Raw genomic sequence first — 112,643 nt, 5'->3', positions numbered from 1 at the left:
AAGCATCATCGACTCTGACAATGTGTGAACTAGAGATGTTATGGATATGTAGTTTCGGTTATGGATACGGTTACGGATATAGGAATAATATTATACCGGTTTCGGTTACGGTTACGGATACGTTTTTATTTCGGATATCTGAAAGTTTCGGTTACGGTTACGGATATCTTTGCTTTAGAATGCAATTTGCAATACTTATAAAGGTAAATCAGGCTGTTATGCCTTTACATAAATGCTATACAAAAAATAATTTAAACTGCCTACATCCGAAATTATCCGAAACTTTTGAATCGTTACGGTTACGGTTTCGGATATTTTTTTATTTCGGATATCCATAACATCCCTGGTGTGAACGCGGCTTTACAGTAAGATTCTTCTGTTCGCTTAGGCCCTAGGTTAGCCTGTCCTTTACCCACTAATTTCATTATGCCTGAATTCAGTTTCTTTTTACTGAACCCAGCATCTAAGACTTATTCTGACTTATCCAGTTTTATTTCCAAAACAACGCCATATGAATTTCTATGATTGATACTTTTATAGCCGTGTTTTTTCAAATTCAATGCGTTTTAGAGATAAACAATGTATTTTATTGTTTGCTTGTATATCTATCGTTATTCTTCTTAATTCGTGTTAAGTTATTGTATTGTTTCAAATTGAAATAATTTAAATTCACCCTGCGTGGATATATACACATTACACATACATAAAGCATTTCAATCTTTCACTATCTAGTTCGGGACAAAGAATCGGGACATTTTTGTTCGATAATTTTGTAAACAATCTTAAGAATTTGAATCAAAAGAACAAAAGTTTTAATATTTAAATTTAGAAAAAGGAATCTTAAATTAATCAAAAAGTGACTGAAGTACCTAGGTAAAACATGAAACATTTCTTTTCATCGACATTACTGATTGCTGGATGAACCATTAAAATGTCTTTACCACAGTTTTTATAATCAAATAAAAAATATCTAGCCAGAACTTTCTTCTTTTAAACGTGAAAAGATAAGATAAAGCTGGTATGATTTACGGTACAGAAAGAAATAAATCAATCACTCGCGATCGAAAGGCTTATCGGAAGCTACAGATTTATTTTCAACGCCATAAATGCTAGGATATTTTATAGCCTAGAGAAAATATTATATTTACATTTTAAATATTTACCTACCCCTTTACTCTTGAAAATTAATCACGTTGTTGAACAGTATTTTAAAGTGACGTTTAGTATATAACAAACGTGTAACTTTTTATTAGTAAAAACTGCATTTAAAAAGGTTTTTACACTAAACAACTGAAATGTAAAATTAATAATAAGCATTTAGGTACAACGCCGATTTTTTCAGCAGAAGTGGACGTCCTTTGATTGAAATGATGATGACAATTTTAGAAAATATTTCAGTAACTTGTACCTACGTGTTTATTGTCATAACAGCAGTTTTTAAAGACATCAAAGATTAAGTAAAATTCTGATTTTCAGTAAATAAAAAACCAACTGCCAAAATTTATATCGAGTGACAATATCTACGTCATATCTACAAGTCCACATTTCATACTGACACAACATGTGCGATTAAACTTGCAAGCAAGTGTAATAAGTCTGTCCCTCGAGATTAATACGTCACACTTATCTTCATTTATTTGTCTCGTACGGCTGTAATTAGGTTTAACTTGTCTAAGTACGATAAAGGTTATTATTACACTGCTGATTAATTTAATAATATTTGCACGTGGAATTTCTATTTTTAACTGTAATAAGAAATCAAATCAAAAGAATATTAATTATTCTTATTCTCTTTCTAATTTTATACAATTTGTAAATTTTAAATTATTAATTTTGCTGGTAAGATTATTACAACCTAACTTATGATACTTACTTGAAAAAAGTGCTGAAAATGTATTAGGTACATTTAATCGACCTGAATGGGAAAATACATCGAGTATAATAAATTATGTATTTTTTATTGTATTAAATAGTAAAAATATATTTTTTTTTATATTAAAAATGCGTTCCATCATTTTTAACCTTTTATCTGATGTAACATTTTGCACGTTACATATTTGCTGTCATCATTTTTTAGTTTCACTGTGACGCAGCCAGACAGGCTTCAGTTTTCAATTTTAGTTTTTAGTTGGAAATTCCGCATCAAAAGTTTAAACGAACGCCAGAGAACGTGTTAACTGGCATAGTTATTCAATTTTCAGCTGTCTCCATTTTGAGCGCTGGTGCCAATAAACGATACCTACTTTTTGGAAAGCGAGCTGGTTTTTTTCAAGTAGGTTATTGTAAATATTATTTAAGTTTAAAAAAAATTTAGAAGCCTGGCAATTTGGTATGCATTATGACGTAGGTATCCGCTAAGAAAGGATTTTACGAAATTCCACCCCAAAGGGGGTAAAACGGGATCCACGCGTACGAAGTCGCGGGCGGCCGCTAGTAGGATAATAAAGTTAAATAATTGACTTGTTGTTTTTGTTTAGAACTCTTTTTCTTTATATCTCGCATAAGTACAAGAAAATTTTTTTGTCGGTGCCTTTAAGGCTTGGTATTTCTGCTAAAGTAGGTATTTCGCGCTGTCAAAATCTGCGCGCGCAATACTTCGCCGAAGACAGCGCGCCAAAGAGCTCTCGCTGCTACACAGTATAGAAATACGCAGTTTAGAAATACGCAGTTGGTTAGGTTAGGTTGACTTCCTTCCGTTCAAGCGTCACACTCACAGCACTTTCTAATACAAATCATATCCAAGTGATACAAATTAAAACAACTTTCAAAAATTTTGGGAATATATTTTAGAATCGAATAAATATAGAATATAACTGCCAAAGTAAACACGGTTCAAAGAGGCGTGGCGTCACCCGACCTTCCGGAAGTTCCGCGCCGGCTAAAAGAATTTCAAGATTACGTCACCCGACCTATCGGTAGATCCTCGGGAGCTTGAGCGATTGGAAAAACATTTTATGATCAGTTACTCGTAGTTGCGATTATTTAGAGCTTGGATAATAAATTATAGTTGTTGCAATTCACAAAGCTTTGCATGTGGTTAATTACATTAATCAGTACACGCATCAATTTTGTTCAGTCTTTTTGTTTATTAATAAATAAAAATATCATACTAAAATTGCATACATATTTGTTTGTATTGGTCTGGGTGTTTTCTTTCCATAATTTATGTATAACGTATGTACGGGACTCTGTATCGAAAATCACTATGAGCAATGAGCACCACACACTGTTACCTGGAGTGCATTACCGCAGCAAAATTTTTATAAATGTTGTGCTTTAGAGAGTCGAGAGTATAGCAGATAATTAGTCCATCGTGAGCAGAAAATTAAATTTGTCCACTAATAGCAAATATCGTTCAAATTATAGTTTTAAAGTTATTGGCTAGAAGATTATTTTATCTTGCAGCTTAGACCTTTAGCTACAGACCTTAGACAGTATTTTTGAAACATTCTTACGCATGGTGGAGGAAGGGACGCTCTAGAGCAGTGGTTCTTAACCGGTGGTCCGCGGACTGCTGGTGGTCCCTGGAGGCATTCCAAGTGGTCCACGATGTGCACTTGCACACCTTGGTCAAAACCACTTTTAACTGATTTTTGCAGTCAAACTGGTTTTGACCGATTATGAGGTGGTCCCTGACAAGACAGAAATTTGGTAAAATGGTCCCTCATGACTTAAAGGTTAAGAACCACTGCTCTAGAGACTCAAAACTACAAGGATACACATGAACTCCAGTTTTAAATCCGTTGATATCTGCTGCATCTGCCATGTTTTTTGCTATAAGATTCTTCTATCTTACGGCTTAGACCTTTAGCTACAGACCTTAGACAGTATTTTTGTGAAAATTCTTACGCATGGTGGAGGAAGGGACGCTCTAGACACTCAAGTCTACAAGGAGTGATGAAATAAATGTACGCGAAACCCTAACTCCTTACAATATTACCACGGCAAAGTAGCGCGTGCAATGTTTATGCGACATATTTGTGTAAGGCCGCTCTCTCGCGCCTCTGACGTTTACGTAGTCATTTCTCTTGTATTATTTTAATTCTTTAAAATAAAACCCATTGTTAAAAGTTCAAACTCTCGTTTAATTCCATCAGGTTATGGGCCGCCCCATGCCTGGAATATAAAACATAATTTCAGGAAATACACAAACATGAGTTCAAACAGTGGTCTAATGAGTATAGAAAAATTAACTGGAAGAGAAAATTACGCCACTTGGAGTTTTGCAGTTAAAGCATATCTACAATTGGAAGATTTATGGGAATGTATTTCATGTGAAGACAACAAACCAGTAGATGCAAAAAAGGACGTAAAAGCTAAGTCGAAACTGATTTTACTTATCGATCCCATTATATATGTACACGTAAGAGAAGCCACTACGGCCAAGCAGGTTTGGGACAACTTGTCACGAGTTTTTGACGATTCAGGTTTGACCCGCAAAGTGGGCCTTTTGAAGGATTTAATAAACACTACATTAGAAAGTAGTGCAAACATAGAAGACTACGTAAACAAAATTATGTCATCTGCCCATCGTTTAAGAAATATAGGATTCAAAGTAGATGACGAATGGTTAGGCACCTTAATGCTGGCTGGGTTACCAGATATGTACAAGCCTATGATTATGGCTATTGAGAGTTCGGGAGTAAATATTTGTGCCGATTCCATTAAAACAAAATTATTACAGGAAGTAAAAACAATGGACACAACCGCATTTTACTCAAACTCCAAACAACATGGTAAAAATGTTGAAAAGGGTGCACACAAACCAAAGGGGCCGAGATGCTTTAATTGTAACAAATATGGGCATTTAAGTAAAAATTGTTGGTATAAAAAGAATAAAACTAACAGTAAAGATAATGGTTTTATTGCTGCTTTTTCAGCCACTACTTGGAATGACTCGCTGAACTGGTACATTGACTCCGGGGCCTCGATGCATATGACAACACACAAGGAGTGGCTCGAGGACATAACACCACCACCTGTAACAAGTATCAGAATTGCAAACGACAAAGTACTTCGAGTCGAGAGCTGTGGTAATGTAACTATCAGATTACTGGATACACATGGCAATGTAAATAAAATACAGGTGAGAAATGTAATTTATGTACCTGAATTATCCACAAATTTGATATCAGTGAGTAAAATGATAAAAAGTGGCTGCAGCATTAAATTTAATAACAATGGATGTATTATATCGAATAAAAATGGTCAAAGAGTAGCCAATGCCAACTTAATAAATGATATGTATAAACTAAATATTGTAACTGAAAATGCTCAAGCGATGCCCGCTGTTACTGAAAATGATATGTACTTGTGGCACCAGCGATTGGGTCACTTGAACTTTAAAGATGTAGAAAAAGTTCCCAACTGTACTACCGGTGTAAAATTGTCTCCATTGAAAGAGGATATTACATGCATAAGTTGTATTGAAGGAAAACAGAATAGAGAGTCATTTCCAAGTGTGGGCTCCCGAGCAACTGAGTTGCTAGAAGTCATCCACTCAGACGTGTGTGGACCGATGCAAACAGCATCACTTCGTTACCTTCATAGACGATTTTTCACGTAAAGTATACGTTTTTACTATTAAAAGTAAAGCTGAAGTATTAGATAAATTTATAGAATATAAAAACAGAGTTGAAAACGAACTAAATAAAAAAATAAAAATTTTGAGGTCAGACAATGGCACAGAATACGTAAATTATCATACATCAAACTACGAATCCCTATACACCCGAACAAAACGGGTTAAGCGAACGAATGAATAGAACTCTCATAGAAAGGTCTAAATGTATGTTAATAAATGCTCAATTACAGAACTACTTCTGGGGTGAAGCAGTGGTCACGGCAGCGCACATTATAAACCGCTCGCCGACGAAAACACTTTCCTGCGTCAGTCCAGAAGAGATATGGTCAGGAAAGAAACCAGATTTAAGCTACATGAAGGTATTCGGGTGCAAAGCTATGGTACACATACCTAAAGAGCGTCGACAGAAATTGGATCCAAAATCCCGTGAGCTGATATTTGTGGGTTATAGCGACAGTGTAAAGGGCTACCGCTTCATAGATCCGAAGACTAAACAATCTGTGATGAGCAGAGATGTCGTATTTCTGGAAGCCACCGTGAAGAGAAACATTGTTTCCAATGTGTCTGTACCTGAAAAAGAAAACACAAACATTAGTAAAGTAAATAATAATACATATAAAATAATTAACAAAAAGAAAACTAATGAGGAATCAAACGAATCAAAAACAGTTTACCTACCTTTATCCGAAGAAAATAAATTAATGAAGGGAACACTGACAGTACCAATGAAAAAATAGATGATGAAACAATATCCACAGGTATAAATTCGCACTCATCAATTTCATCACCATCATCACATTATTCAGATGTAGCAGACGAGTCTTATGATCCTGAAGTAAATATCGATATTTCACCGCTTAAGATACACCTTCGGTCGCAACGTCGAAAAGAAATTTATGAAGACGATCAGACACAAGAAAATACATCTTTTATGTGTATGAATGGCGAATCCGCAATGAGTATTTTAGATAAGGATCCACAAAGTCTTTCTGAAGCCTTAGAAAGTAAAAATGCAGAGAAATGGATTGAAGCGATGCAAGAAGAATATCAATCGCTACTACATAACAATACGTGGAAATTAGTCGATTTGCCGAAAAATAAAAAAGTGATTCCCTGCAAGTGGGTATATAAAACAAAAACAGACGAAAACGGCAATGTATGCAGAATGAAGGCACGACTCGTTGTAAAAGGCTATCAACAAAAAAAAGGTATAGATTACAACGAAATTTATGCACCTGTCATCCGTTACACTTCCTTACGATATGTTTTTGGTTTGGCCGTAAAATATAATTTAAAAATTCACCAGATGGATGCTGTGACAGCTTTTCTGCAAGGGGACATACAGGAACATATTTATATGGCACAGCCACCATATTTTGAGGAAGGAGATAAAGTATGTTTACTTCAAAAATCTATCTATGGCCTGAAACAGGCAAGCCGACAGTGGAATAAAAAACTCAATGCAGTTTTATTAGAAATTGGAATGTCACGATCTAAAGTAGATCCATGTATATATTATAGGATTGTTAATGAACAGGACATCCTAATCGTCACAGTTTATGTTGATGACATATTATTCTTTTTCAATAATGAAGCTACTGTCAAAATCATAAAAGACAAGATGAGTACAAAATTTCACATGAAGGATTTAGGAGAGGCAAAATGTTGCATTGGATTAAGAATAATGCATAACACTGAATCAAATGAAATCTCCCTGGATCAGTCAGTATACATTGAAAAGGTACTGACTCGTTTCAACATGAGTGATTGTAAACCAGTGCATACACCGTGTGAAGCCAATGTACAACTGAAAAAGGCTGAAACTGAGAGCGATGTTTTAAAAGATGTCCCGTATCAAGAGCTAATAGGATGTCTCTTGTACTTATCACAAGGCACCAGAGCCGATATAGCCTATGCTGTAAACCAGCTAAGCCGATTCAATAACAGACCTACGTCACAGCACTGGATAGCAGCAAAAAGAGTATTAAGATATCTAAAAGGAACACAGCATTTGAAACTTACCTTCAAGAAAACTGATGCAAATATAATCGGTCATTGTGATGCAGACTGGGCAACTGATACTGAAGACAGGAGATCATGCTCTGGATATATTTTCACATTTCAGGGCGCCGCCATTAGTTGGTGTTCAAAAAAACAACCTACAATAGCTTTGTCTACCACCGAGGCAGAGTATATGTCTTTGGCTACAGCAACACAGGAAGCCCTTTGGCTCAAACAGTTGGAGGAAGAGTTCTGGCCTTCCATGTCAGGTATACCAATTGTAATATTTTGTGATAACCAGAGTGCTATCAGTATTTCAGGTGATGACATCTACCATGCCAGAAGCAAACATATTGATATTCGCTATCATTTTGTAAGAGAGCGTATCGCCAATAAACAAATCTCCGTGCGCTACAAAAGCACTCAAGACATGATGGCAGACATCTTGACCAAGGGATTGCACCGTCCAAAGCACGAGACCTTCACGATGGCTATGGGTTTGCGTCCAGGGGAGGATGATGAAATAAATGTACGCGAAACCCTAACTCCTTACAATATTACCACGGCAAAGTAGCGCGTGCAATGTTTATGCGACATATTTGTGTAAGGCCGCTCTCTCGCGCCTCTGACGTTTACGCAGTCATTTCTCTTGTATTATTTTAATTCTTTAAAATAAAACCCATTGTTAAAAGTTCAAACTCTCGTTTAATTCCATCAAGGAGTCACATCAACTCCAGTTTTAAATCCGTTGACATCTGCTGCATCTGCCATCTTTTTGGGTAGAAGATTCTTCCATCTTGCAGCGTAGACCTTTAGCTACAGACCTTAGACAGTATTTTTTGAAAATTCTTACGCATGGTGGAGGAAGGGACACTCTAGACACTCAAGTCTACAAGGAGTCACATCAACTCCAGTTTTAAATCCGTTGACATCTGCTGCATCTGCCATCTTTTTGGGTAGAAGATTCTTCCATCTTGCAGCGTAGACCTTTAGCTACAGACCTTAGACAGTATTTTTGTGAAAATTCTTACGCATGGTGGAGGAAGGGACGCTCTAGACACTCAAGTATACAAGGAGTCACATCAACTCCAGTTTTAAATCCGTTGACATCTGCTGCATCTGCCATCTTTTTGGGTAGAAGATTCTTCCATCTTGCAGCGTAGACCTTTAGCTACAGACCTTAGACAGTATTTTTTTGAAAATTCTTACGCATGGAGGAGGAAGGGACGCTCTAGACACTCAAGTCTACAAGGAGTCATATGAACTCCAGTTTTAAATCCGTTGACATCTGCTGCATCTGCCATCTTTTTGGTAGAAGATTCTTCCATCTTGCAGCTTAGACCTTTAGCTACAGACCTTAGACAGTATTTTTGAAACATTCTTACGCATGGTGGAGGAAGGGACGCTCTAGAGACTCAAGTCTACAAGGAGTCATATGAACTCCAGTTTTAAATCCGTTAACATCTGCTGCATCTGCCATCTTTTTGGCTAGAAGATTCTTCTATCTTACAGCTTAGACCTTTAGCTACAGACCTTAGACAGCATTTTTTATTATTTATTTGTGTCAGTGTGCTCTTTTAAAGAGTGTAAGACGATTGTATGTAGGTACTATTAAAATGTAATTTTAACTCATTGGTTTTGTCTCATATTTGAGGAATGTACTATGTATCATGAGTAGAGTCTTCGTTTAAAAGGATGCGAACGATTTAAATTTCAATAGGTAGAAAAAATTGATAATTCTAAATTATCAAAAATTTAAGCTTTCTCCAGTAACACTGATATTATTATACTGTGACTCATCAAAGTCATCATTGTCAAAAATATTGACAAATCGCGAACTGTCACGGCCATAAAACTGACACGCGTCCGTCCTCCGTAAGCGCCACCGCGCGACTGATTGAGATTGTCCAAGCCGTCATGGACGATTTTTTCCACATTTTTTAACATAGTAACTAAATAAGACGCAATATAAAAATTTCATCCGTTAAAAGCCCTCAAGTTATTTCTGAACTTTAGTTTAGTAAAAGATTTAGAATCTCAAATCGCTTATTTTAAAAATAAAACCATAAATAGAAAACGAATAGAGGTAACTTTGGGAATATATTCTATCGAGTCAACTTCATCAAATCGTGTTTCCATCCGTTAATAGCCCTAGAAAATATCCTCAACTATGCCCAATAAAAATCTTAGCCTTTAATTTTTTTGTTTAGTACCTCAAAAATGAAAAATGAAAACCTCATTTTCGCCATTTTCTCTGCTACCCGGCCTTAAATGACTTCATTCATAACAGTTGTCGATTCGCACCGCGGTCCTAATCACTCGCGGTGCGAAACTACTAAAACCCTACATTCCACCTCGCAATTGCCCCGTTTTCAAATTGATTACCCAACTCAAATTGAAAGAGCGCACTATTCAACAATTTTAATTTACTTTTTTCATGTTTTTACTTGTTACAAAACGCTATTAACGCGTGGGCGACCAACAATCAATTTTACTTAGTCGGGTCATAAGTTCTGTCACATGTTTATAGTGAAATAATTTATACTAAATTTGTTTTTACGGTAATCATTCATATACCAAGAGAAAGGTATTAAAACAAAGATTTTATGCTTATAAAAATTATTTCAAATTTTCCTCGCAATTATGAATACAAGGGTTGAAACTGTGCGGTCAGTGGTCTCTAGAAACACGAGCGAGTTTCGTATCAATATCGGCGGCTGGTTTAATACAGGATGCCTTGAGGGACTCCAAATCAATATGAGGCATAGAGCAGGCCTTCCTCTCCAAATGTTGCCATATTTTGTAATCCAACGGATTAGAGTCTGGACTGGATGAGGGCCAGACTTCGTGCCGGCTGAGGTCAATTTTACGCCCTACGAGCGGGTTTTGCGCGCGTTTCGCTCTATGAGCTGGCTCAGAATCCTGCTGGAACTCCCAGTGTCTGTTATTGGGCATGATATGTGAAAAAGGTTCTATAAGCTTTGTGATAACTGAATATTGATACAGAATGGCATTCGTTTTTATGCCTTTCATGCAAAAAATACCTCAAAAAAGCCCAAATTTGAGACATGTTACCAAACCTTGAGTGACGATAAAAGCTGGCCTAGCTGGACAGCCTAAATTAATCTGGTGCTTCTTCATTGATGTACGCATCCAACTTACTATTTTGTTTTTTTGTAACTCTCCTCCATGGTAAATAAAAACATTCGAAAAATGTTATTCAAGATACTTTTTTCCCGCGTACCGCTTAAGCAAAATGTGGGATGTTTTCAATCTCAGGTCTTTTAAACACGCATCCAAGTAATTTTTGATTTTTATTCAAAAAGTTTGAAGCCTTTAGTCTTCATACATACCAATTTCACCCTGGTTCTGCTTAAGCCTACCTCCAGGGCAGGCAAAGTCTGCTAACGCATGGGATTTTTTTGATTTCGCGCCTTCGCAGCTTTTAACGCTGCTGGAGTCCTAACTGTGCAAGAACAATTACTTTTGTTTTGTGTCTTCTACACTTAAAACTTCATTATATCGTATGATGAAACGATAAACGTAAAATTAATATTTAGTTCAATTTTTTCAGCACATCGAAAATCTGCTTTCGCGCGTAACCGCGCCAATGCTGCGTGACAACTACTGTTCGGTCTTCTTTATGCGTCCACTACATATTTAAAAACAAATAAAATTCAAAACAGTGCACATTTTTAATTTCGTTAAATATTCTAAATTCTAATTCAATAAATATTTTTGAGACCTTCATTCAAAATTCAAGAGTTATGATCATGTGACAGAACTTATGACAGACTAGGATTATTATTCCAGCAGAATCTATTTTGTCTTACGCAAGCTTCGCGTTAATCCATCATACGAACCCGGATATCTTGATCACAGTTATAATTAGCCTGTAACCTTTTCGGTGACAAGTTATGACATAAATATTATTTTTGGTCACATTTGCACAATCTGCGTGAGCCCACACAGATTGGTTGTGCAAATGTTAACAATAACAGTGATCGAAAATATGTTTGTTAGTTGACACTACAGGGGGCGTAGGTGTGAGCAGAGTAAATACAAATGAGTAGGTCATCTTCATAGAAACGCACCGAGCGCGGTTTGTATGTGAGCGCGCCAATACGTATGCGGCGCGCACGCACACACTGACAAAATTTAGCGTGGATTAGCGGGGTGTTGCGCCGACGACGACTTCGGCGCATCACCTCGCTAATCCACGCTAAATTTTGTCAGTGTGTGCGTATTGGCGCGCTCACATACAAACCGCGCTCGGCGCGTTTTTATGAAGATGACCTACTCATTTGTATTTACTCTGGTGTGAGATACTGTGGTGTGAGTTTACGTCACACGCATTCGATGTCGACTGCGTAAAAAAATGATATTAAATGTATGACGGATTGTACAGCGCCCCTAGCGGAAACTTTCAAGAACTAAAATTTTCATAAATTTTTTAACGCGCTCACTAGTGAGGACGTTTGATATAAACTCACACTAAGCCCTGAAATCAATTGATACTGTTTCTTGAGCTATCTAATGATGGTTTTCGCTAATGAAAAATCCGCCAGATGGCAATACGTAGACGCGAGGTCCAAATGCTGCATGATTGGTTTGATATGTCAAAATCCACCAATCACGCAGCAGTCAGACCCTACATCCACGTCCCGCCATCTAGCGGATCTTTCATTCGCGAAAACCCTCATTGCAACTGTCCAGATTTTGTATGATAATTTTCAGGGCTAGAACCTTCGTATGTTTGTCACCATGTCATGAAGTTATTGTTAGATTTCACATTTAAGGCTGGGTTGCACCATCTTACTTTAACTTTGACAAACGTCAAAAATCTGTCAAACTCCATATAAAAAGCACCGGTTATCGTCATAGTTACCGTTAAATTTAGGTGCTGCAACTCAGCCTTAGACTCGTCACTTTTCCGCCAAAAACGGGCGTATAAGATTCTTCCCCCCACTTTTTTACTCGCATAGCCGTCTAACTGCTATTCACCCTTTTAAACCGAATCAACAAGGACTCCTCGTGGTTACAAAGGTAATGAGCACAACGCGGCAACGCTCTGTACAGGTAGCAGCTGCCGACGGCACCCGTGATGTATGTCGCGCCAACTTTGTTCCCAAAGATTTATGGGGTAATGTGTTCTTTGTTATAGAATTAAAAGTCCCCTGGAAAAGGCACCTTCAATCGGTTAGTAGAAGAGGTGAGGAAATCGTTTCATAGAGTACTGACTGATTATCTCCACCACGATAGACGAACGGTGAAGGTGTCGGACCGACTCGTCATCTAAGGAACGCCGCCGGTTCGAACCGCGTTGACACTAGACTATTGTGGTGAGCCCACTAGTGACACAAGCATTATTTAGCAGAGTACGAGACGCTAACGGGACTATTAGTAATTTGCGCAAATATAAATGTTCGTGTAAAAAAATCATGAGGTTATTTAGTCTTCATTGCAGAAGCATAAGGCGGGTTTTAGGATCACGCTGACCGCTCGCTGATCGTCGGCGCTGACAGATCAATATGTATGTAACGTTCTTGAGTGACGTTGACCGCTCGGCGCCGACGCTTCATACATTTTGGCTGTCACCGATGGTCAGCGTGCGTCAGCGCGATACTAAAACCAGCCACTCTCTTTAACTAGTATTTGTTTTATTTTGTGTTGTGAAGTTGTGTCTACCTATATTCGAATAAAATAAATATTATTCTTTATTTTCTTTCTAATTGGTCAAAGGTAAATTAAGAATTTGGAAATTTATCACAGTAAGATCTCAAAATATAATTTGATTTAAATTTAGCTACAGTTTTTGCGTTGCCTCTTCTAGTGTTACACTCTTTGGAACAAGGAACGACTGTAATAAAATTATAAGCGCAGTATGAAAACTGAAAATACGTTTGCTTACACGAAACATTGACTTTGATCCATTGATACATTTACACGAACTTTGATACATTGACCTAAAAATTTGTTTAAAAGTTAATGTAGAAGAGATCAACGACTTTACCCGACTTTTAAAAGTAGTTGTTTGTATTTATGTTTCATTTTATATTAATTAATTCGTATTCATCTATAATATGTCATGTCAGTCAGTATGTGGTGGTAAATTTAATCGAATTCCACCCATTTCTAAGAGACACGCCCGTTCACCATCAATCCCTAATTTTTAAGTGACCCTTTTGAAAACATAGGTAATTCGTGTTATGTATATAGGGGTCACTTAAAAACTAGGGATTGATAGTGAAATCGTGCATTAGAATTTTTTGTAAGCTAAAAGCTATGCAATTTTAAAAATATTATCTTAGGTAAGGTAGGTATAGCCTGACCAGGAACATAAAAACCCTCGCCATGTTGCGGAAAACTAATGGTACTAATTTCTTTTAATGGCAACAGTAACTGAAAACTTCATTGACATGTCACCTTGCATGTCAGTCTATTGTTGTCAAAGTGTAAACAAACTTTATTTTAAATGTTTGCAATTGATTTTGTGAATTAAATTGCTAAAATATTTTTATAGTCGTGAAAGAAAAGTGGTTCACGATGTGTTAATGTATTTGTCGAAGAGAAATACTAAGGGTTCGGACAATATTTTCATTGAATAATGTTTCCGACAAAGGTTGTCAAATTGACTGACATGTTTATCGTATAGTACAGTCCACTATGAAAATTAGCTGTAGTCTGTTTCAACTACTTATTTTAATGTTTTTTGTCACTTTCTAAGTTTTGAATTTTATGGAATTGGGAAAGAAGTACCGAGTTTGAAGAGTTCATGAGCAGACATTGCAGTTGAATATTCAAGTTCTGAATTTGATTATTGATGAATAATAAAATAAATCCTACTAGCTCGATTGATGGTTTCATTTAATTTATTTAAACCAGGTTACCTTTAATAATATTTTTCGTTAATTTATGAAAATATCAAATTAGCCCGTAATCCTGAATCCTGATACATAAATTTAGCCTATTAATTTAACACATGTACGACTGTACTCAGTGTTGCACTATCAAATGCAATTGAAGCGCCTCTATGCCAGGGTTTTTATGTTCCTGGTCAGGCTATACCTACGATTATTACCTACATATAATAGGTATCTTTAAAATTTTGTATTACAGAAGTTTTCTATAAATTAGTAGGTAAGCTAAAGGGCGTATTTATAAAGCTAAACTAAAACAATAAATTGACCCACAATGCCCAAGATTACTCCAAAGCAAAAGCCATTAAATAACTATACTCTTCCAATAGCACTTGACCGAAAATCTAATCTCAAAATACTCGCAGTCTGAGAGGACCACACTAGTCCTCTTCAAGCCTCTTGAGAAGAGTTTCGGTTCGTGAAGAATCTTACTCCCTTTTGTAAGTCCTGGCTGCTATTACAGACAAAAGCTCTTTTAGGGTATGCTTAGATGCGACTTTAAGACTCGTTTTTTTCTAATTATGAGGTTTTTCTATCGTAGAAATTCAAATTCTATTCTAGTACTTGCTTAAGTAGGCCTTATTTAGGACACTTATGCCCGTTTTCACCATCAATCCCTAATTTTTAAGTGACCCCTATGGTAAGAAAATAACAGGAATTTTGTTTACATAGGGGTCACTTAAAAATTAGGGATTGATGGTGAAAACGGGCATTAGGCTGGCTTGCACCATCTTACTTTAACTTTGACAAACGTTAAAAATCTGTCAAACTCCATACAAAACCACCGGTTATCGTTAAAGTTACGGTCAAAGTTAGGTGGTGCAACTCACCCTTAAACGCGTTTAATTGACGTAGGACATTCGCTATTTTACCAACCCACTTCACTAAATTTTTATCAATAAAAGCAACTATGATCAAATTGTAGCGTATCATAACGATACAAAGTATTTTAAAAAAAGAAAGGTTACTTTGGAAATACCTATTTCGAAATAGTTTCAAAATCTACTGAATTAAATATTTCCTATTGCTACCGCTATTTCGAGGAAAAATATTTCAGTCTGTACGTAGCCTTACACTACGTCACTCTGAACTTTTCTCTCAATTTAGCGTATTTTGAGTGCCATCAACGTATACGTAACATGTAGGATGACGTCATTAATCTCTCGTCACTAACAATGACACAGCCCTTGTGAAACAATGCTGATCGATTGAACTGAACTAACTGAACACGTCATGTCTGTGAACAGGCGCTGCCTTCGGGGACTGGTCAAGACAAGATATACCTACCTTAAATTTTTTAACATAACAATTAACAATCAACTTAGACAGTGGCACGGCACTAAATATAAGTATATACAATTTATTTAAAACTACCACACGGTTTTGTTATGGTGCCTTGCTTTTCTCTCTAGAGTTTTCTTGCCTTGTCTCCTAAATAGTTTTATATCTGGCACTTAGCCAGAAGGATATCTTAGACTTGTCATGCTCACTAAAATGTCTCTGGGGTAGTGGCGTGTGAGGCGGGTCGTTACATTCCCTATAATATGGTCGAGTGAAGCGATGGCTGGTTCACACGTCATGTCTGTGAACAGGCGCTGCCTTCGGGGACTGGTCAAGGAAAGATATACCTGACATAAAATATATGTATCAAAACGCAACAATTAACCTAGAAATTAGCACGGCACTAAAGAAATATATTCAAAACTGCCACGCGGTCTCGTGCTAGATGGGCGTCTTAAAGGCCACCTTCTATCAACGGGAGCGCGTGGTAAGTAACTTGCTTCTGAATGTATGTAACTTCCTACTTTTTTATATTTTTAAACCGGCAGACAGTGGTGACTGAGTTTGTTGCGGCGCTTCTTCTCAGCACTTGCCAAATGTTTGTCTCGAAGCGCTGGTAGGGCAAAAAAAGAATGAGACATGTATAGGCTCCTTAAGAGCATTTGACGATTTGCAAGAACTAATTTAATTAGTCTAAACAAATAAAGATAATTTTGATTTTTGATTTGATTTTGATTTTGAAGAGTAAATTCGAGCTTGACTAGAAGTTTTTTGAAGTTCATAAATTTTTACATAAAATTAGTTTTCTTTTAATAAAAGCTTATTTCCTGAACCCCTCGTGGTCTGCTAAATCTATTTTATTGATTCGATCCCAATTCCTATTTTTTCCATGTTTGATCGGATAGCATTTTATTTCTATTTTTTTACAATGTCAGTAAAATACAGACAGACAATTTTTTATCTGTTAGTGAATTATAAATAACAAACTGAGTCTCTTTTGTAATAATTAGCATGAATCGATAGTAATTAAAAATAATACTTTCATATCCAGGCCCTCGATATTCGAATCGGTTCGATCAAGCTTATGGTGACCATTAATCAGGTGGACAACACGATGGATTCAGCCATTTCCCATCACTATGCCCTAATAGATGTATACAAGACAATGTATTATGTACTCACTGCGGAAGGAATACGGGCCAAATCGTTTCGGAAGCTGGATAGTCTTTAAAAAAACGATAGTACCTACCTACTTAATTCCCTTTTTATGGAGTAAGCCATCAGTGAAACTCTGCTTTTCTTGATGACCTTAAGACGTAGCTCAAAATAGTCAGCCAAATCATGTCGAAACCATTATAGTCGGGTTTTATTTAGTTTCTTAAAATCTTGAACTAATTATCCAGAATTAACTTGTTAATAAGTTTAGTTTAAATTTTTGTAATATCTGCAATCATAATTATAATTTACTGAAAACTGGCAAGCTCAAAATATAACAAAATGAACTCCGAACAGCCGAGGTAGTTAGTAGCATGAAAAAACATAATATCATAGCATACATTTTGATTTTAGTTGATTCACCTACTTGATGAATCTTACTGATTGTTTTTCTTGCTTGCTGATTTATGTAACATTAAATCAGCAAGCAAACAACATAATATTTCATGCCACAAATTAGAAGTCCATAAGTCCATACATAAGTAGATAAATTCGATTAAATTGAGCTGGCCGTTCTAATTGCGCTGCATACTAAGTGCCTACCAAGAGGTAGCCGCATCCGGACGTACGCCGAATGCGAATGTTTTTGCATCCCGTTTGCTGTACAAAATGCTATTATACCCACACTTTTACTTGATATCCTTCCTTATGGTCTATTATGAGGGGGTCAAATTGGCTCCAAATGGTTCGTGTAATTACACGCGGTGCTGGTCGTCAGTTCTGTTACTTGAACTTGGCTCGAGACGCTACCGCGTGTCTAGATCCCTGGGTTACCTGGAAGAAATCGCATCCAATGAGAATGTTTAACCTATTCCAGCGCAAAGTATTTTTTCGTGACTGTTTTGATTTCTCAGGAGACTTGCTTAATGTAGATACTATGCTCATTATCATCATCATCATTTCAGCCACAGGACGTCCACTGCTGAACATAGGCCTCCCCCAATGAGTTCCACATCGCACGGTATCGATAGAATCGACAGTATCGATACTATCGATAGGCCAATCAAGAGTCTTGCGATAGTTTGGCTATCGATAGTCGACTATCGATCGGCAACACTATTATCAGGCAGGTCGCCGGTCCACCTTGCTTATTTTTGACCACCTTGTATATAGTAAAGTAGGCTTATTAGTGCCCACGCGAATACCACGGGACGAAACCGGGATTATTGAACCGCGTCGCCGCCCTAGGCTGCTACAACGGCCGGTCACGCGCACCACTCGCGCAGCGAACGCGCCTTCTACCCCCGCGCACTATGTTTAATCGGGGACTTGGTTGCTCAGCACGACGATATCGATATATTTGCCGACCGCTTGGGTACAATATTAGTATTAATTTATCGACTTTTGTGTAATTAATAACTATAATATGGACATTAATACTAATATTTGGACATATAATATTTAATACTTATTCTTATTATGTAGGTAATATGACATTCTAAGACAATTATTTATGTATTTAATTTTTGATTTTATTTGACTGATTTGTTATCGTTTTACTTGACAATTGTACACAATATTGACATTTTTAATTGATATTATTTGCACGATTGTACCTATAACTTGTTGGCGCGTTGGATTTTCTGTAAGCCTTCAAGCAGCCTTCTAGAATAAATAAATAAATAAATATAATTATTTAGTATTAGTGGTATTGGGGGAGGCCTATGTTCAGCTGTGGACGTCCTGTGGCTGAAATGATGATGATTATGCTTATTAAAGCATTGTGAAAAGATGTAGATTTTGTCCTAACTAAAAAGAAAAAGAAAAAGAAAAGAGTTTTTGAAACAGAGTGTGATTTGAAAAGAGGTTGAGAATGTAATTGGGAAAAGAAGTTCAGTGTTTCAAACACTGATAAGTCAATGATGCGCTTTTACTGAGCAGTAACTTGCCCATTCCCATAGTAAAAACCTTTATTCGTCTATATCCATTCAAAAGAAATTCAATTCCCTTGTAACTTCAATACAATTTACAAATAACATCGTTATTGTACCACGTTAACGATAAAAATAACGGTAATCTCTCTGGAACTCGTTACAATAACGATAATAGCAGTTAAATGGTTTATAAACAGTTAGACTTTAGGCATTGTATTTGTAATCGGGTAATGTTTTTGGAACAAATAAATATTTTTGCAGGCTGTTTAATTTGATTAAAATGTTTCAATCGCCTTTGATGTTATTTTTTATTTCAGAAAATGAAATCATAATATCATGTAAAATGTAGCCAAAACAAAAGCATAATGGGTCACATTGTGAAAAAGTTATCAGATCTTATGTAGAGCCAAGCTTTTAACTCTACACGCCTTAACTTCACAAGCCCTAATTAATACAACTAAGGCTGGGTTGCACCATCTTACTTTAACTGTGACAAACGTCAAAAGTCTGTCAAACTCCATTCAAAAAGCACTGGTTATTGTTATTGTCACGGTTAAAATAAGATGGTGCAAGTCAGCCTAACACCCGCTTTCACAAACAAAGCTTGCTTAAGTGAAGCAGCAAATCGAACGCACAGCGTTTTCAATAGTGATTGAGTTTCTTGCGCTGCTTCTTCTCAGCACTGGCCCATTTATTGTCCCGAAGCAGTGGTAGGGTTAATATTGGGACGTGTAAAAATGCTTTTTAAAAGCTTATTTGCAAAAATAAATGAGATTTATGAGTTTTTATATAAAGAACCTCAAAGTTGCACAGCGTGCTATGGAAAGGACTATGCTCGGTGTTTCTTTGTGAGATCAAATCAGAAATGAGGAGATCCGTAAACGAACTAAAGTCGTTAAAAGCCTATTTGCAAAAATAAATGAGCTTATGAGTTTTTTAGAGCTCTGTTCATGTCACCCTGTGCGTTCACTACACGCACTGTGAGAACTCATAGTAATGTTTGTGAATGTGCGTCGGTAAATAATGGTGTTAACTTCCATTTCTACAAAATTTTCGGCCTATTGTTTGGTACATAAATCTTCAGGTTCCCACTGAAAGAGGTAAATGGGCTACATGTCATTTGGAACCGGAAGAGGGCGACGTGAGTTACGGCACCTCAGGGGTCCTTAGCGGTTTGGGGAGAACGGAACGTGACGTCACAGTGTTTGTAAGGTCGGTGGTTTCGTATCTTTTCTATGGAGAATTTGACGACTTTTTTCAGTTTTTTTTCCTCTTTAGGAACGGAGAAATCTCATCATCGTCAGATCACTTAGTCTTCATTGCAGGAGTAGGACCTATTTTACAAGAGGCAAATGAAGGATTTGGCCTCCACTCCTCAAGTTGGCCAGACGGGTTGGGATAGTGTACGTACATATTAAAAGTTTAACCACAGAATAATAATAAGTACTACGTACAGAAGTTTTACTTCGCGAAGGTATTTAAAAAAATGTATGCTCAATGTCATTAACAATATGGTGTAATTTAGCCTGTCTCAAGAGTCAAGCACCATTTTGTTGCCAAACGTCAGTAATCGGCACTGCGCCGAAGCTATAGGGCTGACTTCGGTAAAATGATGTGACGCGATGACGTGAGGTGCCAAACTGCGGAAAATGGCGGAGGAAATACATGATTTAGCATGAATTATCTCAGTGTCTTGAGGCAACTTAAAAAAGTACATTCTGTGTTTTTATTATTATTTTGGCAGTTAAATACTGCACAGTATTTAGTACACCATTTTCTTTATTTTCTTTTATCATACACAAGAATACGCGTGCGTGAGTCAATGTTCGCTCGTATGTGAGGCCTTGTCGAATAGTATCCTGTAGGTGGGCCATCGTGCGTGTTTTGTTTTCGATGTAAACTCGCGGAGATGAACAGGCCTGGTTTAACCTACAGTTTGAGACTCCATTTTTACAAAAAGTAGGTATTCCCGGTTCCAGACCTAAGTCTTTAAAAGTTCATACTTAAGTAGAACATGAGCATGAACAAGCTAAATTTTTTTTCAAACCCGGGGCTGGTGTTTTACTATTTGTTTTTATAAATAAATTTAACTTACTCGCAAAGACTTTTCGGTCAATTATTGATCTGTCAAACATCATCTATTCTAGATCTTCAGTGTTCCAAAAAGTACAACATAGGCTGTTAAACACATTACCACTCGTTTGCGTCGTCGCAAAGTCGGGTAAAAACCCAACTAGCACATTAGCAGGTTAATGGGATGATATAAGTCAAATTGCCGCCTATAGTTCAATTAAGGTTTTATAATTGATTTTGCGTAGTGTTCTAGCTGGTTTACAGAATTTATTAGATTTATAAAGGCCTTTAGCTGTACTACAGTCTTTACATAAATGATATCGAGTTATGAACCCTATAAAAGTTTTAGGGAAATCAAATTTACAGATTAAAGCTGTATTTTTTACAGCTACTAACTTTTCTCAAGTGTTGTGGTCTTATAGTGTATTAAAATAAGGCTGAAGATGTAAAAGAGAATTGATCGTGTTCGTTTTAAAACTTTAAGCTTGATAAAAGATTGTCAAGATTGTTAACAAATAATAATCTGTTTAGTGGAATATTTTAAAAACTTAATAAGTACAGTTTTATAAGACTCTAGATCAAAACTTTATAACAGCTTTTGCCTACAAAAGTAAGACAACGAAGAGCGTTATTAATATCAAGGCTGTACTACGGCTAATTGTAAATCCTTATACAGAATACGCTTACGGGTTTCGCGACTGGTCTGTTAGTGTTCATAATCATGGATCGTAAATCATGGAAATACAGAAAAAGAAGTGGTGCAATTAAGAAAAAAGTATTAAAAGAATATTTAGCCATCACAAGCCAGATAATTAACGAGGAAGAATCGAACAAACGAAATGAACAAACCGATTTAGACAAACCGGAATCTGGTCAAGCGTTGACGTTAAATGTGGAGGGTTCCGTATACTTAAAATCACTCAATCTGATAATAATTTTCAACAACACCAGTCCGATTCGGAAAGTTCAAGCGAAACTGAGTTTGCTCTTTCTAGCTATACAGTTTATTACATTTATACTGTCGACTAAACCGCAAGATAAATAAATACTTTCTTCCAAAAAATTACCATGTAATTGAAATAAAAAACATATCTATTACATCAAACAGTGCTATTCATATTCATGGGTATAAAATTACTGGCTTGACGGATATGTTCATATATCCTGTAAAATCATCTAGATTAAATATATTCAAGACTTATCTGCCTAGCATTCGTAGGTACTGAAATAATCTTTGGTCCTCAAGATGTAAAGTTGAAACTAGTTTGCTCTGAATATAAGTCTCGACTTTATTTATTGCCTCTGTTGCACACGTTATAGAGATTAGGTACAACATATGTATAGAAAAACTAAAATTCAAATGGGTGATCATGTAAGAAAAAAACACTTAAGTTTTATCTAAGTTTATTTTTACTTCTAAGTAAGTATTTTCTAATACTGTTTATCATTGTTTTAGGTATAGGGGCCTTGAAATTGTTACATACGCTATTCTTACCTACTTTCAATATTTAAAAATAAGACAGACAATAAATTTTAAATTTCGGATTCATAATACTCGTAGTAATTAAAAATGTAGCTATTTTAACCCACCTGCTGGTGGGTAAAATCTTTATTTGTAATAATAACAAAATTAGTCCCGAGATTACGTGTTATTCTTTTCTCATCGGAATGACAACAAATAATTTTAAGTAACTACCTACTCAAAATTATTTGTTGTCATTCCGATTTTGAGTAACTACTCAAAATTATTTGTTATCATTCCGATGAGAAAAGACTTGATCAATATTATCATCAATAAAAATGTAAATGAAAGGAAAGCTACATTGTCATGACATATTAATAAATAAAATCGCATCCTATATTTTATTCTTAGCATTTTCATTTTCACTACGAGGCAAGTTTGCAGTATTTTCAACGCTTTCTAAAACATTTTCATCTCTTGATAAATTAGCAGAATTTTCATTTTGTTCGCGTACAACCTGTAATGAGATCAGATTTAAATATAGTTTGTCACATATCGTCATAAATTATAGCCTATACATACGTTATTCTGGGTTAAAAAATAATACTAAAAAGTTTCATCAAAATTCGTTCAGTAGTTTGCCACTTCAGCTTGCTAATCCGTCGGGCTATGTCAGCGACTTTAGTTCGTTTACGGATCTCCTACGGCCATTACTTTGGGTGTTACGAACTATTTGACGCTGACTCCCGTATTCACAAACGATGCTTGCTTATGTGAAGCAGCAAATCGAACGCACAGCGTTGAATAGAGCTCTGTGATTGGTTCGTGTGTCACCATGTGCGTCCACGCGGACTCTGAGACCTCATAGTAATGTTTGTGAATACGGGCGATACAAACAGCATATCAAGCTTAACACAGTGGCTCTTATCTCTTTGTTTTAGAGGCTATTTTGCAACTCAATTTTATTTTGATGTGTTGTCGACTGTACAAGCGTATATCGCGTTTAAATAATTTATGCTATGAATTTGAAGGTGGTTTATAAGTGATGGGAGTTTATTCAGTAACTAGATAATCTCAAGCATAAATCTACTTGAGCATGCTCAGCCAAATGAGGAGTGGGAAGTGTAAGAAAAATCCTTCATTGGCATGGGGTAAATAAGTCAATTTTCCTCTTGAAGTTTTCTAAATGACATTGATGATTGTCTTTGTCATCTTCATCATCATTTAATCTCCACTGCAAGAATAGACCCATCTTTAGGCAAATATAGGATATAGCCAACATCTGGCTAGAAGATATTTTATATTGACTAAAATATACATAATCTCGTATCAATGGGTGCTCCTGAAACGGATTTTCAAATCTGCTCTATATGCAAAGCCGCCGCAATGAATATTTTAACACATGCCTGAACCGTTCGATCATGTCGCTGCGAAGAATTAAAACGAAGTTGTTTCACAGAAATGCTCATTATAATATTAATTAGAACATTAAGGACGTCTCGTCGTTTTAGGGTTCCGTAAGACTGATGTAGCTGAAAGATTTGGTAGGAAAAAGATGGAATAATTCTTCTCTCATTTAACCAAACTGGATTAGCCACACTCTCCAAAGGACGACCCCGAACACATCCCTAAGCAGGCTCTGGATTGTTACCTCCAAGGAAAACGGCAACGTGGTCGCCCCAAGCAAACTTGGCGGCGCATTGTAGCAGACGAGGCAAAGAAAATCGGCAAGACCTGTAACGAGATCAAGCGCGAAGCTCAAGACCGAACGCGATGGAGGACTGTTGTGGACGCCCTCTGTCCCATCTAGGGCACATTAGGACCTTAAGTCAAGTAAGTCAACACCCGTATTCATTCGTCACCCCTCCCGTGCCGCTCCCGTATACCTACTAGAGATCCGTATTTATTTTGAGATTCGGATCGGATTTATTGCGAAACAACTCTAAAAATAATATTAATTTAAATCATTGTCTATCCTAACATTTTGTGTCATTTCGCACTATATTAGCAGAAGTTATCAAGAAAATATTAATTTAATTTGAATAATACTAACTTTAACGAGAAATCTGCGTAGGTAGGAGAGTTGTTATGTGTCAAATGTCACTGATTCCCAGAAATAATTCCATTAAACATTTATTTATTTATACTTCAATGCCAAAATATTAACATTAGGCGAACTTAATGCCATAAGGCATTCTCATCCAGTTTACCTTCGGGTATTCAACATTCAAAATATTCCAGTTCTAAAATAACCAGCACTTCGAGCATAATCTGGAATCTTCGTTTTTAATTCCACCACATTCCGTGGAATGGCTTGGAATTTATTCCATTTTTCGCAACGCTTATTGCCGGCTCAGGCGCTTCGCGAATTAAATAATGATTTATGGAAATTTAAAATACCTACATGTGTCTATTTTAATGCCTTTGCCTTAAAACAGCGTCGATAGCACATCAGATTAGACATTTCTATTGCAAAATGAACCTTTATTACTAATTAATAACATCTAACAGTGTTAAACTTGAGTGTTGTCTTTACAAGTCTGATTTAATTTAAAAACTATTAACATTCAAACTGCGAGACGCGTTACCTAATTTTGGAGTGATCACTTCATTTAACTTAATTTCAAGTTTTTAGTAGGTAATCAAATAGAAATCTTACCAAAAAAAAAAAACAAATAAGTCGAAGTTTTTATAATGAAGAGTTGACAATATTATTGCAAAACTGCCTATACCTCATTACAACTATATGAAAATATGTCAGTGTTTAATTCTATAATTTCAATTTGACATGGATTTTTCAAACCGTAAACAACTAGAAATAATATATCCCAAACTAAAAGCCTACAACGCCATCTCTTATCAAAAATGTAAATCACTTGTAACTCCCTTTACGGTGCTTATTGTTCCTATCAAAGCTATACAGAAAATAAAACTAACCTTCCTTTCCTGGAGAATATCGCCGAAATGTAACGCATTTTCGTCGTTTTTCCGTATATTTTTGGCATTATCAGGATATTTCCAGTAACGAGGCTTGACTGGAGTGTCTTGTCGACTTGATGGATCGATGCCCTTCGCACACCAGGTGTCGTTAAGGGTGAATTTTAAGGATTACTCTATTTATTGCGGTCTATGTGTTACTGCTGGATATTAGGGTAACCATAAGAAGAGCCAATTTATTTATACATATATACTAACCCTTACCACAACCCTTACTATTCATGGAGTAACAAATTAAAAAATAGGGCGATTAAAAATGTGAGAAAATATTACTTGAGCTTGGTTAGAAGTTAAGATTAGTGTTGGTAACAATAAAGTGAAGCAAATATACATATAATAGGTTTAAGTCAAATCTCGTTTCTCGTTAGGTATTCTATTAGGTTCCTTATAAGTAATTATTTGTTTAATAATAAAAAAAATCAAATGTCTCTGCAACTTACGAGTAAAACCAAAGTTTAAGAAAATATTTCAGTTTTTAAACACGTTTCTAACGTTCGGAGACAAATTGTTTTCTTATCCAATCAGATGCTTCTAATCGAAGTATTTAAAATAGATTTCAGTACAATTTCTGATTAAGCAGCCAATTTGCGCGAAGCTTTTGAAAATGTAGGGAACGTAATAATTTAAGTGTATTTTTTTCACTAAAACTCTACGGAATGACCTCTTTCCAGAATTCTTTTTCCTCATTTGAATAAATGCCTTAAGTGCTAGCATAGTGATGTGATGTGTCGAGAGTTTTTACTATGTTATTACGTGCAGAACGTTAATAATAAATTGTGTCAATGCTTTTTAAACTTTTTTTTTTAATGGAATAGTAATGCTGACAGATAAAGTTGTTTAAATGTAAACATTTATGAAGATTTTATTTTTATTTCCTAATCCTTCCTTCTTCGTAACAGATTTAAATTAAAACACATTTTTGAAACTGCTTTCTGGCAATAAGATATTATAATCATTTGTGCCTAATACATATAATTAACGTATGTCTTGAAATTATCAATTATGTTTTTCAAATACTTTTTTTTTTAATGGAATAGTAATGCTGACAGATAAAGTTGTTTAAATGTAAACATTTATGAAGATTTTATTTTTATTTCCTAATCCTTCCTTCTTCGTAACAGATTTAAATTAAAACACATTTTTGAAACTGCTTTCTGGCAATAAGATATTATAATCATTTGTGCCTAATACATATAATTAACGTATGTCTTGAAATTATTAATTATGTTTTTCAAATAGTTACCGCCTGCGGCTTCACACCCAATCGGGCTTGCCACCCCCAATCCCCATATTTCCTAAGTCTGTCGGTTCCTGCTGATGGAGGTAAGATAGTAAGTTCCTCTGTAGTTGAGGATTGCCATTGAAGTTCGCTTCCACCGCACGCGTGATCATCACTATCCATCCAGGTGAGATGCAGGCCAATACAGAATAAAGTTAGAACAAAAACTGTTAAAATTGAATGAAAATCAAACATATCGTATCATAATGTAATCATCCCATCACTATCGTGTGGCCGTAGCAATTCATCTTTATGCTAAGTAATACAAGCTAATGAAGAAATACGGTGTTGTGGAGACCTTTTTAGGGACCTAGTGATGTGATGACCCTCCATTTTGCTCTTACCATGTTGAGTCTGTAATCCATAAATATCAATATCCAGTATTTTTTAAACTATGTTAGTGCGAATTTAACCGCGATTCAAAACGAACGACATTGAAACAATTTTTTTTACGGAAGCTCTTAAAAATGAAACAGCTTTTGTTTAATTTAGACCAAGGTTTTGAGACAAATCTTGCATCTCATCTCATGGAAACTGATGATTATGTCGAAGGTAGAAGTGATCTTCACCCTATCTTTCCTCCAACTGCCGAAATACAACAATGATGTTTACAGACAGACTTAAATAGATATAAATAAATTGGCGGTTGATCTGCATATTTGATATCAGTTTATTAATCAAATCAAATCATTTTTTTGCGAACATGGGTTTACCTCAATTTGCGGACCCCTAAAAAGAATGCTCCACTAAAACGAAACACAAATACTAATTGAATTTCAACAACTAGTTCAGTAGGCCTTTTCACGGACCATTACTCAGTGTTACGACAACTTTTTGTTTCTCTCTGACTTCCATTCTTCACCTTTTGCCTGTTCAAAGTCCGGCCCAAGTGATGAGATAGAAGATAGTATCTATCCATGCCACACAATAAGTTGCTTACAATATCCTAAGGCTGGGTTGCACCATCTCACTTTAACTTTAACAAACGTCAAAGATCTGTCAAACTCCATACAAAAAACACCGGTTCTCGTTATAGTTACGGTCAAAGTTAATTGGCTGAGTTGCACAGGGGTACATGATTAAGATTTTTACCTTGTATAATGGGCAAAACTTGGTATGGATTTATAAAATAAAACACAAATACACCTTAGTTCTTTGAGTATCTACATATTTATTTGTATCTATGGTGCCGCAGAAATCCGGCTCGAAGGACCAAATCTATGATTATTGAGTAAGTACCTAGATATAACCAAAAGGCCAACGCTTATGACTTGTCCTCCACACGTCCCCTAACTTAGAGAAAAAGATTTCAACTTGTCGAGCAAAAGTTTTGAGGGAAAGAAATTTGTCGAGTCCAAATGAATACAAACTGCCACAAAAGTATTCGTAAGTTTGCAGACATTGGCATTCCGAATACTTGGATAGAAAACAATGTGCTTGATGGTAATTAATAGATATAAATATCATCTAAGTATCATCATCATCATTTTCACTGCTGAACATAGACCTCCCCCAATGTTTTCCATGTTGATCGATTGGTAGCGGCCTGCGTCTAAAGGCGTCGTCCTTTATTCCCATCCACCCCTTCCTGCGTCCTGCGTCCAGCGCTTCCCTGCTACCTATTGATGTCGTCGGTCCACCTTGTGGGTGGACGTCCCACGCTGCATTTTCCTGTACGCGGTCGCCATTCCAGAAACTTGCTGCCCCATCGTCAGTTCTGCGTACTATCTGCCCATTGCCACTTCAGCTTGCTAATCCGTCGGGCTATGTCAGCGACTTTAGTTCGTTCATCTAAGTATACTTATACGAAAATTGAACCGACAATAGCCCAGTGATATTGGTGTTGTACTGGCCGAATTGAGAACCAAGGAACGCAGGCTCAAACACAGCTCAACGCTGCTAGCATTTTAACTAAGACTTAATATTAACTATAGCGGCCGCCCGCGACTTCGTACGCGTGGATCCCGTTTTACCCCCTTAGGGGTGGAGTTTCGTAAAATCCTTTCTTAGCGAATGCCTATGTCATAACATCTACTTGCATGCCAAATTTCAGCCCGATCCGTTCAGTGGTTTGGGCTGTGCGTTGATAGATCACTATGTCAGTCAGTCAATCAGTCAGTCAGTCAGTCACCTTTGAGTTATATTATATTTAGATTAATAATTAATGGTCTTGTGGTCCAATAAGCACCCTCTTTTGCAAGGGGGTAAGTAAGCATGTAACTCGTTTACCTAGATAATTGTGCTACGTTTTATTTATTTACATCGGAATGAAAATTGTTTAAACTTGCCCTATTGTGCTTAGTTTGACGCCTTTCACTTCGTTTGACAGGTGCTTTAATGTTGTTTAATAGATTACCGGCTCTCAACGTAGGATTTTAAACTCGAGTGTTCAACAAGCTAAGTTGAATCATTAAAACTTTTAGCCTCTTTTAAGTGCTTCGAGTTAAGGGAGCTCACAGACGAGCGACAGTATCGGCGACTGCATGCTGCTTAAAAGACGAAGACAGTTGCTGATAATCACCGACGAATTGAAATTTAGCGTAGGTGCACGCACACTAAGTGACACGCAATAGCAACAGCTCTGCGACTTGACGCGACGACAGGCTGCGGCCCTCAATGTCGCTGTTGCATGTCGCCTAGTGTGTGACCGCACACTAAGCGACCGTCGTCGATGCATCGCAAATACCGCTGATGGTCGCCGACAGTCGCCGATGCATCGCGACTCTTAAAGACGGGCAGTCACTAACGTAGGTATACGTAGGCTGAGTTGCACCACCTAATTTTGACTTACTATAACGTTAACCGGTGCTTTTTGTATGGAGTTTGACAGATTTTTGACGTTTATCAAAGTTAAAGTAAGATGGTGCAACCCAGCCTTAGAGTGTCAACATTTCATGACAGCGAAAGGCGCGAGCCGGCAACTGTCGCTGATCGTCTCCTACTGCTATCGCAAATAGTAGCTGACATAATATCGCTCGTCTGTGAGTTCTTTAAGACGAGCTCGCTGGCTGGTTTCGTTTCAAGTTTACCGGCTAAGAGTTTTAACAGTGATGGAAATATTAACCTAATTTAAAGGATTATAAAGATCAAATTAATATCTAGATGAAATCATGATAAATTCTGCTGTGAATTGAACAAAAGGGTTAGTTGAATCTTTGTAAATAATTTGTTAATTTAAAAACAATGCTTGTCATTTCTTGTTTATTAAAAAAAATCTAATTAAACAATACAAAAGGAGATTATTATTTCAATAGTTAAATATTAAGCAGTACAAATATTTTTTGTAACTGAGCTCTCAATAGCTCAGTGGTTATGGCAGCAGTGATGGGTCTTAGAGCACTTACATATTTAGTTAGGCGATTTAGCAGCGCGACAAACGCGCTGCCGAAAACATGCATTCACATTATAAAAACGCGCCGCAGTCGTGCAGTCTAACGCCCTAATGTGAAAGCGCGCTTAAAGACTGCCAATAATACTTTAAATCCAGTCCAGTGCCTTAATTATGAATTGTCAAATACATTTCAAGATTTTCTTCTTCTGTTGCTGGCAATAACCTGGTATTGATAACCACGATTTCGCCAATGTTGATTACTCAGCAGTGGACATTTTATGGCTGAGATGATGATGATGATGATGATGATGAATTACTCAACATCTTCTGCACCTCAATCAAGGTCTTCCCTTTAGTTTCTGGTACCAAAAACAACGTGCATAGAAAAGCACACGCCGCAACCACAGAAAACGTAGCAAAGGCGACGTACATTCCCATATTAGTGATGATAACGCCAAAAGATGTGATGGTGAATATGCTCATGAACCAGGAGAATGCTAGGACGATGGCAGTGCCTTTGTTTCGGACGTCTACCTCGAACATCTCGCCGACCAGCGTGCCGGGGATGACTCCGAAGCCTGAAATAGGTAAAAAGACACGAGAATGTCATAAAAATTCATTAAATTTTCTTTAAGTAGGCCCCCAAAAAGCACTTTTATACGACCCAAACCTACCACTGTTTCGGAACAATAATACGGGGTGGAAACGATAAGTGACCTCACTCGATTATTTCTAAACTATACAAGATGTCGAAAGTGTAGTTACTAATCAAACGGTATCAATAAACTGGATCTATCCGAAAATTCAATGTCGTCAGCTTTTATAAGCTTTATTTTTTATTGTAATGTACCTACTTGTTAGTGTGTGTCAACATAGTTTTTGCCTTTTCATGAATTCAACTTCGTTCGTTTCAGCCAAATGACGTCCACTGCTGGACAAAGGCCTGCCCACGCTACTTCTTCCAGCCCGTGGTCGCCACTCGAGAACTTTCCTGCCCCAACGGCCATCGTCTCTACGAGCTATGTGCCCCGCCCACTGCCACTTTATTTTAGCAATTCTGCGAGCAATGTCGGTTACTTTGGTTCTCCTGCGGATCTCCTCATTTCTGATTCGATCACGAAGAGAAACTCCGAGCATAGCCCGCTCCATCGTCCTTTGAATTTCGCCGAATTCAACTTACCAGGAGTAAAAGCCGCCAGGAATGTAACAGAGGCTACTAGTGGCACCCATTTTATATTGGATACAAATTCAACGCCATTATCGTACAAGTAGAAATAGAGGGCAAGAACCAACTGTAACAGAAAAAAATAACTATGATAGTGATGTGACCTTACCTACTCGCGACTATGCTTGCATTTCTCCATGATCCAGTTTTAGAAGTCCTTTTTGAACTAATTTCTATGTAAGTATATTAAAGACCCCTTTCAGGGCGCTTAACATGTCCAAAACAAATATTATAAATTCCTGTCAACAACCGAAACATAATATTGGCTCGAAGTTAAAGTTCAAGATTTTTGACATGAATGAAAATTATATGACAAGATTTGCAAAATGTGCGTGGATGGAAGAATTTAATTAACGAACGAACAGGTAGCAATAGAAAATAGATAAATAACTTACCATACTCAAACAACAACAGCTAGTAGACATCAGAAGAAGTATTCTTCTTCCACAGTTCTCGACAGCCATGATCGTGATGAATGCAGAAATAAACTGGACTGATCCGATTATGATCATTGCTACGTGTGGGGCTACAGATGACTCTGAAAAACGATTACTTTAGAATTTTGATTATTGTTGCTTTCATCATCATCATTAAATTTCAGCCACAGGACATAGGTTATAGACCTCCCAAAATGATTTCCAGATTAGCCAGTTGGTAGCGGCCTGCATCCAGCCCTTACCTGCTACCTTTATGAGGTCGTCTGTCCACTTTGTAGTTTAAGAATAAGTATTATTGTTGCTTCAAGAATAAGTGTGTTATGTCTCCGTGGTTCTTCCTCAGTAATTCTGGTGGATGAAAAGAGTGGAATTCAAAAGACAACCTGGGAGACAATCAGTTGTTCCAAGTATAGTAGGGAATATACCAACCGGGAAATCTGGTTAATAACCTCACTTGTTACCTACTTCAAACAATTCGTATACCTACCTGCAATATCAAAAATCGTTGTAGCGTAATTCCGAAGTATAGGCACCCCAGACAATTGTTGGAAGCCATACAGCAGGCCGGTTATGATCAAAGCCTTTCTGTTGCATTTAACCATGAACAAGGTCTTCCATTCTAACGTGCCTTTGTTGTTTTCTATTTGCAATTTCAATTCTGTCAAATTTTCAGCATCTTCTTTTCTATTTAGTGCTATTAAAGTTGCTCGAGCTTCTTCATTTCGACCTGGAAATACATTTAAACATCTGTTAAAAACGGGACTATTCCCACCTCTCGTTCTCACCGCTGAAACTCCTGTATATCCAGGATCTACAGCTTGACTGCCATAAAAAAAACCAACCAATGAAGTAAATAATATACAAACATCTGGAAAAGTAAAATATTCTGGGCAGTTTTGTTTGCTGCCTTTGCTTGTTTACTGTAAAACTCATTTCTGCGGCGCAAAACTTATTAGTCTTGGCATAAAATTTCAAACTTTCCGGCCGTCTTGTGTGTATTTTTGCAGCAAAACGTATAATATTTAAAAGTAATTAAATAATGTTGCTTAGCCTTTAAAAATATCAAACAAAACCTTACCTTTTAACAGATGGTAAATAGGAGATTCTGGGGCAAAGTATAGCCCCCCAAGGTACATCACACTCATGGCCAACGCGAAGTAATTGACGAAGTCGTACGAAGCATACCCGCCTACGATGTAAACGAGCAAGAAACCGAAAGAGAAGTATATCATGAAGCTTCCTAGGAGCTTTCCTCTGATTTCGGTGGAGCTGAAAAGGTGTACAAAAATATACGTAAAACAGAACTACAATAAATGTTTTTCAATATAACTGAAAAAAGTTTATTACAGAGAACTTTTGTTGACTTTAATTTACATAAAAATAGACGTCGGAATTGTATTTTACGGACTAAAACAAGTAATTGAGCTATAAATATATAGTTTTTATTATTCTATAGAAGAGCTATTTTCTTCAAAGGACATTTTTGGAACCATAATAAGTTTTCTTAGGCTGGATTGCACCACCGTGACCTTACTTTTACTTAACCAACCGTCAACAAAACTTTGTCAAACTCAGAAGTACCGGTTATCGTTATAGTTACCGTTAAAATTATGTGGTGCAACTCAGCCTCAGCGATGTTTATAAATTGAAAACGTCTTGGAAACGTTTTTATGTTATTTTAGTAAATTATTTTAGTTCCTTATAAATTAATACCAGCATAATTACCGCCTTCCTCCTATGTCTTTCATCAATTGATTTACAACCTTAAACGAAATACATAAAGCCCAAATCCATTTTTGATACTTACGCAATTTCCCCTATGTAAACCAAGTTGACACAATATATGAAGGCAATGCTCATTCCCATTATAAATCTGAGGATCCACAAAGCCAGAATATGTTTGATGAGGATCAGCCCCACGTATGATAGTATGATCCCCACGTCTCCGATGATCAGAAATGACTTTCGGCCTATCACATTGGACAGACGGCTTAGGGCTAATGCACCTGGAAGAGTAAAATGGATGGAATATACATTGCAGTGATATCGGGACTTATCCCACCACAATTTCCCACCACTGCAACTCATGTAAAGTGCAGGGTCTACAGCCTGGCCTCCAATGAAACTCAACTAGTGAAGGTTGAGGCGTCCCGGGGGATAGCTAACTGTCTTTGAACCCGCAACGAATTTAATCAGAATAATACAAGAAGAGTTCGAAATATAGGTAATATCGACTTGCAAAGCGGGAGACAGATGACTGTAAAAGTATTCAACCATTTACTAAGATATCATGACTTTCTTCTGCCATTTCTTCTCAGCACCAGTCAATTAAGTATATTGTCCCGAACTGGTGGCAGGCCAAGCTATATTACGACCTATTAACATTTATAAAACAAATAGCTTTAATCAATTAATGAACATTCCCTTTAACTTATCCAACAAAAAGGATCATCATCATCATTTCAGCCATAGGCCTCCCCCAATGATTGACCAATTGGTAGCGGCCTGCATGCCTTCCTGCTACTTTTATGATGTTATCGGTCCACCTTGTGGGTATAACGAAAAGGTGCATCCACAGGTGCATCCTTTTCATTAGTAAATCATTTTGTAAAAGTTTTTTAATGCATGATTGTACCCTCACCATCATTTCTCTAATATCTTACAATCTATCTATTAAATTAAAAGCTATATCTACCCACAACGGCTCCAACATATAAGGAAGATATCACCCAGTTGTACTCCATATCACTGGGAGGCACGGGGAACTGTCCAGGGTCATGCAACTTCGAGAATATCGGAGCTGGCCAGCCTCCGGCGTATCCAAAAATGATCTGACCTATGTACGCTGTAAAATGCCAGATTATTGAAATAAATAAATATTTTTTAATTATAGAAGGTAGCTCACAAGTCATAAAACAGTCATTTGGAATAAAAATGAGCTGAACCTTCATCATTTTTAAGCCATAGGACGTCCACTGCTGAACATAGGCCTCCCCCAATGATTTTCACAATGGCCGGTTGGTGGCGGCCTGCATCCTTTATGAGATCGTCGGTCCACCTTGTGGGCAGATACATGTCCTACGCTGCGCTTTCCGGTACGTGGCCTCCACTCCAGAACTTTTATCGGACCGGAACATTAACTAGGTAATATTATTATCGAATTATATTTTCATTTTTAGATACCACATTTTTTGGTTTAGGCTCTTTCTCATTTGATGGCACAGAATTTTGCTACGTATTTCGTCTTATTTCATTGGATTTTTTTTATCCACAACAAGCAAGCTCTTGGCCTGTATCTCACCTGATGGTAAGTGATAATCAGATCAATACCGTGTATCTGCACTGTAACCAAATTTACTTAAAAATACAGGAGAAGGGCTAATGCCGATTTTAACCATCAATCCCTAATTTTAAAGGGACCCCTTTGAAAACAAAATTCCTGTTTAGTGTTACCATAGAGGTTACTTAAAAATTAGGGATTGATGGTGAAAACGGGCATAAGAGATATACTCGTACTTTTTATTTTTGGCCTAATTTTTCACTACGCAGCAGTATCCAATGCTAGTAATAGATTTGCACTATCCCTAATGATAGGAAGATAACAAAAAATAAAATGCACTTACCGAAGAAGCATATTAGATACTGCCTCCCGTATTTACTCATTTTGAATTACTTATTACTTAAAAACACTTTATTAATTCATAACTTCTCAGTTTGCATGTGCACGATTCAGAAATGACTAAAGCAGATAGCATTAGCAATACAAACCAAACCTATGTAATCCGTGTCTGATAGTTAGTGATAAGATAATTTGAGATCAATAAGTATTACGGTATAGTTATTCAACTATTTTGACAGATAGATACATTGTCATTATCAGTGTACCTACCATGAGTTTACGTTAGGTATGCTTGCTAGCGAGTACGTCAAAAATCTCTATGAAAATTTTGTTTCTTGAAAGTAGCCGCTAGGGGCGCTGCACAATATGTCATACAATTAATGTAATTTTTTTACGCAGTCGCTAGCGAGCACACCTAACGTAAACTCATGGTAAGCCTACAGATAAGCTACATCTTTGTGTGTTCTATCGCACTGGCAACTAGAGGTCGTTAGAAGTAACTATAGATCAGTTCAAGTTACTTACATATTGTTGAAATATTATACGTCCTAGCAAAGTTGAAGTGGCAATAGTATGCAGAACTGACTGACGGCCGATGGGGCAGCAAGGTTCTGGAGTGGAGGCCGCGTACCGGAAAACGCAGCGTGGGACGTCCACTCACAAGGCAGACAGATGACATCATAAAGGAAGCAGGATGGCGCTGGACGCAGGCCGCTACCAACCGGGCAACATGGAAAGCATTGGGGGCGGCCTATGTTCAGCAGTGGATGTCCTATGGCTGAGATGATGATACGTCCTATACTGTATAAACCGGTCGAGTTATCTGCGCACCTAGCGGCCGTGACGTCACATCGACGCTCTGGTACGGACGGGGCGAACACAGGGTGTGCGGGTAACTACGAGGGAGAGTCGCATTCCAGCGAGATGCGCAGCTAGCTCGATCGGTGACAGCAGTTTGGTGATGATCACTAAAGTTGAGAAAGCTTCACCGTGTTTGACAGTAATGTAAAATTCTGACTATGTTAGGTATTGTAATTTCTTCCTTTAACTGATAATCTTTCGTAGCAATTAGGTAAAACACTAAGGACTTAGGTAAAACATTGATTATTGTGAGATTCGAATTCGTAAAATTGCAGATGGTGCAAACGTACGGCTCTTGTGATCAAGCTATTTTACTTACCTACCTATATTTTTGTTGCCTAAGATTATGATAAAAAGAATTAAAATAATTCCGTAGCATGATTAACCCTAGAGTGCTCGCGCTATGAGCATTTTGCCGCCCTCGGCAAAAAAATCGAGTTATTTTCTACACGATGCGTTTGTCAAAGTCAAGCGTTTCAGTAGCTGCCTCCCCATACTTCACCTCCATGTATTGGAAATTAGAAGAAATTTAGTGCTCAGGTGACCGCAATAGAGAACGATTGTTGAACGTATGTCACGTTTTGCGGCAAATTGCTCACTGCGCGACTACTGACGTAAGTAAAATTTATGTGTTTGGTTTTTAGTGTAGTTGGAAGATTATTAGTTTTCATTGCGTATAATGTTGTTTTGACATTAATGACGTCATAACATTGATAATTACTATTAGTGCTTAATTTATTTCATGTCGTTTTCGGTAAAATTCACGTAAAATACAAAAAATGTAAAAACAAGGAAGATGTCGGATTTCGAAGAAGCTGGTGCACTAAAATTAGTAGAAAATGTATACTAAAATTGTAAAGAAAGTAAACATAGTCATTACAATACTGTTATAGAACAATCAGCGGCAGAATCTGAAAATGATGTGCCAAGGGTGCAATAGTTGTGCAAATTTACTGTGCACCGCACATTAAATGCACATGTGACAGGCCTGTTTTGTTGAAGCACATGTCATAGATGAAGAAAACCTTTAAGTGTGCTAATAAGTTTAATATTTGATGATGTATGAAGGTAAAAACAATGTTTTTTCTATGATTTCTATAAATATTTCCTAACATTTCCAAAATATATTTTTTTCTTTAAATTTTAGCCACAAATCTTTAATGAACGTTATTTTCTAATAGTGTATGCTTTATTCTATCATTTTTAACTGATTTTCATATTTTTAAACTGTTATTTGACACACAACCGGACTTGTAAGTTTGGGCGGCAAAATGCTCATATGCGAGCACTCACGTTTCACGGAAAGGCGCGACTACTCTAGGGTTAATAATAATGAATTTATTTAAAATAATTTTACAATATTAAAATGTTCAGTAGGAATATACTTTGGAGGTTACTTAAGGTTTTATCTTACCAGAAACATATTTGTTTGCTGTACATTACAAATTGCTTAACATCCTAATTCCAGAATATTTTCTCTCTGCAATCAATGCGTAAGCTACCATCAGGGTTCCTGAATGTTAAAGACACACCTACAGCCCGCGGCATGGGCGAGTTTCCATCTGGATAGAAAACCACCATCACCATGTCCACATACCCGCCAGTTCTTCTGCACCAGCTCTTCATAGCATTCTCCGTATCTGACCATTCATCGCAGTTCCAATTCGAAGATCTTGGAACGAAATTGTAATCAGAATAAGGACCACCAAGGTCGCAGCCAACTAAGTAATCAATATCGTAATTCCCAGGGATCAAACTCTGATATTTACTGCTGACTTGATTTGGAACTGATTGGTAATGGACAATGTTGTGCGTAGTTTCGTTTGTGATCCGCGCTCGGATTACTGCTGGGACGGACTGGCCTTGAAACTGGACAGTAGAGTAACTGCTGACCGGCTTCATGCAGTCCGTAGCTCGATGATGCGACTCGAACTCACAAGCAATACTCTCCACAAAATTATCTCTGCAAGCTGATGATGTTGATCTCACTGATAAGCACGGGTATTCGTTTTTGATGAAGTCATCACAGCTCTGCTTGTACATTCCTCCAACGTTGTAATCTGATGGGAGAATTGGAACTTGAGGCTTAGGGGCATCTGCAGGTGGCGCACAAAACTCCCAATGACGTCTGCCATTGTGCTTCAAATACCAGCACCAGTAGAACCTTTTGTTCCCTTTCTCGCATTCAGAGACGCATTCGCTTCCATACCGGGTCATGGCTACAGCATCTTCTGGTGACTTCCTCACGTAAGAACTGCAGTAGTCCCAATGCATGTCGTATGTTGTGATGCACCATTCTCTGCGATAGCCGAAGAAGCCACAGTTCGTCAAGCAATGTGTCGCGAAAGGGTGTCGTTTTTGAGTAGTGAAGAATTTGGGAGCTGGTCCATAGGTTTTGCAGCTGGATATTATTCCAAACCAGTTGATAACGCACTGCCCGTTGACACAGCCGGTCAAGCAAAGGCTTCCATCTGGAGTTTTAGCTATCTCCGTATACTCTGTGACCGTGAATCTTCTTGCAAACACTATTTGCAGTAACGAGAGCAAAATGATTGGCACGAACATGATGCTGTCTGGTCAAGTACTGAACTTTGAGTGATAAAGTGTTTATCTTCCTTTATTTTATATATTTGTTAGCAAGTTTCCCCACGCTGATAATTATTTAATTAATAAATGCAATAATAATCATGTTTATTTTAAACATGTTGGGATTTCGCGATTGTAGTATCGCCCCAGACCTTTGGCATGAAGATAAAAATTCCGGAAGATAAGTATAGCATCACTGGTTTTTCATTTAAAGTCAAGTTAAGTATGTCAAATCCTGGTCAAAATAGACTTTTGAATTAAATATCCAGTGGCGTACCTAATAAAAAAGATCACGCAAAATAGAATAAATGGATAATACTCGTAGCAGTTACTATACGAGTACAAGGTGAAGGTTAATTAAGTAATTTGTACTGCAAAAAATCCTAATAGTCTCGTTAGCCCTTCGTATAAGCTAAATATGCTTGTGTTACGAATGGGCTCACCACAATAGTCGAGCGGGCGGGGTTCGAACCCGCGTTCCTCGGATCTCGAGTCAGCCAGTCCGACCCCTTCACCGTTCGGCTATCGTGGTTCCAATGTATTAGAGGCTTTCAGTCTGTTGTTAATAAAACATTTTTCTCATCAAGAACATTTTCGTTTATTTTCATATTTATCACAAATTTGCAGCCCTATCTGACCACTACGTATACGTTATCTTATACATATTTAATACTAATACAAAACATAATACAGAGCATCTAAGTTATACAAATATAATGACTAGATTCTTTGGTTTTTGTGCTGGACATCACAATATTAGGTACTTTAAATATTTCTCAATGAAATTGTCGTGTCCTCGTGTCAAAAAAAAGATTTTATATTACTAACCTAATTAAAGAAAATATTTGGTAAAGAATACATTTTTCAATAGCTTCTTTTTTCAGGACATTTTAATTAAAAAACAATGTTTAGTGCAAGATAATGGCACAATATTCGTAATTCAAGCAATAATGACACAATATTCATAATTTTTGCGCGTTTTCAAGAAAATGTATCGACATAATTTTATTGGCAGCTGCAATGTTGTATCGACTTTTTTAAACAAATAAAAAACATTATCCATTTCAATCTTTGAAATCTTTACTAAGATATAATTAACATTATTTTCAGAAGCCAATGCATAAAAAATTGTGCAGTTTTATGTTGAATCTTATCTAAATTAATTTTTTATTTACAAACAATTACTCTTTGAGCAATCGATATGTACATTATACATCATAGTTTTTACATTTTAATCTTTTTTCAATTTGTAGCTTGAAACAACGCAATAATATTCAAAATATAGTGGCAATATAATATGGCACAGTCTCAAGAGCTAAGTACAATATTTTTTTACTGTTATTTATTTTACTGTGGTACGGTACAAATTGACACATTACCTTGAACAAAATAAAATATTGTCGCATACGAAATCACGCAAAACGTAAACGAATTGGTATGCTAAATACATCTAGTAAACTCAAGTGAGAATAAGAAATGTTCATAAAAGAAACAAAAATAATATTGAAAGTACACATTGTTATTTAATTATGAAAGATTATTAGGCAATATTAAAATCTTACTTGCGACTTAATGTAATAATGTAAAATAATATTTATAAAAAACAAAAACTTAATTAACAACAATAGAAATAGCTTTGATGATAAATTGTTTAATTGAAAGATTATTTAAATACTACCTAAATGGAATGCATAAGAAGTTAAATTAAATTATACAAATAGTACCTAGGTTCGTCGTATCACAAACAATATTTTAATGAAATAAAGATGAAAGCTGTATTTGAATCATACATTTTTGAGATAGGTTGTAATAGAAAAAGTGGTTTAGCTAGTAACAATTTAACAGCGCCCATAAACAAAATAAATTTTGAAATTAGTCAATTCATAACCAAAACAGTAACTTTCATGACATAATTAATATCGCTTTTGATAGACTAAAGCTGTATAAAAGCCTCGTAAAGTGTAACACAATTTTCAATTGTTATAAAAGCCACTGCCATCTTTATTTCTTGAGCTCTCTGGTGCATCAAGTAGTATGATATACATCAAGGAAGATAAGCGTAAAAACTGAATCGATTTAGGTACTTATAGACAGATATACTTTTTGTTGTCATTTTCTATTACTGTAATAACAAACAAGTAATTAAGACAGAAAAACAACAAATGCTCCAAAGAACAATTACAACTTCGCCCGTTATTTGCATTCGAAACATCAATTCGGCACAGATAACAGAATCCCACAGATTCCTGTAACAACAAAACTTTTAATGCTTATTCCTCTTACATTTGCGTATTGTCAACCTCCAAAACGCGAGCCGAAAATCCGGGGAGTAAAACGCGTAAATGAACGGATTTATAGCAGAGTTGAACCATCCTAACCAAGTCAGGATGTACATCAATACAGGGTTGACGTAGTTAGAAGGTATGAAAGGGGTAAGTATGTAGTAAACGAAGAATGGTAACCAGCAAGCGACAAAGCCACCGACAACTAGGCTTAACGTTTGAGCTGTTTTCGTCTCGCGTCTTAGAGAAGAGACTCTATTATTATCGACGTGGTCTTTCATAGAATGGGTCCTGTGTCTCTGTGTGTTCTTATACTTAAAGTTGGCTTTGAAGGTGACCTCGTTGTAGAAACGAGACTCTTTCTCTTTGCACTTGTTGAATTTGGACTGGCGATTCTTTTTTTCAGCGCGGAAGCAGCAAGGGCATTTGTGGTCCCCTTGAGAAGAACAGTCACTCTGCTGGTTTGACGTCTTCGAAGTCTGCTTTGAGGCACTCTGGCGAAGGGACAGCTTGTCAGACCCAGAGTCCGACTCAGTGCGGATACACGATAGCTTCCCTCTCTGCAACAAAAAGTTTTGGTTCATTTGTGGAAAATTTCAACAACAAACTGTTAATTTTGAAGTTAAAGTGTTTAAAGTTGAAGTAAATATATTGCGGGGAAATTTGTTGTTTTTGTATAAGCAAATATCGTATGAGGATATTCCAGAGATTTTAAAGTTCAAGAGAATATCGAATGGGAAAATTTAGAATATTTTAAGTACCTATTGCAAAATAAAACAAAAACATTTTAATCTGTCTCATCCTATTAAGGTAATAGATATAATTTGGCACATCTCCTACTTCGTCAATAATTAGGTAGTGTAGCTGTATCTTATAAGTATAGTCTGAATATCATAAAAAAATCAAAATCCTATTTCCTACATCTTAAAGACAAAGATTAGTATGAAAGTCCAAACATTTTTATTGGTCTCTCGTTTTTTTTCAACAAGAATTCAATTAACTTTAGAGCATCTGATACGAACCCAACCAGTCGTAAAGTTCAGTTGACGCAGAACAGAACTTGTGGACGTAGCAAAAACATTTTTGCTCGGCCGAGTGTAAAATTGCTGTTAAAAATACTAGCACCGAATCCGCTTATGATGTGTCAAAGCTTCTACAGAAACAGACAGCTTTTATGTACCTTTTGGAAAAATAAGATTACCTACCGTAGAATTGGATTGATATAAATAAATATTAAACGTATTTCTGTACCCTCTCTTTGTATTTTTAACGTTAGTGGAATCACAATTAGACACATCTTTTTAATAATGGTCTATTATTTTCTTTTTGATAATTTGTTACCAGTCTGCTTGTGACCACGGCTGTAGCATCACAGCCGAAACGTCAAGCCGTGAGTACATAATGTAACTCATTAATAAACGTCGCGTTAAGACCCGTGTCTTACTATTTTAATTTGTTACCTACCTATCATCATCACCAGGACATTTAGTCTCTAATGCAGGAGTACGACCTTCTTTTATTCATCAAAGGCAAAGGAGGATCTGGCCTACACTCCCCAAGCTGGTCAGATGGGTTGATATACTATGTGCTGATTCAGCTGATCTCATTAGGCTATGTGTAACGTGCGATTTCACCATTTCCGCCAAATTAGCTGAGAATGTCTGTAAACCGTACAAAACAGAAAAGGGTAGCGCAGTAGGCTTAGTTAAAGTTATATGAGACAATCCATGAATATTTTTCTCAAGTGAATAAAATAACGCCCGTATTCACAAACGATGCTTGCTGAAGTGAAGCAGCAAATCGAACGCACAGCGTTGATAGAGCTCTGAGATTGTTTCGTGTGTCACCCTGTGCGTCCACGCGCACTGTGAGACCTTATAGTATTTTTTGTGAATACGGGCGTAAATGCTATAAGTTTGAAAAGAATCGGACTTAGTAGTGTGCCTTGGGAAGGTCTTTGTCTAGCAGTGGGCTGATAATAAAGAGTCATGACTTGTGATTGCGGGAGCATACTGATAATCATTTTTTTTATAATATCTAAAGAATGGCAGGCCGCTACCAATCGATCAACATGGAAAGCATTGGGGGAGGCCTATGTACAGCAGTGGACGTCCTATGGCTGAAATGATGATGATGATGATGATGATCTAAAGAATTCCTCTATCAGTCCTTCAAATCTTCAGGACTTAGTTTCTTCAAGAAATAGAGTGGACCTACTGGTATTTGTCTGTTTGTTTTCTGCAAACAGTACTAGCAGTTTACTCATTAACCGCTAAAGCTGCCCAGCAAACAGAATGGCCTGTAAAATTTTTGGTTTGCATAAGCGACTGTTGGGAGTCTACGAAAAAATATTGAAACTTTTTAATAGCTTTGTTTTCATTTTAAGTTCATGGACACGCTTTTGAGAGCACTGACCTCAATAGAAAAGTGAAAGATCCCTCTGAAATTTCAGAAGTAATGATCGAATCAGGCAACTATTTATATTAGATTTATTTCTAGAAAAGGAAGAAACTCATTTTGTGATGGTATTAAATTTTAATATTGGTTTTTGAATAAGTTGAATTCCCTTGGGTCATAATGAGTCTGTATAACTACGAGAAATATAACTGAAAACTGCTGAAACGAACGAACGAATCACACGAAAAAACAACCAACCTTATTACACTTAGTGGCAGTGCTGGCCAGTTGGTGATGTCTTCTCGCAACTACGCAGGATATCCTCGCGTAGACGTACACCATCACGATCATGGGCAGGAAGAACGACCCCATGGCTGAGAAGACCACGTACCCCGGGTTTTGGTTGTAGCGGCAGACCCCTCCTTGGTTGTGGTCTGGCTCGTACCTGGAAGATAAGACTCTGTTAGGAGATTTCTTTAATGATAGGATTTTCTAATGCTTCGTGATTTTCTGAAAAAAGTTAAGACCTGTTTTCAAGATCGAAGACCTAAATTGTCATTAACCATTTGTGAAATTAAATTTTATTGTGAATTCAGCACCATCATTTATTTACCTGATCACGCTTAAATTTGAATGACTTCCTTTCGGTAGAGAGAGAGAGAGAGAGATACATTGGGCATTGGAAATAATAATAATACAATGGGACGTAGGTTTGTACATACATAAATGGCATCAAGCATTACTCAAGTAAGGGGTAAGTAATCCCTTAATAATTGAAACATAATACTTTAAATTATTGATTCAATTTCAAATCATATAAACTAGGAATAAGATTTATTCTTGATCAGAGTGTAGATTTACTAACATTGCCACTGTCGGCGGGACGAAGCTAGTTTTATGAGAAACTTACCATCCAAACATAGGAGGACACGTAATCGCACCAGCAGCAATCCAAACGAAGAAGATCATGGTCAGAGCCAGCTTCTTCGACCGCCGTCTTCTGGAGTACGTCAGAGGCCTGGTCACAGCCAAGTACCGATCCACGCTGATCGCACAGAGGGAGAGGATGGACGCTGTGCATAGGAGGATGTCCAGGCTGATCCAGATATCGCAGAAGATCCATCCAAGCTCCCATTTACCTGGAGAAGGAAATTGCTGATTAAAATTGTGTTGTGTTTCAGCAGTGGAAGATAAGACACGTTCCCACCGCTGCAACTCCTGTGCAGCTCTACGGCCAATAAAAACCCAATCAGTGAAGGTCAACTTTGTCCCGAGGGAAAGTTAAACTGTCATTGGACCCGCAACGAAATTAATCAGAAGAACATAGGAGGAGTCCGAAGTTAAGGTCAGTTCCTCCTTTGTTGGGGATTCCGGGTGAAGCTCGACCGTAACGGCAAATGTCTAACACGGTTTATTCATGGCCGCACACTTTACATCGAATAAAAAGATAAAAATTGATACTAGATGGCATTATAAAGGTAAATCAGGCTGTTATGCCTTTACATAATATAAGGCTATACAAAAAACAATTTAAGTCATAAGTCATAAGTCATAAGTTTATTCCATTTAAAAACAATATTACATTGTGTTGGAAATAGGTACAATAATAAAATAAAATAAGCATAATAAATAAGCATGCAAAATTACAATTAATCAGAATCTATACGAATGTCAAAATTAACCATGTCAATAATTAATAGCAATATTATACTTGCAAAAAAAAAAAACAATCAAAAATATTATCTTATACATGTCACATTTTGTTTTTTAGTTAAATCTAGTTCACATTAAATTCAAATTAATTTCAATAATGTCACAACAATAAATTAATAAAATATGTCAAATTAAAGTTAGACCATTTTACAAAAATCCTCCACACTATAAAAACTATTATCCAGCAGGTAAGCCCTCAATCCTTTTTTAAATATATTAACATTATTTATTTTCTTTAAATTATTTGGCAATTTGTTGAAGAGTCTAACCGCTTGGTAGCTTACACTGTGCTTGACTATCTCTAATTTTGGGTGTAAGTGATTTAAAATATTCCCTCGCCTAGTGTCATGACGCGTGACTCTCTCCTCCACGGATTCATATCTGTCTGGATGCTTGACAAGGTCAGTAAGAAGGACTAGTATATACAGACATGGCACTGTTAAAATGTTAAGATTTTTGAAATATTCTCGACACGACTGCTGCTGACTTATGCGCACCATTGTTCTAATTGCCTTTTTTTGAATAATGAAAGCTGCCTACATCTGAAACTATCCGAAACTTTTGAATCGGTTACGGTTATGGTTTCAGATATTTTTTTATTTCGGATAGCCGAAAGTTTCGGTTACGGTTACGGATATCCTAGCGCCACTTCTCATTACAATTCGATTTGTAGTGATAAATAGATCCACCTAGAGCGTTTGAGGTCCGCAACATTAATATTGAATGTGAATTTGAATCGGACAAGCGTGGGCGTACATTTGCGGCGTGGGTGTAACGTGGTAAACATTTCTGCAGAATTAACACAAACACGTGACGATGTGACGTATTTAAAGCTAAAGGGAGTTTGCATGTGTTTTGAAAGTCAATAATTAAGTTAGAGGCATACAGTGACGTCACATCCTACTTCCGACTCGTATACTAATTTGTTTATTTGTTTTCTTGATCGTGCTAACCTCAGGAACTACTGGTACGATTTGAAAAAAATATTTTTGTGTTAGTTTTATTTATTGAGGAAGGCTTATTTAGACTATAACATCGCTCTACAGTTAATAGGGGTGGAGCAGTAAATAAAAAAAAAACAAATACGGGAAAACTATTAGAGAAGTTGCGGGCTCGGCTAGTATTATACATTTTAAGAAACGTACTTAGTAAACGTAAAACGTAGCACGATAAAAACAAGTATGTATAGAAATCAGTGAGGCATTGACGTCACATTTCTAAAAATTCTTATTCATGACTGCCAGAGGAGTTTTCTTAAACGTTTTTCACATCTAATAACTTTAACCTATCTTATTCCTAGAAATTGCCAAGAGGCTCATTTTACTTCGCGTAACAAAAAATGATATTATGTTATTGCCTCAGTTTAGAAGTTCTGTAACTGAATAGCGACAAAGTGGAACGAAAACAGTAGACTCAGTACAGTAGGATCTAAGGCTGGGTTGCATCATCTTACTTTAGCTTTAACAAACGTCAAAAATCTGTCAAACTCCATAGAAAAAACACAGGTGATTGTCATAGTTACGGTTAAAGTAAGTTGGTGCAACTCAGCCTTAGTAGTCTTATTAGCTACTTAATAGCGGACCAGACACTATCAGAGGGCTTAGTGTGAGTTTACAACAAACGTCACTAGTGAGTGCGTTAAAAAAATACATGAAAATTTTAGTTCTTGAAAGTTTCCGCTAGGGGCGCTGTACAATCCGTCATACATTTAAGGTTATTTTTTTACGCGCTCACTAGTGAGGACGTTTGTTTTGAGGACTCACACTAAGCCCTCAGTAGGTAATGACGTGTGTCAATGAATATTACTGTCATTAGAGCCTCCGGTAGTAGGTATGCCGGTAATGACATTCTAAATCTCCTTATTTACAAAATAGCCTTTTTGACACTAGGTTTTCCTTAAACTAAAATAGTAAGACACGGGTCTTAGCGCGACGTTTATAATTGAGTTACATTATGTACTCAGGAATCTCATGAAATGGAACGCGAAAGTTCAAAATCTTATAGATATCAAAAGTCAGTGGGTCTAGTCAAAATGCCATCGCAAACCAATGGGAAGTTTTCACTAATGTCAGTCGCCGCGTCACCAGTGATTCGATTCGATCGGAAAATGGCAGCCAAAATGCACATTGAACCACCAACGACGCGGCGATATAAAAGTTCATTCAAAATCGAATAAAAGTTAAAAAATGTTTGTTTTTGCGAAAATGTATGTTTTGACTTTGCGATTGTTTTTACTTTTTCTAGCTTTTTTTTTTAAATTAGTTTCTTCCTTCTTTCTGCTCTCTGTTTACGTCTATGCTTCGCTGTCAAACTAGCTGTCAAAACGACATCGCGATACGGATTTGTCAAAACAGCCTTAGGGTGGGTTGCACCATCTTAGTTTAACTTTGACAAACGTCTAAAATCTGTCAAACTCCATACAAAAAACACCGGTTAACGTCATAGTTACGTTTAAAGTTAGGTGGTGCAACTCACTCTATTGGTTTTCGATCTAATCCAAGCTTATCACCGGGGTTTTAGTAATCGCAATGAAAATGGCGGGTGTTGCGATTCGATTCGATTTTGATTGAGTCTTAAATGCATGTTGGCTAAGAAATTTCAATCCGGTCTTTCGATTATTGATAGGTAGGGCTTTGCGATTCGATTTTTTGCCGTTTGACTAAGCCTTTTTTGTTATCGACCTCTTTTGCGATTTGTTTATTTGTTTGCGACTGGTTTGCGATGGGTTTGCGATTTTAAAGTGCGTTTTGACTAGACCCACTGCAGTAATTATTTCAATGCAATGTCATTATGACAGATAGTATTTTTTGGGATGACGGACGGGGCAAACGCGGGAAGTTGTGCAGAGGGCAGTGTCAGTTTACATAAAACGTCGTCACTAGTGAGCGCGTAAAAAAATACATTAATAATGTATGACGGATTGTACAGCGCCCCTAGTGAAAACGTTCGAGAACTAAAATTTTCATAATTATATTTTTATACAAGTGAGGACTTTTGAACGAACGAACTAAAGTCGCTGACATAGCCCGACGGATTAGCAAGCTGAAGTGGCAATGGGCAGGGCCGATGAGGCAGCAAGGTTCTGGAATGGAGGCCGCGTACCGGAAAACGCAGCGATGGACGTCCACCTACAAGGTGGACCGATAACATCCTAAAGGTAGCAGGGAAGCGCTGGACGCAGGCCGCTACCAATCGATCAACGTGGAAAGAAAGCATTGGGGGAGGCCTATGTTCAGCAGTGGACGTCCTATGGCTGAAATGATGATGATGATGATGATGAGGACTTTTGATGTTAATACACACTAAAAGCCCTCAGGTGAGTGCGAGGGAGAGTCGCATTCCAGCGAGGTACGCAGTTAACTCGACCAGGTTGTATTTTATTTACAAGGAAGAATGAACCTGCTGTTTCCATCTTCTCAAAATGTGCCCCTAGGAGTTAGGACCGAAGCATAAGTTTTAAACGTTCTTTTTGTACTATTAACAACTTCTAAACGACTTTTTGAAATTCGTATAAAGTTTCAAGTTTGGAAATTAACAATAGATGGTGTTGATTTCCAGTGAAATGTTTCGTAAGGCATTTTTAATTTAAATTGTTTATTTTTCCGCTTAGATAACTTTTAGTAATAAGATGGACATTATTAGATACAGTTTTTTTTTGCATAGTACCTACTACTCTTATGCCAATTGATAAAAAAGTTTTATTCTTGGTATTGGAAAATAACCCTAAATAAATGTATCTACGTGTGCTTTTTGGAAAGAATAATCCCATCAAAAACAATAGGTACTTGTCAAAAAAACCAAGTCTCGCAACTCAGTTGTTCTACGGTAAAAAGTTGTGAGATCCATGTAATACCAAGTCCAGGCCAGGAAATCTTTAACGTTTTACATAAATTATTGACTTGGCCATCGCACTAAATAATTTAATTTACACGTGTTTTCATGCGATGGCCAAGTCAATATATTTATGTAAAACGTTAAAGATTTCCTGGCCTGGACTTGGTATTACATGGATCTCACAACTTTTTACCGTAGAACAACTGAGTTGCGAGACTTGGTTTTTTTGACAAGTATTGTTTTTGATGGGATCTCATTTCTTTTCAACCGACTTCAAAAAAAGGAGGAGGTTCTCAATTCGACCCGTATGTTTTTGTATTTTGTAGACAGCAGTTATGTATCTAGAAAACTGGACCGAAATTGAAAAATTTTACTCGACTTGGCGGTTGCACTACCGTGCCCCCAAATCTCATTTCTTTTCAACCGACTTCAAAAAAGGAGGAGGTTCTCAATTCGACCCGTATGTTTTTTTTTTTTTTTCTATGTTTGTTACGCGATAACTCCGCCAATTATGAACCGATTTGAACAAATCTTTTTTCGGCGTATAGATAATACCTCAAGGGTGGTCCCATTTAAATTTAATAATAGAAAAAACAACCCCCAAGGGTGGAAAATTGGGGATGAACTTTTTTATACGCAATATCTCCGCCGATTATAAATCAATTTGACTGATTATTTTTTTGTTGAATAGGTATTATCAAAAGGGTGGTTTCATGCGAATTTGAAGAAAATATTTCACCCCCAAGGGTGGAAAATTGGGGATGAACTTTTTTATACGCAATATTTTTAATTTTTAGTTTTTTTTTGTGTTCACGCATTTGAAGTCGGTTTCATTTTTTTTAAAAGTTAATTATTGTATTTTGTAGACAGCAGTTATGTATCTAGAAAACTGGACCGAAATTGAAAAATTTTACTCGACTTGGCGGTTGCACTACCGTGCCCCCAAATATTTTAGTTTTTCCTTGATTCATACACCAAACACTACTTATATTCCAAATTTGAAGCTTCTAGGTCTGCTAGAAGTGCCTTAGAATTTTGATGATCGGTGAGTCAGTCAGTGAGTCAGTGAGTCAGTGAGTGACAAAATTAAGTAACTTTGACCCGTTATAATTCTTAAACTACTGGTTCAAATTGAATGAAATTTTAAATATACCGTGTCTTTACAATGCCTGCATAGCTAATGAAAATTCAGCCTTCTAGTTTTATCCACAACGAAGTTACAGGCGGTCGAAAATGGCCTGAATTGCTTCGAGAAAAGGATGGTACGGCCGTGCCGCTTTTTTGCTCGACTTGGTGGGGGCACTGCCGTGCCCCCAGATAATGTATATCTCTAAAACATAACTGCGTATTTACGCTTTCTGCAAAACTCTTCGAATTTCCATACACAAATTACTTACGCTGAATTATTTTTTTCATCCACAAAGAGGAAGCTCTTGGCCTGTATCTCACCTGATGGTAAGTGACGATCAGGCCGAAGGTGGAAGCGAGCTTCACCCGGAATCCTCAACCACGGAGGAACTGGCTATCTTCCAACTGCCGAAACACAACAATGCGTTGCTGTTAACATTGTTGTTATGGCGACAGACTTAGGTAAGATGGTGGTAGCTAGTCAGGCGGACTTAGAACAAGCCCTACCACCAACCAAACCGAACAAAAAAATATGCCCCCACTGGGAATCGAGCCCGGGACCTCTGCGTCTGAAGCAGCCGAAAACAAGTCAACAAGACAGATCATGATGATAATAATTATAGGCTGATGATGACGATATCGTGCCGTGTGGGGACGGCCGTAAAAGAATACTTTTCCCCACCGCCCACAGGAGGCGTGTCGTAAGAGGCGACAAACTCCTGTAGCACCGGACGGGCAGCAGCGTCTGCGTGCGAAACCAAGTAAAAAACTGCGATCGCCAACCCGCCTGCCAAGCGTGGCGATTAGGGCAAAACCCTCCAAATGGTGGCACAAACAAAAAAACGGCCCCTAGTCCCCGGCGGCCCCACTATCCCGGACCACGGTAGCGGTCACGGTAACGGTGGGGCAAGGGGTGCGAAGAATCCCCGGGGGATGCCAAGCTACCAACACCGACGACCTCTGGCCCTGGCAACCTATAACGCTCGCACACTGCGTACAGACGTGAAGCTAATGGAACTCGAGGAAGAATTGAGCAGGTTACGGTGGGATATCGTAGGATTATGTGAAGTCCGAAGAGAGGGAGAGGACACCATAATTCTCAAATCCGGAAACCTGCTCTATAACCGGGAGGGCGACCAGCAGTCCCAGGGTGGTGTCGGGTTTATCGTCCACAAGTCCCTTGTCAACAACGTGGTCCAGATCGAGAGTGTTTCGGCGAGGGTAGCGTACCTGATACTCAGAATCACCAAACGGTATTCGCTGAAGGTCATACAGGTATACGCACCGACCACGGAACACCCCGACGACGAAGTGGAGATTATGTATGAGGATATTTCCAGAGCCATACATAGCTCCCGGTCCCATTTTACCGTTGTGATGGGGGACTTCAACGCGAGGCTAGGTAAACGAAGCGATAATGAGCCGAAAGTGGGGCAATTTGGGTATGGAGAGAGGAACGCACGTGGCCAACTGCTGGCTGGCTTTATGGAGAAGGAGGGCCTCTTTATGATGAACTCCTTCTTCAGAAAGCCAAAACAGCGAAAGTGGACATGGCTGCATCCCAATGGCGCTACAAAAAATGAGATAGACTTCATTTTGTCGACGAAGAAGCATATATTCAATGATGTCTCTGTGATCAATTCGGTCAAAACAGGAAGCGATCACCGAATGGTAAGAGGCACATTGAATATCAGACCCAAGCTCGAGAGATGTCGACTGATGAAGTCTACGCTCCGCCCAGCGCCCATCCAACTCCAAAACCCCGAAAGCTTTCAGCTCGAGTTGCAAAATCGTTTCGAATGCCTAGGAGACTGCGAAAATGTGGACGAATACAATGACAGGTTCGTGGAAATTGTCCAAACGACTGGGTCTAAGTTCTTTAAAACCCGTCGTTCAAAAGGAACCAAAAAGATCTCTGACCTCACCAATCAACTCATGGAAGAGAGACGGAACTTGGTTTTGCAGTCCTCTGAAGATGCTGCTCAGTATCGGCGCCTTAACAGACAGATCTACAAGTCTTTGACTCGCGACCTACGCCAATTTAATACAGACCGTATTAAAGAGGCGATTGAGCGAAACAAAGGCTCTAAAGTGTTCGCAAGAGATCTGTCTGTTGGCCAAAGTCAACTGACCAAGCTGAAGACAGAGGATGGCAGAGCCATTTCGTCGGGGCCGGAGATATTGGAAGAGGTTGAGAAGTTCTACGGACAATTATACACGACTGTACGCGCACCTGTCACAAATCTAGCCGAAGACCCAAGAGCTAGACTGACCCGACACTATACCGAAGATATCCCGGACGTCAGTCTGTACGAGATTAGAATGGCTCTCAAACAGCTGAAGAACAACAAGGCACCGGGTGATGATGGAATCACGGCTGAGCTTTTGAAGGCAGGCGGAACGCCGGTACTAAGGGCTCTTCAGAAGCTGTTCAATTCCGTCATCCTCGAAGGAAAAACGCCTACGACATGGCACAGAAGTGTGGTGGTACTCTTCTTCAAAAAAGGTGACAAAACCTTGTTGAAGAATTATAGACCCATCTCACTTCTGAGCCATGTCTACAAGCTGTTTTCGAGAGTCATTACGAATCGTCTCGCTCGCAGGCTCGACGACTTCCAGCCTCCCGAACAAGCCGGTTTCCGAAAAGGCTTTAGTACCATAGACCACATACATACGCTAAGGCAGATTATACAGAAGACCGAGGAGTATAATCAACCACTTTGCCTGGCGTTTGTGGATTATGAAAAAGCCTTCGATTCGGTCGAGACCTGGGCAGTGCTACAGTCTCTCCAAAGGTGCCAAATTGACTATCGATATATCGAAGTGTTGAGGGGTTTGTACAAAAACGCCACAATGTCGGTCCGCCTCCAGGATCGGGACTCGAAACCTATCCAGTTGCAGCGAGGGGTAAGACAGGGAGACGTCATATCTCCAAAACTGTTTACCACCGCCCTGGAAGATGTCTTCAAGCTTCTGGACTGGAACGGATTTGGCATAAATATCAACGGCGAGTACATCACCCACCTTCGATTCGCGGACGATATCGTAGTCATGGCTGAGACCTTGGAGGATCTAGGCACAATGCTCGATGGCCTCAGTAGAGCCTCTCAACAAGTGGGCCTCAGAATGAACATGGACAAGACAAAAATCATGTCTAATGTCCGTGTTGCACCCACTCCTCTGAAGGTTGGAGACTCTACACTCGAAGTTGTTGACAATTATGTATACCTGGGACAAACAGTCCAGTTAGGTAGGTCCAACTTCGAGAAAGAGGTCAATCGTCGAATCCAACTCGGATGGGCAGCGTTCGGGAAGCTTCGCCATATACTCACGTCCGAAATACCGCAGTGTCTTAAGTCGAAAGTATTTGACCAATGCGTGTTGCCAGTGATGGTATACGGATCTGAGACGTGGTCGCTTACTATGGGCCTCATAAGAAGGCTCAAGGTCACCCAAAGGGCGATGGAGCGGGCTATGCTCGGAGTTTCCCTGCGTGATCGAATCAGAAATGAGGAGATCCGCAGGAGAACCAAAGTAACCGACATAGCTCGCAGAATTGCTAAAATCAAGTGGCAGTGGGCGGGGCACATAGCTCGTAGAGACGATGGCCGTTGGGGCAGGAAAGTTCTCGAGTGGCGACCACGGGCTGGAAGACGTAGCGTGGGCAGGCCTCCTACTAGGTGGACCGACGATCTGGTAAAGGTCGCGGGAAGAGCCTGGATGCGGGCAGCGCAGGACCGTTCATTGTGGAAAACCTTGGGGGAGGCCTTTGTCCAGCAGTGGACGTCATTTGGCTGAAAAGAAAAGAAAAAAGAAAGATGACGATAATGATGATGTGATATGTTTCTTAAACTTCCTTCAGCAAATAGGTATACTCACACTTTTACAGCCCATATTAACACACAAAGGCTTATTCAAACTTTTCCTTCGTATTTTACCACGAATGGAAATTAATTTAGACCACAACAAAACGAATTCCAAAAACCTTCAATATTGCAAAGAAAGTGCTTCATGAAAATAATTACTTTCTCTAATGAGAGCCTGTGTCTGATGACAAGCGAGCTTGATTGAAATGCGATAGTGGTATGTCGTAGCTAAAACTGAACAGTAAATTCACTTCCTCTGTTTAGTACTTAGTGCAATCTTGTGCCCATTTGAGAATCATGATGTGCGAATCGGTTACATCCAAAGTCAATAGATTATCTCAATCGGGCTTATAGGAATAGCTTATTGCTATTTTGGACATTTAGATGTTGGCCTTTCTGAGAATTAACATAACACCAACGAAACCTACACTTCGTTATTGTAAGTTTACAAAGTTTTGTTTTTGTCCAAGACTTTTTTAGTCATGTAACTAAAAGGTGAACTCAAACTTGTTTTCTTAGTGTTGTCTACTCGAAAATAATTTCATTACAACCCTTAACGTCCAATCTAATACCATTTCAGGATGTCTGCGTAGAATTGTACGTACACGAAAGATTTGCAACCACTTGAAAGTGGTAAAACTTATTTGTTTTTACTATGTCAGTAATTAATGATTTTGCATTTTTTCGATGGAAATTCTCGCGAGTTCGTAACTTTCGATTTTGGGGGTCTCATTAACACCTTTGCTGCGGCAGTAACTTTCTAATACTTTCCATTCCTTCGGTACAAGGTCAGTAAACCTGGTATTAAAACTTACATTGTGGCGGCACAAGGCTTAAAGACCTTGTAATATTTAAGATATATTAATTTAATTTTTGGCTTCATGTTAATAGATATTGTGTTTTTTTTCTTTGAATATTAATAATAATGCATTTATTGACATACACCTGAAGGCGTTCGTGAATAACTTGTTTAGTATAAAAATTATAGCTATATTCAAAATACAAGGCTTATGCACCCTGTGCCGCACTGAAGTAGGGAAGTCTGGTGGGTATTCTAGGGATGTGAAATACAAATATCGATAGTTTAAATTAAGTTTTAATAAAAAATTAAAAAAGTAACAAACAAAGATGTTTTAATAATTTAGTCTAAATATTTTACAATTAAGACATACGTGCATAAAAACTTAAATAAGCTATATTTAAAGAAAACATATTATTTAATAACATTCAGTTACAACTTCAAATGTTTGTCACGAAAAACATTATTTAAATTAGCAATAAATCGTGTAGCAAATTAAATTATAATCAATTTGTAGTTTTGATTTTGTTTGTTTCTCTTGACGCCATGTCGACATGTGCGTTTCTTACGAATGCGAGGCAACACTGGCTGCACGAAGCTAGCGTGGGGTGCGGTACCAGGTGCGCAGGGTACAAGGTGCTTCGACCTGGTTTCGCATTGTGAAGACATTTTATTACTTCCGTGCGGTACCAGGTCTAAAAACCTGGTATTAAGGTAGGTACATCATTGGATTCTATTTTAAGAATACATCATAGATATATATTCATCACTTTCCTACACCGGACCCAATTGAAGTTATGGCTTTCGCACGACAAGGAAGACTATAATTTTCTTAGCCGCACGGTAAGCGAGACGTACACAAGGTCTATAGACCTGGTTTCGCACTCAACGTGTTAACTGAGATTTGCGACTGATTGACTTTTTTGTGGAAATAATAAGGTACTACATAGTTAGGCATTGGGTTCCATTCTGTCTTTTTACAGTGGAAAATAATAGAATCGGCCTCGAAATTACATAATGAAGCACTGACATCAATTTTAAAAGGGGATTGTAATGTTTTGCGTTGTACTTTTTTATGTACATTGTACATACTTATTTTAAAAGTAAAATCAGGTTTGCTAAATCTTTTAACTCAAACTCCACGCAAAAACACCGGTTATGGTTATAGTTACGGTCAAAGTTAATGTGATATGGAGTTGATAGATGGTGCGACTCAGCCTTATGTAGTGATGTTTTTACACAAACTGTTATTTTTGTATATGTTCATATTTTATACAGCGGCCGCCCGTTTTACCCCCTTAGGGGTGGAGTTTCATAAAATCCTTTCTTAGTGGATGCCTACGTCATAACATCTACCTGCATGCCAAATTTCAGCCCGATCCGTCCAGTGGTTTGTGCTGTGAGTTGATAGATCACTATGTCAGTCAGTCAGTCAGCTATTATTTAGATTAATAAGTCGCACTCTGATTTCAGGAACGTTATAGCTTGTCAAAAGTTGAGACTATACTGTAAAAAGACCAAGCTAAATACATTCTTATGTGGTGGAAACAGGTGTTATTTTTCAAGTTTTCAACAACACCAAATAGTCTGTCAGCCTGTGCCTTAATAATTCTTTCTTTCTTCACGACTACATCACGCCACGCCACGGAATCTTTGTTTAACATAATTACAGTAGAATGCCTTGGCGTCGTTCGCACAGTCATTTTGGTTAATGGCACGCCTAAACATGTTGTGCTATACAGGGTGTGCCGGGGTAGACAGCCTATGTAAGCAAGTGGGAATATTATTAAGAAAATGTTACATAGAACCGGGCTTTTGAATTGTAGTCAAAACAACCAATATTGTCAATTTTTTTTTCCAATGGTTAATGAGTAAATGAAAAAATATAAAGCGTTAGCCACTATCATAATTATCATTAGGTGGACCGACGACCTCATAAAGGCAGGAAGGCGCTGGATGCAGGCCGCTACCAACCGGGCGATGTGGAAATCATCAGGGGAGGTCTATGTTAGCCACGAGCTTTGGTCGAAGAAAGATAACTTGGGGACGTAACGGAACTAGCATACTTAATTAATAACGACATTTAAGTTATTGTCTGGTGGCACTGAAAATCGACAATATTAAAATCAATACTTATACTTAGCCTAGGCGCAGACCACCAGCTTTTAGTCGGCCGATAGTTGGGCCCGATTCTAAATTGTATGAAGGATCGGCCGATACGAAATCGGTGCAATGTGCGCACTTTCATACATCTCCATCCTGATCAACAGCCCGACCCAACAATCGACCAACTCAAAATCGGTAGTCTGCACCAAGGCTTGACTCTAGCTTTATAAGTATACACTATACATCCTGTATATAAAGTCTACCTGAAAAATGCCTGTCTAGGCTGTATGTAGACAGGTTACAAGTAGCAAGAATGTAATTACATACACGGCAATGTACACATTAACACGCCGCCAAGTTCAGTGTTCCCCAAAAACTAGATGCTTTTACTTTAATTTCACTGTCTTATGTGGTTATTTTACTACATTACATTATCATAATCTCATTTTATAGTACGTGTTTTCATTTCAGTAAGTAAATATCGCTTTTTGAACTCATTAAAGATCGTTTCATCCACGAAGACGCTATAAGATAAATATTTTCAGAGAGATGATCTATATTACTAATTTAAATAGCTAGCTCGTAGCGTGGGCAGGCCTCCCACTAGGTGGACCGACGATCTGGTGAAGGTCGCGGGAAGTACCTGGATGTAGGCAGTGCAGGACCGGTCGTTATGAAAATCCTTAGGGGAGGCCTTTCTTGTGCCTTTGTCCAGCAGTGGACGTCATTTAGCTGAAACGCACGAACGGGAAAAAATATTCAACTTTTCACGCGTACGAAGTCGCGGGCACAGCTAGTGGTTTAAAAGGTCGATTCAATTATTCAATGGCTTTTCAGTGTCGATCATCAATCATTTTAAAGTGACCCTCTAAAAGACCTCTGAATAAAAAAGTTTATATTGCCTCTGGATTTATCTTGACACCTAGGATCAGTAACCAGTTTTTCGATATCTTGTATAGTTTAGAAATAATCGAGTGAGATCACTTATCGTTTCCACCCTGTATAAAAGCGAAAGGTCACTGATTCACTCACTCACTTATCACGAAATCTCAGAAACTGCAAGTGCTAGGAGTCTCAAATTTTGCATGGGGGTTCCTTTTAGATCGTAGGTGCTCACTAAGACGAAATTTTGCAAAATTCAACCCTTAAGGGGGTAAAACGGGATCCACGCGTACGAAGTCGCGGGCGGCCGCTAGTAGTTGGTATTTATGATGTCAAGTTGTATTGTGTCATTTGACACTAGATGCCTTTTGATATGAATATTATTCTGTGAAATTTATACGATAGGTACTAGCAACCCGCCCAAGCTTCGCATGGGTTCAAAAACCGCAATAAAATCCGTTGCGTGGTTTTAAAGCTCTAAGCATACGTAGGAACAGATAGCGGAAAGCGACTTTGTTTTATAATAATACTAGCTTTCTGCCCGCGGCTTCGCCCGCGTGGAATTTTGTCTGTCACAGAAAAACTTTATCGCGCGCGTCCCTGTTTCAAAAACCGGGATAAAAACTATCCTATGTCCATTCCCGGGACTCAAACTATGTCCCTGCCAAATTTCATCGAAATCGGTTGCGAGGTTTAAGCGGGAAAGCGTAACAGACAGACAGACAGACAGAGTTACTTTCGCATTTATAATATTAGTTGGGATTATGTACTTATTGATGTACCTATTGATGATCTAGATAGACACTTTCAATTGATTTCAACTCTTATACCAATGATATTGAGCTCAAAATCCATTAGGGAATTTGATGTAGGTTAACCTGCTGGGTATTTAGGGCTTAAAGATACCCGAATTTACGATCCCACTCCTCTCCGACGGCCTCTTAAATCTTTTGTTATTGACCATAAAGCACTGGTACAGCCAAAATGGCTTTTTTCACTTTCATTTAGTGTAGTTTCTTGTGACATAAACATATAAATTTATGGTGAAGGAAGGTGTTTTCTGGCACTTGTGACGAAAATAAAAATGTTATTATACTGTTAAAGGTTACTTTTTGTAACATTCTGTAACAAAATAGGCTGTTAAACAGGTGTTTTTATTATATTTCTTTTTAGCAAATGGACGATAAAAGTGTCCATTAGCTGAAAACCTATAGTTTGATTTGTGTACCTACTGCCCACATTGAAATTAAACTTATAGCCCATAGTTAGTGGAAAAAGGTATACCTATTGAAGAACAACTCTTGTATTTTCTGTTTTGTTGTTTAAATTGGTCCAGTAAATTAATTTTACCAGGAAACCCAACCCAGAACATTGGGTCGGATTAGAACATTTAATACCCTAGGCCTCAGGGATTGGTAAAGCAATACCTACCTGAATTTTAAACATAACATCATAATATTATGTTTAAATATTTAGTTACTTAGCTGATGTGCCTATTATAAATTACTAGCTTGCCGCCCGCGGCTTCGCCCGCGTGTAATTTTGTCTGTCACAGAAAAACTTTATCGCGCGCGTCCCTATTTCAAAAACCGTGATAAAAACTATCCTATGTCCTTTCCCGGGACTCAAACTAACTCTATGCCAAATTTCATCAAAATCGGTTCAGTGGTTTAGTAGGCGTGAAAGCAAGACAGACAGACAGACAGACAGAGTTACTTTCGCATTTATAATATTAGTATAGATAGTACATATTATTAATTCATTCGTTTCAGCCAAATGACGTCCGCTGCTGGACAAAGGCCTCCCCCAAGGACTTCCATAACGAGCGGTCCTGCGCTGCCCGCATTCAGGTGCTTCCCGCAACCTTCACCAGACCATAGGTAATATCATAATAATCATAGTACCTAAATAAAAAGATATTATAAAAGTGTTACTACCATCCACCATTCAACTACATTTTTTTACAAGCCTTTCGCTCGTTGTTTAAAAGCCTTTACAAAACAACTGCCGCTAGCAACGTTACGTTCATGAAAAAATAATGAATACGCCGCGCAGTGCATAGTAGAGCACACAAAAGAGTAGCTCAACTTCATTCAACATACAAAACTAAGGCATGGATTTTTCGACACTAACTGAAGATGTCTGAGTTTCTCCCGCCTTCTCAGCAACATCCCTGTTGGCCCGAAGTGGAGGTAGGACAATAATGTGGGATGCGTATAGGTGCCCTGAAAGGCGCGGATTGTCTTCTAGGAGAGACTGAGTTTTATTATAAGACTGTCGTATTGTCACCCTGTTCTTGGTATTTGATCTTTTTGGAAAATATGAATGTGTTGAATTATGATGTTCCAATTAGAAAATATTATCTTAAATCCAATACTCATTGCAAAATGATACCAAAGCCAAATGTTTATTATTTATTTTATAAATGACATACTGCTTTACCTGTACTGTGTTTTTCAATTTTGTTAAGAGATTATTACAAGTGAATAAAAATTTTTTTTGATGCTTTTTAGTGAGCAGGTGTTTTGATGAGGATTCAGCCTCATCAAATTTTCGAAATCGATTTTGTACGAGTATGTTGCGTCCAAAATGTTTTGCCGTCATTTTACAAAATTTTACCAATACGATCTTTGGACACTGGTCAGGCCATTTTCAACTGCAGGACCACGACGTCCACGACCCTCTCTAATTTACCAGATATTTGGCCTACACTCCCGAAGCTGGCAAGAAAAAAATTTGGGATCGGGCAGAAAAAAAAACCATACCTACTCTTAATATTTGTATTGAGAATAGATCGAACCAGTAACCCCTCGCAAAGCAGTCCGATACGCAAACCACCAGTCAGCAATTTATAAGTCAATGCAAATGCAAATTTAGATGTAAAAATGTAACTTGTTAATGCTCACTCAACACAACTACTGCGACAAAGGCCTGCGAGCCTAGTGCAGAAGACCTGTGTGTTTGTCCAGCCGTGGACACTGGACATCCTTTGAAACGGAATAATCTACAATACAGAAAACACAAGATAAAAACCAACTCACCAGTAATATGCACAGCAATAGCCGGCGGCATCACAAAAATGCCGACCAGCAAATCAGCCACCGCCAAACTCGTCACAAAGCAATTCGTCACGGTCCTCAGCCTCTTAGTCGTCACAACGGCCGATATTATTAAAGTGTTACCAATAACTGTCACCACTATCAACAGAAAAAGCACTATCACAACACTAATTTCTATGCTGTCATACTTAGTAGTAGTTTCGCACACTGACACGTTGTCACTGGTGTAGTTTTCACACTGTTCTCCGGGCACGTCTGATACGATCACGTGGTATATGTCTGTGATGTTGACACTGTTTTCGGTGATGACCAGATCGGTTTCGATGGAGTTGTTCCATTTTATGACGTCGAGCTCGATGTCGGGTAGAGATATCATGTGATCACGTTAGTGTGGACGGACTTTGTGGCATTTTCTAGAACAAAAAAATAAAAATTAGTATTTTTGGACAAGAAATTGACAACAATTTATGTATAACTAGCTTTCCGCCCGCGGCTTCACCCGCGTGGAATTTTGTCTGTCACAGAAAAACTTTATCGCGCGCGTCCCTGTTTCAAAAACCGAGATAAAAACTATCCTATGTCCTTTCCCGGGACTCAAACTATCTCTATGCCAAATTTCATCAAAATCGGTTCAGTGGTTTAGGCGTGAAAGCAAGACAGACAGAGTTACTTTCGCATTTATAATATTAGTATGGATTATGTACTAGTAACTGTGGACTTTTTTTGACGACTTGATAGTCATTTGATTAGCAAAGAAAGATGTTTTAGTGAAAATGATAGATATCCTAATAATTCTGGTAATTCGTAATTTATTAAGCATTTAGCACCCTCTCACAATGGAAAAGCTCAAATTATTTGGTAAATTGCGTAAGTCATAAGTATACAAAAGCTTTTGGATGCTCAGAGCCCTAAACGTTTTTGCTACTTTTGGTTTTACGAACTACTTATTTGACGCTGACTGTACGTGCAGTTTCAGTGTGCGGTTTACGAGTGCTCGTAAAAACTATTAGAACAAACTGCATAGGCATTGCATAAGACCTGGCTGCAGTCCAAGAGTGCAAGGTAGCATCTGCCATAAGAATAATGAAAACACGAGGAGAATAAAATTATTTAAGCCAAAATCTTTGAACAGAAAAAAAGAACAAATTGTTGATTAATTTTAAATTCGAGCTATTTTGAATTAAAGGCTTATTTATAGGTGATATTATAAAGCAAGTAACCTTGTCTATCGTATATTTTTAATTACCTTTTGAGCACGGTGTAACTACTAGAATCTAAGATGAAGTAATAGTTTAAGACCCAGGAAAGAAAGAGGGAAAAACAAACCTTTCCGTGAAAAACCGAAAATCATATTATTTATATCTAGTGATATTTTAATTTAAAATCTTTGACTTTTGAATAAATAAAGTTTATTTTTTCCAAAACCACAGTGTAATCTATTCATAACTGTGCCCATTTTTTGTGTCAATGACTCAACAATAACGATAATTAACCTCTCAGATACTACTGTCTCTCCTAAAGACCACCTTTTTGATTAAAGTGCTCGGATTAATTCATGAATACTAATCTTCAGCACAGCTAAAATAAAACAGCCATCCCATTCCAATCAGCACTAAAAAATGATTGCCCAGTGTTTAAATGTAGTACAACTACTGATTGAAAATACTGAACGCTACTCAGAAGTAAGAATAGAGTTTAATTTGAATGAGAAATTGAGTCGATACTTTTTTGAGCAATAAAAAATTTCTTAAATTTTTTAAAAAGTAGATAATAGTCATTTGAGATTGCACAACTCTTTGAACTCTCCAGTTAAGTTAAATAATTCTTTATGGAGTCAGCAATTTTTTATACTGCATTTACTGAGATAGGTAGTGCGCACGTTTGTATCTAAAATTAGAATTTTCAATCGGTAAATTTATTCGGCGCCCATTAAAAAAGGTGACACTCAATAAGTGTCACTCAATAAGTGTCATCTTTTTTAGATGGGCTGTCTTATCTCCTTGTCCTGTACGTCTAGGGGACATAAATAAGAATTTTGTTTAATCTCCCGACGCAAAGTTAAATTCATTATTCAATTTTAAGGCCTCTTAGTTTACTGAATAGGTTTTATTGCTTGTTCACTTTATTTATGACGGTTATTTTGTTTATTGTTGAATAATTTTATTACAACTGATTTAATAATAAAAGTGACTGAATTGAAGTTTAATAAAGAATTAGTTGCTTAATTCTTAGGTAAATTAGGAATTTACTAAATTATCATCGTCATCATCATCGTCATCATCATCATCATCTATGCTAAGTTTATCGAGATTGTTACTTGTTTTTTTCTTTCTTTTGGGAATGATTTTAACTTTTCCAGTGCAATTTAGTAATGACTAAGGCTGGGTTGCACCATCTTATTTTAACTTTAATAAACGTTAAAACTCCATACAAAAAACACCGGTTATTGTCTAAATTACGGTCAAAGTTAGGTGGTGTAACTCACCCTAAGTATTTTTGTTACCTATCCTCTGACCTACGAACAATCAAATAAAATTTTATGAAAAGAGTTACAATATGAAAATGACTATATTAAATACTCGTACACTTTTATTTGACCGCATGAAAAGCCGTGATTTCTTATTTTGACCGACTTCGGTGTTTCTTTTGAGATACAAAATAAAGATGGAGACACACTGCGAGTTCAAGAATTAGGGATGATTGGACGCAAGCAATTAATGCTTTATTAAGGAAGGACTTGACTTATTTTAGGTTGAGTTGCACCACCTAACTATGATCGTAACTATAACGTTAACCGATGTTTTGTATGGAGTTTGAAAGACTTTTGACGTTTGTCAAATTTAAAGTAGGTAAGTTGACGTAAGATTTTGCTTTTGAAGTCTTAATCTTAATCAAACTGGAAGGAATAAACTACCTACCTAATTATTTTTGAGTGTTCCAAAGTTCCAAGTCCAGATTATTTGTTAATAAGGTAGCAAAAAGGAGTTATAAAAAAAAGATAAATGCCTATTTCGTAAACTCTTAGATCTTAAAAATAAGTTTCTAAAAGTGACAATTTCTTGCGTTGCGTTTTTCGGCACTGATCTTGAAGCACTGGTCTGAAGAGACATCATCATCATCATCATTTCAGCCACAGGACGTTCACTGCTGAACATAGGCCTCCCCCAGTGACTTCGACATCGCACGGTTAGTAGCGACCTGCATCCAGTGCCTTCCTGCTACCTTTATCAGATCGTCGGTCAGGTCTGAAGAGTAGCAGTACCTTTATAAGTACTAGAATTTTCTATGTTTATTTTTGACTAGCTGACCCCGCGAACTCTGTTCCGCCTTAAAGGCAATAAATAAGCCATCGCAATTTTTCCTTATTTGCTCACCGTTTAGACCTACCCGGGACTGCGACAAACATTTTAAAACCAAAATCAGCTCAATCGGTCCAGCCGTTCTCGGGTTTTAATCAGACTAACGAACAGCAATTCATTTTTATTTATACAGGGTGTTAGGTAAATGGGTCTATGAGCCGACACTAGCCCATGTTAACATGGGCATATAAATGGTATGGTGAAGTCAGAAATTTGATATTATCATTTTATTTTTTTAAATTTTCATACAAAATATTTTTTATAACATCCGATTTGTATGAAAATTAAAATAATTAAAATTAAGATATCAATTTTCTGACTTCACCATACCATTTATATGACCATGTTAACATGGGCTAGTGTCGGCTCATATACCCATTTATCTAACACCCTGTATAGAAGATATTGGTTCCAAGGCAGTCAGTCAGACAACCTTCTGTATTAGTGTGAACCCAGCTTTACCGTTAACGACCACGGCTACACTTTTTGTGTAAATGAGTAACTGCCTTTGTGCTTTGTACTAATGTTCCATTGTCGTTAAGTTTTCTTTCTTGTGAATTGCTTTCTTGAAAGAACTAACTTGCATCGGCAAAAGACCAGTCTGACATTTGACAAATGGTGGTGAAACAGGTGTCTAGGGTTGCCAGATGTCCGGCTTTAGCCGGACATGTTTGGCTTTTTACGGTGTTGTCCGGCCAAATATTGGCTTGTCCGGCTTTTGTTAGGCTTTTTATGTGGCTGCCGCGCCAGGCGAAAGTCAAGCTACAGAATAATATCAAACGCATGTTAGGCAACCGATAATGATATAGTGACATGTCCGGCTTTTAGGGAATATGTCCGGCCAAAGAAGCACAGAGTCCGGCTTTTGTGTTTTATACCTGGCAACCCTAGGTGTGCCAGAATTTGTGAGCTGACATTTTATAGATCTAGCCATTAACTTAGTCAGTGTCTGAGGTATGAGAGCGGCGCAGGAGACTTTTTGGGAATAAAACGTCAGAAAGACTTCACATTAAATAAATAAATAAATAAACAAAAAGTATTTATTTCGGATAACAGGGATCCATAATGTTAGTAAAAACTTAGGCTATGTTAGTATCTTATTTCTAAAACAGACTTTCATTAATGTGCTTCAGATTTGTATGCTCTGTCACGTCATAATGTCAATGTCACCACTCCCGTGCCGCTTTGTATGAAGGCATCCAAATAAACGAGTCCTCTTCAATGACTAGCGGCCGCCCGCGACATCGTACGCGTGGATCTCGTCTTAGTGAGCACCTACGTCCTAAAAGGAACCCCCATGCAAAATTTGAGGCTCCTAGCACTTGTAGTTTCTGAGATTCCGTGATGAGTGAGTGAGTCAGTCAGTGACCTTTCGCTTTTTTATACTTAGGTATGCTAGCGGCTTTCCGCGACTTCGTACGCGTGGATCCCGTTTTACCTCCTTAGGGGTTGAAATTTGCGAAATCTCGTCTTAGTGAGCACCTACGTCCGAAAAGAGACTCTTAGCACTTGTAATTTCTGAGATTCCGTGATGAGTGAGTGAGTCAGTCAGTGACCTTTCGCTTTTCGGCTTAAAGTTGTAGTAACAAAATTCAGATATCCAGACTGCCTGAGGGATTAGGCCATTAGTCAATAACAATGTTTATCATAAAATTGTCAGACAATATCGCCCCATTTCTGATAATTTAGCGCAAATCCTCAAAGTTATCCATCCGTAGGCTAAAGATAATTATGATTTAGCATATAAATCACAAGATATTGTTTTGACGGGGAATAACGAACGATTTGTCTCGATTAAAACTCATAATAATAACGGCTTTCCATATTATGTAAATCTATACTAACGCCCGTATTCACGAACATTACTATGAGGTCTCACAGTGTGCGTGGACGCACAGGGTAACACAAACAGAGCTCTATTCATCGTTTGTGAATACGGGCGCAATATTTTAAAGCTAAAGAGTTTGTTTGTTTCCTTGAACGCGCTAATCTCAAGAACTACTGCTCCGATTTGAAAATAACATTTTGTTGGATAGCCCATTTATTGGGGAAGGCTTTAGGCTATATAACATCACCCAACAACCAATAGGGATGGAGCATTAAAGAAAAATGTTGCAAAAACGGGAAATATTATTCAAACAATTTTCAAATCGCGGGCACAGCTACTAAAGAATAAGGCTGAGTTGCACCACCTAACTTTGACCTTAACTATAACGACAAACGGTGCTTTTTGTATGGAGTTTGACAGATTTTTTACTTTTGTTAAAGTTTAAATAAGATGGTGCAACCCAGCCTAAGAGTCAGTAACTAAACATTATCACAACGAGTTGTTTACGAGTAGGGTTTTTCATACATGATTGGAAAAAATGATGATAATAATATTTTGTACGCAATACTAAACAATGTTTCTTATAACATTTTATTACGATAAAATGTGGATAAAAATCTCTCATTTTCCAAAAAATCGTCTGTCAAAACGTTGTTTTAACAACGTTTTGACAGTTATGACATGAGATTTTGCCTCACTTTTTGACGATGCGTTTGTATGAAGTCTATCCATCTAGGCTTTATTCATCTAAAAGAGGAATAAAACATAATAGAAAATAGTTTATCCATTGAAACCTGAGATCGTGACAGAAATAGACTTCCTCAACCTATAACACAACCGCAACACCATTCGGAAGTTGTTGCAATATAAATTCTAATATCTGTGGCGTAAGATTTAAATTGAAAAGCATTCAATACCAGCTGGGATTGGAAGCTCTTCGTTTTATTTCAAACTGCACCTCAAGACTGAATGGATTGTAAATTATGATAAAAGATCTTAAAACTGTTTCCATTATTATTGTGTACTGAAATAAAGATTAGTGTTCAATTTGACTAAAGTACCTATTTATTTTATTTTATAATGAAGTCTAATCTTCTTATGCAACATTTTTTATGCAGCACGAAGCAAGTATTTTTAATACTTATAAGTTAAATTGTAAACAAGTAGGTAAAATAATTTGTGCTCTTTCTACTATGCATTTAACTTCTGCATTTCATTTAGGCATTTGTCAGGTTAATGTGGTGTACTCGTACAATATAGAGTAGGTATGTATCTACATAACCATCTATCTATCTAATCATGAAACCCAAGTTTCATTGTTTTTGAGAAAGAAATGGATTTTTCCCGCCAAGTTTTAATTCAAGAGCTAAATGCCGCTCGCATGTTCAGCGTTTGAGCTCTAAAAGACTTTGGGTAGTCATGACTAGGCTTGCAATCGTAAAAACGATAATATCGATAAAGGTAGGTACTTAATAAAACAAAATCATTGACTTTTTTTATCAATATTTGAAAATATCCATACGACATTATCGGTAAGACCAAGACGATTTGGATTTATTTAGGTTACTTAATTGTAATTTTATTTTAAGGACAAAATATTTTTCATGCGGGTCCTGGTATTTTTTAAACTTTTGGCAACGATGGGTGTCGGTTTCGGGATATTATCGTTGCTGTATCTAAGTAGTTTGTGTTTCATGAATGACTTTCTCTACCAAGATATCTAATATGTGGTTGTAAGAAGACCTATTATTTTAAAACAAGGTAGGTACGACGTCCTATACGATTTCACCAAATATACTCAATCTATAACTATTTTTATCGATAACGGTTAAGTGTCGATATAAACGTCGACATCAGCATCACTATTCACGCCTTTATTACTTTGGATGTGACGTAACATTCGAACGGGCACATGTTACGCAACGAAACATTGTTTAAAGCTGCTCTTACACTAAAAAATAAGCTGTACTGAATCAATAGAACCACTATCACCTAGGTATAGATTGTCACCTGTCATCCACTTTGCTCTGGAGGAAAGTCGAACCGTAACTTCGAACCCCTCCTATGTTCTTTTTTAATTTCGTTGCAAGTCCAAAGACAGTTTAACTTCCCCCGGGACAAACTTGACCAGCACTGGCTGGGTTTTGGCGATCAAGCTGTAAATCCTGGCTACACAGGAGTTGCAGTAGTGGGGACAAGCTTTAACTTCCCCACGTATCCTCGTACCAATTTCCGCCCAATTTAGTGGAAAAGCAGCTTAAAGCCATTTTGTAAGTTTCACACGTAACGCTCCGACTTGGGATCGCATAAGTGAAGCCTTATTTAAACGTTTTGAAAAAGGGTTGGCAGTTAGACAGCTGACCTGTTTTGTTACGTAGGTCACTATTTTGTCAGGGTTTGATTCCCGCACAAATGAGAACATTTATATGTAAATATTTTTTTATTTTACAGGAAGCCGAAAGCAGGGTACGTAGCAAGCAGAAGTGACGGCCGATGGGCAGCAAGTTTCTGGAATGGAGGCCACGTACCGGCAAACGCAGCGTGAGTCGTCCACCCATAAAGTGATGGATGACATTGTAAAGATTGCAAGTAGGTGCTGATTGCAGGCCTCTACAAACCAACCAATCTGGAAATCATTGGCCTTATGTTCGGCAGCAAACGCTCTATGGTTGAAATATGATAGTACCTAGTAGTTATGATTGATTGAATGACAGTGGGAGAAGGCGTATATGACTGCACCAGACAGTCTGCCAACAAAGAAAGATGACGGGATATCGTGCGGAGAGTTGTATCCGCCTCTACAACCGATGTAAACAAGGCCTCAACGAAGAAGAAGAAAAAGTATGATTGAATGAAATAAACAGCGAAGCCGAAGGTAGAAAATAGTTTCTATAAGATGTGTAAGATATCTTGGAGTACTTATTTCAAATGTCAGCGATGTAATTGTCTTTCCCTCCATTTATTTCCGCCGGGGTCTCCATCCTTCTTTTCTTCAAGATATAAAGTTACAATTCTATTAGAACATCTACCTGGAAAGTTACAACTACGACTATGTATGTTTTCTGTTGCTTCATGAAAGCTTTCGTAAATATTTTTAAGTTTACGCGACATTGAAAAAATCGCAGTCCTCAAAACCAAGTAGTAGCCAAAATAAAAGAAAGAAGAAATATTTCTTAGGCCCGATTCGACCAAACTTTTATCTGAGAATAACTGCTGGTATAACTGGCACATTGACAGTTTCAGTATAGGAAATACCTATGTCAAAATGTCAAATAACTGACGATTTATTCTGAGATTAATATTCACTCTTGTTTGGTCGAATCCACCCTTAAGGTCTGGTCTGTTAACCCGCATTAAGCAACAAAATAGTTTAACTTGTACGTAACATATTTTATGTATTTATTGGGCAAAAGATTTCTCCTACTTTCCTTTATTTCCCATTTCCTTTACTAAGTGGATGATTGAGTTCGGAAACTTTTTGGTTGAAGACAAATAATATTATCTACGAGCCCTTCCGTATTAGTTTGGTCGAGAGCACATCAAGCTGTCCGCTACACTTCTGTTGTAATCGCAGTATGTAAGGTCTCAGTAATTTTGTCCAGTTGAAAAAACACATTAACCAAGATTAAATGTTATGTAGTCACAGGACACAGGTAGTTGAAAATTAGCATACAAGCAAATGCTTTTTACTCATATATTTCGAAGTTATGATGCGGATTAATTTCAGCACGCGTGCGGATTTGGTCCGGTCGGAATGCGGATTGAATCCGGGCACACTAAGTGCTTTTTTCTTTAACTTTTACGACTGTCCTTATATCTATGTATATCTACACTAATATTATAAAGAGGAAAACTTTGTTTGTTTGTTTGGTTGTAATGAATAGGCTCAAAAACTACTGGACCGTTTTTAAAAATTCTTTCACCATTCGAAAGCTACATTATCCACGAGTAACATCGGCTAAATTTTATTTTGGAAAAAAATTGGGTTCCGTAAAATATGTAGATAATGTAGTCCACGCGCGCGAAGCCGCGGGCGGAAAGCTAGTTTTTGTATAAAAGCGAAAGGTCACTGACTGACTCACTCACTCATCACGAAATCTCAGAAACTACAAGTGCTAGGAGTCTCAAATTTTGCATGGGGGTTCTTTTTTAGAACGAGGTGCTCACTAAGACGGGATTTTGCAAAATTCAACCCCTAAGGTAAAACGGGTACGAAGTCGCGGGCGGCCGCTAGTAAAAAAATACATAACGTCTTTTGCTAAAACGACAGTCAGCTTTAATGTCATAAATCTTCAAATCCTCAGTCAAATATTAACCCAATATACGTTCGAAGCAAACATAACGCTTGCCAAACTAATTAGGGATAAGCTAATAATGAGTAAAGTTTCCAAGTGTTCTTCATGTTTTGAATACTCGTGCAAGGAACAGCCTTGGGACTGAAATTATCCTAAAATCAACATACGATTGGAGCGGATTCGTACTACATCCGATTGAAATACGTGAAAATCCCGGAATAGACATAGGTCATGCACTATAGGTGTAATGTTTAACTCAGTTATGGGAGCGGCACGGTAGGGTTTGTAACGTCAAACGTCAGTGAGACTTCAGATCTTCAGATTTATATGTAAAGGCCTGTCACTTCATAATAAATGTCAATTATTACAACTCCCGCGCCGCTCCTATAACTTCAGGCATTGACTGAAACTTCAACCAAACCAACGCGTGCAGATCGCGTCGATAATGGTGATCACTGCGAGCATTATAGGCCAATGACAGGTCAAAGTGACCGACATAGCTCGCAGAATTGCTAAAAGCAAGTGGCAGTGGGCGGGGCACATAGCTCGTAGAGACGATGGCCGTTGGGGCAGAAAATTTCTCGAGTGGCGACCACGGGCTGGAAGACGTAGCGTGGGCAGGCCTCCTACTAGGTGGACCGACGATCTGGTAAAGGTCGCGGGAAGAGCCTGGATGCGGGCAGCGCAGGACCGTGCATTGTGGAAAACCTTGAAGGAGGCCTTTGTCCAGCAGTGGACGTCATTTGGCTGAAACGAACGAACGAACGACAGTTCGCGCGTCCAGTCATTGGCCTATGATCACCATCGCTCACGCGATCTGCACGCGTTGGTTTGGCTGAAGCTTGAGTTAAGCGCTGGTTCCGATTTCTGTCATCCGATTTCTTTAATTACTTTCTAGATTTAGGTCAGTAATTTAACAGATTTGTCAATCGAAATCAGTGACAATTAAGGACTCTTTTGACCTAGAATAGCCGTTGAATCGAAATAAAAAATATCTACCGTACAGACACGTACACTGTCTTAGCCAAGGGCCATGACAAATGAGTGTTGCCCTCCAGAAAATATGGTTTTTGCCTATTGTATCATATTTCCGACTTCAAGGGCCCTTGTCCCGCCCGGAACACTTACGGAACAATGCTGAATGCCAATGGGGAAATAAATAAGAAAGAAGGGGTCGTGAAGGGCCCTTCTAGGTGTAAATATTATAATAATGCGCGAAAAAACAAAACGAGATATAGAACGTTTCATCATAAGGTCATTTAGTCTCCACTGCATGAGACTCTTTCTAATTTGTCAAAGCATGGAGGATTTGACCTAAACTTCCCACTCTGACCAGACGGTTTGAGTAGGCCATTAGTATATCGTCTCTTAAATAAACTGTCAATGGAAGGTTGGTTCTTCCTTTTGGGTAGATTGAACAAGTAAGAAATGTCGGTATAAGTCAAGCCGGATTAAAATGTGAAAGATAGTTCAGTTAGACCCAGAGACGCCAGCGCCTCTACCGTAACAAACGCGACGTGCATTGCACTTCAAGAATTTGTAAGACAATTGGTAGTGACGCGGCAAGCGTAGCCGCCAACTCCTTGCCCCATCCACTCCTTGCCAGACAGTTTTTTTAAGATAGCTACCAAAGCCACGATGACCCAAACTTCATGATTCACCAACATTCTATCCTGTATGGAAATTTTCTAAGTCTAAATTAAAAATACAAAAAATTTAATAAATTCGCGAAATGAAGTCGTAGGGGTCTCAAAATGGTACTGGCGTGTCGGCAAAAATTTGGCGCTCAAAATGATGTACAATACCTATAGGTGCGCTATTATTTTCTAGAAATTAGAGTTGATTTTCTTTCCCTCCATATTTCTGGCGGGGTCTCCATCCTTCTTTTCTTCAAGATATAAAGTTACAGTTTTTTTAGAACATCTACGTATCTGGAAAGTGACAACTATGTAACTATGTTTTCAACCGACTTCAAAAAAGGAGGAGGTTCTCAATTCGACCCGTATGTTTTTTTTTTTTTTTTTTTTTTTTTTTTCTATGTTTGTTACGCGATAACTCCGCCAATTATGAACCGATTTGAACAAATCTTTTTTCGGCGTATAGGTAATACCTCAAGGGTGGTCCCATTTAAATTTAATAATAAAAAAACAACCCCCAAGGGTGGAAAATTGGGGATGAACTTTTTTATACGCAATATCTCCGCCGATTATAAACCAATTTGAACGATTATTTTTTTGTTGAATAGGTATTATCAAAAGGGTGGTTTCATGCGAATTTGAAGAAAATATTTCACCCCCAAGGGTGGAAGATTGGGGATGAACTTTTTTATATGCAATATCTCCGCCGATTATGAACCAATTTTTTTTGGTCTCAATGTACTGCCTACCTTCAGTGGTAACATCAAGGTAATAATTAGTTAACTAAAAAGCAAGAAATAAGTAAAATTTTATAAAAAAAAAAAAAAACCGACTCCAAAAAACCTACACTAAAAAGTAGAAAAATAATTACTAATAATTACCTACTTATTTATTAGGACGAATTATTAATATTTATGTAGGTATACCATGATTGATACTTCTGGAGTCGGTGCCAAGATTATGAAACATGTAAAGTTTGCCTGCACCGACTCCAAAAGTATCAATCATGGTATACCTACATAAATATTAATAATTCGTCCTAATAAATAAGTAAGTAATTATTAGTAATTATTTTTCTACTTTTTAGTGTAGGTTTTTTGGAGTCGGTTTTATTTTTTTTCCAAAACTTAATGCAACAAGCTTCACGAAAGCTTACGTAAGTATTCTTACGCCCGTATTCATAAAAATTACTATGAGGTCTCACAGTGCACGTGGACGGACAGGGTGACACACGAACCAATCACAGAGCTCTATTCAACGCTAAGTATGCGTTCAATTTGTTGCTTCACTTAAGCAAGCATCGTTTGTGAATACGGGCGTTAAGCTTACGGGAAATTGACAAAATCGCAGTTCTCAAAACCAAGTCGTAGCCAAAATACATGAAGAAGTATTCTTAGGCTGGGTTGCACCATCTTGTTCTGTTAACCCGCATTAATTAAGCAACAACATAGTTTAACTTGTAACATATTAATTGGGCAAAAGATTTTCCCTACTTTCCTTTATTTCCCATTTCCTTTACTAAGTGGATGATTGAGTTCGGAAACTTTTTGGTTGAAGACAAATAATATTATCTACGAGCCCTTCCGTATTAGTTTGGTCGAGAGCACATCAAGCTGTCCGCTACACTTCTGTTGTAATCGCAGTATGTAAGGTCTCAGTAATTTTGTCCAGTTGAAAAAACACATTAACCAAGATTAAATGTTATGTAGTCACAGGACACAGGTGGTTGAAAATTAGCATACAAGCAAATGCTTTTTACTCATATATTTCGAAGTTATGATGCGGATTAATTTCAGCACGCGTGCGGATTCCGGTCGGAATGCGGATTGAATCCGGGCACACTAAGTGCCTTTTTCTTTTACTTTTAGGACTGTCCTTACATCTATCTATAAAAGCGAAAGGTCACTGACTGACTCACTCATCACGAAATCTCAGAAACTACAAGTGCTAGAAGTCTCAAATTTTGCATGGGGGTTCTTTTTTATTTAGAACGTACTTAGGTGCTCACTAAGACGGGATTTTTCAAAATTCAACCCCTAAGGAGTCCACAAGTACAAAGTCGCGGGCGGCCGCTAGTAAAAAAATACATTACCTCTTTTGCTAAAACCACAGTCAGCTCTTTAAATCCTCAGTCAAATATTAACCCAATACACGTTCGAAGCAAACATAACGCTTGCCGAACTAATTAGGGATAAGCTAATAATGAGTAAAGTTTCCAAGTGTTCTTCATGTCTTGAATACTCGTGCAAAGAACAGCCTTGGGAAATTATCCTAAAATATATGAGATACAATAGGAGCGGATTCGTACTACATCCGATTGGAATACGTGAAAATCCCAGAATAGACATAGGTCATGCACTACTGCAGGGTGTTAGGTAAATGGGTATATGAGCCGACACTAGCCCATGTTAACATGGGCATCAGAAAATTGATATCTTCATTTTAATTATTTTAATTTTCATACAAATCGGATTTTATAAAATTTATTTTGTATGAAAATTAAAAAAATTATAATGATGATATCAAATTTCTGACTTCACCACACCATTTATATGCCCATGTTAACATGGGCTAGTGTCGGCTCATATACCCATTTACCTAACACCCTGTATAGGTCTAATGCTAAACTCAGTTAGTGCCTGAGGTATGGGAGCGGCACGGGAGGGTTTGTAACGTCAAACGTCAGTGAGACTTCAGATCTTCAGATTTATATGTATCGGCCTGTCACGTCATAATAAATGTCAATTCCCGCGCCTAGGGTTGCCATGCGTCCGGCTTTAGCCGGACATGTTTGGCTTTTTAGGGACTTGTCCGGCCAATATTGCCTTGTCCGGCCTGTCCGGCTTTGTTAGGCTTTTTATTTGGTTGCCGCGCCAGGCGAAAGTCGAGCCACAGAATCATATGAAGCGCACGCATCAGGATGTTCGTTAGAAACCGATGATGATAGTACTCACTCATCCCCCCCCCCCCCCCCCCCGTCACATGTCCGGCTTTTAGGGTAAAATGTCCGGCCAAATGAAGCAAAAAGGCCGGCTTTTCTGATTTTGGACCTGGCACCCTACCCGCGCCGCTCTCATACTTCAGGCATTGACTGAAACTTCAACCAAACCAACGCGTGCAGATCGCGTCGATGATGGTGATCACTGCGAGCATTATAGACCAATGACAGATCGCGCGTCCAGTCATTGGCCTATGATCACCATCTCTCACGCGATCTGCACGCGTTGGTTTGGCTGAAGCTTGAGTTAAGCGCTGGTTCCGATTTCTGTCATCCGATTTCTTTAATTACTTTATAGATCTAGGTCAGTAATTTAACAGATTTGTCAATCGAAATCAGTGGCAATTAAGGACTCTTTGGCCTAGAATAGCCGGTGAATCGAAATAAAAAATATCTACGGTACAGGCACGTACACTGTCTTAGCCAAGGGCCATGACAAATGAGTGTTGCCCTCCAGAAAATATGGTTTTTGCCTATTGTATCATATTTCCGACTTCAAGGGCCCTTGTCCCGCCCGGAACACTTACGGAACAATGCTGAATGCCAATGGGGAAATAAATAAAGAAGTGGGGGTCTGAAGAGCCCTTCTAGGTGTAAATATTATAATAAGTATTCCGTGAAAAAACAAAACGAGATAATATTATAGAACGTTTCATCATAGGGTCATTTGGTCTCCATTGCAGGAGTAATGCCCGTTTTCACCATCAATTCCTAATTTTTAAGTGACCCCTATGGTAAGACATAACGTCATGAATTTCGTTGTCAAAGGAGTCACTTAAAAAATAGGGATTGATGGTGAAAACGGGCATAAGACTCTTTCTTTCTAATTTTTCCGTCACAGGAAAATGGAGGATTTGTCTTATACTTCCCAAACTGACCAGACGGTTTGAGTAGGCCATAATAGGTATCGTCTCTTAAATAAACTGTCAATGGTTTTGGGTAAATTAATCAAGAATAATGTCGGAATTTAAGTCAAGCCGGGTTAAAATGTCAAAGATAGTTCAGTTAGACCCAGAGACGCCAACGCCTCTTCCGTTGGTAACAATAATTCGACGTGCATTGCACTTCAAGAATTTGTAGTGACGCGGCAAGCGTAAGCCTCAGACTTTGTCTTTTATTTGCCGATAGTTGGGTCGGGCTGTTAATTTAGCATGGACATGAAGAAAGTGCGCACACCGATTTAGTATCTGCCGATTTTCCATAGAATCGGGCCCAACTATCGGCCGACTAAGTCTTTAGTTTGCGGGGAATCTTAGCTAGATCTCATTGCAATTCCGCCCTTGGCCTGTTGCCAAGTCTTGGCAACAGGCAACTTGGCAGCCAAGAAAACCAGGGGGTGTCGTTAGCACGTCAGGACCATGACGAGGGTCATTCCATTTTATTAACATTTTTCTTCCTCCTTGCAAGGATAACAGCAAAATAAACGATTATAATAAGTAATGAAACGGCACGTCGAGGTAAGCACTGTGGCTTCTTTATGTATTTGTGATAGGGTTGTTTTTAGAACAAAAATGATTGGTCTGAATGCTGAATGATGATGGTACAGTCACCATCATCATTCAGCATAATTTATAAGCTCAATAACATTAATATTGAGTACTAGCTTTCCGCCCGCGGCTTCGCCCGCGTGAAATTTTGTCTGTCACAGAAAAACAATATCGCGCGCGTATTTGCTCACCGTTTAGACCTGACCAGACCCTGGACTACGACAAACATTTTAAAACCAAAATCAGCTCAATCGGCCCAACCGTTCTCGAGTTTTAATCAGACTATCGAACATCAATTCAATTTTTATTTAGGTATATAGATAGATAGATAGAAGAAGAAGATTAAGTATAGACTTCCAGTGGGTAGTCAACATCAGTCAAGAAGTGATTGGACTCTTTTATATGGAGGTCCTGGGTTCAAATCACAGATGAGATGCACAAAAGTGTCCATTTCTACTTTGATAGTCGGCTTCCCTAGACAAAGATTCAGTTTCAAAATCGTTTTGCAGAGTCATGTCATGGCGAAATGGAATTGAAAAAACAAAAATCTAATTTTACTTTGTCTAGTATCGATTTAAAAACGGAATTATGTCACTTTGTCTAGCTAGAGGGCTAATCATCGGAATAGAAATGGGATTCCGTGCTTTATAGGATACGTTAAACCATCGGTTCAACTGAGCTTACACGAGTCACACGTCTATGGTATCTCCTAAAGTCTGGCAATAAAAGTCTACTAGACAATAAAACTATCATTTCTTTCGCACTAGAATATTCCTTTTTAAGAGCAATCGACTGAGCGAACTGCTTCGAAGCATTTACACCTAGATTTACGATTGACGGTAAAATAAAGGTGTCGATATTGCAGACTTCTTTGCGAGTGAACGACAAGGCATAGAAGCATCATGAGCTTTTAAAATTATTGAAATACTTTGGTTGATCTCATGCATGTTAAAACGTAAATATTTCAGTAAGACCAAGTTATAAATCAGTATTTTATGTAACGGGTGTCATATTGAATCCCGAGCTGGTATCGAATATCTTTTTTTTTTCGTCAAGAAACGCATGTCTCTCTGCCAGATGGAAAGGGCCTACCCACGAAAACCTAACGGTGTAGGTACTCCAAAGTCGTTGGGACGAAACTGCGAATTATTGTCAAGACTAAAAGGCTTAGACAATATTTCGCGGCTCCGCCCCAGACTGTGGCTCGGCTAAGGCTTTTGTTAAGAAGACAGTGTGAAACTAGCCTAGTAGTACCGTAGATGTGACTAAAAGATAAATATGCGAACATTGCGCCTGCCCAACCCGTCTGGTCAGCGTGGGGGACCAAATACTCCATTTACCTGAGAAATTGGAGAGGGTCATGTAGACTGACGCCCGTATTCACTAACATTACTATAAGGTCTCACAGTGCTCGTGGACGCACAGGGTCACACACGAACCAATCACAGAGATTCAACGCTGTAAGTACGTTCGATTTGCTGCTTCACTTAAGCAAGCATCGTTTGTCAATACGGACGTAAATGACCTTTAGATAATGTTGAGGGTAAGACTTGTGAACCTATTTTTGGTCAGTTTTTACGCTATTTTCGTTAGCCTTACAAGACATAGAATACACATCTCTTATTGCTTACATCTTCAGAGAGAATCAGCCCCAAAGGAAGGGTAAAATTTATACAATTCGCTTTGCACCCGCTAAATATAAGATGAAGGGCGAAGCCGTCCTGGGATGTCTTTTGTCTCAAATTCTTTTGTATTATTGAGTTTTTTTTTCTTTTCGGGAAATAACTTTATCATTGGAGACGAATCTGATACGGCTATTCTAGCTTATTGTAGTAATGAAGGCTTTTATTTCATTTTTCCGTTTATATATGTTATTCGTTCGTTTCAGCCAAAAGACGTCCACTGCTGGACAAAGGCCTCCCCCAAGGATTTCCACAAAGACCGGTCCTGCGCCGCTCGCATCCAGGCACCTCCCGTGACCTTCACTAGATCGTCGGTCCACCTAGTGGGAGGCCTGCCCACGCTACGTCTTCCGGCTCGTGGTCGCCACTCAAGAACTTTCCTGCCTCAGCGGAAATGAGGAGATCCGTAGGAGAACCAGAGTGACTGACATAGCCCGCAGAATCGCTAAAATCAAGTGGCAGTGGGCGGGGCACATAGCTCGTAGAGCTGATGGCCGCTGGGGCATTTATGTTATTCCTCAAGGTCAAAGTCAAAAAAGTCAAAGTCAAAATTTCTTTATTTGTTTAGACTAATAAATAGTTCTTACAAATCGTCATTTTGCTCTTAAGGAGCCTCTACATGTCTCATAATCTTTTTACCTAGGTTTTCAGTTAACTTACAATTAGGTATTAATTACTTGTACTTGGTTAGGTTAGGTTATGGTTGCTACATTATTTTCAAATTAATTAAATTAATTAAGCCAAGGCTAAAAACATGAAGTAAAACATAATAAAAGTGAGTTGGTTCTTCTTAGACGCATTGCTTTTAGTTTTCTTGGACTCGTTTCCAATTTTGTTGATTGTTTTATAATTCTGAATTAAAACTCAAAGAAAACCAAAAGTCATCACTTCAAGTCCCACCATATTCTTTAGACGATTAGTTAGTCAAAATAAATATTTAAAATGGAAATTAACTGTTGTAATTCAATAATGTTAGTCAACACTGAACAGTAGAAGATTGCATGTAAAATTCATTACACAAAGAAAAACAAACTCCAACAAAATCATGTGAACTTTTATTTACTTTATGTGCCGTGTGTAAATGAAAGTATAATTTTTCATTTTCACTTCAACGAAGTCATTAAACTCCAGCGCCTTCTTCTGGAGGTTAAACCTTCTAATGCTCGTATGATGGTCTTTTAAATCGACCTATGAAATTATTATTAAACATTTCTCTCCAAAATATGTTCGAAAGCTTTTAAAAAAGAACATAATCCTTATTGATTTTACCGACACAATAGTTTTGTCGAATTTTCGCGATATTTTCCTTGAATTGTTTCAAGGAAAATATCGCGAAAATCGCCCAATCGCCAATCCGTTATTTATTACGTAATCATGCAAAATCGACTAGGTATACCGATGATGAAATTGTGAAAGGCAATATCCATGTGAGAAAAACTGTGCACAGAAACTACTCAGTCTAAGTTTATTTTCAAGTGTCCAATACGTTCAATTTATTTGACATACCTATTCATCTCGTATCTTTATAGTCTGTAGGTCCGAAAGTTTCCAAACATTCCAATCTTCAATATTTTCTTCAAAACTATTCTATCATAACCATTATGGGAGTCCACACGAGCTGTGGCCAAAAGTTGTCTATAAAATATTGTTGCAATGTCCAATACATTACATTCTTTGATTTATTCATACTTGTCCGTTCGTAGTATGTGGGACCGAAAGTTTTCAACTCTGGGTCTCACAGACCGTAAGCGGGTTACTGCGTTGTTATTCTACCATAAGCATAAAGAAGGTTAAGACATCAGTTCACTTCCGGGGATATTGTGTGTCGGTGGGAGTATGAAGTTAATGGAATGTAAACGATACGATAGGTACGTCAGAAATATCGGAATATTTGTTTGCTTTATTATGACGAGACGCGTTCAAGGTTTATGAAGGACTAACTCTTGGCCATGTCTCCGCTCGCGTTAATGTTTAGATCCCACCATCGTTTAGGAGGTGAATTTTGGGATATCCTTCCTTTTATTTTTAAACGGATAACGTATGCCTACGTCATAATAACTATCTGCATACCAAAGTAAACTTGTTTAGAGTTTTAGGTTGTTAGACCAGTCAGTAGCTTGACTCTTAAATTAACTGGTTTGATTCAGTCAGTTTTCAAAAAATTACAATAATTTAATTTTTTGACAATAAAATGGACGCAAGGTGGACAGACGACCTCCTAAAGGCAGCAGCAAGGCGCTAGATGCAGGCCGCTACCAACGGGCCAATCTGTAAATCATTGGGAGAGCCCTATGTTCAGCAGTGGACGTCCTGTGGCTGAAATAATAATGATGATGATGAATTTAATTATTAGGCATGATAATATAATACATTTTGTTGTTGCAAAATCGCTCCTATTTCAACTGAATAAGATACTAAAGTATAGCTTGAAGTGCAGTCATCCATCAAACAGGATATTTCCAAACTCAATCTCAGCCCGTAATTTTGTTTAGTACAGCAATATTCTTTATAGTCACTCCACTGCGCCGTAAAACATCCCCGTTCTTATATTATGGGTTTTATGGTGTTATTTTGAACTGGAAAATGTTTTATTATTGAAAAAAGAAAATATTATGTAGGAAACTCTATTTTCTCCACAGTTTTGTCTGAATTTCAATTAATTATAGAGAATTGAGTCTCTCTTGAAGTTATTTCTATATATAAATAAAAAACAAGTTAAACCAACAAATTCAAGAAATTTCGACGTTATAAGAAGTTTTTCGTTTAATCGAGTAACGTTATAAAGAGTTTACACTGTAATTCAAGGATTTTTAGGAATAAGAAATCTCATTTGTTTGGTACCTATACAATTTTGTGTGTGTTTATATTCAGCTTACTGTGGAGCATCATCCGTGAGAAATTAATGAAGTAGAGGGAAAATAAGCAAGCAAAAATGGTTGTTTATTTCTTAAACTAAAGTTAAACTGAAACTGTTATTATAATTCTACTTATATACTTATCTAAAACAGGAACACATGCAGCTTAAAATAAATTGTCGAAGCGAAAATATCTATTCGTATTTTTGATATACAATGTTAGTCTCAAATTTTCATTAGGACATCCCAGAGCTTAAAGTAAGTATTAAATCATTTTTATCTGAAGTGGAAAATCGTGTCTTTAAAATAAATCCACACCGTAACACTTTACTTGTGAGGTATATTGCTTTTGAAATACATCAGCAGGGCTACAGCCAAATACCGTTTACGTAGTTTCAAATCTATCTACTTATCACTATCGCTCATTCTAGCAACTGACTTTGCGAGAAAGGGATGAACCTACTCGAATCTTCGATTAAACTTTTTGATAGTAGTCCCATAGTCGTTGAACCCTCAAACCTCGCTCAGGTGGATTGGCACATTAGTCTCTGTAATGGACACCTGAGGTCAACCCCTTAGGACGCTGTGACACTTGTGACACTGTGACACTATTGTCGTTGAGACGTTTAGTCTAGACATGGGTAACTCAACACTTGAATGAAGGTAACTTTGGCACAGTATCAAAATCGAAAGTCAAAATATTTGAGGAGACCCTTCAGTGTGCTTACCATGAGTTTACGTTAGGTGTGCTCGCTAGCGACTGCGTAAAAAAATGACATTAATTAGTATGACATATTGTGCAGCGTCCCTAGCGGCTACTTTCAAGAAACAAAATCTTCATAGAGATTTTTGACGTAATCGCTAGCGAGCACACCTAACGTAAACTCTTGGTAGGTACACAGAGCACTTATACAGACAGGTCCCAAATGGCTTGCCCTACCACACCTCTTCGGTACCTACAACATAACAAGTATCAACGCCAGCTCAGTAATTTAAAAATACAATACGCCATTTACCTATACGAGTATAGTTGTAGGCAAAGGTACGTTCAGTAAATTATAATTGCGAAAGAATTCTTCAAATCGGTCAGTAGTTATAGTTAAGATAGAAAGTAGGTATTCAATACAAACATACAAAATCTTTCCTATAATATTAGTTGTGGTTTAAACCAAAATAGCCTCTAGCCTACCTAGTAGTTAAGTTTTAATTCGATTACATCCTTAAGTCCGTATTCACAAACGATGCTTGCTTAAGTGGAGCAGAAAATCGAACGCACAGCGTTGAATCATCATCATCATCATTTAATTTTCAGACACAGGACGTCCACTGCTGAACATAGGCCTCCCCCAATGACTTCCACATCGCACGGTTGGTAGGTAGGCCTGCATCCAGTGCCTTCCTGCTACCTTTATCAGGTCCTCGGTCCACCTTGTGGGACGTCCCACGCTGCAATTTCCGGTACGTGGCCTCTACGGCCATGGCTTGAATACGGATATGTGATTGGTTCGTGTGTCATCCTGTGCTCCACGCGCACTGTGAGACCTCATAGTAATATTTGTAAAAACAGGCGTTACTTCCTTACCTAAGCGGACTTAGTTTGCAGAAGAGCGCGCGCATAAAAAGTCGACGCAACTAAAGCAAAGAGTTATCTTAAAAAAAAAAACATACGGGTCGAATTGAGAACCTCCTCCTTTTTTTGAAGTCGGTTGAAAAGATCTCTAATCGTATGTTTCCTAGAAACTATTTTCGTGCTCTATCCACGTAAAGCCCATTTCTTTATCAGATCTAAAGAAAAAACCTTTAGTTTTTCGGTAGGATAAGAGGCTGCGCAAACGTAAACACTTTTGTGTTTGGTAGTTCTCATACAAGCCACCTGTGAATATTTTATTTTCATATAACCAACATGAAATAAGCAATTAGACCTGCACAAAAAAAGGTAGGATTTTGATTTGGTATTTCTATTTTGATATGATTTCAAAAATTTTAAAACAGACAAAGAACGTTGCTCGCCTATCTTGGTATTCGCAATAAAATTAGTCAAGAACTAGGTAAATAGAAAAATACCAAAATAACATCCTGCTTTCAGTTGAACTTACTCACTGTTGGCACAGCTGTTGGCTATATGAACCACTTATGACACAAAAGTGTGTAGGTGTGCGCTGCCCCTTAAGATACTGTTTTGGTAACCATGTGGGCTCGGGCGGACAATTATTTATTTTCTTGTTCTTAGTCCAGGTTCTGTAACTCGGCGAAAAGAATTAATGGGAATGAAGATTAGTCTATCAGTTTAGTCAGTTGTAGTAGTAAATAAATAAGTAAGTATTACATACATAGTAACTCTCTGGAAATATGTTTCGGATGTACTTACTATGAATTTTAATTCATATCAGGAAAAGCATATTCATAAAGATAGTAAAAAGGCGCAGGATGCAGGCCGGCACCCACCGGCCATTATTATGATTTCCACTGGAAATCATTGGGGGAGGCCTATGTTCAGCAGTGGACGTCCTATGGCTGAAATGATGATGATATGATAATGATTAGGAAAAGAGATATTGACAACATTTTTGTACCACTTTTATCCAAATACGCCACAATGGAGGAGGCTTTAATCATTAAAAAACAAAAGTAAACCCTTGCTCCTACATTCAGATAAAATTGACGAAATTTTCTTAGGTCTAACTAGACTAATAAAATTACTTACGCTAGTATTTACAAACGATGCTTGCTTAAGTGAAGCAGCAAATCGAACACACAGCGTTGAATAGAGCTCTATGATTGGTTCGTATGTCACCCTGTGCGTCCACGCGCACTGTGAGACCTCATAGTAATGTTTGTGAATACGGGCGTTAATCTATGTAATATTATTACCAACGAAACTGCTTCCCCTAACAATGTGTTTCGGATATTTCCTTTACTAAAACTAAACTACAACTAACTCATTGATATGCGTGGTTAGTTCTGGTTACTTCTCGCATTTGAAGGCCCCAAGGAGTTTTACTTAGAAACAGTGAGCATCAAATAGTTATTTATTCCTTACTTTTACTTTATTGTTCTTCAATAGTGGTACCCGCACATTAGTATAAAAATCTTACCAATGATAGCTGCAATAATCAAGACAATTGACGGAAAAAACTGATAAAAAATGTAAACAACCGACTCCATTTTGTTTTTGTTTTCGCGCGCAAAACACACATTACAAAATGTCACTTTTGCAGAGTCAAAGGTCGCAAACTATGCAGCCTACGACTGCTCAAAGACATTTTTATGCCTTTGCCCAAAAAAAAATAAAAAAAGACCACGCAAAATGAGCGCCAAAAATACTGACGCCCATATTTACAAACATTACCTACAATGAGGTCTCTCAGTGCGGTGGACACACAGGGTCACACACGAACCAATCACAGAGCTCTATTTAACGCTATGCGTTCGATTTGCTGCTTCACTTAAGCAAGCATCGTTTGTGAAAACGGGCGTTAATTACAATTCATTAAAACGTACTTTTTGGCTACATTTTTCATCAAGTTCATTTAAATTCTTCCCGTAACAATCGTTAAAACGCCTACTCTGCTATTTTTAATTAAAATGTATTAGGTCCCCAAAGTTTATCGAGATAAAATAAATGAACCATTTTTCATGAATTTTTTTATGGGAAAACGGGGCAATAAAACATCATGCAGATTTTTAATTTACAGCCACCCACGTATGTGCAGATTGGATTTATGTATGTGAATGCATGATATTCAAATTACACCCTAAATAAATTGGAGATGCTATGATAAAACATGGATTTTCCTTGAGAGTGACGAAAACAGCCAGTACATTACAATTAATGTTTGTAAGTCTCTAAATTAATAAATAGTTCAATGGTTTGTATGCTTAGACAAAGTAAGTTCATGACAGTTTAAAGTGTGAAATCGCTTCGCTGTGGCTTTTTAAAATAATTTATTTCGATAGGTATTTTTTTATTTTATTTTGTGCGTCATTATGTGCTCCGCTGCTTGAAGCGATCGCGAAATTGAATCTCTTTGAGGTATGTAGCTATTGTAATCTTAATTCTTTATTCTCTCTCTCTCTGTCTTAACGGCAGACAATCAATAAATATTCAAAGAAAATATATTACTTTCTGTCTATGTTTACCTCAGATCAATCTCAGATGTAAACAGATGTGACTCCACTTTTCCCGAGGATGTCTTATAAAAGGTCTTCTCTGAGGAAGCGCTCTCTATATGCGCGCGCACCCCGAACCCATCTATAGTCTGGTCCGTGAGCACGTAGAATTTTGTCCAATGACCCCAAGCAACCCATCCTTATCGCTCGCGCGTAATTATGTTGCTGTCGCGCTCGCACACTCACTGCGGCCCCCCGTCGCACAGTCGCGACAGCAATATAATTGCGCGCGAGCGATAAGGATGGGTAGCTAGGGGTCATTGAACGAAATTCTACGTGCTCACGGACCGGGCTTTAGCATAAGAAGTCAAATCCTCCATTTCTTTCTGAAAATTGGAAACGGTCGTGCTCCTGCAGTAGAAACTAAATGGCTAATAATGAAATTATGAGGACGAAACAGGTGTGTATTACCTGTCGTTTCTATTCAAGCTACACACCCGCCATATTACACAGCCACCATGACGCGTGCATGCGTGTAATTGTATTCCAAGTATTTCCCCGTGGAGGCAGACTGGAGTGGTTTTATTCAACATAGTGGCAAAGGCATAATCGTATAGTGCCTGCCATTTCCAGGAGAATGTACTTAATGAGTATACTTTTTTAATTGCAGTTGATAAGTTTTTAATAGTGCTTTTTTATATAAAGATCATAATTATGGCAAAGGCATATCGTTATGCCTACACTATTTTGTGTAGATCCCGAAAATAAAAGTTGAAGAAAATTCAATAGAAGATGATTCAGTTGGTGGTACAAAAAGGTCATATGAAAGACATAAGAATAATTATTTTGTCATAAAAAATATCGAAATTGTTTCAGTGACGGAGAGAGAACATTCATTTCTGTAATATTAATGTATGTGTTATAGTCAAACCTCGAAGTTCCGGCACTCCTAGGTTTGACTAGTCAATCCTCAGGTCTGACTAGAAGTCTTAGTCAAAGCCCAAACATTTCGGCCTTTGACTAAATAATGTTAGTCAAACCTAGGAGTAACTAATTTGGTCAGGCAAAGGTCGAAACTCAATTTAATGAAATCGGGGTTTGACTAGTCAAACCTCAATTAAGACTTTAAACTAAACTATACTTCATTCTGATCTTGAACTTATTAAGGCGTAACGGTCGGTTTTCACGCGCACGCGCAGCTGTCTCTTTAGGTGAAGGTACGAGTAACTAAACTTATTTACTGAGGTTGTTTGTCAGTGTTTCTAGATCGATCTTGAAATTACTAATTTTTAGGGTTCTGTTACCTTAAATTAAAGGATAAAGAGTTAAAACGCGACCCTTAGCGACAACCTTTAGCGAAGTCATAGTAGACTTCGCTAAAGGTTGTCTGTCACTAAGCTCGTATCTCATGAATCATTCTCAAAATATTTAGATTTTTATTCACCTTAAAAATAAATAGTTTTAGTTATAATCTTGCTGTGTACCTACTTGCATCGAATAAATATTTTTCTTTCTTTCTTTCTAAATATTTAAGAGGGGCTCCCATACAGCAAACGTGACTTGTTGCAGTTTTCTACTCGATATTAAAACGTAAACAGGTGAACCCTTGAAATATTCACATAATATTTACCTAGTTGCATATCTATTTTAAAAATAAATCATAAAATTAAAATAAAATAAATATTTATGGGGGGCTCCCATACAACAACAAAGTCTCACGGAACCCTTCGTGAGCGAATCCGACTTGCACTTGGCCGGTTTTCTATTTGCTGTCTACTTTTGACCGAGTCTGCCAGTCGTTTCTAGGATTGACTAGGCAAAGCCCGAAACAGATTATTTTAGTTTCGACGTTTGACTGAACAGTTTAGGCACTTCTAGGTTTGACTTAGTCAAAGGCCGAAATAAGAATTCACTTCGGGGTTTGCCTGAAGGCCTTGGTCAAACCTAGGATAGACCAGTCATTCCGCGAAGAGACTGCACATCGACCTTTGACTATGACACCTACACTATTTTGTGTAGATCCCGAAAATAAAAGTTGATGGAATTCAATAGAAGATGATTCAGTTGGTGGTACAAAAAGGTCATATGAAAGACATCTTAAGAATAATTATTTTGTTATAAAAAATATCGAAATTGTTTCAGTGACGGAGAGAGAACATTCATTTCTGTAATATTAATGTATGGACGACAGCATGTCAAGCTAAAATAGCGGCGTACCTATTATCTCATTGTAATACAGGCTATTTTGCAAAAATATGTAGGTAAGTATAGTGTAATGTACTGTCGACTGTACATGATGGATGTTGTTTAATTTTGGTTTTTTCATATACAGTCAAATTCGTGACACCTAAAGAGGCCAAAAAGACAACACAACCTTATTCCAATTGTAACAAAGACGTGTTGCGAGCTTTTTGGCTACTTTAGATGTCACAAACTATTTGGCTCTGACTGTACCTGCGTTACACCTCTCTCTACAAATGTGTTGTAGTGACAGAGCATGTTTATGGCCCCATAAGAATAAACCCATGGGAATTTACTTGCATTCTGTTTTGGCAGAAATAACCCCTCCGATGGAATTTCGTAGCTGCTTCCATTTCAAACCATAAATTTTGGCGGGAAAATTTAGTTTTATGTAGCTTTAGCGCTTCACTCAGTCAGTCAGTGCCTGAGATATGGGAGCGGCACGGGAGGTGTAAACATTGACAAGGTGAACCGACGACCTCATAAAAGTAACAGGAGGGCGCTGGATGCAGGCCGCTAGCAGTTGGTCATTATGAATATCACTGGGGTAAGTAGGCCTATCTTCAGCAGTGGACGTCCTATGGCTGAAATGATGATGATGATGATAATTACGCCCGTATTCACTAACGATACTTGCTAAAGTGAAGCTGCAAATCGAACGCACAGCGTTTAATAGAGCTCTGTGATTGGTTCGTGTGTCACACTATGCGTCCACGCGCACTGTTAGACCTCATAGTATTGTTTGTGAATATGGGTGTAAGTAGGGAATCTAAAAATCAAGCCTCAAAAATGGGAATATCAGCTAAAAATCTAATCTAAATATTATAACTCAAAGGTGACTGACTGACTGACATAGTGATCAATCAACGCCCAGCTCAAACCACTGGACGGATCGGGCTGAAATTTGGCATTCAGGTAGATGTTATTACGTAGGCATCCGCTAAGAAAAGATTTTACGAAACTCCTAAAGGGGTAAAACGGGATCCACGTGTACGAAGTCGCGGGCGTCCGCTAGTCGTCGATAAAATTCATTTACACACTCAGCTGGGCGGGTATCGTGGTGAAATAAATAAATCTCGTAGACACTGCATAAATCTTTCCAAGTGGAATAGGACGTCGCTTGTCTAAGCAAAGCGCCTTTTATTTTAACCAGCATGTGATTTTAATGGTTTATTTTTAGACTATTGTATTTTTAGGACTTGTATTTTAATTATTAATATAAATATTTTGTCCAACTTTTAGCATTGTAATCTATGAAACTATGGGTTTTCAGATCTCTTAATTAGGTATTTTGTCCCTACTTCATCAATAACAGACATTATAATTATGGATAAAATATAGGACTTACTATGGTGTGTCTACGTACCTACATTGACTACTACGTGTACCTACAATCCTAAGTAAGTCAATATTTACTACATTTCGTCATCGTCATCATCGGGTCATTTAGTTTCCACTGCAAAATCAACCCTCTCTAAAAAGATTTGACCTACACTCTCTTTGATGCTGGCTAGACGAGGTGTGGGCGGGCTTATAATAACTTTAATATTTGGCACAGAATAATATAAATAAGTACTCTTGTATCATCAAACCTAAACTGTCAAAAAAAGAAGAAAAAAATACCTACGAACTCCTGAAGTAAAACCGAAACCAAAACCGATAAAACTTTTTACAACACTGATTTCTAAAGCCTGGGCGCTGAGGTGTAAAAGCTGTAGCCCTAATGATATGACCGAGTTAGGCTAAAAAGTACAAAGGAGGATGCCTATAAGCCGGTATTTTATGAGAGGCTGCCTCGCCGAGATAATAGTATCGACCTTGGAGACTGGATCTTGCGTGTATTATAAAGAGGTTTTTGTATATTGGCAGTGATAGGTTTTGGCTGTGAAACTGATGTTCAACTGGCTTCTTCAAAAAGGAGGAGAATATCAATTCCACTGTATGTTTTTGTTTCCACAAAACCGAATTTTGCGTGTACCTATTAAAAAGAGGTTTTTTGTAGGTATATTACAGTGATAGATTTTACCTATGAAACTGCAGAAGCGGATAATCAATTACATTATAGGTATGCTGGGTTTTTTAATGTTTGCTACAGCAGAATTCCATTAATTTTGAAACGGTTTCAATACTTTTTATAGGAATTACTTCCTGAAAATTTTGGCATGAGTTTTTTGACCATTAAACTTTGGTAAGCTGTCACCGACTCCGAAAAGATCAATCATGTTTTTAATTGACTTAGTAAATAAATAAATACCTAACTTTATTTTTCTACTTTTTTGAAGTTTTTTTTTTTGCTAAATTTATATTATGGATAGGATAATTTTAGTGAAAAAATAATTTTCAATACAGTTTGTTCTTATAATGTTTGTTTTTTACCGTATCCAATACTAATAAAGGTCAACTTTTATCACAAGCCCAAACATGATTGTGCAGCAGACCGTACCACTCAGGCTTCGAGTGGAAAACAAATATTTTTCTAGTCCTAAACCAATGGAACTAAACCAAAAACTACGACGTAAGCCTACGCTCAGACGAAGCATAAACAACTTTAATACGAACCTCTGTATGCAGTATATCGCACAGATAGTACAATAGTGGCGTAACTCAAAATGTGAGTTTTTTCAGGATCAATAAAATAGTATTTTATAAATTTTTGTTAACCCCTCCAGGTAAGATCAGTTAGGAGTGGGTTCACTGCAATTGTCCAGCGAATGACCCTCGAATGATATGCAGTCCAACACTGACCACATTGTGATAATTATTGTCGTTTAAATTAAAAATCTTTAATTTATTTAGTTTTCATCATCTAGGATGCAAAATCACTTCTATTAGAACGAAATAAGATACCTCGATCTTTGTTTGATGTGCTGTCGTCACTAGTTACAATATCAATAAATCGTCAAGATCGTGACGTCACAGGCTAGCCATTATATCGCCATAACCTGTTCCTGAGGGAATGTGTCTCAAAATATGCACATAATTCATGATTCTTTAGTGTTATTACGCCTGATGCTATAAGCCCCTATAAAATAAGAAAGGAAGAAAGTATTTTGAAATGTTTTTTTTTCTTTCTCTCATTAATAAAATTGCTCGTATTTAATAATAACTAATAAATAATTTCAATGTTAATAAATATTTTGTTTTATAAATCGAATGACGTCAGATCCGGTAACTTACTCCGTCGATTCACTCACTCATTCAAGTTCTATTACCTACTCACTCGGTCGTTCACTTTATTGTGATTCGAGCACCGGACAGTCAGTCGCTATCCAACCTCTGCCGTGAGCAGACGGCTCGAGAAAGTTTGTGAAGTGTTTTAAAATGTTTAGTGGTGGAAATACTGCTCGAGCAAAACAAGGTTAGTTATTTTTTATGTACATAAATATAAAATAAGAATTTATTATGGCTAAATGAGCCCTCCGATATGCAGGCGATAGAGCGTCAGAATATTATATTTTTGAGGAAAAATTGCAGTTATTAAATTACAACTACTTAAGGCGCTACATTGTTTATGTCGAAGTGCCTGTATTATTTTGAAAAATAAACCCAAGAGTGAACTAAAAAAACAAAAAGAATAATCGTAAACAGCTGTGCTTACGTATTTTATCTCCTATTTAAATATTTTATATCTGAACAATCCCCTGCCACTCACGGCCATATTTTGACAATACATAGCAGGGTAATGTTACCTCTCTGCGTCCATTGCTCTGCTCGTGTCCAAACAATGGATCTCTTGTGGATCATTTTTAAAACGATGCAATATAATTAAGAGTTTAAATCCTCCATTTGCTTCTGGTAAATTATCTGCGAGTGGCAACTATGGGCTGGAAGACCTAGCGTGGGCAAGCCTCTTACTAGGTGGACCGACGATCTTATGAAGGTTGCGGGAAGAGCCTGGATGCGGGCAGCGCAGGACCCTTCATTGTGGAAAACCTTGGGGTAGGCCTTTGTCCAACAGTGGACGTCATTAATTGGCTGAAACGAACGAATGAATGAAATTATCTGCAGTGGAGACTAAATGACATGATGATGATGATACTTAAGAGTAGGTATTACTTGTCATTCACCCAGGTACTTGTACAAATAGCTTCCGAAGTTTTAATGTGTTGGAATTTTTTACCATTTTAAACAGTGATCCTTCGCTTGCACGCGAGTAAAGAGGTGGACGCAAACTGGCGAAATTGCCCTAATAACTCCGCTGGGAATTTATTTAGTAACTTCGTCAAGTATCGCGAATTCGCGAGCGTTGAAACAATGTAAATTTTTCCGAATATTTTCCGAAGTCTGAAAACTTTCAGAGCTGGACTGTTAAGTTCATTTTCCGCTTCTTTTACTTTCATAAGTTTATAAATGAGGGTCCTACTTAATATCTTAAGCACTCGCCAAGACCCGTTTTATTATGAACTAAGCTTTTATTATTTTTAGGGTTAAGTATTATTTTTTACTTAAGTATTATTTTTTATTTTGAGGCTGTTTTAAATAAATGTTCGTTTTTTATTAAAAAGATTTTTTATTAAATACAGATCAAAATAGAAACATGCAAAAGACTGCACATGAAATTAGTACTTTTGCATCTTAAGTAGATGCTATTTTTTAACCAAATGTATATTTAGAAATGCCTTGCCACTGCCGTTAAATCGAGGGTCGCGGGCGTAAGTAAATAAAACCCAGTTTAAATGACCGTAAGCAAATGAAACCGCGGTTTGTAAACTGTAAAGCAATTTGGTGGAAAGTTAATGATTTGACAGGCTTCGGTGGACTGAGGATCTATTTGATTAGGACTGTCACACTGCAGGGGGACGTAGAAATACCTCTTTACCCTATGCAAGTGATTTGCACCAATATTCTAGCTTCTTCATTTAGGCTATTTATGTAGAAAATTTTAGTATAATGCCACTGACCGTTTCATAGAAAAGCGGTTTAAACAAAAAAGGTCAGGTATTTTTTTTGTATTTTATACCTATTGCACTTTACCTTTTTATAATAAAACCCCCGTTTTACCTCCTTAGGCGTTGAATTTTGCTAAATCCCGTCATAGTGAGCACCTACGTTCTAAATGGAACCCCCATGCAAAATTTGAGACTCCTTTCTAAGATTTCGTGATGTGTGAATGAGTCAGTCAGTCAGTAACAGGCTTTTATAAATACAGATGTGTAGTCTGTTGTGCGTTGACTGTACATTAAGCTGTGTGTTAGTGGATTACCTAACGGGAACATAAGCCCTAATGTTATGTAATATTATAAATCAGGATATAATATCATTGTAAATTAGGTCTTAGAGGAATAAGCTATCACGTATCCCATGGGAGATTGTGGGTCCGTACATAATAAATTACTGGGATATATCCTGTCAGTCTGTCCCGTACTTTAGGAATATTTAGAAGGTATTCACAGACAGGATTTGTTTAAGCAACCACGTTTTTGCTTAGTCTCTTATTCATATTTTAGTCATTCTCTTATGATAAATTGACATTATGAATCAAACCAGGGAAAAAGCAATATTTTAGAATTTACTGTATGTCATCATCATTAATGATGTCAGTCACAGGACGGCCAAGTGCTTTCCTGTAATCTTTTGTATACAGATCTACTGCAAAATTAAAATTTTATTCTATAGCATCTCCCACAAGCTATAAACATTGAAAACTTATTTTTATCAACTTACGACTGACAAGACAATATTAAAATAGAATACACATTTGACTTCTTACCATAAATATTAATATAACAATGACATCTTAATTAACCCCATTCTACAGTAGCAATACACATGAATTTAAAATTACTATCTTCAAAATATTCATTCAATTTATAAGAGCTCATTTCGAACGAGTCAGTTAATATTTACATTACTTCAGTGAAGTCCTTTACATATTAACTCTATGAATTCTCAATGACTTTCTACAATAATTTTCATCAATATATCACGAGGTTTACTTTAGTTTCTACGTAAGATTTCGCCTGTAGGTTTCAAACTCGAGTTTTCCAGTGACTTGGCCCACTTTTAGCTTGGTCCACGGGTCGCTGGTTTGAATATTTACATAGTTGGCTTTCAGTTACTAGGCCCGCCTTCAATGTTTTATTAATAAAATAAACACCAAAACAACAAAAATCTACTTTAGAATCTTAGAGGTGGGCCCAGTCATTGGAAGAAAAACTATTCAAATATTCAATCTAGCAACTTGGCCCGTGGACCAAGCTAAAAGTGGGCCAAGTCACTGGAAAACTTAAACTCTACCATACCTACTAGATTAACACACATTGTCATACATATGTTAAGTTTTCATAGTTTTCAGTAGCTTTTAAAGAATGTCTTTATGCGTCTTTTAAATTAAATTTCTCTAAATATTTTTAAGTCAAATGTAAAAAAAAGTCTTCAAACTGTTATCAGAAAACAACTACTTAGGTGTGTGATATTAATAATACTACGAACTAATTTCTAGATTAATTTTCCCTATTGTATCCCTGATGTAGGTTTCTTTCCTCATTATTCCCAGGTAACGGGAAAAATCTATAGCTATAAGCTTTGACTTTGACTTTAGTTAAAACTTTGACTTACCTTTCGAGTTACGGAACCCAAAAATTTTTAAACGACTAGGCACACATCCAATACTGACTAACTAACACATAACTAAAATGTAGGCTAAATATAAATAGGCCCTGTCAGTCTATTCGTTACATAGAGGTATAGAGAGATGCCAACTAAGGCGCTGAGTTCAAAACTCAGTATCTCATTAAAAATCCACACACACAAAGAAATCAAAAATGTGCTCATTATCCACTGCGGTATCAGTACTCAACGTTTGAATAATCTTTACTCCTACGCAAGCAATGTAAGCTGTTTACATTATGACGTCGCTGCTGTCATCATTGCTGTCACGAGTTCTGTTTTTGGTGATATTGCTGCGACACCGGCCCCGCCCCCTTGTCACATCTCCCTTTAGTTTCTGTGATCTGTGGTTCGTTACTTAGCATGGCTACGCCTAATGCAATAAGCTAGGCGTTCCCTTTGAGACGATGGGAGACAGGAAGCTGCTATTCGGTTAGCCGCATCGTTAGACCATAGCCTAGCCTAGAGCATTATACGAGCTAGCTAGAGCATACGAATTTTGTTTATATTCGGTTTAGTTGGGGGCTGATGATTCATTAGGGTTGTTTAGGCGTTTCGCACTACGATTTTTTTTTTAACATTTTTAAACCGGCCGCGGCATACAGTGGTGACTGAGTTCGTTGCGGCGCTTCTTCTCAGCACTTGCCAAATGTTTGTCTCGAAGCGCTGGTAGGGCAAAAAAAGAATGAGACTTGTATAGGCTCCTTAAGAGCATTTGACGATTTGTAAGTACTAATTTAATTAGTCTAAACAAATAAAGATAATTTTGATTTTTGATTTTTTTAATGAATCGGACCGTGCTCTAACGTGAATCGCACAACTGAACTTTTTGAAGGGGGGCCTTGCACGCCGTGGTGTGTATCGCTTTAGAACTTTATTAAATTTATTATACCCATATCTATTTTTTATTATTATACCTACAGTGTGAAGTCTCATTAAATTACAGATCTTGGGCGATTCTCACCGCGGTCCGAAAAACTTGTGGTGCGAAACGCCTAAAGAAACTTTATCTCTAACACTTGACACCTCAGTCGCTATGTCGATCTGAGTGAATAGTGACTGAGTTTCTTCCGCTGCTTCTTCTCAGCACTGGCCCATTTATTGTCCCGAAGCAGTGGTAGGGTTAAAACTGGGACGTGTAAAAGTGCTTTTTAAAAGCCTATTTGCAAAAATTAATGAGTTTTATGAGATTTTTTTACTATCCCCTTCAACAAAATAAAGATGATTCCTTAAAAAGTTAAGTTATTCAAGGATGTGTAGTAGAAACTTTGAGTCAAGATAAAAATCTGGCTACATAAAAGGTGCAGTGAAAAATGTACATAATAATTATTACTCAATAAAAGCTTGTTTACCGAATTAATAAGGGCTTTAAGGATATTAATTACTAACGCAATATTTGTTCCGTGACCAGATGTAGCACGCGATGGTTCGGAAATATGAGAAACTCGTTAACATGAGGTAAACGGTACAAATATCCAACTAATTACTTATTTAGCTTACTTTCTCTGATTGATGCGATTTGATACGCAAACGGTACGTACATCTGATTCATAAGTACCTATTTAAGTATGTTTATATCAGTTGTCTAGTACCCATAGTACAAGCTTTGCTTAGTTTGGGACTAGAAGCGTAGGTAGTGTAAAATGTTAAAGGTTCAAGGATATAAAGAACATAATAAATAAAAAAAAAAAAAATGAATACCTATCACATTTTTAATATTAAAAATGTAAAAATTTGGATGTATGTTTGTTACTACTTTACGCGAAAATACATGCAGATTTATCCATTATTTGCAATACTTATAAGATTTAAGTTGCCCAGGTAGCACAGGTAGGTAAGACCATAAAATAGTTACTTCAGACCCGGTGGGAGCAGATTTTTCTGTTCAGTTGGCTCGCTCTAAGTTCGCCTGGCTAGCTACCACCATCCTACTATTATTATAAATGGTCACTAACAGAATAATTATTACAGCATCTCATCCGCCAGTTCCTCAGTTACTCCGTGATCATGGTGCTTGCAACAGTGCCGAAATATCGGAGACTCGAAATTAAGGTACCATGACATGCATGGTAGCAATCCCGTCAATAATAATTACCGTGTTTCTCTATTTTAAACAAAAAAGAAATGATTCAAATTATTTTCTTGGCTATTATCTGGCGTTAAGAGTCGTCTCTCATTCTAAATATTTTCAAAGTAACTTGAAAAAATCGAACTGCCTAAGGTGAATCGAACCCGCGACCTTAACGCTTGCCAAGTTTTTTCAAGTTAGTTATTTAAAAAAAGTTTTGGCGTTAGATCTTCAGACTTCATGCCGCATCTCGCTGTATAAAGGTGGCTCAAAGATAACGGTCCATTGTGCCGGTAAGTGGAATCTGATGGCACGGGAATGGCACTTTAAACAATAGCCGACGATGTTTTAACGAGGCAATAAGGGCTAAAGTACTTTAATGTGATATATTCTTTGCCAGCGGCTCTACTCGTTTGATTTTTGGTTGGTAACAGACTAACCACAAGCATATTATGTATGTCGACGCCAGGGATGGATGAGCGTCGCTGTCGCTGGCGACAGGGTCCTCTGGTTCAGGGTTCATGGCGTAGGTCTCAGGCAAAATGAAATCCACTCGTAGAAAATAATTAACTGAGTATATTCACGAGAAAAATTACACACAGCACTAGAGTGTATCAGAACTGAGTGAACCAACGGTCTTGCGATAGGAACGTCCGCCTCGAGTGATAGTTGAACACAGACTGGCACTAGCTCAACGATTTCCCCACCAACACGATTCCGTTCTCGTTTCGTCACTCAATTGACTCGATCGTAAGATTTTTGCATGAATTAAATCACTTTTCTGTTTTACGAAGGCTTATCAAGCCAAACACTGAGGTATCTAACGTAGTGCAATAGAATCAATTTTGAAACAAAACATTTTAGAGTGATGTGTTGTCGTACTACAACCACAGAATAAGTTAGCTACAACCATCTTCTTACAAAGAAAAAGAATAAAGAAACAGTTCAGAATCAGAATCTTTATAATGCTTAAAAAGAAAACAAGATTTCATTTATAACATCGTTATCATTGACTACTACTTGTCTTAAGCACCATCCTGTTTTGTTCAACCAATAAATGATTTGTTGCTCTTGGAAATTAACTTTGATTATTTTATTCTAAAGCAATAGTGGATATTATGGTCTAAAAATGTCTTTACTGAACGACCTTTCAGGCTATGATAAAACTTTGAGGCTCATGAATATCAAGAAAACATAAAAAATAATTTCCAACACTAATCACGTAGCACCATTTACATCACTGGCATTTAATTAAAAAGGAAAAAAAACACCATTTCGAAGTGAGATAGGTTCGTCATCACAGAAACGAAGCATTGCTTAACATTCCTGCAGCGAAACGCACAAAATTACGTCATTTGTAAGTCGAAACACGTAGCAGATTACCAGTCACAAAAACTCTTATTTGTGCAGATTACTTCGCTGTCTGTAAGGCCTGGGGAGATCAGCCTGTCAATCCAAAAGCCTTAGGCTGAGTTGCACCACCTAACTTTGACCGTAACTTAACGATAACCAGTGCTTTTGTATGGAGTTTGACAGATTTTTGACGTTTGTCAAAGTTAAAGTAAGATGGTGCAACCCAGCCTTACTTCGCACAAAAAGAAACAATAGATTTCTAAATTCAAAAAGGGACAATATTATTTGATCCTCTAAAAACTAATTGATCTTTTTTTATGTGCACTTTTAAAAATAAATGATGTGTTTTATTATATTTTATCTTTATATTAATTATTGGGTCTATATTAGTTGATCTACGGATAAATTATGAATGATCTTCATTTAAGGTAACATAATATTTATGTTTAACATACTCTTTTAATATTTGGTAAACAATAATAATATTTGATCCTCTTTTTTAGTTATTGATCTTTAATTTTGTTAATTTGATGATTTTTATATCAAGTTTGCCTTTTAATATTGATCACCTAATAAATACATTTCATAGTCATAGTCATAGTCATATGTATGTATAACTAAACTTTAAAATATATTTGATCTAACTAAAAATATTATTGGTTAATATTTTTAATTAAAAAATATCTTTTAATTTACGCGGTACTTTGTGGTTGAGTGACAATCGTCCGTCATTGGTCGTTTACCGAGTTGGCCAAGGGCTTAGCGGCCAATAAGCAAGCAGAATGGTACATTGCCATGTTTGTTTAAATTACAAGCTTTGCTTTGTTTGGGACTAGAGGCGCTATGTAAAATAATTTCTTACTTCTGACATCCCTGAACCCGACATCATAATTTTTAATAATAAATATCCTTGGACATTTTACACTGCGCTTCTAGTCCCAAACTTTATTTTTACCTCTTTATTTTTTTTTCAAATCGCAAGTTTGATTTTCTCTTAGTATACCGATCTCGACCGTGATCAGTGACCATAAAGTCATCTGTCAACGGGTCGATTAGACACGATAAAAGCACTAAACGATATTTGTTTACTTTTAGTGCGACATCGGGTCGTAAGGACCTGACAAGTTTTTTTTTCCAAATAAATTTACTGTGTTTGACGAAACAATTGCAAAACAATATTTATCTTTCGTACTACTGAAAAGACCGAATATATACATCCCGCACCAACGCATCCAGCACCTAAGGTCAATTCGACCCGATAACGCAGTGTGAACGTGTTAAGTATGCTTTTTTAATAAAAAATAAATCTTTGAACATCAAGTGCCTTTAAATAGTATCCATTCTTTGACTACAACTTATAAAAATAAGTACCATAACATAATTATTTTGAAGATTATTTGATATAGACAAAAAAATAATTTATACAAATCGAATTATTTAAAAAAGTATCACAATATTGAATATTTGGTGCTCATTTCTTTTATTTTTGAGGACCAACAAGTAACGATCAGATATAATTTTTACATCTCAAAATTTTTTTGCGTAGTTCAAAAGAGGTTAAAATATCGATCGATTTCATTTATTTTATGTCTCAAAGAAAGAGGATCAATCATTAAAATAGATGACCATTTAGATTTTTTTATTTGCCGTTTTTGCTAATTTAAAAAGATCATTTAAATACATGCCATTCAAAAATAGCGTCATCTTTATTGTTTTTTTTTATGGTTCGAATTAAGAAAATTAATATACAGTAGCAAGAGATACTGGCAGGTATTTCAGGCTGCAAGTTCACAGTAACTTTTTTTGTTCGAAATATGAAAAAGTTTTCATAACAATACTCGCAGGTTTTATCAACAATCTTGCTTAATTTAATGAGCACAGTGTTAAGGAAAGCAGGAAGAGTGTAGGCAATCTATACTAATATTATAAAGAGGAAAGATTTGTACCTATTTTTGTATGTTTGTAATGAATAGGCTCAAAAACCACTAAACGGATTTTGATGAAACTTTACAGTATCATTGTTCATAATCCAGAATAAGATATAGGCTATAATTTATGACGATCTGTGACAAACGAAATTTCACGCGTGCGAAGCCGCGGGCGGAAAGCTAGTAATAAATAAAAAGTAAAAAAACTAAAACCCAACTACGACAAAAAACGACGCTAAAAAATTATAAAACAAGATTTTCAGAATACTGAACTGAACAAAGTTGCTAATGTAGTTGCATAGTTAAGTTTTTGCATGTAGAATACTTATCGACAACATAATCGTCCGTGTTCACAAACGATACTTGTTTAAGTGAAGCAGCAAATCGAACGCAGTGTTAAATGGAGCTCTGTGATTGGTTCGTGTGTCACCCTGTGCGTCCACGCGCACTGTGAGACCTCATAGTAATGTTTGTGAATACGTGCGTTAGTCACGTTTAAGCTTATGGAAAGACGCTTGTAGAATAAGGTCATGTAAATACCTGCCTGCACTACTCCTGCCTTTGTTCAGTGCAGCCCAATTACGTCTTCCATAAAATACTCTAAACTCTTAATAATTCTTAGTCATAAATACCTTTTCTGACTAAACCAAAGTCAAGCAACAGTTTTTGTAACTCTTAACCTTACTAAACTATTAAACTTCATGAAAAGTAACTTCAAAAAGATAAGATTTCCCTTTGAGTTATCTAATAGCCAGTAAAACTTGTCAGTATCACAAGACAAATGGTTTTGACTAAGTTTGCAGACTTGTCTAAATATGGACGATAGCAGAGGTTTGGAAAGAATATTAAACCAAATTCTTAAAATATAATATTTAAAAAACTATTGAAAAGTAATCTTTTGAGATACTTATTTATTTGTTTTATGTGTCATGTGCCTTCAGTGTGCTAATCATTTAAAATAGCTCAAAGTAGGTTTTTTATCATTTATGTGATGAAGGTAGGTACCTACTGATTAATTAGCAAGATTAATTAGGTTTTGGTTTGTTACAGATTATTTTTATGGCGCGAATCACTGTTTTTTGGCTTTTTCTATGTCTCAAGGTATTTGGGCCATAGTAAACTGAATATTATAAAAGAAAAAATAACATTTGAGTTATATTAATGACGCAGACTACAAACAACTACAAACTTTTAGCAGGCCGATAGTTTGGTTGACTTTTAATTTGTATGAGGAAAAGCAAAGAAACAGCCCGACCAATCTATCGACCGACAAAACAAAACAAAACATCTGTAGTTTGCGAGGTTTTTGTGTGTTTGTTTGTGTATGTTACATCCAAAATTATTCGTACCGTCAAATTACGTATACTAAAAGCGCTTTCACATTAGAGCGTTAGTAGCGCAACTGCAACGCGGCAGCAGCGTTTTTATACTGTGAAGGCATGCATCCGCTGTCACATAGTATGACATTTTCGGCAGCGCATCAGTCGCGCGTTTGTCGCGCTGCTAAATCGCCTAAAGGTGAAAGCGCTTTTATTACGTAGTGAACTGGCTGTTATTTTCAGCCTTTGGCCTTAGTTGTCAACGTTATGGAAATAGTCGAACATCCCCATTTCGCGCCCTTTCCCGTAACACTATTCCCTTCCATCAGATCCGCAAATTTTCTCTTGTGTTCGCCTTATTTGCACGTTGAAGGCGAATTTATTATGTGACACGGAATAAAACAGCTTTTTGGCTTGTTAGGCTGAGTTACACTTTCTACGAGTAACTTTAACCGTAACTATAATGAGCAGGAGCTCTACGCGCCTACTAGGATGGCCCCTACAAATTGTGTGTTAAAACAAAGGTAGACTGAAATACAAACTTTTTGATTTTTTTTAATGATTTTCGTATGGAATTAGTCAGATTTTTGACGCTTGTCATAGTTAATGTAAGATGGTGCAACCCAGCCTTAATTATTGTCTCCGATGCTGAGAGTATGACACTGGCAGTTTTTTTTATGTACAGTCAGCTTCAAATAGTTCGTAACACCCAAAGTGGTCAAAAAGTCGACAACACAACCTTATTGCAATGAGGGCTATCGTTTTAGCGCTTACCAGTTAGCGCCACTGTAGAGTAAGGTCCTGTCACTTGCTAGCAGCGAAGACAGACTGGTGAGCGCTAAAGTGCTAGGAGGACTATCGCATTTGCACTCATCAAGATGGCGCCACTGTAGAGTAAGGTCCTGTGAATGAGTGAGGGGTGCCAACTGTTAAGTATAATACGATAGCCCTCATTGTTACAAAGACGTGTTACGAACTTTTTGGCTACTTTGGGTGCCACGAACTATTTGACGCTGCTGTACTATGCCACGTCAACTGATCAGTTTAACCAACCGTAACTGATTAACCAATTAGTAACTGATGAACGTAAATTGCGCTTACACTCCCAAAATAACTCAATAAAGCTGTTTATTTAATGGTCATTATGTTTCAATTGAGTCAACAAAAATAAACATTGTTCTCTCGTATCCAGTAAACGTTCCGATAAAATATTTGGAATCCACAAAATATCTGACCGATAAAATCCGACCTTCATTTTATTGAATAAATTTGTTTAAATCAAGAGCATAATGCTTTTTCTATATAAATCGCCAATTGGATGACCTACCAATTTTGTTTTGATGAAGGTACGATTCATTTTCACACCTTTCGGGGCAAATTCTGTAATAAAAAGATGATTTTAATAGGGATGGGGATGAGATATCGATTATGATCAAACATTATATTATCCTTTTATGAAATCATCAATATTTGGCTAAGAAATTGACTACTTGATAGTGCTTGTAGTAGGGATAACTTGATAGGAAGTGAGAGTTGCGGGTCCAATGACAGTTTAACTTTCCGTCGCGACAAACTTGACCTCCATTGGTTGGGTTTTTATTTGCAGTCAAGCTGTAGACCCTGGCTACACAGGAGTTGCAGTGGTGGGAATAGTCCCGTAAAAAGTGAGAGTTCATAGAAAAGGTAGGCTGTGATCTACCATTAGCACAGAATAATAATAAGTACTACGTACAGAAGTTAAACTTCGCGAAGTTATTTAAAAAATGTATGCTCAATGTCATTAACAATATGGTGTAATATAGCCTGTCTCAACAAGAGTCGAGCACCATTTTGTTGACAAACGTCAGTGATCGGCACTGCGCCGAAGCTATAGGGCTGACTTCGGTAAAATGATGTGACGTGAGGTGCCAAACTGCGGAAAATGGCGGAGGAAATACCTACATCATTTAGCATGAATTATCATGAATAATATTAACTACTTATTTACCTCTCAGTGTCTTGAGGCAACTTAAAAAAGTACATTCTGTGTTTTTATTATTATTTAGGCAGTTAAATACTGCACAGTATTTAGTACACCATTTTCTTTATTTTCTTCCATCATACACAAGAATACGCGTGCGTGAGTCAATGTTCGCTCGTATTTGAGGCCTTGTCGAATAGTATCCTGTAGGTGGGCCATCGTGCGTGTTTTCTTTTCGATGTAAACTCGCGAAGATGAACAGGCCTGCCATCTGCCTGCTAATCTGAGCAACTTATGCTTTCAGAAAGAATTGACCCAAAATATAATGATTGCGAATTTAGTATTTTTACTTTGATATTATTTATTTCAAACAAGCTGTCTCGTTATTAAAAAGCTTGTTTGAAACAAACATAAAAAAACTAAATGAGTGCGCAATTTCTTATTCACTTACATACTTACTCAAATTACAAAAAAAAATGAATCAATAATGTACTCAAAAAAACTGTGAAAACTTTCATATATCGATAATAAATCATGTCACATCCCTATTTTCAAGAGCCCTTAGGATTTATTAAGGTAAACGAGTCGGTGAGTATATTTTGACGTAGGTTTTTGGTTTTACCGTATATTCGGTATCTCTTGCCGTTGGATGATTAATTTACTTTTGATCACATTTCTGTGGTTTCCCCTGGATCTTATAAATATTTCATTGATTATGGCTCAAGATGCTAAAGAGAAATAAGGGGAATTTTGTAATATGAGTAATGCCACAGCTGGCCCATGACACGGTAATAATATCATACAGTATTGTAACTTCATATAAACAGACGAAACGAGAACTTTCTTTCGAAATTCAAATCTCGGTATGCGCTCGGTATGCAAAAGTCGGGGGTGTCGTGTCGCGAATGTGCCGAATGGACGTCGGTGGCCAAGTGTTAAAAATGACAAAACTGATTGAATTTGAGTGACCGTCATTTACGGTCAAATTGTTCAAAAACTAGTCAATTTGTCATTTTCAGTCAGTTTGATTTGAAATGAAAATTATATTGTATTAAACCAGCTTTTGCCCACGACTTCGCTCGCCCGAAATTAACGTAACAGATCATTATGATTATAAGTTTCAAAATTATTTACGTAGTTTTAAATAAATTAAATCTACTAATCACAAAACAACACACATTTTTAACCTATTCCATTCACAAAGTATTTTGTTTGTCTAACTAAATAAAAAAGTACAATCACAAAACTAGATAGAAATTGTAAGTAGGCAGATGTAACTAAACTGGGTACTGTAGGTGGGCAGCCCTATCGCATGTTGTCATACTGTGACGTACCGCGCGACTGTTGACATTTATTTCAAAAATATGGCCGAGTTGGAATACTGTATAGATAGTATTACCGTGCCCATGATCTCAACTTTATCTATAATCGACAATTTAATACTACTTAATCTGGGGGCACGGCAGTGCCCCCACCAAGTGGAGCAAAAAAGCGGCACGGCCGTACCATCCTTTTCTCGAAGCAATTCAGGCCATTTTCGACCGCCTGTAACTTCGTTGTGGATAAAACTAGAAGGCTGAATTTTCATTAGCTATGCAGGCATTGTAAAGACACGGTATATTTAAAATTTCATTCAATTTGAACCAGTAGTTTAAGAATTATAACGGGTCAAAGTTACTTAATTTTGTCACTCACTGACTCACTGACTCACTGACTCACCGATCATCAAAACTCTAAGGCACTTCTAGCAGACCTAGAAGCTTCAAATTTGGAATATAAGTAGTGTTTGGTGTATGAATCAAGGAAAAACTTAAATATTTGGGGGCACGGTAGTGCAACCGCCAAGTCGAGTAAAATTTTTCAATTTCGGTCCAGTTTTCTAGATACATAACTGCTGTCTACAAAATACAAAAAGAAATGAGATCCCATCAAAAACAATACTTGTCAAAAAAACCAAGTCTCGCAACTCAGTTGTTCTACGGTAAAAAGTTGTGAGATCCATGTAATACCAAGTCCAGGCCAGGAAATCTTTAACGTTTTACATAAATATATTGACTTGGCCATCGCATGAAAACACGTGTAAATTAAATTATTTAGTGCGATGGCCAAGTCAATAATTTATGTAAAACGTTAAAGATTTCCTGGCCTGGACTTGGTATTACATGGATCTCACAACTTTTTACCGTAGAACAACTGAGTTGCGAGACTTGGTTTTTTTGACAAGTATTGTTTTTGATGGGATTTAATAATTTACTTCGAATAGTTTAATAGTCTTCAGTACAGTCAGCGTCATTACTCGTAAATAGTTTACAATATTTAAAAGTGTGTTTTATTTGAACAATACCTACCTAATTCTTATTCTTACCTGATTAATTACCAATTTAGGATGGATTCAACCAAACAAGAGTAAATATTTATCATCAGATAATCGACATTTTGACATAATTTCCCATACTAAAACTGTCAATGTGCTAGTTATACCAGGAGTTATTAAGTTTGGTTGAATCGGGCCTTAGTATTTTAAACTAGGTATTATGTTGCAACCGAATTGAAAAGTCGCGCGTCGGGATGGTAAATATAAGAGTAGGCGCACACCGTTGATTTTTCGTCGGCCGATAGTTTAGTCGGGTAGTTGATCAGTATCGGCATGTATGGGAGTGCGCACACTATGCCGATTCGATTTGGCCGATTCTTCATACAAATTAAAATCGGGCACAACTATCGGCCAACTAAAAATCAACGGTGTGCGCCTATTCTAACCCCCTTACTAATAAAATTTACACGCTCGTTGATCAGTGTTTTAAAGTGACGTTTAGTATGGAAATGTCAACAACAATGTGATCAACAACTGTGTAACTTTTTATTAGTAAGGGGGTAAGTGTTTTTGTTGCAAAATCCCGTAACAGTGATAATTTTATAACAATTTAGTACCTGATTCATTAAACAACTCACTGAATATCCTGAGTGCAGTGAACCATAAAGACCGCAGCTCTATAGATGATGTCAGACACTGGACCAGTTTACCCTAATTTAAAGGTAAACAGAAGATATTCAAAATAACTTGTTTAGGTACATGGTAGGAACTGGAAATTATATTGTAGAATTGAAGATGTCCAGTTTTTGTTTGTAAGTAAAGTAGAAAATGAGAGATATTTCATACATTTTCCGATAACTTAAGCGTTAAAGAACACTCAATATTCCAAATGTTATTGTTCATTTCTAGTTTGTGGTGTAATCTTGTTAGTGTTCTTTTTAAATAAATAAATAGAATACTAAACATCACAACAGATTTCCTCTATCAAGAGTCAAAAGTTATTGTAAATTAAAAATCGTTGTACGAAACGTTAATCTCGGTTAACTCAAACAAAGTTATATCTCTATACCTACTTACCTACATCGTACTTGAAAGTAAAAGGTAACTAGTGATGTGGCAAACTATGTGTCTGATTAAATATTTCATTTATAGAACGTACTAAGTAATGCCACGCGCCCACGCATAGGTACAGAATTAAATAAAGTAATAAGTTATCATGACGCTTAACATGAGCTTAATAATCAGCAGTTTCGATAGTGCCAAACCAATGAACTGTATTGAAAATTATCTCTTTGTTTTTGGTCATTACTAGCCATCGAGCGAATATACAACACAATAAGTTACGTACTATGTAAAAATAATAAATCATTGGATGCTCTATTTGAATAAGAACACCCGATATGTAGCGGCCAGTGTGTGCCCAGACGGCTATCAAAAAACATGTCCTTCAAAACTAATAAAAACAAAAGGTATCAAAAAGAGTAAAAAAAGTATAAAAACATAGACGAAAATATCAAAGGAGATTGGTCCACCTACCGGTTCCCAACACGATGTTTCTTCAAAAAGCAATTCCATCGATAGAATTGCCTTTGTTAATCTACAACATCCCTTCGCAGAAATTCCTATTGTCACAAATACCACCCAGTTTCTGTTTCCCAATTAAAACTCGCGACTTATTGGACAGATTACGGTCCGGATCCGAAGTAGTTTTGGCTAATTTATAGGATAATATCCAGATTTAATCGCACCTATTAATTTAGTTTTACAACTTAAGTACAGTTTTGGTTACACGCTTTTGTTGAGAGTTTGTGCTTGTGTATAGATTTATAGTATACCATAAGTGTACCAGTATACCATAAGTGCCACTTGTGGTCTAAACTGAATAAATATTTTTGATTTTGATTTTTGATTTTATGTGTAAACTAGCTGTGCCCGCTACTTCGTACTCGTGAAAATAGTTTGAATAATGTTTCCCTTTTTTTTGCAACATTTTTCTTTACTGCTGTAGGGTGATTTTATAGCTTATAGCCTTCCTCGATAAATGAGCTATCCAACACAAAAATATTTTTTCAAATCGGCCCAGTAGTTCCTGAGATTAGCGTCCAGCTTTTTAATATTAGTACTTAAGTAAGTAAAATATTCCAAACTATAACTCCTTTAAGAATAGAAATATAAATAATTTAAGGGTTATCTGAACCGCAGTATTCTTTTACGAATGATAATCTAGTCTAAAATATTTAAAAACTTTGAAACCGTATATCCGTAACATATTTTAATTTTTTCTCTTACGATGTTCATTATTATTCACAATTTCCGAATTTTTATTTCCATAGATGTGCGGTAAATAGGACCTACCTCATTCAGCTTATTTTGAAAATTAAAATTTTAAAATTCTTTAAATTACCTACCAGTTTTCAAATAATACTAATTTTAAAAACAATAAGAAATGATTTTTTTATGAGAACCTAAAAGTTTTGAATTATGTCACAGTCTCGAAACTTGAGTTAAACTAAACCAAAACTACCAGAACTTATTCATTTATAGTTTAATGTGAGTTATTATGTCAAAAGTAATATAAATATAGCCCATTAATATTGTCGCAGAAAGAAACTAAATTAAATATTTTATTTTTTGTACTACTGCTATATTATATTAATTACCAAAGTGATTGAAAGTCCACGTTTAAAACTACCAAGTATTGGAAAAATGGAAAATGCCGTAAATTCCAAACAAAAAAACCCGTTTAATATTAATTGAAAACTCGGAAATACTGGAATAGTGCCTTACTTTTCAAAATTTTTCAAGTCCTATTCAAAAAGCTATGCCAACATTTCGATAAAATATTAAACAAAGCACGTACCTGAGCTTAAGAACCACAAAAAGCACGTCTATGTCACTTCACAATATATTTCCACCACTGAAACTTTCGAACAATCGGTATCTACGATGAGCTCTCGGAAAAGCTGCGAGACGCGAACCACGTGTCGACTCCACCGCATCCAAGCTTATACTAGCGAAAGCTCCCCGAAAGCTCACCGATGTGGGCGCTTCCAGTACGAAGAACAGATTTTCGGAATGTTTTTGACAATGTGAATTTTTGCGAGTTAAATGAGAGCTTTGCAAAAAGCTTCTTCTAAACTTTTGTAAGGAATGAGATGGATAAACTTTGATTTACTGTCTCTTTCGCGATTTCTGTGCGTGATACGAAATATAAATTGCGACTGAATGCAATTATGGAATTCAATTGGAAAAATGTTATTGAATTGATTAATAAGTCTGAGTTCAGACATTGATTGACTTACAAATAAGAAATGAACGCGCTACGAAATAGAAACAACTTATGACCAGTACGTGCGTAGAATACTTATATGTTTTATACAAATGATTTTTTTATAACAAACTAGCGGCCCGCCCCGGTTTCTCACGGTTGCAATGGAATTTCCCGGCTTTTCTCTTCTATAATATACATGTTTTATACCTATAAAACCTTCCTCTTGAGTCACTTTATCTATTGAAAAAACCGCATCAAAATCCGTTGTGTAGTTCTAAAGATCTAAGCATACATAGGGACAGACAGCGAAAAGGGACTTTGTTTTATACTATGTAATATTTGATAGGTTTTACGTATTTAATTTTCATCATCTCAATGTCAAAATTAATCAAAATTGATTCAGTGGCTTTAGGCATGAAAACGTATACATAATTATAAGTATTATTATTTAAACATCGAAGCCGCTAGTCGCCACATTACATTAATAAGGCGGCTTGGCAAAATGTGACATAATTGGAGGCGTCAATCATAAAACCTATATTATGTATTTAGGGCATAATATCAAAACAGTGTATACTATTATGTAATGTATGAATATTTTAAATATTCAAGTAAGGGACAAAACAGGTCGTTTGTATGGATTCATTGGCCTACCCTTTGTCCAGCAGTGGACGTCTTCTGATTGATGCGATCGAAGAACCAGTTGAGAACTTACGCCCGTGTTCACATTACTATGAGGTCTCACAGTGCGCGTGGACGTACAGGGTGACACATGAACCAATCACACAGCTCTATTCAATGCTGTGCGTTTGATTTTTTGTTTCACTTATTATTGTGTACTTAGCAAGGATCGTTTGTTCCGAGGAATAACTATAATTTTATTTGAACTATTTTGCACGATATTATATTTTATTGTGACAATACCAAATACGACGATGGCCGTTGGGGCAGAAAAGTTCTCGAGTGGCGACCACGGGCTGGAAGACGTAGCGTGGGCAGGCCTCCTACTAGGTGGACCGACGATCTGGTGAAGGTCGCGGGAAGAGCCTGGATGCGGGCAGCGCAGGACCGTTCATTGTGGAAAACCTTAGAGGAGGCCTTTGTCCAGCAGTGGACGTCATTCGGCTGAAACGAACGAACGAATACCAAATAATAAATTTAGAAAGTGCCTACCTATTTTTGTTTCCATAACATGTAGGGAATGTCTTTTCGTACGCAAAAGTCTAGGGTGAGCATTAACTAAAGGTGACCTAGACGTACCATGATTTGTCTCACTTAGTCTCACTTTGTTCAAGGTGTTAATATAAATAAACAAGGCGTGATCCGACCACGTTAACGCGAACTACTTACTATAACTATTTATTCGATAATACTCCGTATCGTGCTAGAAATAAGATCGAATATTGCGTGTATTATTGGCACCCAATTCTCATTACTTTAACGTGTTCGGTTTATTGCTGCCAAATATGTAATTTAATTTTTTTATGCTGTTTTTTCGTACAAAAATATTGTACTCAACGCAAAGACTCGTGGCCATAGGTAATTTTTGAAACACAGATGCACACTAGCCAATATTTTATTAATTATTACGTACCTATACTAAACAACGCTTTGCCTGCCTCTGTGTGACGTTACCTATAACCAGTATGAGTGCGAAATAAAACGTGATATGCACTGTTTTATTATTACACCGTGTTTTATTACTGCCACAAGTCTTTACGCCGAGTATAGTCCGTTGTGTATTTAAATACTGCAATTGGTGCTAAAATACAATAATTACTTACATTCATACTAGCATACTCGTAAATACGTAAATACTAATAATTATAAATGCAAAAGTAGTCCATTACCTCTTCACGCTTAAACCGCTGTACCGATTTAGATGTAATTTGGTATTGAGAAATGTTGAAAACCCGAAAATTCGTAGAATAGTTTTCATGAAAACTACTAAGTAGTAAGTAATAAATACATACCTGTATTTTTTGTGTGTACACAATACTGCAGCACAAGTCTACTATTCACCCTAGAATCTAATGTGGTTGTAATTGGGGTGATTTTTCAGCAAAAATGTGTATGCTTAATGTACCTGTATTTAAAAATAGGTTCCGACTCAGATATTCCGGCGCGCCGGCTGAAACTAGTTCATATTCCGAGAGCCGATGGGACGGCGCTATTCACGTTTCAATTCAAGGCCTCATGTGTACACAGACCACTAGGAGTATAGAGGTAGCGGTACAAAATGACCTACTTACATAATATTACATTTTAAACTTTCGTGTTCCACTTTAACCGAAATTCAAAAACTTCAAAAAGAACCGCCAGTCTGCTTGTGACCACGGCTGTAGCATCGCAGCCGAAACGTCAAGCCGTGAGTACATAATATAACTCATTAATAAACGTCGCGTTAAGACCCGTGTCTTACTATTCTACTTAATGATAGATCGCCCGGAGTCCTGCCAGCAGGACTTAAAGTACTTCCGGTAGGACGCAAAATTAAAAGATCACAGTTTCGTAAGTATACATTGTACAAATTTCAAATTTACACGAAAAAATAGAGTGTTTCTCTCTCTTTCACCCAATAGTGCCCAAGATCGAAAAACGCGACTAACCGTTAGTCGGAGCCCGATGGCGCACGAGTATACACGGGGGCAGCGCGTTCGCGCTCGCGCGACACATTTTGACGCGCCGGGCGTGGAGTCGGCAACATTTTGGCGATAATATTATAATGAATGTGAAGTATTCCAGCCTAATCAAACATTTATAATTTATTTCTTGTTTTTGTTTTTAATTTGTAGTGTATTTGTAAGTGATAGGTGTAATTTCTAATACAAAGTGACGTACCAAAGTAATTAATTTAAAGTTCCTTATTATAGTTCCTATTAGTTAAGTTGAAAGAAGATAAACAAGTTTATAATATATTAAGAAAAGTAAAATACTGGTTAAACAAAATGATTCTACGACATGACTTTTTATTTAATAAACACTAACCAAGTGTTTACTACTTCTGGTGAGGATGAGTTCAAATTTGAAGGTCACCGTACTGCTGGAAGGACCAGCAAGCAAACACGTACAAATTGCGTACTGCGGGCAGGACTTGCGATAATCTTCTGGCAGGACGTTTAGAACAAAAGACCAGTCCTTCCAGAAGAGCCTTCCAGCAGGACAAAGCACCGGGCGATCTATCATTAATACACTCGGCATCAAATAAATCGCACCTCCCGCAACAAGCACTTCTCAAACGTATGCATCCCCACTTCCCGCCAACATTGGTTGCATTTGAAAGCCTAGTTCTAACCTTCATTTCATTAAAGGAACTGTTTTTATCCCAAAAATGAGTTTTTAGAAGGATCCAGAGTCACTTCTTCAAAAAATAGGTAGTTACGCTTGAGCTAACTTTTATGGCTATAAAACTGTTAAGTTGGGATTTACCGCTATCCATCTGTTGAAGAGGACACGTGTGATCATTATTTGGTTTTATAACCATAAAATTTGGTCTAATTGATCCCAGAGGTGAGCCCAAAGTGAGGTCTTTTTTCAAGTCACATTTATGGTATATGTTAATCATTTATTAAGAAGTTAAATGTGTTTTTCTTTAAGGATATTTATTTGGCTTTCAAATAACACCAATATTGTTGGGGCACCATGATTGTGTCAGAAGAAAATCTTTAAAGTTCGCATCGCGGAAGGTGCGGTTTATTTGATGTTGAGTGTATTATGCCTAGTGATCGGATAATCTGATGGATACATATTTACCGAAAGTTGAGGTATTGGCTATTAGGTATTGGATATGGATATTTGATACTCTTTCTAGCTAAAATTCAACCGCTTTAAATGAAGCTTGGCATAGATATTGTTTAAGACCCAGGGGAAACCTTTTACGAATAAAGACTTTATTAACCTTTCATTTATAAAGCTATGATTGGTTTAAAGCTTCAATTACACCAACGCGTGCAGATCGCCACCGGGCGCGATCAGGCCAATGACAGGTCGCGCGACCCATGACAGTTTGCATGACCTGTCATTGACCTATGATCACGCCAGCGATGGCGATCTGCACGCGTTGGTGTGGTTGAAGCATAAAGGTCTCTACCCACTACACCGTATCATCATACCATGAGTCCATGACCGTGCTAGGAACGTGTCAGGCAAATAAATATTATTTGTATTGAAAAGTATGACACTGTTCCCAGTAGACCGTTCCGTCACCGACCAGCATCCCGTGCCATGCACGGAGCGTCAACAAATGTCGGCGAGAATATTTTCGATCCGTTCAGTGGGCATAGTAGAGCGTATCGTGTTGCTTTTCGTGCCTGAGTCCTGACACGTTATTAGCACGGTCATGGTATGATACGGTGTAGAGGGTAGAGACCTTAAAGGTTACATTATAAAAAGTCGTTCTAGCGTAACTTAAATCGATATGCCAGATATCAACATTAAATTGATGTTTAACGTTCACAAAGTAAAGTCAATAATCGGTAAGGAGGTTCTTGAGACGTGTTCGCGAGGCTTTGTAGGTGC

General features: G+C 37.3%; 2 protein-coding genes and 1 long non-coding RNA gene across 3 annotated transcripts; 1 reads left to right on the top strand and 2 right to left on the bottom strand.

The window, feature by feature from the left end:
- The first annotated feature begins 3,901 nt into the window (after positions 1-3,901).
- Positions 3,902-8,283, top strand: LOC135083990 (uncharacterized). Its single transcript, XR_010259745.1, has 2 exons — positions 3,902-5,086; positions 5,815-8,283. It is a non-coding gene; the product is annotated as an uncharacterized LOC135083990 (long non-coding RNA).
- Positions 8,284-29,888: 21,605 nt separating this feature from the next.
- LOC135083795 (facilitated trehalose transporter Tret1-like) lies at positions 29,889-35,402 on the bottom strand. The gene is made up of 8 exons (XM_063978543.1): positions 35,303-35,402; positions 34,375-34,524; positions 33,487-33,685; positions 32,758-32,948; positions 32,167-32,406; positions 31,638-31,780; positions 31,198-31,309; positions 29,889-30,595 (listed from the first exon to the last, which is right to left on the bottom strand). The coding sequence occupies exons 1-8, from the start codon at positions 35,340-35,342 to the stop codon at positions 30,294-30,296; spliced, it is 1,377 nt and encodes a 458-aa protein (XP_063834613.1). The 5' UTR covers positions 35,343-35,402; the 3' UTR covers positions 29,889-30,293.
- A 5,514-nt stretch (positions 35,403-40,916) lies between these two features.
- On the bottom strand, positions 40,917-107,805 carry LOC135083776 (octopamine receptor 1-like). The gene is made up of 5 exons (XM_063978524.1): positions 107,715-107,805; positions 60,794-61,224; positions 44,335-44,563; positions 43,683-43,869; positions 40,917-41,587 (listed from the first exon to the last, which is right to left on the bottom strand). Exons 2-5 carry the CDS (start codon positions 61,185-61,187, stop codon positions 41,009-41,011), a joined length of 1,389 nt encoding a protein of 462 aa, XP_063834594.1. The 5' UTR covers positions 61,188-61,224; positions 107,715-107,805; the 3' UTR covers positions 40,917-41,008.
- Between the last annotated feature and the right edge of the window lie 4,838 nt (positions 107,806-112,643).

The sequence above is a fragment of the Ostrinia nubilalis genome, chromosome 24, assembly GCF_963855985.1.
Source record: "Ostrinia nubilalis chromosome 24, ilOstNubi1.1, whole genome shotgun sequence".
NCBI classification, from domain to species: domain Eukaryota; kingdom Metazoa; phylum Arthropoda; class Insecta; order Lepidoptera; family Crambidae; genus Ostrinia; species Ostrinia nubilalis.
This window is presented reverse-complemented; position numbering and strand designations above follow the sequence as displayed.

What these genes read in the sequence shown, in the direction of transcription:
- LOC135083795 (XM_063978543.1), bottom strand. Translation starts at nt 35,342, where the DNA reads ATGAGTAAATACGGGAGGCAGTATCTAATATGCTTCTTCG. An exon ending in GTATCTAATATGCTTCTTCG is followed by an intron (nt 34,525 to 35,302) that starts GTAAGTGCATTT and finishes GGCATTTTACAG; the next exon opens with CGTACATAGGTCAGATCATT. An exon ending in TATTTACCATCTGTTAAAAG is followed by an intron (nt 32,407 to 32,757) that starts GTAAGGTTTTGT and finishes ATGTATTTCCAG; the next exon opens with GTCGAAATGAAGAAGCTCGA.
- LOC135083776 (XM_063978524.1), bottom strand. Translation starts at nt 61,187, where the DNA reads ATGATATCTCTACCCGACATCGAGCTCGACGTCATAAAATGGAACAAC. An exon ending in TATTGCTGTGCATATTACTG is followed by an intron (nt 44,564 to 60,793) that starts GTGAGTTGGTTT and finishes TTCCTTCTCCAG; the next exon opens with GTAAATGGGAGCTTGGATGG. An exon ending in CTGCCACTAAGTGTAATAAG is followed by an intron (nt 41,588 to 43,682) that starts GTTGGTTGTTTT and finishes TTTTTGTTGCAG; the next exon opens with AGAGGGAAGCTATCGTGTAT.